A 143534-nucleotide genomic window follows, 5' to 3' on the forward strand; every position below is an offset into this window, starting at 1 on the left:
CCTGATTGCAACAATGTGTTTGTAGATATGTATGTTTCTGTGTGTGTGTGTGTGTGTGTTAAAATGTTATGTGAAATGTACAGTGTTTAAGTGTTGTTGTGAAGTCGGTTTACGTTTCTGTTTTATTCACACTCTATGCCCTTGGGTTTATTTTTTTATTTTTATTTTTTCGGCAGGTCTCATCATCCTCTTCTATGTGGCCTTCTACATCTTCCTGGCAGGAGTATTTATCCTCACCATGTATGTTATGCTGCAGTTACTGGACGACAACAAGCCAAAATATCAGGACAGGCTGGGTATACCAGGTACCCACACACACACACACACACACCAATCACTTTGAACATAAACTCAGGGACAAACAAAGACAAACAAAATAGGATTTCTATAGCGGGCTCATAGCTGAATAACTGTCTGGACTCCACATACATGTCTGTGCAATCTCTCTCTGCCTTTGGTTGACTTGTACTTTTGTCATAGGCATGATGATCAGGCCTAAACATGGTCCCAATGGGTTTCTGGAGATTGACTACATGATGGAGGACACCGAGACCTGGGACATGTATGTGCAGGCGCTGGACCAGTTTCTGTCGCGTAAGTTACCGTTAACAGTGAACTTGTGATTTGTTTGTGACACCGTACATTCCAGAGATAAGAAATGAGTGAATTTTTGAAGAGAACGGAGATTCAAGAGAGATTGGGAGGGGGAGAGAGGTGGCTAAGCCGATTGTGTAAAAAAACAGTTATAGTTAGGCTATAGTGTCCAGTTCATTTAAGCATTCACTCATGTACAGTTTACACATGCACTCACTCTCTGGATAGAGACAATCTAGCAAAAAAAGAAAAAAACTCACAGGAGGAAATAATGAGCGCCTAATGAAGATGCCTTTGTTCTCATCTGTGTCCCGTTAGCCTACAATGACACTGAGCAGGCCAAGAAGAACTACGAGTGCACGCCTGACAAGTACTTCTTCCAGTCGGACAGCGGCAGTGTGAGGAACTACCCCAAACGCTCCTGCCAGTTCAATCGCTCCATTCTGGGAGAGTGCTCCGGCTTGACTGACCGCTCCTATGGTTTCGGTGATGGACAACCCTGCGTCATCATCAAACTCAATCGGGTATGAATTTGCAGAATAAGGGATGAGAGTTGGTATGTCATGAGGACTGAAGAGAATAGGACAGGGGGAATGTGCCTGAGATGAAGAGTTGTATGTGATCTGCTTTCAATATCGTAGGATGCTCTTTGGATATGGCAGTGCACCCAAGGCATTTTTCATCAATATCATATACTATCAGTATACTTTCACTGTACTATTTCACGTGAAACAAAACGCAAAACACACTCCCAAAGAAATGTAGTGGATCTGAAGAGAATAGCTGAAGTGATAGGGTGTTTACACGAGGCCTGTTTTTTATGCTGGCTCTTGAGAGTAGGGAACCCAAAACTACCTGGGAGGGAGTGAGGCACCACACTCACCACAGTCCATTATTAATGAGTGTCAGTTTTGTGTCTGAAAGCGAGTGAACTTGACCCGTCTCTTTCTCTCTCTCTTTCTCTCTCTCTCTCACCCTTATCTCTCCATCTAAAATCTTTCTTTCTACGTCTATCTCTTATTTTTTCTGTCATTCCATTCTCATACTTTCCCTCTTTCATGTATTCTTCCTTTCCCTCCCTCCTCCTCCCTTTCTCCCTCCTTCTGTCGTCCAGGTGGTTGGGATGTTGCCAGGTGGAAAGGACGGCGAGGCTCCATTTGTCACCTGTGCGCCCAGGGTGAGCGATTGTCTGTCTCCCAGCTCCTCTCCTCTCACATCCCCAGTGGCTGAATGGATTAAAGTGGAAACAGGGATCCATTTCAGATTAAACTTACATGGCCCAACCGTGGTGGCCAGCAGTTTGTGTCAACTGGCTATGTGTGGAGGTGGAGGCATTGTAACACAATAATGTCAGAATTCACTGAAATGACATTCACAGTAATGTTGTATGGTGTACAGGATATGGGTGAATAATACGTAAAAAATGTGTGTGTGTGTGTGGGTGTGTGTGAGAACTGTTCCCTTATTTCCACAAAAAGATCAATAGTCAATTCTTAGAAAACAGTATTATGTTTTTCCTGTCTTCCTGTCTGTTTACCTCTCTACTTTTTCCAATCTTAACGTAACCATGTTGCGGTACCGTTAAAGTCTGACTATGGGCCATTGACCAAATATCATGTCACATCATATCTTGGCATCACTCTTCTCTTGTCTCTAAACTGTCACTGTCTGTTTCCCTCCTTGCTCTTTAGAGATACAAAGTTGTTACAGAAGAAGAAGTAAGGACAACTCTCAAGTGTTTATGAAGCTGGAAATTAGTAATAAAGTTGTAGCAATGACATTAATGCTTGACTAGTGCTTGTGTATGTAGCATCCATACCTTTGAAGCATCCATACCTACTGTATGTAGCATCCATACCTATGTAGCATCCATACCTATGTAGCATCTATACCTTTAAAGCATCCATACCTATGTAGCATCCATACCTATGTAGTATCTATACCTTTGAAGCATCCATACCTATGTAGCATCCATACCTTTAAAACATCCAAACCTATGTAGCATCCATAGTGTAGCATCCATACCTATGTAGCATCTACTGTACAGTTATGTCCACACCTCAGTGAAAAGTGTGATGTAATACACCACTTGACATATTCACTAGTGTAAGAAAAAATAGGACATTTTTGATTGATACAGCAAAGTGGTTTATTCCAGTGCAAAATGGTAGAAAGGTTAACAAAGTTCACAAAGGTTCAACCTATGCCTGCCCTCGGCATATTCTCTGGAGTTCTCTCTCCTTCGTCCTATCTGGATGAACTACTTTGGTCCGGTCTGCGTGAACTACCAAAAGTTACCAACTCAAGTCATTATATGCTGGTCTCAGTGCAAATTAATCTGGCTTCTACCAGAGAGCCTTTTGTCCTATCTATATGATAATTGAGTTAACCTCATACCTTTGGCTGGGATGGTTTTCATTGGTTTACACCCAAAACCCCTTCTACGATCGTTGGTGTTTCACACCACACCTGGGACCAAACTTTAGAACTTTATCTTGGTTGGAGAAATGATATCACTCATACAATTCGGCAGGATTAATTTCTTACACTAGATTGAGTCACAGTTAAGACCAGTGGAGTTCAGTTCACCCTACCCTCTGATGAGTGTCTGTTTGGTGTCAGTTTCCAGCATGAGATCTGCTGGTGTCTAATCCTCCAACCTATTGTGTTTACCTCAGGCCGAGGAAGGTGAAGAAGATAAGATGGGCCAGGTGATGTTCTTCCCTCCCAATGGCACATACAACCTCATGTACTACCCCTACTATGGCAAGAAAGCACAGGTACAGAGATCACTGCTCCTCTTTTGTCATGTCAGAGTACTCAATCTCTCAGTCGATTGTGCTATGTCTAAATAGACCACACAATCCTTAAAATGCACATTGAACTGCACTAAAGGTCATTGTTACCTTTTGAGCCTCTGAATGTTGGAATTGCCAGACCTGATCTAAATTCTCCACACTCTCACAGGTGAACTACTCCCAGCCTCTGGTGGCCATTAAGTTCCTCAACGTCACCACCAACACAGACATCAACGTCGAGTGCAAGATCACCGCTGGAGGCTTCCAAATTAAGGGGGACGAGAAGGATAAGTTTGCTGGCAAAGTGATATTCAGGCTAAGGGTGAACACCAGAAACTAAAGGCAAAGCCGGGTCATTTACTAGCCCACACAGTCCCCTAACATCTCACAGTAAGCAGCGCAGCACAGCACCGCACATCACAACCCACACAGACTACATCCATCCATCCCCATGCAGAGTCCCAAACCAGTATTGGCACCTAATCATGTCTTTTGAAACAAGGTTCAGGTGGAGCCTACAGGGGTGATAGACAGCTCTCACTCGTTCTAAATCCACTTACCTGTCCTGTGCGTGATACTTCCTGGTGTTGCAAGCATCCAACACTTCCTCCCAATCTTCTTGATGACGTCAGATAGAAGCATCTTGAGGACCGTGGCCAGCTACCGAGCCAAACACGCAAAATGCCATTCTATTCAAGCATTCCAATTGGCAAACTGTACTGAATTGGAGATTACACCATTACATCCAACACCTTTCCCATTTTCTGAGCTTGGACGTTTCCACCAGTCTCATCCAGCTCCTGACCATAGCTGTGTAATGTGGAGAGGAGATATAGGTGCCAGTACTGAGTTTTGTTTCTGTGTGATGGCTTTGGGGAAACATTTTTGCTATTTTCAGTATACCAATATGGAGTCTATTTATATTGCATGACCAAGTTGAGGAAAATATAGGACAAAACAGCTGTATGATTTTGTGAAGTGATACAGCTTTGCGAAGAGTGTCCCATTCCAACTCAAGCCATTTATGAGATGCTTCTGTACCTCTACAAAATACAGAAAAAGTGCATTACTGAGCAAAATAAATAATAAATTATTGCACAGATATTTCAAAACATTCAAAATGTAGTGACTGTTTTTGCTGCAGGGGTAAAACACACTGACAACGTAATTTTTTTTTGGACAGCAAATAGTGGGCTCTCTCTGTACGCGTGCGTCGTCTTAATATAATGAGGGGTGCATCGCAGGGTGACTCATTTCAATTCTTCTAAACGTGTGCATTATCCATGAGGCTCATTGATTTCACTAAGAGTAACTGGACAACACAGCAACAGGGCATCATATTCACACCCCCATCAGCCCTCCGCTGCTCTTATTCCCCCTCTCTCTCACACACACGCACACACACACTCTCTAAATGCGCACACATTCACATACAAGCACACACATACACATACACACACAGACACACTCACATACATGCACACACTCATCCCCTCATTAACTCATTAATGCAACCCAAGATATAGGATGCCATCCATACTATAATAGAGTGGAGTGCTGAGTTCATGACCCTTGGAGTTGAGTGTGCTGATGATGGTGCTTATCCCACCCTAACTGTAGCTGTGTTGTCCATCATGAAGAAAACAAAATGTATTTTATATATCGGGAAGTCATCCTGTACACTCAACCATTCCAAACATAAGAGATACAGCTTCACCATATGGGACATGTGGACGTTTGTTTATATGACATGTATAAATAGTTTTTTTTGTTTGTTTGATTTTGTTTAGTCTTTTTTCCCCTCTTTTTGCTTGTACTAATTGCATCTATTCTACAAGTGAGAAGTAGATGCTGTTTTAATTTTGTATTGATTTGCACTGTGGTTGTGTGTTGTGAACAGACATCATTGGAAAGCTTGAGACAGTCACTGGAAAGACAAAATGTCGAGATTGCATGTGTAAGTGTGTGTGTGTGTTAGAGAGAGAGAGAGAGAAAGAGAGAGAGAGAGAGTGTGTGAGTATGCATGTGCGGGTGCAAGAGTGCGTGCAAGTGTGTGTGTGTGTGTTATTTTTCTTTTCTTTGGTTGTTACATTTATGTTGAAATCTCTGTTTCTGTCATGCATTCATGTACATACCTAACTCTAAACTCAAATTTTACGAAGGCCGTTTAGGTGACACTGATAGATGGAGAACTAGCTGTACTCACTCGTTCAAGCACTGGGCAACAGGCCTCAGTGGAAAAGGCCTTTTCAAACCTGTAGCCCCTTCTCCAGCACATCAGTCAATAAAATCAACTAAACATCATGGCTTATATTCCTTGTTTGTGTTATTACAAAAACTTCAAGTAACTGAGTTTTGAGCAATTACGCAATTACTCAAAGAAGCATTTTGAGTACATTTTGTTTACAAATGCACATACAAAAATATTAAAGTTCCACAAACTCCCATAATGGATAATGTTTAAAAACCCTAGGTGCTCTCCTGCATGTGTAATTGTCCTCACTTGCAATTACGCTGGTCTGACTTAGCCAGAATTGACTTTGGAATCATTCTGTTTCAGTCCAGCACATGGGCCTTAGCAACACTATGCTAAAAATACACTTCCATTTCACCAAGTAGTAAGTCAGCACAAAGGCAGCCCGCTTTGCTTGGCTTTGATCTCGGGAACGCGCCAAATGTGATGTGTCTGCAGTTCACTGTCGAGCCAGGCTCATGCATATTCACCAAACATCAATGTATCTAAGCAAGGTCCACACACACTGCTCACCTTACACCACCCAGAACAGGTTTCGTAACATGACGTCGCAGTCCCTGACTTCTACCTGCTGCTTTCTTGTAAAGCTTTTCAAAGTGTATCTCTCTTTTTAGGCCTTTATTTAAATTGGCCAGAGCAGTGGTCAGTGTGGCCAATAGACGCACACGCTAAAGTTAAGACATTCTACAGGCTGTAGAACATCCAAGGTGAGCACACTTCCTTCATTCCACCACTCACTATTCAACGGCATAATCTCTTAATCTGATTGGATAATCCCAAACAGGTATTCTATTTTATTCCTCCGCCCTCCGTCGTCCCTGCTTCTCTTTTCACCTTCAATTATTTCTGTCTGTTCTTTACCTCTCTCTTGTCTTTATTTTCTTACACAAAACACAAAATGTCAACATCTTTCGGCAAACTTTTACCCAGGCAATAAATGTTTTCTGACACTCCAATTCTATGCCGCCTCTCTCATCTCTCTCAAGCGGTATTCCCAATCATGATGGCATGTCCTTTTGCAGGAATGTAAGGGCTTTCTTTTCAAACAAAGCTGGTCTAAAATACAGCACAATTTATCATTAGTTCTTGGTGCTGCGCAGACATACAGATGCAAACTTCGCCTTTGCTTTATATGCATGTGAAGGACAAACTTGCCTCCCCCTTTAACCAAAAATACTTTGCATGAAATAACCAGCATTTATCGCTCTCATTGTGACAAATATAAGCCTTCAAAACATGAACAGTAATGACTGAGTAAGAGGGTAAATGAGCAGCAAGTCCATTGCTTCTACATGTTAAAATGTCGTACCCGTGTGAAGGACAGATGGCTTTGAACCGATAAGGTTTCACCCACAGAGTTAGTGCCTCCTGGTGGAGAAACAGTGTTCCTCCCCTTTACAACTCAGAAGAGTCACTGGGTTTAGACGCACAGTGCACAGAGCACATCTGTGATCTCCAAACAATTATATTAGTTTTTTACGACAATGTGAGGTTCAAATGCAATTATTTTTGTGTATATAAACATTGTGTTATGATGTTGGGAATGGCTGTATAAAGTGGAACTCTGGCCATTTTTAACATAGGTCTCTGTACTGACAGTACTCGGTGATCTCAAACAACGGGTCCCTACATGTATGTTGAAAACGGCCATTCTCCTTTAAACATTTTGAACTACAGAATAGACAGAAATGTGTTTGACACTGTGTACACATAGCCAATACATACAGTATAAGAATGTATATTTGATGACATAAGACTAGTATAAGATGAATGTATGACATTTCTATGTAGACTTTACACTCACATGGATTGTAAAAAGACAGACATTTCTATTTTTAGAGATCACCGATTTTTGTCTGTAATCTGTTTTGAGAGTTGAAAGGCATAGTATACGTAAAGCTCAGAAATATCTTTAGTTTAATTTATTTTTCTTTTGCTTATGCTTGGTTAGTGGTTTATGGTTAATGGTTGTGCTCAATGGGTTGTAGTAACACTTGGTGTGTGGGCATTAACTAACTGGTGTGTCACGGTCCAGTCCAGCCTTTTTAAAGAACCGCTGTATAACAAAACTGAGCTAAGACAGCAATGGACATATTTCCACCTTCTGCAAATGGATAATAATAGGTTATAATGAATGTATCGACTGGAGATTCTGTCAACTTAATTTGAGTTCTTAAGTATCTTGTTACAAAATCTAATGTGTATGAGCTGCAGAGAATACAATAAAAATGAAAAGGCTAAACCTACACAACATTTCTCTAGTGAATTATTCCAGAGCAGATCATCTTCTCAAATAGGTGGAATGTTATATTCCGTTCTATTGAATTATTGCATTACTATACAACTGTTACTACACTGTAGTTATATAGTGTTATAGTTACTTGCATTGTTATACTTTTAGAATATGGTGGTACTCATTGTCTTCTTTCATTTTCTACACTTCTCCTTGTTTTAAAGTGAATGACAGGATCCCATAGGGAAGGCTATTGAGACAGATGAGGAGGCTCACTGGGCATTACAGGCTGTGACATAACCGCTGCTGGACTGTCTGCTGCGCAGAAGAGGAAACACCTCTTTGCCAGGCCGAGCAGAAATAAATTGATTAAGTGTGACGCTTGCTGCTCCGTCACATCGCCGGGGTCACAGGCTCCATGCCTGCCCTGGAGGACTGGCCTATACTGTTCTAACAAATGAAACCTTGACCCAAATATAGCACTCCTCAGAAGCATCTTTTCTAGGAAGGAGGATTGCAGTAAGAGAGGGGGATTGGTGAGAGGAAAGAGAGAGAGAGAGAGAGAGAGAGAGACTGTCAGGTGGGTCAGTATAATCTGGGGCTCAGTAATCCATTCCTCACATTTTTCGCTCTCTTTTCTTCTTCACCTTGCTGGCAGAGTACCTCCCCCACCACCAGGAAATCAGTTACATATTTTAGAAAGAGATGAATCCCATTACCGTCACATGCTGAAGCTAAACCCGTATATTATTGTTCTGCCTAAGACAGAGCATGTGGAGGCCAAGATCCAGCTCTGCTGAAGCCCCTGCCATTCCTACATTCTTACCTCACAGCTCAGTGGCAAAGTGCTTGTGGGATTCATTCACCCAGTTCAACAGAACTTTTACCGGTGCTAGGGCTTTCCTTTTGACCTTCAGTTACACACTGATTTCTAATGACTTTCTCCTCTTCTCCCACCCCGCTGAAGTTTCTGTCCAGCTTCATTCAGTGGAGATGGATGGTGTGTGTATGTGTCTGTGTGTGTGTGTGTGTGTGTGTAGTATGTGTGTAGTGTGTGCACGCGGGGGTAGAGGGATTAGAAAGTATTAGGGTATTTGTGAGTTTAAAATAGTCCTATCAAGTGTAACTCACTCGATGTAGTGGACGCAGCCGGACTCTCTCTCTCTCCCTATCCCTCTATCTTGGTCACTCTCTCACACACATGCTCAGCTCAATATCTACATGATCATACTTAATGCAGAAAATCAAAATAAACATGCACAAATGAAATGGGAAAGGTGTTATGTTGTTTTTCATTGTAATACTATATAGCATCATTTACACATGTAGAAGAGCAAAAAGGTAATTGGAAGACTATGGGGTTGGCCTTGGTGAGCGTTTGAGTGTTTCCTTTGCACAGCATTTTTAGTGTGCCAGTCCCATCCAACAGTGCTCACTTGAGCACACCCTCTCTCTGATCCTCTATTTGCAGCACCTGGGTCCATTTCTGGAGCCGTGACCAAGTTGTTTCCCGACCAGCATTCTTATGTCACTTTTCTCGGACCAGTGTTCTTATGTCACTTTTCTCGGACCAGTGTTCTTATGTCACAAGCGTCACCACCTTGCCTTAAAATAGGCTCTAGTGATTTACTGGGCTGCTATCGTGTGCGGTGCGCCCTCTAGTGGAACGTTACCCAGCTTGCCAGACAAGAGTACTTACAGTTGGTTGTACTTGTAGGACAGAGAATGATCCCTCATAAGTAGCCTTGGCCTGCTCTACTATGTCCTGTCCCCTTATAATGTCACCCTGCAGGGAAGGCACTTGTGTTCAAGGGCTCCAAGAGACAAAGTGCCAGTGCTATTTGCAATATGTTGGCAGCAGCTTCTTGGCTGCCTTTGTTTATTTGGTCTGGGCATAGTTAAAACACTTAAATAAATAGTTGATGCTTAAACCATCCTCTGAAAATGAACATTTGAAAAAATGACAACATTACTAGGCTTAGAAACAAACTATGTTGTACCGTTGCATAAATTGCAAAAATATAAAACATCCCAGCACCAGCCAGACTACACCCTCTTGACATTTACAGTATAATGTCAAATGTCTCATTCAGGGCAACATTTATAAGGTACTTTTGATACATTGCATAAATTGCAAACATATAAAACATCAAAGCATCAGCCAGACTACACCCTCTTGACATTTATATGTCAATTGTCTCATTCAGGTCAACATTTATAAGATACTTTTGAAACAGTAACAGTGCACGTTGAACTTTACACTAACCAGGAACTTTATCTTTCTGGTATGGTGTTGTATTTGAAGGTATCTGAAGGCGTGTCTTGGGTTATCTTGACTAACATAATGTGTAACCTATAGCCATTCACTGACCTTTGACCATAAAGCATCATCATCAGTAATTTACCTGCTGTAATGAGGTCCAGTTTATGGCTGTAGGATCTCCTCACCTGGTAAATGATTAACAGGTGTCAATTATTTTTCTCCTTGGGCGGGCAATATACTGTATAGTCTTTTAGTGGTGGGCAGTGAAACGCTTTAATTGGATTCATGTTTTTACAAAATGGTAGCCAGAAGGAAGCAGCTCTACCTAAGAAATCAGTGCTAAAATTACAAGATTATGATAATGTTCGCAACATCTAAAATAAGCCTTGTCGACTAGATCAAAACATGAAACATTTACACTAGACAACAATTACTTAACAGTGCATTAGGAATGATCTGTCTCAATAGTTTCTATTGTGTTTTTTTTTTTTTTTTTAATTTTTAAGTACAAAGATGGAGCCCAGATCTATGGCCTAGGGTTACCCAACCATAACCCCAACCCTATCCCCAGTCAGTAAGGCTTTTTTCTTTAAACTTTGAGTACCAATGAGTGAGTCCACAATGCTCTCAGAGATTCTCAAAAATTGGTTCTTAATTGAATTATTCATAAAATAGTAATTTGCCATGTCATGGCATGGGAGGGAAAAGGTGAGGGAGACTGAATGACCCTGGTTACCCCCACGCTATGACAGAATAAAACTCCTGATTTGGCAAACACAGTCCTTTTGACCTTTGACCTTCCTCGCCACTCATGGCAAGTCCAGCATGCTGTGTTCCTCCAGCGCCCTCTGGGTGCGGTTGTACATCACGTCGATGGCGTAAACCACTTTTTTGAGGATCACAGTAGCCTCCTCCTGGTTCTGGACGCATATAAGCCGGTAAAAAAATGTCCTTTCCGGCAGGGCGATGAACGCTATGTCGGCCATCTGGCGCACCCACCAGCTGTGGTGCCGGGCCAGGGTCTGCTGGTAGGCCTCGCGGCAGAGGTCGGACGGGCTGCGCAGGCGGCCCGAAGCCGGCTCGGGGTCCTGGCCCAGCTTCCGCAGGAACAGCTGCAGCCACAGGAGGGCGCGGTGGAGCCGCAGCAGCGTGCGGCAGCCCGAGTCCGTCTGCTCCTGGAAGTCCACCAAGCCGCGGCTCAGCTCCGCCGAGATCATGGACTGGACAGAGTCGTATGCCCCGAGGGTGTCAGGGCCCATGGAGGACACCACCATGTGGGCCTGTGCGTCTGGGTTTACCCCCTCTGCCCTCAGACCACTTTGCCCATTAGTTCTCATTCTCTCTGCTTCCTGCTTTGCCAACTCACGGATGATGGAGGTTTTTGTCTCAATTTCATTGGAAATTGCTCCAACCAAAGGGCCCATAGCTACCAAGAACCTTGAAGGGAAGAAAGATGGCAGGGATATTACTCTCTCAGACATTTTAGGATTGGATTGGTTGATTTTGCTATTCTGCATGCAAACCCATACTGCATCCAGCTAAACTATATCAAAGTGGTTTACATGTAGCTCAGTTTACACATCCTTAATAAAAATAATAATAATAGTAGTATAGCAAGTCTCAGAAATTTGATTTGGTAACTTACCTAACCAAAGTTCAAAGTCTGTCTAAAATATGCATCTTAACTGGTAAAAAATACTGGTAAATGCTGCTGGATATATATCAATATTATTGTTACTTTTGTCAAAACATAAAAAGGTTTAATGTTTCATTTAATGTTCTGGGAACAAAAAAATGATCGGGGTTAGAGGGTGACATCGTGGAAAGTTACTGTAGACCATCTCGATTGCGTCATCCCTCCCCTGCTTTATCCACTGTACTCACTTGATGAGTTCCTCCCAGCTGGAGAGATAGGGCTCCAGGAGCACGTCATCCGTGCCCACGGGTGCTGCCCGCAGGTGAGCATACAGCAGGGAGATTTGGAACGTCTGGCCGGGGCACAGCTCCAGTGTATCAGACTCTATGCTCCCATTCCTGTGGAACACCACCTGTGTATGATGGGAAAGAGGAATTACATAGAGAATGATACAGTCATTTCCTGTGTATTTCCCATGTATAAACAGCAGGACAGTGTTTTATGCAATTTAAAAAACAAAACCATTGCAAAACTGCAGTGCCCAACAGCCAAATCAATCAGAAAGAAGAATGAAGAAATGAAATGCATTCTCATGTATAGCCCGCACCTGTGTATTCACCTCATAGCTGAAGAAAGTTTGCTAAATCAATGTATAAACCTTGGTTAATAGTCGGAAAATGATGGTATTCAACAAAGAGCCCTATCCGAGGATGAGCCGAGAGGGGCGTTCTCGGCTAAACGACGGTTCATGCACATTGTTTAAGGTCGAGATTAAAACAGCTGGTGGAGACAGAGCAGGTGTATCATATCATGTGCTTGTTCAGGCCTCACCTTATCGTTTTGATTGTAGGACTTCATGCAGGACTCCCAGGGGCTCTCCAAGTTTCCATCTGTGGGAGATAACAAGCGATAGGTGATCAGAACATGATAGGATAGAACGTGAAAGGCTAATAGAGACATGAAGTGCGTGAGGAAGGAACACAATATATTAATTTTGTTATCTATGTATTCATTATTTATTTATGATATATATAATATTTACATCAATTTATTTGAACTGTATTGACCAGTACAAAATAGCCATGACATATTTTGGTTTCAATTCAAAATGAATGTTCTGTATACAAGTTGAAGATATCTTGTGGCGTCTGTAACATCTCATGAACAGATGTTTTTGACAGTTTTTGTGTGATTGTATAAACATGAATGAGTTTGGAGGGAAACTAGTGATGCATATTCTAGGAAGGATATGAAGGCTGTGGTTTTGGTTGTCTGGCTTTCTGTTCTGTTTTTATCTAGTCTTATTGTTCTGCATTTACTCCATCAGTACAGACAACAATTACAACATTGTTATATACAATAACAGCCATTTCTATTGAACTCAAGGTTACATTAAAACTCAACATTACTGTTGTCATGAAAACTTACAGATAACCAACATTGGAATATATAATAGCCTTAACATTTTCTTTCAGGAAAACTGAATATAACATTCACTATTATTTCTACTGTCAACTGTCCTTTTCAGACTTCAGTCGTTTACCTGACATTCCATTCACATATAGTATGTGTGAATACTTTCCATGTCTGAATTAATCAGATTATACTATGTAAGTAACCCTAGGAATTTAGCACTGTGTAGCATATTTTGTAGCACTAGGAATTTGACATCTCTCCTGTGTATATGTGAAATGTATATGTGGGTATACACAATCACTATAGCAGATCAGTGTAAATCAGATTGAATCAGAATGAGATTCCCTGGATTTGTAAATGGAGCTGTTCCCGAGGAGTCTCGTGCGAACATGTGGTGAGTGTGCTGTACTCACGCAGCCAGAGGGAGCCGAGGAGGAGGAGGATGAACACGACGGCCACCGCTGCCCTGCCCTTCACTCCCATGCTGGTCAACTTCATCTGCCTCTTCCTCATCCAGGGGGGCTCCTCTCTTCCACCAAAACAAGCCTTCAGTCTCTCCTTCCCGGCTCTATCGTCTCATGGTCTCTCGTTGTTTGTATGCCATTCTCTCTCTTTCACTCTCCTACCCTAAAAGCTTCCCCTCTCTCTCCCTCTCTTTCTTTCTAGCTGCTCATGGTCTTCCTGCTTCTGCTTTCTTTATGAGCATCACTTCTAGATAGCAGCCGCGGTTGTGCCACTTCTCTTAGTATTACTAAAAAGCCATTTCAGGGAAACTCCAGGTCTCTATACCAACTTCCTGTTCCCCTCTTGCAGTAGCCTACAGCTGTCCCCTGCCCTGTTCGCCCGTCTTTCTCTTGTGTGCGACTCCCTGCTCCTTGTCTCTGGGCTGCTTTCGCTCTGCTGATATGCCCGTTCTCTGTATGTCTATGGCTTTGTTGTTCAATCAGTGAGTCCAGAGGTTAACTCTAGCATAGCCACTGGTGGAGTGATTAGGCATTCACAGTCATTCTGCACTGTGGTAACCTCACTCTAAGTGCATTACACACACTAGGACCATTATGTTCATCTGCAGATATGGGGTCTCAATGCGTTAGCCCGAGGAGCTTTTATGGGAAATAATTTATTAAGTGTCATAAACAAGTATTGATTTGGAAAGCCAGGGGATGTTTTGCCAGTGATGGAAGGAGAGCTAATCTGACACGGAGTGAGTTAACTCTGACAAAAGGTCAAACAGTCCTCTTGCCATGTAAACATGTTGAGGGTCTTGTTGTCAATGGCAGTAAATAATTAATTTGTTTCTGATATGTGAGCCTATCAAAGATAACTGTACCTATCTCATGATGTTGTGTATTCCAAAAACACTTTGGAATTCTGACCAAAGTATTTTTGGACTCTAAGGTAGGGTTTTGGACCTGGGCTCTTGCCATCTGAGTTATTCCCCTATCGAGTAACCCCCACTACACACACACACACACACACACACACACACACACACACACACACACACACACACACACACACACGCATTCACAAAGTTGATCACCGTCATGGTCTCTTCTTGAAAGCCTTATCTTTGGGTTAGACTCTGGACATAATACCATAATAATCTTATCTAGCAGTATCTCTTGCTCATTTACATGTTTAATCATCTGTCCACATCTCTGAACAATACACACATACTCCCATGCATGTCGACGCACACACGCACGCACGCACGCACGCACGCACGCATCTGCGCCTCAAGAAGAGGGAGAAGAAGAATAGGACTAAAAAAATAATTATCGCAGATGAAAGAAAAACATGAAAATGAAACGAACAATCCAGAAAAAATAAATAAAACTGTCCAAAAAGACAAATAAAATAATCTAGAAGAATAAAGCCTTTCCCTGAAGATTTGATTAAGTTTCTCAGATCAGAATTGAAATTCTCAAAGCTACCTGTTCAATCTTCACATCATTGTGTCACTTGTGCACATCAGAAAAGCAGTTTCTCATTTCTTTGAACAAGTTGCAAATGTTTTGGTACATCCATGCAAATGATTATGTACAATTCTCTGGTCTTATCAATTGCTTATGTCATGTTGATAAAAATGTATTATAATGGGTCTCTGTTGAATGGTCTCACCCCCCCACAACATTTAGGCATTAGTTCATTAGAATTTGTGGCCCAACAGACAGGAACAACAGGAGGTGTAGGAAGACTGCACTGTAATTCCTACAGTTGCATGTACAGTTTTCTCTAAGGAGATTGTCCTATGTTCACATTTCTACTTTTGTTTTCTGTTTTTTTTCTTTGTGTTATGCAGTGCTGTCTTTTCATTTCTGTATCGTAATGACATGGTCTGTCAACAAATACAGTACAAACAGTAAAAGTGTAAATGTGAATCTTGTCCAGTCTCTTGTAATCAAACTCACACATACACTAAGTTGTAACCTACAATTTACAATAACTGTCATCAAAACTTTAGCCATAGTTTACATCAGAACATCCCTCCAGAGTACACTGTTATATTGACAACATGACTAAGTAATTTAACTGTCTTATCTATACACAATGACCTGACATGGGGGACTCGAGTCACATGACTTGAGTCCCATTTTTTAGGACTTGAGACTTGCTTGATCAACATGTATAAAAGACTTGACTTGACTTTGACTTGCTATTCATGACTTGAGACTTGACTTAGTAGTCCATGGGCCAGAGCAGAAGTTGGTATCACCAAAGGTGGCAAAATCTAGCAATGATTTTCGTAATCCTCTATGTCTGAGAGATATGTTTTGGTATGATAACCTAAGTGGTAGCTTAGTTGTATTTTTACTAGCTTTTATACCCATACCCAGTACAATTCACAATACATGCCTATGTATAGGTATAGGTGTATGCAAGTGTGTGGGATGATGCAAAATGTCTTAATCTATGTTATATCATATGTAGATGGCATAGGCTTTTAGAAAATATACAGTTTAGATGGATAATTTAGCTTTCCATGAATTACATAGGCTAAAATGTATCCGTCATACACTTTTTCACCTATATAATATAGGATTAGATAGAGGCAAAAGACTAAAAGTGGGTGGGCCAAATCCAAACTCTTGCTATATCACATCTAGAGAGTATAGGCTTTTAGAAAATATATGGGTTAGATAGCTGAATACACTTTACACAGCTATTTTAGACCCATAACTAATAGCTGTCCATTGAAAATCAATGTCACATCTAGAATATATAGACTTCTCAGAAAAATATATTTTAGGGTAATTAATCTGTTTCCCTTAATGATACCAAAACTATAATGATCGGACATGCCATGATATTTCAATTCTAAAGAGAATGCATGTAGATCCTGCATAACTATTAGGCCTAAATTCTGCTTTTTCAATTTGTCTGGAACTAGAGATTTCTTTTCTGAACATTCTACAGTACAAATATAAACTGCCAACTTTAGATTGTGTTGGTCAGTGTTGCCAGATTGGGCGGGTGCCCACCCAATTGGGCTTCTTTTGACTTCGTCGGGCGGGGGAAAAGCTTTAGGCAGGCAAATAAAATTTTGAGTTGAATGGTTCTCTATGACAAAATCGTTGTTGGGGCGGTTTTTTGCTGAAGAGGGCGGGTTTTTGAGCGTGAATGGGCGGAAATCACTCAACCCAATCTGGCAACCCTGGTGTTGGCGTTTGCTGGGCCACAGTACAGGGCCAGTATGTAGATGGAAGCAGTTTAGTTAGGCTACAGTACAACAATGGCTGTTGTAGTGTCAAAAACAGATTACAAGGTGAGTCCTGTTTATTTTTATTTGTGTTATGATTCAGATGTGTGAGAATGAGTAAGGATATGACCAATGACTAGGCTACTTGTGAAAGACTAGATATAATAACCCAACCGGCCCAAGTAAGGTACTAACATCATTATCAAGCAATGATGTCTGCTGTAAACCGTACTGTAGACTTCCCCAATTTGTGTGTGAACAAAAGAAAGGACAAAAATTAGGGGCAGCCGTGGCCTACTGGTTAGCGCTTCGTACTTGTAACCGGAGGGTTCGAACCCCGACCAGTAGGCACGGCTGAAGTGCCCTTGAGCAAGGCACCTAACCCCTCACTGCTCCCTGAGCGCCGCTGTTGTAGCAGGCAGCTCACTGCGCCGGGATTAGTGTGTGCTTCACTTCACTGTGTGCTGAGTGTGTTTCACTAATTCACGGATTGGGATAAATGCAGAGACCAAATTTCCTTCACAGGATCAAAAGTGTACATATACTTACTTATACTTACTTAAATAATATACAGAGATGTAGCCTATGTGTGAGCGAGCAGTTTCAGTTGGTAGGCTAGAATACTGATGAGAGTGGCAGAATACTGATGATGCACAGTCAAGCCACAGCTCAAGCCACTGCACTCTCACTCTCTTTCTCTTCCTCACATACACACGCACATACTTCACATACACAAACATGTTCTCTCCCTCACATACACACACACTCTCTCTCTTACACTCTCTCTCTCACTCACACACACACACTTCATATATTCCCTCTGTCTCTCCCTCTCTCACACACACACACACACACACACACAGTCACACACACTGTTGCTGAGTAGGAAAAGGCCTCATTTTAGCACATCATTCCTGATATATGACTCAAGCAATGAAATGACTATTAGTTTTATTGGGAACGACTTTTCAGCTTCCATAAGTATAGTTAATTTTGACTGACATGACATAAGCAAATGATAATGTATGAAAGCAACTGATACAAGCTGTCCAAAAGCATTTGCAATTTGTTCAGAGGAAGGAGAAGTTGCTACTATGATGTGCACAAATGACTAAATGTTGTGGAGGTTGAACTAATAGTTATGAGAATTTTCATTCTGATCTGAGAAAAGCACCAAAGCGACTGAGAAAAACTGTAATTTTGAGAGATGAACTAAGGATTTTGAGCAAGAAAGTGTCTTTTGCAGGTAATCCATGGTGTTTTGCTATTTGTACGAATTGTTTTGAGAAATGCACTTACTGTTTTGAAAATGTCAAGGATGATTTGAACATCAGAACAGATCACGAACACACAGAGCACACAGTGAACGCACAGTGAGTGAAGCACACACTAAAGCGGAGCAGTGAGCTGCCTTGCTACAGCGGCGCTCAGGGAGCAGTGAGGGGTTGCTCAAGGGCACTTCAGCCATTCCTACTGGTCGGGGATCGAACCAGCAACCCTTCGGCTTACAAACCCGAAGCCCTAACCAGTAGGCCATGGCTGCCGCATGGCTTGTTACCTTGTCATACTTAAACAGTCCTTTTGTCTACCACAGTGGCCATGCTATAAAACTAAAAATAAAAAAAATTATAAAAAAGTAAGATTATTTAAAAAAATAAAAATCCTAAATAGATAGGAAATTGGAGGACACCTTTTTTCCTTGGTTCTCAGGAGGATATAGCTGTTTGCCTCTTCACACATGAATCTAGTACAGTACATTGATTATAAAGTCTAGACAAATAGGCGTGTACCATTAATAACCCAATACATTGTGAGTACTTATAAAATAGAAAATATGTTCTTGCATTGAGGACTGACTGGACGTGAATGGATGATGAGATTGAACGGAGGGACGTAGAGATTGATATTGCGCAGGTGCTGGTGCGTGCAAACATCACACAGACCAGCATGTGCAGTTCACCACTGGAGGGGAGGGGCAGTGGGATTCAGCAGGACTGTGAGAAAGTGTCTGGCAAGATCACTTGATGGTGATTGATCCAGTGGCACATGACACACACACACACACACACACACGTGGATGCAGAGTTTCCGGTTACCCCTAAGGAAAACATCTCTGTTACATGGCATATTAATAGTTCACCGAGGACCCAAGAATTCACAAGGCACTCAGATAAGCCTGGCTCATTTGTAATGAAATCCAATGACCCTGCAGCTGAGGAGCGCTGAGGAGCAAGCTCAAGAAGCAATGACCCATCCCTTCCTCACAGGCCCACCTTCCTCAGTGATGTGAAAGAGTCAATCAGACAGACAGATAGACACACACACACACACACAATATCAATGACTATGGAATAAGTGTTCATTTTACAGAAGTACAGAGAAATTTGTAATTAGAGTGTCTGGATATATATATTATGTATTTACATTGATATAATGACCACTAACAGAGCATAACTGCAGAACATGTTTATGTGTGTATCTTCATAATTATATTTAATAATGCAGTTCTTTCAGCAGTGAACACCTCAAGACTTACTTGGAATGACCCTCAGCTGTGCATCCAAGTTTGTCTGTGTCTCAAAATCCAGTACATAATTCATCCCACACAAAGGCATGCCCAGGCACAGGCCCAGGCACTGACACCTGACATTTTTAGCCAATCCCACCCGTCTCCTCAAAGTGTGCAGATCCTGACAAAGCCCTGATCGGCTCACCGCTCTCTGTTGCTCCCTCTCTCCCTTTCTAACCCCCTGCACACACACACACACTCCTACTCACAAACACACCCACACAAACATACACACACCACACTCTCACTCACACACACACACACAAACCTCCCCACCCCCCCCCCTCTCTCTCTCTCACACACACACACGTCTACACAAATCACACACACACAAGCACCCACACCCAATCCCCCGACATTGACCCACTGAGGAGCTTGGGCCAGCAGACACCGCAGGGGTTTATTTATACCCGCTCTGCTGCGGACAGAGCGAGACATAGCGCTGGCCTCCGACACAGGACAGGCCTCCACTCCACCTGTTCACCTTGCTTAGAGACCCGCACTGGCAGGTCCACACCCGACTCCCCAGTGGGTGATCAAGTCACGTTTTATGATCATTTATCAAAAACGTGTCACTGATACATTGTCACTAAACAAGGCAAACACACACACAAAGATGTTGGTTTAGTTTGCGTCCACTCTCCCAGTGGCGGACATATTCTGCCCGTGTCAGCAAGGGCTTTTCCATGTTGCCTGTGCGATTGTCATCACTGCAAGTGCATAAACGATGATGATGATTATTATGTGCCACCCGAGTGTGACTTTAAGACCAAGTTTAGCGCAGCCCGGCCCGTCGTGTAACCCGAGCCACGGACAGTGACAGCTGGGCGAGCGAGGCGAGAGCCAGCGGGATAAGGGGAGAGGAGCGACTCGGAAATAACTTCTCGCTTTCTCTTTCTCTCCGACTACCAAAGCCAGACGCCCGTGTGCAAGGAGCAAACGCGGCAGAGATGGCGTCGACCCGGTCCGTTTGGATGTGCGCGCTGGCGCTGGCCATTGTGCTGGTGTTCTCTGGACAAGGTAGGGGGGCTTTGAGCATGAGGGCTGTGGAAGTGCTGTGGAAACCACGCACTTGTCATTTGCTTCTTTGTTCCACCTCCGGTGAATATGACAGTGCTCGGTGACTTAACGGAGACTTAAGTAAACTAAAATGTCATAGTGAGTTGATGTATTTGGCAGGAATTGTTTGGTTAGCTGAGGATGATGAGTTGAAGTAAGTTATTATTGGGCAACAATCTTCTGTTCTTTGATATATTGGTATTTGTTGGGCATGATGACAAAAGACAACTTCAGAAACTTAAAAAAACTCTAAAACTAACATTTATATAAATGTAATGCACCATAATGGAAAATAAGCCCAATTATCTAAAAGCCTTCTTCTAACAGAAATGAGAAGTTTTCCCCATGTTTGTACTACAAACCATGCCTAGGGTACAGTTTCTGAGATTTGTTTTGGCTGGTTGGTGATTGATTGATTTTGATTTATTCTGTAGTTAGAATATAGAAGATTAGTCTGTTCAAAATTCAGATATACACAGCAAATGAGTCTGTGTGTTATAATGTGTTGAGGTGATTCTCTATTTGATGAAGAATATGGATTGGGTAAAGTTATTTTAGTATTAAGCACAGTTAAATCAAGTCTACGTAACACAAAACAGAAACAACATTTATGTCACCTCGCTATCAACTCAACTAACCTTGTCAGAATAGGCAGAGATGCAATCCTCAGTGTATAGGTTAGATCAGAACAGTAGTAAACACAACGAGGCGTCATTTCATTGGCCTTTCAGGCTGACGTGGGAGTCTTATATTCTTGTCCCAGGGCACAGTCTATCCTCTCCAGTTAACGCTCTGAGGTCATACTCTCTACTGATTGTACCAGACAGGTTTGAAGTGTTCCCTCAAGTTAACAGTGGTTTGTGGTTGAATGCTGATTGAACCATTTAGTATTATGCCAAACCAGGCCCACTGTTATAAGAGCATGTTGATGCACAGCAGATGAGCATTGGGGTTTTGTGGTAGTTCTATTCCAAATCTAGTACAATTATCATTATTACAAATCATTTTTGGCCAGGTTCAGTGTTCACGGACTTCACATTGATCATAGTTCCTTTTGGATGGTTTAACAAGCAAAACAACCAATCACAGAGGGCTATTTTTGAGTACACTTTACATTAGACAGACAGACAGACAGACAGATAGATAGATAGATAGATAGATAGATAAATACGTAGATAGACAGACAGATATATAGATAGATAGATAAATACCGGTAGATAGATAGATAGATAGATAGATAGATAGATTTCAATCAGTTGTTTTTGATGGCTCTAAACTGCTTCTTTCATCCAGACTATTCACATGCATTTACTTGGCGGTGCATCTACACTTTTATCATCAACAACATGGGCTGACAATGACTTTGCAACCAGAACAGCTCACCAATGTTTTCAGCATTGTAAAACAATACACATGAGGTGGTCCTGGTGACTGTGGATTGGTCTTCAATGTGCGTCTCTGCATGCATTGTATGCTGTGTATGAATGCATGCCATCCATGATCCAAACTATCTAAAGGAACACGTCACAATCAGCCTCGCCCTCCCTCCTAACCACCCTCATGTCCACCCTTCTTCCCTCTCTCCCTCTCTCTCTTTCTCAGTTGTGAGAGGGAATGAAGAAGCACAGCTAATCAAACAAATCTTTTCAAAGTACAACAAGAACATCCGCCCTGCAGAGAACCCCGTAGATAAGGTGGAGGTGATGCTCAAACTGACTCTCACCAACCTCATTTCCTTGGTATGGATCACATGCATACTTTAAACTGGATAATGACATGAAACTATTGCGTATATCTGTAGTCTTGTTGAATACCATACATACCAAACATCAAGTTGTGTAGACACTAGGGGTGCACCAAATAAGGTTCTGCCATATACAGAATCCATTATTTAAGATTTGGCCGAATCACAAACCGAATTCCCAGTAATTTCTGTGAACACCACCAAAAACTGTAAAACTGTGAAATCCAATGGCATTAACAAAGCATGATTATTGCAGCAAACACACACACAGGGACATAACACAGCACTTGAACTGGTTGCATAGACACCTATTTGACTAGATCTTTGTCTCTCATGTTACATGAAACTGCTTACATATTGCTACTTTACAGTAATCACAGAAATCTCTCACTGTCTTTCAGAATGAAAAAGAAGAGACTCTCACAACCAGTGTTTGGATTGAACTAGTAAGTTTGACATTTTTGACATTTTCTGGTATTTGTCTAGCAGTTTGCCTTTAATTACCTTTTTTGCATTTTCCTCTTATTATTCACACTTTTTTAACTCTCTTTTTTTCTTTCTTTCTTTTTGCTTGCACTATATATTTTTTTTCATTTCACAGCAATGGACAGATTATCGTCTGTCGTGGAACACCACTGACCACCATGGCATTGAGGTGATCCGCGTCCCCTACAGCATGGTGTGGCTTCCTGACATTGGCCTGGAGAACAAGTGAGGCTTGCTATCCTTCCTAAACTACGTCTAATATCACTGTTCACTTTTTTTTCTTGGGTTGGTCATTTTGAATGCTAATAATAAGTATTATAGTGTTGCTTTCATATGTCCATGAAATGCTATTTTGTCACTGTTTTGTATGTTAAACATCTTTTTTTTTTCTTCCTTTTTTGTAGCATTGATGGGAAGTTTGATGTAGCATACTATGCTAACGTACTCATCTACTCAAGTGGATATATGTACTGGCTTCCCCCTGCCATCTACCGAAGCACCTGCGCCATCGAGATCACCTACTTTCCCTTCGACTACCAGAACTGCACACTTATCTTCAGGTCAGGATTGGATATGTGTGCATGACGTGTGCGTAATGTGTCCACGAGATTGACATTTTCTACACATGAGAATACACATGCTCCATTGTGAGCTGGTGCACTCACTACATATTTGCCTGGCTGGCGCTCAGGCAGAGAGAGGTAGGCCTTTTGTTTGTTTGTGCTGCATGGGACTAATTCAGGCAGAGAGATAGGCCTTTTGTTTGTTTGTGCTGCATGGGACTAATTTACGAGGTAGTGAGCGTGGAAATGTTTGGCCAGGATGCAGGGCTGGCAACTCCTGTCCTTCTACACAACGCAGGAAGTTGGATGGAAGCACACGCTAGACTTGGGAAACAGTTTCATAATATTACGTCTATATTCATATAACATAGAATCAAATGAATGATTGTCATCAAACCTACTATTTTCTTTTTATTAAGTATTTTTGGGCTTTTTACCTTTATTTTAGATAGGACAGCGGAAAGCCTGACAGGAAGTGAGTGACCTGACCTGGATCCCCGTGGGTACTTGGGCCCAATTGTGGTCTGGTGCTGTAGCCAGTTGCACCACAGTGCCCCCCTCATACCAACTAGTTTCAAATAGGCAATGAATCTAGTTTCAGCTTGAATGATTCTCCGGCTGGGAGAAGGTTGTGAGGTGGAACTCCTGAAGTGGTTTGCTGGAATTTTTGACGATCAATACATTTGGAACGGGAGAGCTGAAAAATATAAATTCAGGCCTTTGACTTTATTATTGCTTTGTCCTAAGGTCTCAAACCTACAGCGCTAGTGAAGTGGACCTCAAGCTGGCTATCGATGACGAGACGTCGGATCCCATTGAGTGGGTGGTTATTGACCCTGAGGCTTTTACTGGTAACATTTGTGCTACAGATTGTCTCTCATATTGCTAGACCACAATATCCTCTCATGTACACCGCAATTTCCCGTCTATTAACAGAGATTTATACACTGATTTTACAGATGTCCTAATACACAGGGGGGACTATACACGGGAATGCATTTCTTTTTCCGTCATTCCCCTTTCTGATCTGATTCTGATTCAGTGGGCTATTGGGCACAGTGGTTAGTACACAGGTGCGATCAATAGAAGGTTTTGTCTTTTATATTTGCATAAAACACCATCATGCAGTTTATGTGGTTAATACACGGGAAATTACTGCACTTTAGGTGACTTCCTAAAACACCTGTGCCCAATATCAGTCAACGGCACGCTAACTTTGACTTTAACTTTAACAATATGCAGTGCCTTCAGTTTCAGCTCTAACATCAGCCGAGGATGTGCACACTTTCTTGACACTCTTTTTCCCAACTTGACAGAGAATGGAGAGTGGGCGATCAAGCATAAACCAGCTCGAAAGATCATCAACAAGAGCTACACGCCAGATGACCTGGAATACCAGGAGATCTTCTTCAATCTGATCATCCAAAGGAAACCACTTTTCTACATCATCAATATGATTCTTCCCTGCTCGCTCATTTCCTCTCTGGTCCTGCTGGCCTTCTTCCTCCCTGCCCAGGGTACGCGTGTGTGTGTGTGTGTGTGTGTGTGTGTGTGTGTGTGTGTGGTGAGGGGGTTATGTGTTGCTGAAGATAAGTCTGTTGTTACTGTATGTCAATACGATGCATTATTCTAATATAATTTAGTGATGATCAGTGTATCCCTTTGTCTCTCATATTCTACTTGCCCTGAACATCTATGAACGCACACACACACGTACACACACACACACGCACACACACACGCAGCTGGTGGACAGAAGTTGACCGTATCCATCTCTGTGCTGCTGGCCCAGACTGTGTTCCTCATTCTTATTGCTCAGAAGATTCCGGAGACGTCACTGTCCGTTCCTCTTATTGGAAAGTGAGTGGGAGCATGTTATTGTTTATCCGTCACTACTATCATTATGCTTCAGTTTGCACTGCTTTATGCTTCCCACTGTACACATGGCATGGCTTTTGTTTACCCCTGCCTCATCAGTCTTGTACTAAACAAGCAGCCAAATGATTCATCCCCGTTTAAACATTGTTGACCTTTCTCTGTCCTCTTAGGTACCTGATCTTCGTAATGTCAGTGACCACCATCATCGTCACAAATATGATTATTGTGCTCAACTTCTCCCTCCGCACACCCAGCACCCACACCATGTCCCGCTCCATTAGACATGTATGTTCACACTCCCAAATGCATCTATACCAAGTAAATGTACAAGGATACAAGGATACAAGGAAGTTTATTGTCACATGCATATAGTTACTGGATGTAAGAAATGCAGTGAAATTATGTCTGGTGTCAGCTTATTTGTGCATTTATGGGGGGGGTAAAAAGTGCAGTAGAAGAGGGGTTTAGTAGATTAAGTGGCAAGGGCTGCATAAGAAAGGTGGGGGAGGATTGGGATTGGGGGGGGGGGGGGCACCAACAAGGAGCACCCAAGATCAACAGGGGCAAGGAAAAACTCCCTTACTAAGGAAGAAACCTTGGGCAGATCCACGGCTCAAGGGGCTAACCCAACTTCCAGGGGTCTTGGTGTGTGTGTTGGGGGGATGACAAGGGAGATGGGATAGTGTGCTGTGTATGTGGGGAGAGGGCAGTGTGCAATATGTGTGTTGGAGAAGCTTCCTCATGAAATAATGTGCTGTGTATGTAGGGGAGGGGGGGGGGCAGTGTACTGCAAGTATGGTGAAGGGACTTACTATTGCAAGCAGAGTACTGTATGTATGATGTATGTGAGTGATGACAGTGCAGATGTGTGTGTGGGCGGGAGGGGAGTGGAGCAGTGACTCTGTGTGTGTGTGTGTGTGTGTGTAGTGTTGGGCAGAAAGGCTAGGCAATCAAGGACATGGGTAGATAGATGGAGGAGAAATCAAAAATAATAAATAAAAAGTTCTATAGAGATGTGCAAAAGTTGGAGAAAGTCAGATATGTGTGTGTGTGCGTGTGTGTGTGTTTTGACGTGTGATGAAATAAGAAAATAAATAAAAGGTCTGTAGCATAGGGAGAGGGATGTAAAAGTGCTAAAAGTCATGTAGGTGTGTGTGTGTGTGTGTGGGGGGGGTCATGAGTGCTGAGGAGTGAATGAGTGCAAAGTCAGTATAGTGTGAGTTCAGAGTTGGGAAATGTTTGAGAGTGCTGAGGAGTGAATGTGTGCAAAGTCAGTATAGTGTGAGTTCAGAGTTCGGATGGCCTGGGGATAAAAACTCAGTGTTGACCTTTCTATGAGCAGTATCAATTACAATCAATCAATCCAAGCTCATCTCCCTCTCTCTATCAGCTCTTCCTGCAGGTTGTCCCTCGTTACCTGGGCATGGACCCCCTGGTGGACGATGGGGAGGGCGACCGAGAGGCGGAGGGCGCCAGGGAGCGCCGGCGGAGCTCCTTCGGCCTGATGCAGCGGGCGGAGGAGTACGTGCTGAAGCAGCCGCGCAGTGAGATGATGTTCGACCGACTGCGAGAGCGCCATGGCCTAGTTCACTCCATCGGTGAGAGTCTCCCCATCACAATGTCCGTCTTTGGGTCATGGAATATTACAGTCACCTATCACTAATTACTAATGATATTACTAATATTCTGATCACCGGAAATGATCATAATAATGTTATCTCAAATATCAAGGGCATTAACTCATTGAGTGCCATGCGTTGAGTGCCAAAAACGTAATATTACGTTTTTAGCTTTTTTTTAAATTACGAAACTAGACACTCTAACACACCTTATATGTGATTTTGGGAACTCTGTGATGAATGGAAATTAAATATATAACGATCGTAAACTCATGAAAACGCAAGATTTGGACATTTTATCTGGACGTTTGATCTTAAAGGCACACTATGCAGGTTTTTTAGCTTAATATGCTAGTTTTTTTGCTTAATTTACCTTAATTTAACAGCTTCAGAGTCATTGGAATGGTTATATGACTTTTTTCGGGGTGAATGGTGGCCGTCTCGCTTCCCCCTAGCGCCTGTGAGCGGAAAAACCACCCTTGCAACTGTGGGCCGGCGGGCCGACGGCCTCAGTGTCAGGAAGTATAACGAGTGTAACGAATTGCTTTACTGCATTAAAATACACATACACGCCAGGCACCGGCTAGAAAAAGGTATCGATGGAGTTTCTCAGACATTCGTCATGACAGAGCCAGCGAAAAAGAAGCAAAAACCGAGAAAACAGTAAGGAAATTGCCAATACTGCATAGTTTACCTTTAACTCGGCTTTTGATGGTTGCCGCTTTGTTTCGAATCAGTCACTGATTAGCCTATCAGTGACATGCACACCAGGTCAAAATCAGGTCATTTATTTTCGTGGGTTTATCACTAGGTGGCAGGTCTCGTTAGATCTCTTCCCAGAAACTTTGCAGGCAACACTTCTCAGGTGCTGAAGGGAGAAATGAAAAATTCGAAGAAAAAGATATTGCAGCAGGTGCGTTTTCGCCAGACAACACTGGATGAGTCCACCTTTCTACTAAGACAAGATGACTCTGACCACGACAGGTCAAAAACATTACAAGGAGTGACTGAACACCGTGCTAAGGAGGGAGTTCCATCACCACCACGAGCCGGGCCTAGCGGAGTGGGTGGGCCGAGTCGTGCTTGCAAGAGGGCACGCCCTTGCCAGAGTGCCGAATATGTCGGTGATAGTGACTCATAAGAGAAGCAATATCTCTATTTCTAGAAAAAAAACAGGGATTTTGATGAAAACTAGCCACTGTTTAGCTTGGGATTTCTCAGGAACAGAGGCGTGTAGAAATACACGGTTTGCACCCACTGAGAGCTTAAAGTCTCACCTTTCAGCCGAGCCATTGTATGTGTTCATAGCTATTACACAGAATATGCTGTGGCTGTACAAAAATCATCAACAATGGTCTAGATTGCTGGCACTCTAGGACAAAGCTTCCGAAAACAGCTTGGCATTCAATGAGTTAATATGTATTAAATATGAATATGTATTGTAATATTCAGGAAGGCATTTTTGATGCCTATTATTAAAACCAGGACATGAAATGACAAAGCACTCTCGTTAAATGTGAAATATAATTCTTATCCAGTACACTTTCTGTCTAATTCAGAATTGCACCCCAATGTCAGCTGTCCATTCAGTGCATAGCCCTCAGATATTTGAACACAGTTCTGGCAATCTAAAAGGAAGCATAGACTCCAGTGGACTTTTGAAGCCAGCTAACACACACATATGTTTACAGAAGGGAAGGGTATGATTTGATTGGTTGCTCTTCTCAAACATCAACAATCTTTCACAAGCATTGTGGGCGGTATCTGTTTTAGGATCACTGGTTAATTCATCCGTGATTGTAGATGAAAACTAGTTCTTTGCCATTTATGCTACTGTCTCTCACCACAATCATGAATGTACTAAGAGATGATGGGTTATTTTTGTGTCACTTGCTCCCCCTAGTGGATGATATTGATGTAGGCACCACAGCCACCCTTTACAAGAGCCTGGCCGAAGCAGCACCAGAGATAAAGGAATGTGTGGATGCCTGTAACTTCATTGCAGAAAGCACCAAGCAGCAGAATGACGTTGGATCCGTAAGTGAATCTTTTGTATTGTCGAGAATATGACGTAGCTTCTGAGCCACATTAAAATAGTTTGCTAACTAGCACCGTGACCTTTTCCTTCAAAATGCTGTCAAATGCAATATAATTGACAGTCAAGAATGCTTGCCTTTTTCCTGATTGGGAAATACATGGGACCACTTTGAAAGTTTAGTTGCAGGAGTGCTGCACTACTACAGCGAAGCCAGCTAGTATAGAGAATACCACTTTTAGCACAGCAGTTTTAACATGATTCCAAAGACTATATCCACAACTGTAAATACATCAAAAATATGTGTTGCCCTGTCCCTACTTACTGTCCTCTATCTTTGGTCATCCTTCCTTCAGGAGGTGGAAAGCTGGGTGCTGATTGGGAAGATGATTGATAAGGTGTGCTTCTGGGCAGCTCTCTTGCTCTTCACTATTGGGACAGTGGCAATCTTCCTCATGGGACATTTCAACCAAGCTCCTGAATTTCCTTTCCCTGGAGAAAGCAAGCGATACAGTCCCTCTTAGTAATCAAAGGCCCTCTCGCCATCTCTCAACATTGGCCTTCCCATGTGGTTAAGAACAAGGTAGTGTAATAACATCATTATTTCACTCTTGGCACATCATTTATTTATTCTATTTATAGGAATAACATCTAGTGCCTTTTGGTCAATGCAAGTGTTGCATTGATGTAATGTTTCTGTTTTTGATTTTTTTTTTGTAAGACATTTCTTTCATTATTGTATTTTCATTTTACGTATGTACATCATGTCACTGGTTCATTTAATGTATGTGTAATTGTACTTGTGTTGTGTATTGCTTTTTTTTGCATTTCAAACCTGTAATCTCTGCATCTACAATGGCTTTGGTAAAGGTGTTTTACTGGTTTTAATCTCGTTCCCCCCTGATGATTTATTGGTACTGTGTGTTCACTTACAACTTAGCTTTGTGTTCTCTGTTAAATCCCTAAAGTTTACAGCCATTTGAAACCTATGATATGTGATCATGTGCCATTGTATGGAGGATACATTTGTCACTTCAGCAATACAGTATTCAGATGATTTAGGAATAGTCTCCATTCTGACCATCAGCAGTGCTGTTTACTGTTGATGTTACTTTTACATGCAGAAAGTACTGTCTTACTTGAAACCTGTGTAACTTTACCATGTTCATGACAGAATGCTCAGTGACATGGAGAGTTGACTGCCGAGAAAACTGTATCTGTGTGAATACTTAAGATGACTGTTGGTGAATATGTTATATAATATGATGCTATGATACTATACAACAGACATTTTCTATCCAATTGTCTCACGAGTCTGAATGCACATGACAGTGTGATGAATGTAGCAGACATTGCGATCCCATGTCTGTGTGATGACTCCTCAGGGGTATATAAGGTACTGTATGTAACAGATTGTCTAAAAAGAATATGCAAATCCTCAGATTTGACTGGAGAAAAGGTCTGAGGTTTTCCTTTGTTCATATACTTTAAAAATCCACTGAATACTAAACAAAGTTTTTTTAAATGTGCTTTCACAAACTGCAGGAAATAAAGGTAGGCCTACTGACTAGATTGTCACACCATTAGAAATGAATAGTAGCATTACATTAAATAGGAATGGTAATAATAGTAATAGTATTACATTACATTTACAATAGCCTAACTTATTTGGGGAGGCTATAGACAAATAAATGAAGAATGAAGAACTCTACCACAGCTATGGGAAATGTTATACACTTTACGGTGACATGAAAACCTATCATCAAAAATATAATTAAGTGAAGACTGATTCGTATCACTTAACTACTCAACACATTTAAGTATAGTCAGACTACATATCTGCTGTAGCCTATAAGACCTCTGCAGGCCACTGAAAGGTAGATGTAGCATGTTATTGTATCTGCAGGGGGCATTAGTGAGCAGATGTTTTTTACATTCCTCTTTTGCCGCCTCAAGAGTGTTGAGTCTTGCCCTCAATATCAACATTGTTGAGACATGCCCTGCACTCACATCGCAATAGTTTTGTTGTGACCACTTTACATTATGTTGTGTTGCTTTCTTTTTAGTCCAAGTTATTCTGAGTGTTAACTGTGGATTTGTGTGATAAACTGTAAGTGTGTTTATTTAGATAGCCTAGCCTACGATTTTAAGCTACACTCAGCTAACTATGCCAAATTAATCTGAAACATTTTAGAATCTTTCACAGAATATGAATGTCTCCCTGCCTGCCTTCCTCAAACCCCACATGACGACTGATGCAGACTTGCACGCAGGAGGTAGCCTAGTCTAGGCTACTGATGCAAAAAAACGCATCGCTGGAAACGTGGTTTAGCTCAAGGATTTTTCTCCACGAGACAAAGTCAGAGTTTGAAAATAGTGGAACTGTAGCCTACGCATTTAGATCTCATTCGATGACATTGAACGGAAAAACCGAACAACTTGGCGGAGAACGCCCTTACTCACATTCGCCATAGCCTGTTACTAACAGAAGTACTGGATTCACCTCGGAAACGATGGCAGTCCTTCACATCACGTCACATTACATCTTATGATTTATCTGTAAATGACTGAGTGAAGAAACCCATTTTCATCGGATGCTATTCAGGAACTTACGGTAAGGGAACCTTTCAGCCCCTTTTGGACGCATTGAAAAGTATCCTACCCTAGCCCCGACTGTCGTAAATCCTGTTGGGCGGAGGAGGACCGCTGGGGAAAATCCAAAAGTTGCCCCAAAATAATCTTCATCAAGGATAACTAACTTGTTGCAACGCAAAGGGTTGCCAGCGTTTTAAAGTAAGTGGTTAAGTTACAGTTTCATAGCCTCTTCTGTGTTGGTCACGACTATTTTGCCGTCGATTGAATTGGCTTTGTTAACAATTCTTTGAATAATTTTATTGGACATTAGCCTACATGTAATTTTCAAAATTCCTATTATGTCCTAAAATACTAGTGTTTTGGTCTTGGAAAACTTTGGAACATAGCCTACACGACCGTGATTCTGGAGTAGCCTAGGTTAGGCTATAACGTTCAGCTACAAGTGATATCAGCGTAGCCTAGTGCTTAAACACACACATCAGTAGCCTATCATCAAAACGTCAGTCATCTTCTCTTCAAATCAACAAACCAGTCGATTTTGTAACCTAAGCACAACTTGATGTCATGTTTCATTCACTTGTTCTTTTTCGACGTCTCTTAACGCAACAATCAGTGCTGGGAATTTGGCAACTTTACAACGCAATTTCCCCATGTTACAGTGTAATGTTAAAACAGAGCTAGACCTTCTGAATAATGTCTGGACTGCTTTTTCGATGATTTTTGTTCGTTTGTTTGCCTGCTGCCATTTCTAGCATAACGAACCAAGAGTAAGAATTATGAATCATAATGAGGGGCGTTCTTCCTGTGTGTGTGTGTTTCCATCCTTCTCTGTTGGCACTGGCACTCTTCTCGCATGTAGCCTAGGCTATTTCCCTGATATACACGAGTCATGACTAGCTGTCAAACCTCAAACTTATTTTTTCCTTAACCACAGCAAATATTTTGACTGAAAAAGAATAAAAAAGAGACATTGCGTGCATCAGTCTTTCATGCTAAGGCTCTAGCCTTCCCCTCTCTCGTCCACACCACACCCGACCATAGCCTACTCTCCTCCATTCCGTCTTTCTCTCTGGGTAGGCTGTTACCTGGAACCTGGTTCCCATGGCAGCAGTATAGGAAGTTGCTGTGCCTACACACACACACACACACGCACACACACATCCTTCACATGTAGCATCACCTTACTTTCTGCTGATCTATTCTCTTTAGCTCTGAAGGCCATTAACCAGGACTTCAATGCAGCTTGACATCGCTCTAAAGGCGAACTGAAACAAACAAACCCTATTTTTCATTTTTATGGCATAACACATCTGTTATACCACCTTTACTTCCTATTTTGTTTCAGTTCACCTTTAAATAGTGGTTTCCATTTAAGTTTGACTATAGGCTACTGCTTATCTTGTCATTTCTTGTGTGGATTTGTGTGCTTTTTGCAGCATGGCGGTCTGATTATGTGATGTGATGTGATTTGATTTTCCTTGTACTCCCAATGCTCAGAAATGATAAAATGATGAAGGAAGGAAGGAATTAAAAGATCTTATTTCTCATGATACTTTAGTGATCCTGTGGGTAAATGGAAACAAGGAAAGGATAAGCTCGGCCTCAGGTCATTCATTTCCCTTGTCTAACTGGTTTGCTAAATTACACCCAAAAAAGCACCTGTTTTTCTATAGACAGAAAACAGACTACTCTCTCTAGTTTTCTCAACTCCTTTCCCTGACTGTTCTTTTATTTAATCAAAGTGTCCATAGTCAACTCCCATACTGTGTGTGTGTGTGTGTGTGTGTGTGTGTGTGTGTGTGTTTGTGTTTGAAAAAGCCATAGTTCCCTAGTGTGTGTCATGCCTCACCTGTGGTTGACCTCTTGAATAAAAACATATGCACTGGGCCCTTGGTTAGGAGGGGGAGTAGTCCTGTAGGCTGCATGGGATCATATGACCCTGAGTACACAACACTGTTGGGAGTATTGCCTGTGGAGGTCATTCACTCCTCTCACTTCCTCTGTGCACACAGTGGGACAAACAGGCTTTTACTCTCAAGAAAATGCTTGTGCTTTGGTGATCAGTAGTGTGATGCTTGTGTACAGTAGATTTCAATGGGATCCCACAATCTACGTCAAGGTCAGAATTCTTTCTTTTTCTTTCTTTCTTTCTTTCTTTCTTTCTTTCTTTCTTTCTTTCAGGTTCATTGAGGGTAGTTTTCATTTTCAGTGAAGCCAAGATTACAATAACAACAAAAGAAATGGTAGACAAAAATTGTAGTGAAAAGTATAGGCCTACAAATAAGACAAAATAAAATAAACAATAAGATGCATCAAATTGTAGAGGGGGAAGGAAAAACATTTATAAAGATTGTACTGTGCACTGTAATTTGAGTTCAACCTGTTCAGCCAAAATACCTGCACTGTGCCACTCCCCATCTTATGCATGGTTGGTGAAACTTTTCTGAGAAACATAAACAAATGCAGAAGTGATAAAGTACTGAAAGTATCTTGTAATATATTGTGACTTTACACAGCTGTGTTGGTGGTATGCTCTTCCTCTGTTGCAGCATGTCTCCAAAACAGACTTCTATGTCTCTTAATTTTCCCAGAGTTGAGGACATCTGTATTGAGAGTGGTCATTCTCTGCGCTGGACAAGGGGCTCTTTGAGCTGCACAGAGCCCCTTGTTGAGTTTAAGCAGTCCTAAAAGACCCGGCGGGGAGCTTGTCTTCCGTTTGTGTAACTTCAGCACAGTGTGGTGAGGCTCCGTGATCTGTGATCTCCCAAAGGCTCGTCCCACTCTATTTGGTTTCAGGATAATTTATTAACCGCACAAGATTACCTCAGCCATCTTCTTGAAAGGCTCAAATTGATTTTCTTTCAGTCTAACCACAGCTACACGCTCGGCTTTGGTCTGGTTTCCAGAGATGACCTGTTTAGCGCAGAAGTCTGCATTTGAAAAGGGCTTTTACAAATGCCTTCTGGACAGATGAGAAGACATTTTAGTAAGCTTTTTTTAAGTAGTAAAGTTAGTAGAACTGTGTGTTCTTCTTTCTCCGTCTGTTTTATTTCTTTGTCCTTCTTTATCCATCTGTTTTGTATGCAAGGTGTGTGCACTTGTGAAGAGCTGAGGGTGGAGTCCCAGCACATACCATGGCAAGCCCGGGGGAGCCGTCCTCCATGAGGTGGCTGCGTTCCCAAGATTGCTCCAAGCAGCTTTCAGAGGAACAACTTGAGTCTATAAAGAACAACAGTGGTGAGAACACCCCCCCCCCCCCCCCCCCCCTCTGTCCTCCCTTCCCTCTCTTGTGTAGTCTTTCTCTCTCTCTCTCTCTCTCTCTCTCTCTCACTCACTCACTCTCACACACACACACACACACACACACACACACACACACACACACACACACACACACACACACACACACACACACACACACACACAGTATATGCATACAGTATACTGGGGGGCAGTAGAGATGCCAGACCTGTCCATTCCTGGGTGATTGCCAGTGCAGGGTTGATGGTACCTTAGCTTGTTTCGCTAACGTCTCTCCCCCCCAGAGTTGCGCCCTTTTCTGGCTATTCATTACCTGCCCGCCCTAAAGGAGGGGGATGTGCCCCCTCTACTGCATTGCAACCCCATCACATGCAAGGTCGACAACACAGAGAGATACACCACACGCTCCAAGGTATGTACATGTACACAAACACATTAATGCTGATTGTGGCTGTGTGGCTAAAGGTGTGTTAATATTTCCATGAAAGAATGCAGTCAATTACTCATGTAATGCAGTACATAAACAGTTCTATTATAGTACAGTTACCTCTTGCTTTATTGTGGAAGTAAATCATGTGTGTTGTGTCACCTTGCTTTGTGATTTAAACCCTGTATACATGTACCCGGGCATTTTTTAAAATGGAAATTGTTCTGTATGTTTGGGGCTTTCCACACGTAAACAGCGTTTTGGCACACTCAAACGGATGGTTTTGAAAACGGCCTCTAAAGTGATTTTTTAATAAAAGAGAAATGACTTGTGTGTTTATGATTTAAATGAAATGAATGTGAATGTGTGTCGTGGACCAGGTACGTGTGTGCACCCTGTACACGGTCAAGCTGAGCCACGGGGACTTCACATGGACGGTGAAGAGAAAATATAAACACTTCCAGGAACTCCACCGTGACCTCTACAAGCATAAGATGATGCTGCAGTTCTTACCCCTGGGAAGGTGAGTAATGTGTACACGCCCTCATTTACATGCTGGGCGTACACACACACACACACACATATACACACACACACACACACATGCAAATTCATAGTAAAATCCAGACAACCTGCAGCAGGATTTGTGTCCAGGATTTTGAAATCTACTTCTGGATGCCGTTGTCTTCCTTAACTTCAATTCCAGTTGCATATCTGGTACATATCACAATTTTATCTGACCACATGTTGACATGTTGTTTTCATTTATTTTTCATTTATTTTTTTATTTAAGGTTTGCAATTCAGAGACAACAGTTGGAAAACATGACTGAGGAGATGCCCACATTGCATGGAACAGAGAGGAGGAGAGCCTCCAGCAAACCTGTAAATTATCAGCTGAAATCTACAGTACCCATCCATAGCAGGATGTAGTATTTCACCAGTGCACAGTCTTTTGCAATATATGAGCTGCACAGATTTGGATGTTAGACTTGCACATAGAAATGCTGCACATAGTGTGATCATGTAGTCCATTACCACCAGCAACACACATCTACAAAGAATGACCAGTATTCTTGTGAACTCGTGTTGCCTTGGGTTGTTTATGTGGTAGCGGAGTGCAGAAATAGTTCAGTTCATTACCCTCCATCACATCTGTAGCTCACTAGAGACTGCAGCTCTACTAAGTCTGTTTTTGTTTTTCAGAAATACTTGGAGGACTATCTGAATGGCCTTCTAGAAAATGCTTTCTGTAAAAACTATCACGGTATGGTAGGTATATGTGGACACTTCACACGCCCACACATAGACTCTTCACACGCCCACACCCCCCCACACACACACACACACACACACGCATATGCGTATGCAGTCAGTCTGTACGCTTTCACTCAGACATGTTAAATGTCTGTTTTCTTTATCCGCAGTTGGAGTTTCTCGCTGTCAGCCAACTGTCCTTTGTCAAAGATCTTGGGCTTAAAGGACTGTAAGTAATTGTGTGTGTGTGTGTTTGTATGTTAACTTATTAATCTTGTTGAAATATCCCAGTTGTTATCTATCCAGGTGTTACAATTACTGATGTTAAATTTGTGTGTTAAAAATCCTCTTTGTCTGCACTAAGCACCAGGACTGTCATATAGCTAGGTTCTATTAGCTCCCTGCTTCACCCCCAGATGACATTAGGTTGGGTTTGTTTCCATTTCCATTTCCTGTAGCTATCCAAATGTTCTTGGGGTAGAACAAAGACCCCTCAAGATAGCTAATCACAGTGTAGTCAGAGGAATTAAATGTTTGTAGATATGAACTCCCCTCCATCATAATTGGCGTGTCTTTCTTAGTTAGCAGTTTCACGGATAAACACACACACACGCGCGCACACACACACATGCGCGCGCAAGCAAGCACGTACGTGTGCAGTCACCCGTGAGCTATCTCTGTGGTCCATCGCCCAGGAGAGAGTCAACTAGGTTTTGTTACCACAGTTCCCTTTTGTTTGGTTGGCTCAGGAGCTCTGCCACAAACTTGTCATGAGTCCAGAATGCTGTAGCCAGAATGAAGGAACGCATTGCAACTGCACTTAAAATTCCTCATAGCTCGAGCTCCTTATCTGTTTGAATGGGCTATCTTTCATTAGGTCCCCTTATGGCCCATCTGCATGTTTAGATATGTCAAATTCAGAGTCAGGCCATCCAGAAGCAATGCACTAGTCATCCATGAAAGCAGCCTAAAGAAAAGAATCAGCTCTTTGTTACCAAGCTATGGAATTTCCCCTCCGATAACATGAGCGACTTTAATACACTTAGGTTAAGGACTTGCACCTATTAATAGGTGTGTGTGTGTGATAGTGTGTGTGTTAGTGTGTGTGTGTGTGTGTGTGTTTCTGCTCTAAGCCTGTGTATGCCTAGAGCCCCTCAGCATTGTGTTTGCTCAGTCCGCATGCTGGTGTTGTTTTTGCTCTGCCAACACAGGGAGGGCTTCATTCAGAAAAGGTCAGGAGGTCACCGGATCCAGGGCCTGAACTGCATCGGTCATCACCAAGTTTGCGTCCGTTGGTCACGCCGCTGGCTGGTGGTCAAGGACTCCTTCCTCCTCTACATGAAACGTGACTCGGGGGTCATCTCTTTCGTACTCCTGTTCGACCCGGAGCTGAGGGTCAACGTGGGCCGCTCCTATACGGAGACCCAGCATGGCGTGTGCATCGAGACCTTCACCCGGCAAGTACTGCCCCGGGCAATGAATGTATTGAAACGGATTGAAAAGAAACGTTTGGTGTTGACAAAGATGGTTTAGATGGCTGAGTGCAAGTGCACTTTGCAAGATGCAAAATGCAAACACTGTAGTGTGTCTCACTAATGGGCTCATAGTTTGGTTTGGTCTGCTATGTACCAGATGATGGATCATCTGACCTTATCTTTTATTGATCGCCCTTTCAAATCCTAATGCATGATTTGCTGTCTTCCTGTGTTATAGGGAAGTACTTCCCATGGGCGTAGATTAAAGGGAGGACACTAGGTACTAGTCCCCATCAATATTTTGAGATGACAAAATTGTCCCCATCAATATTTTAGTGAACTCCTTTGTGCTATTTGTACTGAGTCAGACGACCAGGGCGGCAGTAAAAGAAACACTGTCATTTGATTGGCTGAAACTGAAGGGGGGGTTATCTGACACGCACAAGAGTGTCAAAGCATACTTCACTTTGTGGTGGCACTGGCAGACAAGCAAGGGGGTGTGTCGGGTACGGTTATAGCCGATATAGGGCCGCGAAGCGAATGCAGAAGTGCCGTTCACCCTGTTACCAGTTGATGAACCACTGACATGATTTTGGATTGGAAAGATTATGGTACAAAAAACTCTTTGGTGTTGCTTTAAAGTGACAGGCACTCAATTAGACATACACACCACAGATGTGATGACATAAAGACAAGTATAGCCTAATAATTTAAATATCAATATGATGTATTCAAATTACTAAATATGTTTAGCTATTAGTAATTATGCACATCATAAAATACTATAAATTATTACCAAAATATATATTGTTTATATGAATTCCTATATGAATACCTATGACATAAGCCATCACTTTCTATGTGTGTGTGTGTGGAGAGGGTCAATCAAAGTCTAGGATTGCCACGAATGATCACACAATATTCAATATTAATGATGGCGTCAAGGTGGTGGGAAACTCCAAATCAAATCAAATTTGAATAATCGCAAAAGTATCAAAATCGAGATTCTTCACTTATCGGTATCGGTATCGAAACAATAACTTTGGTATCATGACCAGTGATGGGCAAGCTACTTGATATGTGTAGTGAGCTAAGCTACCAGCTACTCTACAATGAATTCAGCTTCACTACACAAAAGCTACCACCCATACAAATGTAGCAAGCTAAGTTACAAACTGTCAAAAGTAGCTTGATAAGCTACATTAGTAGCTACTTTCAGTTAATCAAACTGCATGCCAAGTCAATGCAATTTTAGTGATCAACACAACTGTCAGATAAAGGCTAAAATATGATTGGCATGAGTTATCTAACTGTTTGAACTTCATCAATTATTCCATTCTCCCACCTCTTTCCAACTTAATTTGTTTTGTTAGCTGATTTAAATTTAATTTCATTCATTGATGCAAAATGGAAAAACGGTAGTTCAATGAAATTCAATCACCTGAACGTGTGTTCGTATGTTTGTGTTGGATGTCGTTGACGTCGACAGGAACTTTTTTCTTTGGATTACGCAGAAGGCATCTGAAAATATATTTCTCTTCGTTGGTCTCGACTAAAGTGACGTAGCCTACGTTTGAAGGTATGGCCATGGTGTAACATGTTCATGCTCTTCAACGGATCTTGGGCTCTCTGCCATTCTGTCTTTTCCCTCCAGTGTCTGTATGTGTGTGTGTATGTGTGTGTGTCGCTGTCTATGGTGTGTCGTCACCGTGAACATTAGTCTGTATGCTTACGCATGCGCTTGTACCCGGCGTGTTGTCGTCGACACAGAAACAACCTGTTTTCCTAGTTAATGTGTTTGATGGCTGCAGGGAAACGCTGTTATGTGTGAAATGTCAGAAATGTCCAGGAGAAATTAGCTTTCGAGGACGCTACTGCGCTACTTGATCAATAAAAGAGCTTAGCTACTGAAAAATTACTTGGTTTTGTAAATAGCGACGTTACTGCCAAGCTACTGACAAATGTAGTTAAGCTAGTAGCGTCGCTACAAGCAGCGATGCTACTGCCCATCACTGATCATGACAACAGGATTTGGGGATGTGTCCCCACCAAAGCTGAGACCAAACCTACGCCCTTGGTACTTCCTATTACAGTTTCTGACAGGAATGTAAAATAACACAACACAGCAATTGTTCGGCAGAAATGTAAAACACTCTGGAATGCCATTAATGTTGTCTAAGAATAATATCTCCATTGGTTGTAACTGAGCGTTATGTTTCTGTGGTATCCAGGAAGCTGGTCATTAAGTGCAACACATACAGACAGGCCCAGTGGTGGAGCCACGAGATCAAACGCCTATCAGAGGCCAGTGACTTCCTGCAGCTGCACCGGTTCCAGAGCTTTGCCCCGCCCCGCCCCAACACCCTCACCAAGTGGTACAGACCTGCTCATGTGCTACAGCATGCATTTGATATCTCCGCACATATCAAGGGATATTCATCATACACATGTTCACTTGTAACTCAGAAGAGTTAAAATCAGTCACTTGCTGTGACTGTGTGTCTCATTGCGTCACAGGTATGTCAATGGGAGCCACTACTTTTCCGATGTAGCAGATGCTCTCGAACAGGCAAAGGAGGAGATCTTCATCACTGACTGGTGGTAAGGAGATCTGGCATGGTTGTTGTTTCCATGGTTACATTATAAGGAACTCGCCTCAATAACAAGCATTTTATTGGTACTTTAGGTTCGTAAGTGAACACCCTGCTCAACTTACGCACTCTTTTCCTGGTATTTAACTCTCCATTTGCTCATTTTCTGTTGTATCTCTCCAGGCTCAGTCCAGAGGTCTTCCTGAAGCGGCCTGCCACTGGTGACTACTGGCGCCTGGACACTATCCTCAAACGCAAAGCAGTAAGACCGACCGGCCTATCATACCTCACGCTCTTACATTGTCACATTCACTTACAACTTCTCCTAGTTCAGAAGAAGCCGCAGGTTGACCACAGAATAGAGGATTAGGTTCGCTAGCCTTAAGGTCTTTACATCTCCCTCTACTCTCTCAGTCTCACTTTTTCAGTCTCCTGTTCTGCTGGTAGCCACATTTGGTCTTTACATTGCTTTAAAGGCAGTAGATAAAGAGGAGTGCATCAGCCAGTTTGTCCAGTATTGATTGACAACTCCATAGCCCCTTCAGTAGACGTTGACCATATCGATTTGTTCTAGCTTTTGATGCCTTGTTTGTTAAGGTTTCTGAATTATTTTGGGACACATGTATGCCAACTTTTCCTCATAATATGATATGAAATACTTTTATACACACACACACACACACACACACACATGGCCACTGATGTACAAGTTTAAGTCTGAGTATAAAATGTATTAATCATTTTGAACAGCTTTAAATATAAAAAGGCTTTAGGAGTTTTTGATAGATAGATAGATGATAGATAGATAAATACTTTATTGATCCCCAAGGGGAAATTCAAAGGTCTCAGTAGCATACAGACATCACACACAACATGCACTTACAGCAGAAATGGTAAATATAAGTATAAGTACATACATATAACCAAACTCCACTGTACAATAGAGACAGTAGAAGATAAGAAAAACTAACAAAACTAAATACTAAATATACTATATGAATTAAATAAAAAATCCAGTGTGCTTGAGGGTGATCAAGCATGAGATGCTTGCAGTGACAGGGCCGGGACTGGCCTGTAGTTTTGTGTGCATGGTGAGGTGCTCAAGAGAGTGAGTGTCATGGTGAAGGTGCAAAAAGTAGTCCAACAGTAGTCCTGTAGTTCTGTGTGCATGGTAAGGTGCTCAAGAGAGTGAGGGCCAGATGTACGTACATTTGCGAACGTAACGTTATCAGCGCCATGGACAAACCGCAGACTGCGAACGCTGACAGACCCAAGTTTCCGTCGTATTTATCAATCGTTCAATCCTTGGTGTAAACTGCGCCTTTCTCTGCCTCTCTCCGCCCATAAACGCAATTTACGAACGTCCACAACTGAATGGCAGAGCCTACAAGCGCAGTTGAATGAAGTTAACTGATGACAACATTAAAAAGAATCAAACGTTTAGCGATCATGAAATAATACCATAGATGATAAGATGTCAACGAGCAGGGAGATAATGAAGATCAGTAGTTCTAGTCAAACTACTTGTGAATGTAGGCTATGGAAAATTGGTCAAATCTAGCAAGTAGGAAAGTTTAAGTGAATGACGTGAAAGTGAAAGTAAGACATTCCGAAAGGCCAATGAAAGTTAATGTTGCTTTTGATAGTAGCCTACAAAGACTTGCAAAACTGGTGCTCTAAATAGCGATTCTGTTGTCTTTGAAAGGTTCTCTTATTGAAGCATTGAACTTCAATTTGGATTAACACCTGCTTTTACAAGGCGCAAGTATTTAGGCGCAGAATAGACGTGCGCTTTCAGGAGCAGTCTTTGTACATACCGCGGAATACATAATTAGGCGCTCTTTACTCTTCCCCTCCCATCTTTTTACGCTAAACTCCCACTTTCCCCTGGATCCTCCCATGAATGCATATGCATGACACGAAAAGCGCAATTAGACATTTTCAGCTCCCGCTACAGGCAGATTGCGCTTTTACCTCATTGCGGCCTGTTTGTACATACCTCGCAATGATTTTAAACGCAAGTTGCGAAACAAATATGCCTGAAGTGGGCGCAAAAGCGTTAGTACATCTGGCCCTGAGTGTCATGGTGAAGGTGCAAAAAGTAGCATAAATAATATGGACAAATAGGAGAGTAAAGTATAATGTAGACAAGGTAATATAAAAAAACTATGTCAGTGCAAGAACAGGTTGAGGTAATAGGGTTACAGCCATTCAGTATTGTAGCAGAAGCCATTGGTCATGTGTGCTAATATAGCATGAAAAACAGTGTAGCAGTAAATCAGTAGTAAAAACATTAGGCTGTGGACATTAGTAAAACAGTAGTAAAACAGTAGTAAAGCAGTAGTGGGCAGTCAGTACTCAAACATGGAGAGGGTGGAGAGTCAGACAGACTAAGCAGAGAAGTCTATCTCTTCTCTTCCCTTTAGTGAAGCATTGAACAGTTCAATGGGCCTGGGGACAAATTACTTCCTCAGCCTTTCAGTTGTGCATGGCAGTGAGCGAAGTCTCCAGCTGATCAAGCTCTTTTGGTTTTTAATAGTGCTGTAGAGTGGATGACATTCATTGTACAAGATGTTGATCAGTTTGTTCAGGGTCCTTTTGTCAGATATTGAAGTGGCATTACATGGCATCTTCGGTGGCATCAAATTACTTTCTTTGGGGAACTCCTGCTTCCTAGAGACCACGTGTAAACATGTGAAAGGAGATCCAGCACCAACCTGAATTCCAGCCATTAATAATTAAGCAGTAGGCCTTTGGAAAACTCTGTATTTAATTAGTAATGTTAATGATGTGACTGGGTCTGTGATGTTTACTGATGATATCTAATAGCTCTCCTATTCATACTGGTATACAATAACTGTGGCAATACGTTTTAATATAACTTTCATTATTTCAGCACCCTCATAACTTAAACTGAAATGATGCAAACCTCTTTCCGTCTTCGTCTCTCTGTCTCGTGCTCATTATCTGCCCATCTGTGTGCTTGTAGGAGCAAGGGGTGAAAGTGTGTGTGCTGCTGTACAAAGAGGTGGAACTGGCCTTGGCTATCAACAGTGGCTACAGCAAGAGAACTCTGATGAGCTTGCATCCAAACATCAAGGTGTGTGCGTGTGTGCGTATACGTGTGTGTGTGCGTTTGTGTTACATGTTCTGATTTGTTTGTCCTGTATGTAATAATTGTCCATCATTCCGGTCGATGGCACCTATGCACTACAGTGAACATCAGATGGCAGTGCAGCACAGCCTTGGAGGGTGTTGGTATGAGCTGCCAGTGTACATTTAGAGACACTTCAGAGCCTCCTAAAGATCATTATGAGTGCGCTACTCAAGGAAAGAAATGGAGGACCACACCATGCGAAAAATTGTAGTGGAAAAGATATGTTTGCAGGATGTGGTGATGGCATTAGATAAAAAAAAAACGTTTATAAAGACGGAAAAATAAGATCAGGAAAAAATAGACATGCAATTGTTTTACGGTTAAATGTCTGGAACTTTAATTTAGAATTTAATCAATCAAAACACTGCAATCAATCCTTATTGATTATCTTAGTCAAATTAGGGCAGGAAATCTAATATGATAGTATTGCTCTCATTGATATGAGTATGACAGCTTTTGTTTGATGTTACTGTCGCCTAGGTGATGAGGCATCCAGACCACGTGGCATCCGTGGTGTTCCTGTGGGCTCATCACGAGAAGATGGTGGCCATCGACCAATCAGTCGCCTTCATGGGTGGGCTTGACCTCTGCTTCGGGAGATGGGACGACAGGTGCTATAGGCTGACAGATCTGCACTCTCCACCGGTAGCCTATGACACAACAGATGGTGGACCAGAGGTGGGGAGAGGCATGAAACACGTTCATGCTACTAACAACAGAAATGCATACTTTAGGTTAAATCAACAGAAATTTTTGCTTTAGGTTAAATCTTAATGCACCAAAATGGTCAAATCTCAAGGTAGCCGTTAACCTAAAGCAAATGAATTCAGAGAAAAAAATGTTTGTTTGCATTTTGGGTAAAATCCGTGCTGATGCGATTATCAAAGTGAATATAAATTAACAGCATTTCAAGATCAGAATGAAATGAATTATTCGATGCCATGGTCACCTGACAATCCTGAACTTGAGGATTGTAGTATTACAATAACAGTATATTTTCTCAAATGGGAGATGACATGATATGTTTCAATTATGTACATTGATCAAATCTCTGACCATACGCTGTTGTTTTTTTGCCTCTTTGTTGTGTTGCTCTCCTCCATCCTCTAGGAGGCAATTAAAAAGTAAACGATACTGTTGAGTGCTTGCTTTATTTATATTTCTAAGTTTTTGATTTATTATCAAGAAAGTTTAAGCACCCAGTTGAAGTACTATAGGGTGTTGAGCGCGCTTCCTTATTTCTCCTCCATCCTCTAATTCCTTTCAGACGGATGCGGATGGGACTGACGAGTCTGCCGCCCCTCTCGCAGAAGAGTCCGAGCCGGTACCCGAAGGGGAGCTTAACCTGAAAAACAACACACGCTATTGGCTTGGCAAAGACTACAGCAATTTCTACAAGAAGGATTGGACCCAGCTGGACTGCCCTTTTGATGGTACTTTTGGGACACAGAGGCACACACACACTCACACACATAGAAACACATTCACACAGACACATGCACACACGCACCGCACACACACACACGCACACACACACACACACACACACACACACACACACACACACACACAGTCTCTCTCTCTCTCTCTCTCTCTCACACACACACACACATGCACTGCGCACACACACACACACACACACACACACATGTATACATACAGCGCACACACACAAATTTGCTAAAGGTTTACACATACAGTACAAGTCAGTGACAGATTGAGCTCATTACTGTCAGTCATTTGGAGATGCGCTCACTCTTTGCCTGAACAGACCATATCGATCGGAGCCAGGTTCCCCGGGTCCCTTGGCGTGACCTGGCCGCAGCACATCACGGAAAGGCTGCCCGAGACCTGGCACGCCACTTCATTCAGCGCTGGAACTTCACAAAGGTTTAAAGACGCACATCTCAACACAACTGTATATAAAATGCTATTCATATTCATGCTTCCAGACATCGATAATATACCATTAATGTAGCACCCAATCCAGCAGCTATAGTTTGAGTTTTAAAAGTGATATGAAACATGTTTTCATTTGGCTGTAATGGTTTTGTGCCTTGGTCTGCCTACACTCTTTTCAGATATTTAATAAGCATAACGATGACTTCTACCCTTACCTGCTGCCAAAGTCCCACATCACTGCAGAGAGTCTGCCTTTTACAGTGCCCGGATCAGGCAACGCCTCAGTGCAGGTGTGTCTACACACAAACACACACCATCCCTTTATGATCACATGGACACACACACACTTTCATATGCTTTCAAGAGGCTTTCTTTAAAAACTATGGGGTTTTAAATGTGGGGGTGAAGATGGGGGCTAAGCTTACAACTTTCTTTGCTTGCAGGTGCTACGCTCGACAGACCGCTGGTCAGTTGGTACCTGTGAGTGCTCGATCATGAATGCATATGTGGACACCATCAAGAACAGCCAGCACTACATCTACATCGAGGTATTGCTCACAACATGTACGCACACACAGCCACAGTGGCCGCCGTCGGAAAGTTACTCACCTGGTTAATCCAATGAGGGACATGCACGGCTGCATGTTTAGCATTTCTGTCTTATGCTTCGTAAAAATGTTGATCCAGTTGTATTAAAAATAGATTTTCGATTTGTTTTGCTTTTATGATATTGCTATGGAATTTAAATCCGTATTCTGTATAGTGGGGCCTTTAATCTTCTAGGTCTACATAATTGTCATTCGGCACATTGTAGGGCATGTGTGCTATTTCTTAATGCATTTATGGTACTCTGCTGAGCAGGATCAAGCCCACTCCTATTGCACTTACTTGAAAAGGCACTTTGGCAGCACACCAGTAAATCTGCATACTTGTTCCTTACCTAATATATGCGACCTATGTGGTTCTAATATGTCTTTTCAATCCACAGAATCAGTTCTTCATCAGCTGTGCGGACAGGAAGAGTGTACATAATGGCATAGGTGATGCCATTGTTGAGAGGATTCTTCGTGCACACAAGTGCGTTTTTTTTTCCATGGCTTCACTCCCTTACCTTTCTGTGCTACTAGTGGCTGCGTTCTCTGTAAGACCTGTTAGTTGGAAGCTGTGTTTATATGTGCAAGTATATTGATGTGCTTGGGTGTGTATGTGTGTGTTTATAGGTGGCATTAATTGGTTCTTTTATCTTTTTTCTTATTTGAATGGTTGTGTTTGTGTCTATCAGGTGGCATGAGTGTATCTTATATTCTGATCCAGGCCAGATTTGATCAGACCCACATTAGTAGCCAAGCCTTTCATAAGAGTCCATGAGTCATCCTACTGAGTGTTTGCCATGTTCTCACAATGCCTGTTGTGGTAACTCATATTATGTCTCTCACTCTCTGTGTGTGTGTGTGCGTGTGTGTGTGCGCGCTCCATTAGAGAGCAGAAGAAGTATCGGGTGTTTGTGGTGGTGCCCATCCTACCGGGTTTTGAAGGAGACATTACCCAGGGCGGAGGCAACTCTATCCAGACCATACTGCATTTTACATACAGGTGCACAAAAAGCTTATAATACACACACACACACACACACACACACACACACAAGTCTCAGGTTTCATTTAGTAATTAAAATCTCCAACGTTTGTTTTTCAGGACTATGAATCGTGGAGAATGTTCCATTCTGCACAGGCTGAAAGAACAAAGTAATTGGTTTGATGTTTTATCATATTTTTATGGTGCTTCTCGTTGTCTTTCTTTTCCCTTGTCCCTTGCTCATCATCCACTCCCAGTCTTTAAACTTTTGGGGAATGAATTTCTATGCTTACCTACTGTATCAATATGACGGTGTGGTTAATGGTGGCAACTCTGACTGTGGTCATGAGTAACATGTTCAGTATGTTAGTTTAAAGTCCTAATGGTATGCATTCCTCTCCCCCACCCACAGTGCAGAAGGGGGAGTGGACAGAGTACATCTCCCTGTGTGGCCTGCGCAAGCATGACATGCTGTGCCAGTCTCCGGTCACTGAGCTCGTCTATGTCCACAGCAAGGCCCTGATCGCTGATGACCGCCGCTACATTATCGGTGAGTGACTTGAACGGTCAGTCGGAGTCCCAAACAAACCGTCCATGAAAATGAGTCACTGTCGTTAGCACTTGACTGAGCTGACTCTGAAAGGGGCTAGAAAATACATACAACAACTTCAGCACCCACTGATGTTTGAACAGAAGTTGTATAATCTGCGTAACATATTTTGATATATCAGCAGTGTTGGGAGTAATGCGTTACAAAAGTAATGTAATTACTGTAATATATTGCTGATTGCGGTAACGCGGTAATGTAAGGCATTACAAAAAAAAAATTGGGTAATATTTACTCGGTACAAACTTCAGTAACGCGCGTTACAATGCAGTTTAACCCAAAATTAAGCGCTTGTTTTGTTTTGATACATATTCGCAAACACCACGCGAGAACAACAGAGGAGAAAAAATCCGCGCAAAATAGTAGATCTCCTGATACTGGTTGAATATGACTGTGGCTGCAGCAGACTCGCAGGCGGACTCTATTTGCGGGATGGACATAAGCCTACGCTCATTATTTTCAGCTTGTCAGAGACAAGGCTATGAAGAACATAATAGTTAGTGCACTTTGTGTGCGAAACCGAAAGATCTCTCAGCTCGCGAAATAGCACAAGTAAATTAATGAAACATCTATAGTGCCACGCTAATCTTTTTGATTATTGATAAAACACAAACTATGCTGTTGTGCATGTCAGCTTTGTGCTGTGAACTTAAATTGAAGAGAATATGGGATAGAAATGCAGAAAAAGATTGTGTAGCCTGGCAGTGCCACCGCTCCCACCACGCGCATCACGCACTTTGCATTGGGCACCAAAGGACAGAGGGAGCACCCAAATGTAACCAATGAATAGTAGCTTTACTGCAAACTGCGTTTCACTCTTCATCAATAACGTTTACAATGTCAAAATGCACTAACACGATGTTACATGCAAGTTTGATACCTTTTGGGTTCTCTCAATCACCACGTAGTACTAGAATTGGTGGGTCTTCAATCATTCGTTTTCCAAGCATTTAGGTTACATGAAGGACATGATATGCTGAGTCGACTGAAACGCATTCCATTCAGATAGCTAGGTGGATACCAGGCTCATAATTCACTTTATTCACAAAACGAAATGTGAAGCAACATGTCATTGCATACTTCCATTTCCAAAGCAATGAAGGTTGCTTAAAACAACTTAACATTGTGCATATTATTGTTAATATTGTGCTATCAATGTAACTCAAACAAATAAGGCTTGTAAACAAGAGCTGGCAAAAGGGCATTATGCCAACGTAAAGATCAATGCTCTTAAAGTGACAGTGCACCATTTATAAGTAAAACAGAATTTCTTCAGAAATTAATGTTTAAAAATACACAGTAATGGTCTGTAAATAATAGGCCTTTTATTTTACTTTAGGTGTTTGAGTTATCATTTAAATGTCACTCACTCAAAGCCACTCACTCAGGGCACGGAAATGGCCAGCAGGCCACCATCTTGACATGTCTTTATTAAAGGAACCGTATGTAAAAATTGTATTTCAATTAATCATAAAATTGCCCTGATATGTCACTAGACATTAAGAAATCATGTTCATTTCAAATACTTATATCACTGACAACAGTAGTCTGGCCAGGATATTGTCATTTAAAAAGTGAAGTTGCAGCCCTCAACTGATGTTGATGTTGTCATGTTGTGTTTTGGCCTAATGCGCCACCCTCCACCTATCTACTAATCACAAAGTCAGTAGTGTTTCGTCATCCGGTTGCCAACTCTGCCAGTCAGAGGGGAGGGGAAGGGGATACACCGCTCTACAGTAATTTGAAAGTGATTGTAGTACCCGTTTTGGCCACAATCTTACATACGGTTCCTTTAAGCTTTGATTTACAATATAGTAGGCTCTCTATTGATTTTAATGAGTAGGCCTAGGCCTTAAAGTTACAGTATTTCTATCACAATTTACCAGACTTTGACCTTTTGTCGGTTTTTAACAAAATTCTGACTATGATTGTTCCTTGTATTGCATTATGAGCACTGCGCCTATTGCGTAATATATAGCGTAATAAACTGCATTTAGAATGGCAAATCCATATTTCTAGATATTTTGGTGAAAGTAACTTAAAAGTAATGCAATAGTAGTGTAATGCCTTACAATTCAGAGACAGTAATATTATAATGTAACAAATTACTTTGAAATGACAGTAATAAGTAATGCATAGTACATTACGATTTTGAAGTAACTTGCCCAACACTGTATATCAGTGAGAGAAATTATTTGATCTGTACTTTTTGTATTCTATCTAACTGTAGAAGATGCTTTTCTCAGAAATATTATCATAATAAATTAATATCATGTACCTTTAGGTCACTTGTTAATCATAAATATGTTGGATTAAAGCAACACCAAAGAGTTTTTTGTACCTTAAAATAATGTTTCCAAAATCGTTTCAGTGGTTCATCAACTTGTAACAGGGTGAACGGCACTTCTGCATTCGCTTTGCGGCCCTCTATCAGCTATAACCGCACTATGTAAGTTTGCCAGATCGGGGAACGGATCTGTAGTTTGATGGAATGAGACATAAGAAACTACAAATTTGACTTGCATCTGATGTCATCGTACTTTCATAAATCGTGCAACATATTCTACCTTGTCTGTGGACATCGTTATTTGCAAAGCCGGTGCGTGCTTGCGACAGAGGGTAAGTTCTTTGGTGTTGCTTTAAGCCACCCTGGATTAAGCCATCTGGTATGACGTATTGAGAATATATTTTATCTTAGTGTTTTGGTTCTTCTATCTTCTCATACTCCTTGGTGTAATAACCATACTAATGTTTGGTTATTACACTAAATCTGGAGTTAATCCCATTTTCAGTCAGTCATAATTTCCGCAGTCAGCTAGAATACTTTATATCATCAAAACAGTGTGCCAGATACCAAGAAGGTTTACCCATGAAATGATCGGTGCCATTTTTGGGACATTTTTAGACCATTACCACAGGTGTACATTAACTGAGGTATTTAATCAGCAGTTAATTGAAACCTTGATTTAGATGCATACTGAGCGATGTAATAATCTTGCCCCCTGCTGTCGTGCACTGGGATTGCATTTACAGGCATTGTTGCACCATTCACACATAACAGCTAGTGGTCATGTCATGACCTGATCAAGGAGTAACTTTTTATTTTTTTGATACACCCTTTCATCTGATGCTCTGATAAGGCTTTTTTCTAGAATCTTCCATCTCTCCCAACATTTCTCCTCTCCCTCCCTCTCTCTGCAGGGTCGGCCAACATCAACGACAGGAGCATGCTGGGTAGTCGTGACAGTGAGCTGGCCATCCTGGTGGAGGATGAGGAGCGCGTGCCTTCTGTCATGAACGGAGAGGAGTACGAGGCTGGCCCTCTGACCCTGGCCCTGCGCAAAGAGTGCTTCAGGTGGGTCAACAGGCTGTAGGCCAAGTACAAATGGATCTCATCTACAGTTAGTATAAGGACTCTGTTTATGCGGGCAAGGAAGGATGTGCACACACTATGTAGTGGTACTGTATTGCACTCTGTCAGATTAACTGTTGAACACAGTTCACAACGATGTATGTATTAATCTTTGGTGAAACGTTACAAAGGCTAAGAATAAATTATGTAGTCGTGCTTCAGTGGCAGTATAATTTAAAATAAATTGTGAGTCACACGTTCCTTCTGTATGTCACACTGTATACATCTGACATCCTGTGGCCCTATTTTAGCGCCTTGCTGTGGGGTCCTATTGCAGTGTATATGTGTCATTTTCTGTATAGAGACTTGCTGTGGGGTCCTATTGCAGTGTATATGTGTCATTCTCTGTATAGAGACTTGATGTTGTTGAGGCTACAGACTTGACTCGTCACTACTACCCTGTTTGGTGGACTGCTGAGGGTTAGGATTTTGAAAAGCTTGACTTGTCCATGATCTGCTGTGCAAATAGTGTTTGTTACGATTAAGTTATTTCAGTGTGGGATTTATTAGTGTTCCAGTAGACAGTGTGTGTGTATAGTCCTGAGGTGATTTGGAATATATTTACTATCAATTGCTTTAGAGTGATTTACAACAGAAATAATAGACAGAGATACATTTGGCAAATGCACTTGTACTTGCCACTTGCATGCACATACGTATGTACACACACACAGACAAACTGGGGCATTCATTCACTAACACAAAATGTAGATAGGATTTCTGTGGATGACTGATCGGTCCACCTGAATTAATGGACGGGGAAATAACAAGCTTGTAGTGATTTACAGTGTGTTTAGGATGTAAAGGGGCTTAACGCTCCCACAGAGATTCTTCACATTGAGGAGATAAATCACTCCCACTTTAAACCATTTACAGCCCGCACAGTCGGGGATTTTTATTTGGATTATTAAAGCTCCGAGGAATACATTGAAATTCTGCAGGAGATTCTGCTCAGGAACACAAAATGGCTGTGGTTGTTTGTTTATTCGTTTATGGCGTAAACATATAAACAGCATCCATCTTTAAACATTGAGGAGAGTGCAGGCGCTCTTCTCATTTCCCTTGTGTGAGATTATCCTGATATGCCCCCCCTCCTCCCACCCCACCCCACCCACACACACAAACACACACACACACACACACACACGCTCAGATATCTGTGTCCAAGATTTTTTTCAGTGAAGCCCTGCAGTGAGATTTGGAGTGTTTGTGCTGTGGGCATCTTGCGAGTAGCGATGCAGCCATTCACTTTGCTTTTGCGAGGGCGGGTGGCTGTCTCTGGCACGCACAGAGAGAGAGACACGTGAGCATACTGCTCTTTGGCCAGATTTCCTGTCCTAAGTGTGAGAGAGGAGTAATTTGTGTCGGCGCACTCTGTGCCACACTGCCAGCTCCCCCAGAATATTCTTTTTTTTATTGCAGTTTCCAAGGTAACCAGCTGGGACTGTAAGCTCATTACAGGACTAGTCCAATGTCTCTGTGTGAAAGAAAAGTTTTTTTTCTTTCTTTCTTTTGTTTGATTGTTTTTTTTTTTTGGGGGGGGGGGGGGGGTTTCCCTGGAAGGTGACCTTAGATTCCTGAGCTACCTCAGTGGTCTCTGCAGTGTCCACTTTCCGCTTGATTGGGCTAAATGCGTTTTTTTGGCAAAGGCATCTCTCATTGCTGGCATGTGGCAGAAATCTGGCCAAAGCGGCGCAGTCACCACACCCATACCAGCACTTCCCTCTCACTTCCCTTTGGTCTACAGGGTTCTCCTTGGGGCGGAGTCTGATCCCTCCGTCGTCATCGATGACCCAGTCAGCGATGAGTTCTTCTATGCAATGTGGAACAGTATTGCCAGAGAAAATGCTGCCATCTTTGAGAAGGTAAGGAGGTTATTTAGAGTCAGAAATCACACACACACACACACACACACACACACACACACACACAGACAGACAGACAGACAGACAGACAGAATAAACCAGAACCATTTCATGTACATACACATGCACATCAGATTCCATTCTAGTCTCTTTCTCACACACTCCTGACTGAATGACCTGTGTGAATGACCCCTTTGCCCTTTCTTATTTTCCTTCCTGTTGCCCCATCCTGGCATTCTGCCTCCTCGTCTGGTCACTCCCTCCTCCAGGTTTTCCGCTGCCTGCCCTCGGACTCCATCCGCAGCATGGCGGCCCTCTCGGCGCACGTCACCACGGGGGGCATGATCGAGACGGACCCCGAGGCGGCCGCTGAGGAGCTGAAGGCCATCCGCGGCATACTCGTCCACTTCCCCTTGCACTTCCTGTGCGACGAGTACCTGCTCCCCCCGCTCAACAGCAAAGAGGGCATCGTGCCTGTGGAAGTGTGGACATAGCGGGGGAGAGCGTAGCGGCGCAACGAGGGGCCAGCTGACGTCAGGGCCGGCGGAGAGGGGTGTGAGTGCCACTAGTGCAAGCAAGAGCTGTTAGTCCCCTGCTTATCACTGGGATCAGCATAAGATAATAAGATTAATATGTTTGTACATGGTATCAGATAAATTCGGTTAGGGAAGCATTAACTTTGTTGATCCATGGAAGAACAACTCACGTGCATGACTAAAAATAGAATAACACATACATAGGATTAGAAATTGTCAAATATGTTTTAGAATTTTAAAATGCAAAAGTGTTATTGCTTCACCATTTGTGCTTTAACCTTGTGGGGAGTCTTTATAGTCTTCCTAACATTTTTTTATAGATACATATTCAGAAGATATTTTTCATCAGAAACTAATATTTTTGGTCAACAAATCAGTTTTGACAGTTTTCGTATCGTCAACATACAAAAAAGAACAACATTTTTGGGTCCAAAACATTCTAACAAAAGATCCTGTTCCGCAACAATGTAAGATTCTAAATTCCATGTTGAATTCAATGAACCCAGATATTCTTTAGAACGTTAATTTTCAAACATTCCCGCCACACCGGTGTGACTGTACACGCTGAAGTGTCCACCTATGAAGTCAGGATTTCTGAGCACTTCCTGGAAAGCTTCCTCTATGCAGACAACTCAAGGAATCCTTTTTTTTTCTATCTTCTGTTTCTGTTTACTGTGCATCTCTCCACTACAATCATGTTTGCAGATGTCGTGCGATTATCTGTAATCCATTTATTCCCCAGATATGGCATTTGGGTGATGGATTGTACCACAGGCGATGGAGCACATGGACACTTCTTAGGCATCTTTGATGTTGGCCTTGTTGATGATTGTGACAGTCCTCACCACTAGAAAGCCTTGTGTTGAAACATTTGGATTTCACCGAGTTTGCACATGTATATGTATATTACATATTTTTACTGAGTTACATTTTAACTAACGAGTTATAGAGATGTATTTAGAGTTAAAGATAGTTATAGAGATGTATTTTAATGTTCAAACCACTCTGTATCTGATGCAGAATTTGGCTACAGGTCAGAAATTAGGATGCACTTTTACTTTATAAAGATGTCACCTTTCTCTCTCTCTCCTCTATGAACAGTTTAAAATGGCTGCCAGTGAGTTGCATATCTGTGACTGTTTACAGCACATCCATAGCACATCAGATGCATGGAAATCCAGTTTGGAGATCAGAAGTTGAGTGTCTCTGATGATTGTGGAACGGAACGTACATTTATTGTTGCCTGAGTGTGGGCGGCTAGCCTCTCTCAATCTCTCTTTAATGCTTCTCTCTCTCTCTCTCTCTCTCTCTCTCTCTCTCTCTGCCTCTCGAGCAGTACACCTCTCCATGCAGTGCCAGCGAATCTGTCTGAACATTTGTGGTTGTTATGGTGACGGGTATAAAGAGCAGACTGGATGGTGGCTGTTGAGTCAGAGAGACAGGGAGAGTGAACGAGATAGAGAGAGGCGATAGAGCAGGAATGCAGGAGGGGTAAAACAGATGAACACAGGGCCTTTGCAGATGAGGGGGCAACCAAATTACAGTGGGTGTAAAAGAAGGGCAGGAAGGGGAAATGAGAGGCATGAAAATGAGACCATGTGGATACTATTCATTCTTTCTTTTTTTGAGAGAGAGTGCACAGGAGAGTTTGAGATTGGGGTGGATTGGGGGCCGTTATAGGAATGGGGTCAATGCAAATTACAGAGATGAGAGGTGTGCATCCTGTTAACTGGAGGTAATCAGTCGGCTTAGCATACATTAATCATAGTGTCTCTTGCTATCACCATGGCAACCAAGTGATTTATTGTTATGTAATCATGTTGTCAGTGGTTTAGATTCCATGATGGGAGAGGGGCGCCTCTATTATATAGGTAGGCTATGTTTAAAATCATATGGTGGGCAGAAGTGCACAAACTTGGTTACTAATACACCCCTGCTGCCATGACAACATGCAACCATGATGTATGCAGCAACTTATTCTTGTGATGAATTGTGTAATCAGTCACATTCAGTCCATTCTGAAAATGCCATCAGGGTTGCTTCATTGTTATCTTCATATCCTTGTGAAACACATCATACCTGATACTGGGCAGCTACACTACAATGCAGTCCTGTCACATTCCAATCAGAAGACTACGTAGCCTACAATTGCAGATGCAGTCACATGCAATAGTTTTATAGGCCTACTTCTGACATGTTAAAAGTACTTGTCTAAATAGCAATTAGTCATTTTAAAACTTTAAAAGTGTCTGTATTAACATTAACATGTCACACGAGTTGTGGATCATTACAGCAGCCTGTCATTAATGAAAATAGCAGGCAGATTTTTATCTATTATGCTCATTTTGTCTGTTTTTGTGCCATCGCTACTTTTTGTCCACTCCTTTTTTTAAGTTTATTTCTCTGTTACACTAAACAATGGTATTGCATATCATGTCTTACTAACTCCAATTAAAACATTTGAATTGGCCTTACATTACTTTGTCTCAGGTAGTTTGTCCCTGTTGCAGTACCGTAGAACACACTCTACAGTCCAGGAAGAGTAGAACTGGAAGTGAGGGGGTAGAAAAAAATGAGAAGAGTGTTATATACTTACAGAGGAGGGACGTCATAACCCGACCTTACAGAGAAAAACAGGATCGTACCAAAACAGAAATAAGTTGGCCAGTTGTCGCGTCGTCTCGGATGTACTAGCTATGGATTGAAAGCGCATATGTTTTTGTATTTGTCGTTCACATTTTAATTTTGGAGAATTTGTTTCCTCGAATGCTTCGTAGCAAGCATTAAACAGGGCCCAGGCAGCGACGATAGCTTGTATTCTTTTTTTTGTTTTCTTTCCTTCTCCCCATTCGCTTCGACGAATCAATGAAGGCAGTGAGCACAACCTAAGGCGACACTGATTGCAAACGGAATGAAAGTTTGTGAAGAGGGAATATTCGACGCAGGTATTCTACATGGCTGGGCGTGGAATATAACTTGCGTCTACAAAAAAGACTTGTAATTGCCTCCAAAGAAAAGCAAATTCGTAGATGACAGTAAGCGAACTACCAAAACATAACGCTGGAGATCTGTTAGACGTATGTATGCGTGGGTACTAGCTTGGAAACGCTAATGTTATGGCAGCCTGTCGAGGTTGATGCGGATATTCGCCATAGGCACTCTTGTTTATTAGCTTGGCTAGTCAGTCAGTTAGCGGGTTGGTTACTTAGCCACAACTTTTTGCAACGCGACAAATATTAGCTACTATCTTAAAGGCTGCGCTTGAGTAAAAGGTGGCCGTTTCCGTTCCGTTTGGCTCTGGTAGCTCAGCGAGGCATTTTGCCTACGCACTGTTGTTAAAATGAACGCAGATAAGGGGTGCACCATACCAGATAATATCGGATCTCCGTTTCCACTCTATTGGAGTGGTACTTCAAGCTAATATAATGTTGCAGTGCAATCTTGAAGATTAACGTATAGCTACCAGCTGTAGAGCTAACATATCGGATCAAAATATCTGCTCAATCCGATGACTGTGGATGATGACACGCTGTTAATTAGATATCAATCCAGACTTGCATATTGGCAGAACGTTTGCAGCCTAGTTTTTTTTCAGGCAGAACATTTCTTCTCAGTTTACAGTAACGTTATTCAATGTTCCATTCCATTCGTGGCTAGGCAGCTAGTTTCACAGTTGAGTCCAGACTAGTTGTGTTTATCTGATGTCATAAGTTTCAACGCAGAAGTACCAATTCGTTTCATTGTAAAAAAAAAAAAAAACCATAACGGGCATCCTGTTGATATTTTGTGACACTCCTTGGATTTCTTAGCTAGCGAACGGTGACTTGTGTCAGAATTCTGGGCCACAATGACAGAAAACGCACCCACACGAAGTCTTGATGACATCGACCTCGCTGCCCTGCGGGTAAGTGTTATATTATCCTTTTTACCAGTATCAAACTTCACTAGTGCTTTTTACTACCATGTACGCCTGGAGACTGCATACGGTCATTTCCCATAGTTGTTAAGACGAAATATTTTTCGTAGAGACTGGCTTCTCTCGTTTTCTCGTTGGTTGCCTTTATACATCTCTTAAATGCAGTATCACCAGCTGCAATTTCATTAATTTTACGGCTATAGCCTCCAATTTAGTTATGCACCACTAAACTCGCCATAGAGCGAGCATTTCCTGGGCCTGTTCACCTGTCAATTCCGTATGAAACTGGTTGCATTGAGCTGGTTAGGCAGCAGTCCACTGCCACATTTGCATCTGTCGGGTGTATCATTACTACTAGTTGAACACTGCATGGTAGAATTCTGTCATTTAGGCTGCAGATTTTTTTTTAGTCGTCTCACATAGGTTGTTGCATAATGTTATTATTAAAGACAGGGTGCACAATCAAAACAAAACAAAACTCCCATTACTAGTTTGGCCCAGTTTGCTGGACGTTGCTCCACTGAAGTCCTTCTAGTGTTACTTGCTTTGTGTCAAGCTTGAAAACCTGTTGGATTTTAGCGGCGAAGGGCAGGAGGTGAATGAAACCGATTACGCTTCTAGGTCACCCTCCACCTCTTCCAACAAGGATTTAATATCATGCGTTTGCAAGTCGTGGGTTAGTGGTCATGTTGGTCCACTCTGTTCGAAGAGAGGCCGCGTTCCACACCCCTATTCATCCCTGATGGTGCTCTGGTACAGCGAGTTACAGACCTCGCGCTGTTTCTCGGCTGCGCAGTTCCATTCGCCCGTCAGAGATGGAAGGAGAGCGAGAGAGAATGTGCTTAGAGAGGATGATTCACTTGAGTTCATTGTTTGATAGCTGTCCTATATAGCAACCCACTCTTCTACCACACAGTAATGCCTAGATACACACAGACCCACAGCATGGACTAGTGCAGGTTGGTCATTGTAAAATCAGCTGGAAGAGCTCTTAGATATTTTCCTTTGATGGTCTAGTCATAGGTCGACAAACAAGCCCACAATTGCAGCCTTCCTTGTAACATGGCCTACATTTTAAAATGCATTGTTTTGCAGTTGTTTCATCCTCTGTAACTGAAGAAAAATGATGCAAATTCCCAGCTTGAATAAAATTTGCCCCCAAGAACTTTGGAGGAATCCAAACACTAGAACACTTCATGCCAACCAAGTTAAGCAGTTTGCCGGTGCTAACAAATATAGTTTTATGTTTAAACCTGTCGTGTGGCTCATGTAGGCCAAAGGAATTCTTAAGCATTAATGATAAGTAATTAGGCCTGTAGCCTACTTCTTAACATAACAGTTTAAAAGTGTGCATGGTGCAGTGAAATTATAGTAACAGACTAATTTGGGGTGGTGTGTAGACTTGGCCTCACAAGTGGAAAATGTTCAGATAGTGAGTCATGATCAAGTTTAAACAGACTGATTACATATATTTTACACTACTCTAAAGGCGACGATCCATGGGGCAAGTTGTTGAGCAATTTTTCTGGGCAGTAACAGGACAGATTTGTAATGTTCTGATTGGGTGATTACGACAAGTTGCCTGCTGAAGAGTTAAGTTTTCTAGGGATTTTTTTCTCCTTTCATTAGGAAAATTCCCTAACAACAATGGTCAGTAACATTGCCTGGTAATTTTGGTGAAAAAGTTGCATTGTGTGTCATCACATTAAGGGTGATTTTCCCGGTTGCAAAGATTTCCGTGTGAAGGGTATACACACAGTTTGTCACTAGTTGCCTCATTACACAGTGCTATCCCAAACTCTCTCATACTTTGATGTTACTTAGTCTACTTTATATAATTTGTTCAACTGTTGCAACAAGTTAAGCCACGCGGTCACACTTTACTTTTGTCATACATAATGTCCAATAAAAACTATCCATTTTCACACTGTTTACCATCCTAGATATATATCCTAGATATACCGTATTCACTCCTTGTTCTTTATTTATAATGGAATGGCTTTCAGTGGCATATGACCAGGGCATCCTGGGTTATTACAGGGTGTAGTTGCTGTGTTGGTACGCTGGTTGATTGTGGCCTATTGGTTGTTTACGTTTTCTACATCATGTACTGAACATGAACAACTTTGCTTTGGACAAAGGCGTCTGCTAAATCCATAACCATAACCATAACCATAACATGTCTGCTGTACTTCATCTGTACTTGGCCTGCTAGCACAAACAGAAGCAGCCAGACATCTCCTTGTGCCCAAAACAGACCAGAAAAATAGAACAAAATAGAACATGTCAAAAGCATTGTCAGTAAACCTGCAAAGTACATAAAAACCCTAGAGCAAATACAGTTTCAGAGTGCAACTTCTAACTGAAATCATAGAATAGCCTAATGCAAGTCAGATAGACCCTTAATAAAACACTTGTTTTAATTTCAGGCTTAAGCAAAGCATTTAAATACAGCCCTTACAAAGTAAATATAGCCCTCACAGTACTGATGGTGGTTATATCCAGTCATAGGGTTTGTAGTTACTACAGTATAACAGGTATTACACAGTACTACACTACACAATCACAGTTTTACCACCAGAGAAGAACATGTACTCCCATCTGCAAGACTGCAATAACACATTCTGAAGGTGAACTACCCTGAAATTGGGTTTCTTGTATCTGGTTTTGAAAGTCTGTAGGTTGTGTCTCATCAACTGCCCTTGAAATTGAGTTCTAGTCAACAGGTTTGCTGTTTGGTTTGTTGAAGAAAGGTGAGACATCACTGGGCATTAGCTACTGTTACAGCAAATGGGTTCTACATACCCGGTATGCTCCTTGAATCAAGTTTAAATAACAAAGCAGGATTGGTGGAAAGGTCACAGCCAAGACCAAACCAAGAACTAATCCTGCTTGACCGATTCAGGAGGCTAGTAGTTTTGGGGAAGCCGTGTTCAGGGACTAGTTAAAAAGGCTGGAACAATTATAATGTGCCAATTATAATGTTTTTGTTGTATTGTTGAAGATGCTTTGAATCTTTAATGGTTCATTCTTATGCGCTTACTCTTCTAACAGAGAATGTATAGGCTTCCGCCGCTCTTGCTATACAACATGCCCCATCTTAGCACCACTGATTATATGATGCAACATATTTCATTGGCTGGATGGAAATGAGTCATTTACTGTTCTTTTCTCAAGTCGATGCACTGTTCCCGTGTACTCTAGTGAGTGCTGTGTGTATTTGATGTTTTTCCCCCCTCGAGTTATTTTTTTCCTTTTCTTTTCTAACAACATAAGAGTTTGTTGACGTCACCACTCCCCAGACTCTCTGCCATTCTTCCATCCCTCCCTTCATGTCTCTTCCTCCTCTTCCCACTCTCTGTACACAATGTGGGCGACTCTGCCATGTCTCCCTGTTCTTCACCCAGGAGATCATTTTGTTAGCATCCTCTTTGCCAGCTCTCTCTATCTATCTATCTTTCTATCGCTCTATCTATCTATCTCTCTATCGCTCTATCTATCGCTCTATCTATCTATCTATCTCTCTCTCTATCGCTCTCTCTCTCTCTATCGCTCAATCTATCGCTTTATCTATCTATCTCTCTATCTCTGCTCTCTATCACTCCCTCTCTCTATCACTCTATCTATCTCTCTCTATCTTTCTATCGCTCTCAGTGCATCCCAAGCCTGATGCTTCCTACTGGGTCTGCTCAACCCATCACCTCTCTGACACCCGCTATCACATCCACTTCTCTCCCTGTTTGGCTATTTTTATTCTGGGGTGCCACTGGAGCCTCCATCCCAACCTCTTTACCTCAGTATTTGTGTAACATGCCGTATGTCCCCACTTTGAGCGGGTGCTTGACTCCACTCTCAATAGGGGTCATTTGTCTTCGCCACTGCCTGATATTTCTGACTGAACTGAACTGAACTGACTGACGGTAGACATGGAAAGGTTTTATTTTAAGGAGGCTTGATACAGGGGAGGAGACCCTGACGCTAGTGGTCATGTCTCCTCAAGAATCTGTTCCTTGTCGTTCTGCATTCTGTTGTTGTCACATCAAGCAGAACATGCCCCCTTGTTCTCCTTGGTTCCGTCTGGCTACACTCTTAGGTAATTCTGTATGTAAGGAATGAGCTAAGTATATTTTACCATCACAGAGATGGAGGAAAAGAGATGAGGGTAACATAGAAAGAGAGGGAGAGAGAGGGAGAGACATATTTCTGGAGGCAGATGAGAGAGAAATAGTCACGCTCTACGATTGAGCTCCAGTCCACAGCGTTAGCCCTTTACGCCCACACCTTCACACACAGGCCATATTGAATCACAGTGTGAGAGTGGAGCTTTCTCTCTCCTTCTCTCCTTCTCTCTCTCTCTCTCACTCCTTCTCTTTCTCTCTCTTTATCTTTCTCTCTCTCTCTCTCTCTCTCTTTCTGTTTCTCTCTCACTTGCTCTCTCACTCCTTCCTTTTCTCTCTTCCATAACATGTCTGTATGTTTGCCATGTGTTTCATCGACTCATTGAAATGTGTTCTTACTTAATCTCTGTTATGTTTGGTCTCAGCCTGTTGGGAGGGCTTAATTGGCTTTTTTAATAAAGGCCTTACAAGGGCTGCTGATCGTTACAAAGACAGGCAACTGCCTCACATCCCACCTATGTCTCCATCGCAATCACTTTGCACCCACAGTAGATGGCTGCCCATGGATTTCCCATGCAGGGAAGCAGATGAAATTTAGCCTCAGTCGTCAACAGACATTTTCTCCTGTCTGACAGCACATTAAATAAAATATGTATATGGAACTTGGGGGTATGAAAAATGGAGAAGGGTTTAGAGAATTGAATTAAATGTGAGCTGAGTGTGTGTATTTTTTAAGATTTCTGTCACAGGTCTAGTGCCTGTGCACCATGGTGCATTTTTGGACAGACCAGACTGCGGTACTCGTTGTGCTCAACTTTACTCTGCACCTCCGTTTCATCATCTCACTGTCATGCTTGTCATTCATCCAGGACCCAGCAGGGATCTTCGAGCTGGTGGAGGTCGTTGGCAACGGCACCTACGGACAGGTGTACAAGGTGAGTGAAAAGCGAAAGATGGATGGATATACTGTAGGCCTAGATAGTGCAAGGGGAGGCTAAGGCTGGAAGTGCAGTGAAGGGAGAAGGCTTGAGTGGGAGATGGCAGCTCCTGCCCAGGAGACCTGAGTAGCTAATGTTGTGAGGCTTTCAGTGTGTGTGATAAGTCTGGGCTTACTCAGGGATTAGTGTGAAGCAGTGGCAGGCATGGGGGCAATGGAAGCTGGAGAGTCTCACACTGATGGATAAATGTGTATAGATGACAGGTGGAGAGAGAGAGAGAGAGAGAGACGGATAGAGAGAGGTGTTGGTGTTGAAGTAGGGTCAATTTTCAGGGGCCCATTGTAAAGTATCAGGGAGACTATGGAATAGGGTTGGGAGTTATTTGACTTTTCCTAGCTATTTTTAGTGGCAACATCTGCTGTGCTTAAAAAACTGAGTGTGTGTGTGTTATGGACGAGCATAAGATGAATTGGTGATCCTTCAGTCCTCTCTCTCTCTCTCTCTCTCTCTCTCTCTCCTTCCCGTCTGTCTGTCTGTCTCCCTCCCTCTCTCAGGGGCGGCATGTGAAGACAGGACAGCTGGCTGCCATCAAGGTGATGGATGTGACGGAGGAGGAGGAAGAGGAGATCAAGGCGGAGATCAACATGCTGAAGAAGTACAGCCACCACCGCAACATCGCCACCTACTACGGGGCCTTCGTCAAAAAGAGTCCGCCGGGACATGATGACCAGCTCTGGGTATGTGTTCACCCTAGTTAGTAATTATAACAGAAAGGTGCGTGTGTGTGTGTGTGTCAAATTCCTTTTTTCCTCTGTAGCTGGTGATGGAGTTCTGTGGGGCAGGGTCGGTGACAGACTTGGTGAAGAACACTAAAGGCAACTCACTGAAGGAAGACTGGATAGCCTACATCTGCAGAGAGATCCTGCGGGTGAGTTCTTCTCTCTCTCTCTCTCTCTCTCTCTCTCTCTCTCACTCACTCACTCACACACTCACACACACACACTCTCTCTCTCTCTATCTCTTTCTCTCCTCCTCTCTTTCTCTCTCACACACACACTACACTACACACACACACACATACACACATGGTGCCTGAGAGTCAAACCAAGATGTTTTATTCAAGGAAGATTTAAATCCACTCTAATATTCCACCGAGGTCTGACTCATTCTGGCATGACTGATAGAAAGTGTTTTTTTTAAAGTTTTGCCATTGCCTGTCTGTATGCACACAGGGCCTGTCTCACCTCCACGCCCATAAGGTCATCCACAGAGATATCAAGGGTCAGAATGTTCTGCTCACGGAGAACGCCGAGGTGAAACTTGGTAGGTTGCATTTGCGTTGTGGTCATTGCGAAAGTGAAACCGCTCTCACTGTGCGACATTGTTAATCTTTGCTCGCATCAGTGCGGTTTGTGTGTGTGTGTGTTCTCTAGACGTGTTCAGCTAATGTGTACACAATAAGAAAGCCATTGTCCCTGTGTGACTGGGCCAGATAAAAAACAAAGGGCTGTAAAAGGCCCCATAGCGTGACCATTGCAAATGTGGCCTGGAGTTTTGGGGTTTCTTTCAGCCTAGTTCCTGTTTTGCTCAAGATTCTCATTTTAACATACACCATTTAACAATTATAACACAGTAATGAATATCCTCCAGGCAATCTCATATGCTAATCAAGTCTTGACATGGTTGTCAGCATATTTCACCACAGGGCTGTCCACACAGTGTGTGTGTGTGTTGTGTGTGTTGTGTGTGTGTGTGTGTGTGTGTGTGTGTGTGTGTGTGTGTGTGTGTGAGTGTGTGAGTGTGTGAGTGTGTGAGTGTGTGAGAGGGAGGGAGGGAGGGAGTGTTTTTAAAAAAAAGAAAAATTTGGGATGGTTTTAGCATATTCACAATTAGGACAAGGTTTGTCGAAAGGGTGATTGTACAAAGATATTCCTTCCCCCCTCATTTAGAGGATTTTGTAACTCTATGGCTCTCCACTGGATCATCAAAAGTTGGATGACCTTACATTTAATTTAGGCCATGATTTTGTTTGTTTGTGTGTGAGTGAGATCAAAAGCACACATCCCCTCTGCCCAGCTCCTCACCCCTGGTGTGTGCTTATGATTCCCAGTGGACTTTGGGGTGAGCGCTCAGCTGGACCGAACCGTGGGCAGGAGAAACACCTTCATCGGCACTCCCTATTGGATGGCTCCCGAGGTCATCGCCTGTGACGAGAACCCCGACTCCACATATGACTACAGGGTAAGTGTGCACGTTGGCATGAGATCTGAATGTAGACGGACCATTTCAGTCCTGCACCTGTTTGTTTGTGTGCAGCGGTGTGTGCATATGTGTTGACGAGCTTTGTCTTCTTCCGGCAGAGTGATATCTGGTCTCTCGGGATCACAGCCATAGAAATGGCAGAAGGGGCACCTCGTAAGTTCAGCACATACAAACGTGAAAAAACACACACACACACACACACACACACACACACACACACACACTTATATTGATTTCTTAAGATGGTCTTACCTTAGAGTGTTCGATTCCTTTAGCTTAGCATTTGGCTGCTCGTTGATATAAACAGTGTTATGTGTTGTTGTTGGTGCTTTATATGGCAATAGGTCACTAGAAGGGCTTGGCCTAAGATAAATTGTGATGGCTATTGATCTGTGGTTCAGAGGTTTTCCTTTGGCATCAGACAACATTGCTGTGGTAGATCATTGTCTCAATGGCCTTTAGAAGCTTAACTTCATAAATTGGATTCCAAACAATACAGCACTTCATTCATTCAGCTCTGTGTTCAATATTTATGTATGTGGTGGTCTTTACTTAATTAGTGGTTTACTTGATTAAAGTGTTACTTTAATTAGCATTCTTAAAAATTCATAGCAATAATTTAAATGATATAATAGGCAAAAATGGCAAATATAATGTATAAGTAGCAGTAGGACATCTGATATTAGATTACCAGCCAAATACTATGTGTGATGGTAATATTAGATTCAAATATAACTTCATAAGTATCATATGACTGACTGACTGTTTCTGTCTCTGTTGCTGTGTGGTAACACTTCCTGTGTGACAGCGTTGTGTGACATGCATCCTATGCGGGCCCTCTTCCTCATCCCCAGGAACCCTCCACCCAAACTCAAGTCAAAGAAATGGTGAGCACTTCTCTCACTCTCACTCTCTCTCTCTCTCTCTCTCTCTTTCTGTCTCTCTTCCCCCTCAGTTCCGCTCCTCCTTGAATACATGCACTTTTATTTTGGGCACAGAGCTATTTTTTTCGCCCAGTGTCTCTCCTCCTCCTTCCTCTCTCTCTCACTTTCTCTTCCTCTCTCTCTTTTCCCCACCCTGCTACCCTTTCCTTCCCATCTCTTTTGATTCCCCATTTCCTCCCTTTGCCCTCCTTACCCCTCTTTCCCTCCTCCTCTCCTCCCCCTCTCTCCTCCCCTCCTCCCCCCATTCTGAGTCTCCCTGCTCTGTATTTGGGGATGGGCTGATTACAGGGTTTTTGCAGTCCTGGCACAGAGTACTCCTGCCTCGGTGGCAGTTGCGGGGCGATCCAGAGGAGAGCTGTCGCCGCAGTCCTTTCCCCACAGGCGTGTGTGTGCGCGCGCAGGGCCCAGGGCCCCACTCTGGCTCTCCGCATCCCTGGAGAACATCAGAGGGGGACTGAGGGCTGATGCAGGAGGGAGCAGCTGGGTCTTTCTTCCTCTTCCTCTCTCTCTCTCTCTCTCTCTCTCTCTTTCTCTCCCTCTATCTCTCTCTCTCTCTCTCTCTCGCCCCAACCAGCCAGCTTATTTTAGTTTTGCATTACATAATGGCAGGGTCCTGGCTTTGTGGTCAGGCACGGTATATTTTTGCACGTCTTCGACTCACTTTTTTTTGGCCTCTCTCTTTCTTTGTGCCCCTTTCTGTCCTTTATCCACACACCTTATTTCTTTATTTTTTTTGCATGGTCTCTCGGTGTTTACTTTGTCAAATGGCTCTGTGAGCTGCAGCAGTAGCAGCCTGGCTAGTGTTTGTATTCAGAAAGGGAGAGTGGGACAGGGAGAGATATAGAGGGAGCTATTTTAGTGGAGTCAGCAGCCAGGCGTCCCCTCTCTGCTCTGGTCGCCACCCAACGCCCGCAACAACTGTGCATTCCACAGGAGAGAGAGAGAGAGAGAGAGAGAGAGAGAGAGAGAGAGAGAGAGAGAGAGAGAGAGAGAGAGAGCAAGAGAGAGGTCTGAACACTGAACGGACGCAGTGTTCTTTTTCACGTGTGGCCCGCCTGGCACGGATTGCTCACTCACACACACACTCTCTCTCTCTCTCTCTCTCTCTCTCTCTCTCTCTCTCTCTCTTTCTCTCTCTCTCTCTGTGTCGATGTGTGTGTGTGTGTGCTGCTCTGCGCTGCTCTGCTAGGGCAGGGCAGAGGCGAGGAGAGGAGTGCCCACTGCAGCTGGCACTGAAGCCATTAGTTGTGTGTGGCCATTAGCCATGCTTTGCTTTGCAGCTATTAGTCAGACTCTGGGTGAAGAGAGCATTAACACAACCCCAGAACATCAACACATAAACACACCAACACGACACAGTGGCCAGAATACATTACATTACACAGAAAAACAACAGGGTTGTCCCTAGGGTTGCAACATTTTCAAAGTTGGAAACTTTCCATGGGAATTAATGGGAATAAATGGGAATAAACTGGGAATTTTTAATAAGGCAAGTTAGTCTATAACAGGGAACTTAAATGTAGTGGACAAAACCCCATCTTGCAGCATAATACTAGTTAAAACAACCTGATTTAATGCAATTTCAGTCAAATTTCTACCCTGCACATACGTCAATCCCATGCACACAGCAATCACACAATTACTTAAAAAAAAAAAAAAAAAAAGAAAAGAAGGGGTGGGGCAGCCGTGGCCTACTGGTTAGCACTTCGGACCTGTAACCGAAGGGTTGCTGGTTCGAACCCCGACCAGTAGGCATGGCTGAAGTGCCCTTGAGCAAGGCACCTAACCCCTCACTGCTCCCCGAGTGCCGCTGTTGATGCAGGCAGCTCACTGTGCCGGGATTAGTGTGCGCTTCACCTCACTGTGTGTACACTGTGTGCTGTGTGTGTTTCACTAATTCACGGATTGGGATAAATGCAGAGACCAAATTTCCCTCACGGGATTAAAGAGTATATATACTATACAGCATAGGCTACTAGACGTAAAGGAAACCTATGGTGCGTTCATGTGCATGGGGATGTAAATTCCCAGTGAAAACGTCATCTCATGTGGGAATAACTGGTGTGAAACTGGGAGAAGTTTGCGAACAGAGTTGCCCAGTTATGGGCTTGTCGTCACTTTTGTCCTCATTGAAATTGGTGTACGTCATTTTGCACTGTAATTAAACTGTAATTAAACTGTAATGGGATGATTAATCTGTCTGATTAAGCTTGACAATTTATATATTATATACTTGAATTTCCCCTGGGGATCAATAAAGTATCTATCTATCTATCTATCTATATAACTTACATAATCTATAAGGTTTGGTTGGGGTGGTATGTTGTGTAAAAACTTGTTTTACCATTTTCTGGGATTCTAACTGAACAAACTGAGTCAGTTAATGTTCCAACCAATCGGATTTTGTTGTTGAGTGGCGTGGTGTATCTTGGCCAGTTCAGTGGTTTCAGTGTTACTAGCTTAGCACGCTAATAAACCATAGGCAGAGAATTGGATTCCCGCTAGAATGGTAGTTAGCTTTGTATGCTAAGCTAAGCGAAAATATGAACAAACAAATCATATTGGTTATTATGAAACAATGTTAATGTTTGTATATGAAAAAGTAGGAATTACCAAAAATCCCCAGTTAATTCCCATAAATTCCCATTAATTCCCATAATTTCCTTTAATTCCATGAAAGTTTCGAACTTGGAATATTTCCCATGGAAAGTTTCCAGTAAGTTTCCGGAAATTTACCAGAAATTTTCCGCCCCTTTGCAACCCTAGTTGTCCCAATTAGGAGTTACATCAGGTTTGCCCAAAACCATGCCTGATGACTACTGTTCTCGCCCCTTGGTGTTCCCTTGTTAGAGTCAGGACTCTCACGTGAAGCCAGTCTAATATCCCCGAGCTCTCTGCATATTTCAGGCTTTGTTTACAGCAGTTAAGAGACACGGCAGCATTCACTCAGACATGCAGTCAATGCATTCATGCCTAAAGCTTAACCAAGCTTTAAATGTTTCAAGCTTTGTTTACTGAAGTTTATAAGAGACCCTGCATTCAGAAAGGCTTCACCGAAATGCATTCAAGACTAAAGCTGAGCTGAGATGCGTATGTTTGTTGACTTGACAGCTCCTTCGGCGTAAATCCATTATCCAGGCTGTGGATGAGTCTCAGTCATGATCTGGGGAGGGAGGGAGGGCGTGACATGTCAGGGTCATGAGTGCAACTCAGACCAGCTTGTCACGGGTGTAAACAACATAAACACATACCAGCGGTCACCAGACATGGGCCAGCGGCAGAGAGGGACTGCTACTGACCTCCTGACCATAGCTGATTGGGGTCCATGCGAGTCCTGTGGAGATTCATCATCATCATCATCATCATCATCAACCGTTTTTTATTCAGGGAGAAATTGACTGAGCATCAAGCTCTTTTACAGCAATGCCCTGAGTTACAAAACAACAACAATAATTAAAACAACAAAACAAGAACAATAAAAGATACAAAAGGCAAATAATAATAATAATAATAATAAAAAAAAAATCAAATAAAAATAATAATAATAAATAGAAAGGGGAATGTATAAATAATAATAATGATATAAAAGGTCTAAAATATTGACCAGACACGAGCATTTGCTGCTTTCTGTGGTCAAATTAGAGATCACAAAACACCTTAAAATCCCAAAGGGCCTGAAAATATATAATAATAATATATTAAAATAATAATTGAGAAAGAATGAATAACACAACTGAAAGCAATCGTTAAGATTGCATGAGCACTCAAATATGTGCACACAAATGCAGTTCAGATGCATGGTTCATTACATGGCTTGACCTTTTATGGTTATGTCCAGAGACTCAACATTGGACACATTGGACTACTGTGCGGTTCCTCATCTTATTGTCTCTCTCTTTCCTGCTCTGCTCTCCTCTCCACCCTGTCCTGTGTGTCCAGGTCCAAGAAGTTCATTGACTTCATCGAGGGTTGCCTGGTCAAGACGTACCCCAGCCGGCCCTCCACCGAGCAGCTGCTCAAGCACTCCTTCATCCGGGACCAGCCCACTGAGAGGCAGGTGCGCATCCAGCTCAAGGACCACATCGACCGCACCCGCAAGAAGCGCGGCGAGAAAGGTGAGTCCCAGTGGCCATGCCGCTATGAGCAGCTCCGAGCCGCTGCAGTTTAGATATAGATGCGACGCCCAAGCGGTGTCTTTTTTCCCTTTGGCTAGGGAGTGGCTATGTAGGTGGTTGTGTTTGTGTGTGCGTGGGTGGGGTCGTTGAACTTGATATGCTTGTTATGCAACTGGTGATCATCAACTGTAACCGTATCTATGTACAGTCAATCAATGATGACCGTCTATATGAATTTTTGGTATTAATATGTTAATAGTTAAATGCATTATTTTAGTTCATAACAGGTATTTATGGACTCCTTTACTCTATTTTTTTTTCTGTTTCTCTATCTTTACCTCTCTCTCTCTCTCTCTCTCACCCCATCCCACAGAGGAGACTGAGTATGAGTACAGTGGCAGTGATGACGACGATGAGAACCGTGGGGACGACCGAGAGTCCAGGTAATCAGAACTGACACAGGCTCCAGCTCACCTCCCGCAGAGCCTCGCCGAAGGGTCACTTGCTCTTAATCACACTCTTTTCCGAGGTCTCTCCCTTCTCACCATGCGTAATGTCCGCAGCTGGGTCTAAGACGCAGCTCTGTAGCAGTGAGCTAATGAGAAGAGAGTGGTGTCGTGTGACGTGTGACTGGCACTGCTGCTGCCCCTACAGGTCGGGCCGCCCCCCCGTGGGCATGGGACCTGCTGGGACACACCTGCCCCAACATCTCTGGGCTTGTTGCGTTTCACCTACAGCTGTTTCTCACGATGCCTATCTGCGCTTTCTCTCTCTCTGTCTCTGTTTTTGTTTTGGCCCTTTTGATCTCTTCTCTTCTCTCTTTTGCATCATTATCTTGAACTTTAACTCCCATCTCCATTCGCTCTCTTCATTTTTTCCTCTTTGATTCTTGCGCCGACTCATTATTTATTTATTATTTATTTATTATGCTTATATTGTTTTCTTTCTTCTTTATGAATTTCTCTATGTATCGTGTATCATTCATTAACATCTCCCTCCCCCTCCTCTCATCCACCCCCACCCCCTTGTCTGCGGTGCGTGTGTTTCTCTCAGCTCCATCCTGAACGTCCCGGGCGAGTCGACGTTGCGGCGGGACTTCCTGCGTCTGCAGCAGGAGAACAAGGAGCGCTCGGAGGCCCTGAAGCGGCAGCAGGCCCAGCTGGCCGCACAGCGCCGCGACCCCGAGGAGCACAAGCGCCAGCTGCTGCACGACCGCCAGAAACGCATCGAGGAGCAGAAGGAGCAGAGACGCCGCCTGGAGGAGGTAGGGTGCCCCTCTAACACTGCCATCTCCGCTGTTGCTGCCATGGAAACCATCACAACAACATCAGCAACAGCAGCAGTGGTAGCCAAGCAGTGTTAGTCCCATGGACACTGTTGCCCTCAATAGGGTGACCTTATTCATCATGTCCACCTCTGTGCCAGTCACTGACTAAGTCACGTAGCTCTTCATATCAATTAAAAATAATTTCTCATTTCTCATAGTTATTTTAATGTTTATGTTTGTGGTTCTTAGCAGATGTTTCTGTCCAAAAAGACTTACAATGACCTCAATGTACTGGTCATTACATATTAGATCAAACAGCCTGACAACATTGTATCAGATTTTTACTCATTTTCAAGCAGTCCCCAATGTCTTATGTCAAAACTTCAGCCAGATATCTTATTTAATTGCTGAGATATGCCTTTTTAATTATGGATAGACACAATGGCAGTATTATGTGTACCACTTTTTAAAATATTCCTCTCCTCTTTTGCTGGACATTTGCACACTGGGATGATATCATGCATAGTTCTCTAATATCACATTGGAATTACTGTCCTATCCACCATTGACCTTCTTTTGATTGAAACAATCGACAATTAGAAAAATGCATAAATTTGCCAAAATGCATATTTTTCTTATCAATTTTTGTGTTGAATTGATCTGGAACAACTCTCAAGCAAGATACAAATGAGATGCATATTTTTATTTTCCAAACTTGCTACAAACAGCACCTACAAATATACACTGTAAAAAGCCACAAGCATGGTTATCCTAAATAAGTGGCGAACCGACACAACCACTTAACATGACTACTTGTGATTGATATAAATGACTGACACTACCCTTGTGCAGTCGCTTTCCGCCCACCGTGTTTAAAAATACCTGCCGCTGTCGCATATCTATATACTCCCATGCTGGAGAGTGCTGTTGTGTAGGTACTTTGCTTGCTTGCGTGGCCCTATGCATTGATTTCTGCACGCTTTTGATTGCGTAGTATTCCACTTAATAAGAGCTCCGATGTAAGTAAACAAGGCGAGGACGAGTCTTGAGGTTGATGACGCAGCTAAAAGAAAAGTCAGACTACAGTCAGATGCGGACTTCAGAGCACTTTGGTCCCCGCCGCTGCTGCAGCCAGTAAACAGAGGCTTTGCAGCAGAGCTCCTCACCATGAGCTGTGCTTTCTGTTCAAATGAAGTTTGCCAGTGTTGTGTTGCTGCGTTATAAGATGAAAGGCTTTCTTGACAAATCAGCCATTCTTTCAGTCTGTTGCTGTCAATATATGGTGCGCCCAGATAATAATTGATTGTGTATGTCATTAAAGAAGAAGAGGAGGGTAGGGTTGAGTGGAGGAGAGGGAGATGGAGAGAGCATTTGTCTGTTCCCTGGGAGATGGTCGGCCATTAATTGGCGACAACAAAAGCGGATTCACACGTCCGTAATGTAATAAGCATCATTAGCTAGTTATATTTATCTCTGGCTATTGTGCGACACAGAGGAGCGAGAAAAGAAAAGCCTTTCAAAGAATAGTTGTCCTAATGTGTGTGTGTGTGGTGTGTGTGTGTGTGGGGGGGGGGGGGCTCTGTTTGGTGGCGTGTTTTCAAAGGCGGTGCTCATACTTGTTCACCCGGCACTAAAGAAATGGATCATGTTGGGAAAGGGGTTGGAACCACACAAGAATATGGTCAAACGCACCATTGACACCCTCACAGGCAGCAAGCAGGGCTTGGCATGCTGGAGTCCTCTCTGAGCAATATGGATTGAATCTACTGGATGGGCCCTGGATCCACAGGGGAAACAGTGGAACATTTGTGCAACTGTTCAGGCTCAAGGCGAGAGCGGGGATGTAGGACTGTTTGAATGGTGGAGCGGCATGCAGAGCTGAATAATTCAAATACAAATCTTATTAATGTTTGTGTGAATTGCTAAAAGAGGGGGGCAGGAAAAAATATCAGTGTTGCAGTCCAGTGACTCACAATTTCCATCAAATGCCTGTCCTCTTTCCTCTCTCTTTCTCTCTCCTCTTTCCTCTCCTCTTTCCTCTCTCTCTCGCTCTCTCCTCTTTCCTCTCTCTCTCGCTCTCTCCTCTTTCCTCTCTCTCTCGCTCTCCCTCTCTCTCCCTCTCTCTGCTTCTTCTCCACTCTTGAGAATGTAAGATGGTTTTAGCAGCAGCAGGGCATGTACTGTATTTGTTCGGCCAAGAAGGTACAAGTGACTCACATCCCGGTGTTTTCTCTCTCTCTCTCTCTGCCCCTTCTTTCCTCTCCTCTGCTCTCCTCTCCACCTCTCCACCTAACACACTCCCTGTCTGTCTCATTCTCTCTCTCTCTCTCTTTGCCTCTCTCGTGTGCATGCACACGCTCTCTCTTAGCAACAGAGAAAAGAGCGAGAGATGGTGCGACAGCAGGAGAAGGGCCCCCACCGCCGGCTGGATGACATGCGGAGGGAGGAGGACCGGAGGATGGCCGAGCGAGAGCAGGTAACCAATCGGCTTTGCCGCTGCGTAGCAGCCATCCAATCGGGGCGCGCCAGAGGCGTGGCCTTCCGCACAGCCTCTTCGAGCTCCACTGTGAAACCTCTCTGGCCCTGGAATGTCTGACGGGGGTTGCTATGGAAGCAGGTTTTCACGATGCAGCAGTGAATGCGCGCGTGAGTGTAAGTGTGTGTTTGTGAGAGAGGTAGCTAGTGTGGCAGTGTTGTTTGCAGAGCTCTGTGGGTGAGCCCGAGTTTCGCACTCTGCCACTGCTCTCCCGTCCCTGGGATTCGGAGTGACAGAAACATTCCACACTAATCAGTATGAATTACAGGAAAGCTCCTTAGACTGAGCCCCCTCTCCCACAGCACCTGCTTCCCAGGCAGGGCAGGGACATTCAACACCACCCACCCCCCCACCCCTGCCCGCCATTAACTTTCTCCATCCAGCCCAAGCGCCGTGTCAGCAGTTCAGTGGTGGAGAAACTATACAAACATCGCAGGAATTTAAGAAATGTGTTGGCCCGTTATCAAGTGCAGCAGCACAAGAGAATAATGGCAGTGTCAGTGTTGCTAAGAGACTTTGCATTAAGTCATTCCACACTATCTGGCTCGCTCAACCAACCAGGAGACGGGGGAATTGAAGTACCAGCATACCCCCCTCTCAGTGTAGCCTGTTTAACCTGGCAATGTTCCTATCTCTCCTGCACTCTCCTCTCTCTTTCTCTCTGTCTTCCTGTCTTTTTTTCTTCTTTCCTCATGCTACTTTCCACTGTCTCTCTCTCTCTCTCTCTCTCTCTCTCTCTCTCTGTCTTCCCTCATGCTACTTTCCACTGTATTTCTGTCTCTCTCTTTCTCTCTCTCTGCCTCTCTCTCTCTTCAGGAGTTCATAAGGCATAAGTTAGAGGAGGAACAGCGACAGTTAGAAATACTCCAGCAGCAGTTGCTTCAGGAGCAGGCCTTGCTCATGGTAAACTCCTCTGTGTTTCCTACTTCCTGCTCTCTGCATCTCGTTTTTCCCCCTCTTCCCTGTTTTTCCCCCTCTTCCCTGTCCTTCCTCTGGCTTCAGGAAGTTTAAGTGTGGTGGCAGATATGATAAACTCATATGCTGTCTTTACCTCTCAACGTGATAAACAGAACAGGGCTTCTGTTTTTTCTTTATTGAGGTGTTCTGTTACGGAACACTTGAGAACATTGTCACGTTGTCACGCTAGAGGCAAGCGCCTGCATGTCCCTTTCTGTGTGTCTGTGTTTTTATTATATGAAACGTTAGATGCATGTGTGTGCCTACTATGCATACAATCCCAAAAAAGATCAAACAAAAATACCTCAGAAACATACTCCCATAAACACCAGTCTTCACATGCCCCCATGACCCGACCCGTTTGCCCTCAGCATGCAAACCCTCCCCTGAACCCCCACACACAATCTCGTCATGTGCAGACAGAGATCCCCATATTTCCCTGATCACGTTGACCTGCGCAGACGCACATTCTCCTCTGACCTCTAACCCCCCCCCACCCCCCCCCCCCCGGTCTGCGCTGCGTCCGCAGGAGTACAAGCGTAAGCAGCTGGAGGAGCAGCGGCAGTCGGAGCGTCTGCAGAGGCAGCTGCAGCAGGAGCACGCCTACCTGGTGTCCCTGCAGCAGCAGCAGCAGCAGCAGCAGCAGCAGGACAAGAAGCCCCAGCTCTACCACTACAGCAAGAACCTGGAGGCCAACAACAAGCCAGCGTGGGCCCGCGAAGTGAGTGGGAGAGCGGGGGGGCCGCCTACGTGCCAACACGCACACCAGCGGGGGAGGGGAGAGGGAGCCAAAGGGAGAGAGTACAGTGTGTGCTGGATCTGTTTTGGCACTGTTCCTTTTTTCAGTCAACTACTTATGTGCTTTTCTTTTATTTCTTATAATAAATTCTTGTGGTGTTTCTGTATATGTCCCCCACTGTCTTATGTTTTTAATCCCCACCACCACCCCCCTTTATGTTTTTAATCCCCACCACCACCCCCCTTTATGTTTTTAACCCCCACCCGTCCTGTCTCCTGGTTCACAGGTGGAGGAGCGGAGCAAGCTGAACAGAACGGGCTCGCCTAAACTCTGCACCACCGTGTCCGACACCAACATCCAGTCACGCTCCGACTCCATCAACCAATCAGGGGCTGCACAGGCTGCCCAGACCCCGCCCATGCAGCGTCCGGTCGAACCGCAGGGTGGACAGGGCAAGGTTTGTGTATTTTTTTTTTCCTCCCCACTCTCTCTTTTTTCCCCGCTGAGGCTGACCATATGGAGGACAATATGTGTTTGGAAAGATGGGTTGGGACTGTCAGAGACCAGGTTGTCTTTAAATATGGTGAGATGAGCGACAAATAAATGAACCGTAAAACTACGAATCATTGCACAGTATTTACAGTTCACTTGCCATTTCCATGCACATAAAGCTGATTATGTAATAGTTAACATGCTACCCAGTGGAAGTGCCTCGTTAGACTTGGCTTCTTGCTATTTCTTTTACTAACATTCCTGCCTTAGATGCCTAGATCTAAATCTGTCTCTAAAGTGCTTCTCCTCTCCTCTCCTCTCCTCCCCTCTCTCCTCTTCTCTTCTCTTCCTTGGTGTTTTCTGTCTCTGCCCTTTTCCTCCTGCATGTTTCGACTTCCTCTGCTGTGTGGGGAAATGCTATCCTCTTCTGCTTGCGACACGCGGATCCTCTGCTGGTGGCCTTGACTCTGACCCCCATCCTGTGCTCGAACCTCCACAAATCAAATCAATTAAAAACTGGAACGCAAACTATACGATCAACGATCAATCGATACAAACCCTCAACATCAACACATCTTTGGTACTCTTGGTGATTTTTCCCCACCAAAACCTTTCCCTATTTCCTCCAATCAAAATCGGTAACATCCTCTCCTCCGAAATTTGCTTAACTCTCCCTTCCCCGTAAATCACTTGGTGACCCCACCTCAACCCCCACCCTTCTCACCTTGGTGATTGCTCCACCCCACTCCAACCAACCCCACCCTCTCCGCCGCCACCCCCCACCTTTCCCACCAGCAGTTCCAGATGGCCCACCTGGTGCCACTGAAGCCGTACGCGGCGCCCGTGCCCCGCTCGCAGTCCCTGTGCGACCAGCCCACTAAGACCATGTCCGCCTTCCCCACGCAGGAGCCCTCCCCCACCCCCACCCCCCGCCCGCTCCACCCCCGCGAGCTCGTGCGCCAGAACTCCGACCCCACCTCCGAGAGCCAAGCCCCGCAGCCGCGGCCAATGAGGGACGACCGCGGGCCCTGGATCCGCCTCCCCGAGATCGAGCAGCCACCGAAAGTGAGAGCCAAAACTGGAAGCTGATGATGATGATGATGATGATGATGGTGGTGGTGGGGCTAAAATAAGAAGCAGTTTCTCCACTTGTGAGAATGAAACACCTTCCCATCCCAAAATACAAAACATGCACTTAACATGCTCAAAACATAGCTATACATTTGGCCATGTTAAAGTAAATTTACAGATTAGTAGTTAACAGACCCCTCTGAGGGCAGTTATGTAGGGCTGATGTTCTGTTTTTGGCCATGGTCATCTGAATATTCATAAGCATCAGCCAGACAGTCCTCCTAATTACTAACTAATGACTAACACACATTTACTTACTGTCATTGCTGCTGCATTCTTGCAAATGAATTAGAGAGCAAGCAAGTACATTGACACAGAATTTGATTTCGAAGCAAACAGGTGGTACTATAAAGCGCTTAAATTAATCTAATGAAACAAATAGGGGGGATTTTGAAGACGTTCATATATACTGTATACACATGTTGGGTTGGTGTGCTGTAAAACAAGCTATCAACAACAGACTCTGCAAGAACCCGTTGCAAAACAAGAAGTAAGTACTGTGACTCAAAAACACAGACAGACTTCACAGACACACAGTCTTCACCATTTGCCTCTGGTCATTGAAGAGAATCTAAGATTTAAGACAGTGTATGTTCCACACACTAAGACCATCTGTTTGGTCCTCCTCGCTCTCTCTCTCTCTCTCTCTCTGTGTCCTTCTTGTATTCCTTCCTCCATCCGTCTCAGATTCCCCAGCGGACTACCTCCATCGCCACGGCGCTGAACACCAACCTCTCCTCTGGGATCAGACATCCAGTCCGCGCCAGGTGAGCCACAATTAAAGACAGACACACACACACACACACACACACACACACACACACACACACACACACACACACACACACACACACACACACACAGACATAGACATAATTATAACTTATGTCAGATAGGTCATCTGAGCTTATAGTTTATGAGATTGATATTTATTGTGTATGTCGTGTGTAATGGCTGAGGTAATTGCTTGTCCAGATTATTGATTGTTGCTGTGATGCCGTGCTGAGCTAATTGGGCTTTCTGTTTGGGCAGTAATCCCGATCTGAGCCGCAATGACCGCTGGGAGAGGGGGGACAGCATGAGCGTGGTGTCCAACCTGCCGCAGACAGGCTCCCTGGAGCGACACCACATCCTGGGTCAGTGTGTGGGAGCATATTTGTGTGTGTGTGTGTGTGTGTGCGTGCGTGCGTGCGTACATACATATGTGTCCAGACTAGGCAGTTGGGCAGCTGTGGTGTGTGTGTGTGTGTGTGTGTGTGTGTGTGTGTGTGTGTGTGTGTGTGTGTGTGTGTGTGTGTGTGTGTGTGTGTGTGTGTGTGTGTGTGTGTGTGTGTGTGTGTGTGTGTGTGTGTGTGTGTGTGTGTGTGTGTGTGTGTGTGTGTGTGTGTGTGTGTGTGGCGTGCGTGCGTACATATGTGTCCAGACTAGGCAGCTGTGGTATGTGTGTGTGCGTGCGTGCGTGCGTACATATGTGTCCAGACTAGGCAGTTGGGCAGCTGTGGTGTGTGCGTGTGTGCGTGCGTGCGTGCGTACATATGTGTCCAGACTAGGCAGTTGGGCAGCTGTGGTATGTGTGTGTGTGTGTATACTGTATGTGTGCGTGTGTGCTTATGAGATTTGTTTCCCTCCCCCCTCCATTATCTCCTCCAGGCTCCTCTAAAATGGATTCGTCTCCCATCCTGCACCACGACGGGCGGCACAAGCCAGGGGAGTCGCGCACCTCCTCGCGACCCAGTCGCCCAGCGGTAGGTCTGCACGCCTCTCTCCGCCCGCACAGTCCCCTGCCACGCCACGCCACCCGCCCGCTCTCCTCTCAGGCTTTAAATAGCACACATTTGGTTGTTCAATATACTGATTCAGTTCGACCATTCTTCTATATTTTTAAAAATATATTGGCTATATATTCTTGCTTTTATTTTTAGGCAAAGATGAATATAGGCCTCAAAAGTGTTTTACAGTATATTACAAGGTGTTTGCTGATACTGTCATTTTTAACAGTAAAGTTCGCTGTACTGTAGCCTATGGATGCCACTCTTGCTTTTGTGATGTCCTCAGACACTCGTATGTTTCCAGTGAATACTGTTCACTGTAGTCTCCACATACTAGTTGCCTGTAAAACTTTTGATCCTTTTTTAGACACTCTATCCCACCATCTTTCCTGAGCACTTTATAGACACTATGCACTAACCTCCTGTCTCTTTCCCTCCTTCTCCCTCTTTCTTTTTCCTTTTTGGGAATCCTGTCGCTTGCACACCTCCCTCTGTGTCCTGACCTTCACCTTCACTGACACCACATCCCCCACCCCCAACTCCTTTTGATAACCCCTTTTTACCCCCTCTCTACCAAACTGTCCATCTATGATGCCCAGAGTTATAAGAGAGCTATAGGAGAGGTCAGTAACCGATGGCCGGTGTATGTGTGTGTCTAAGCGCCAGAGTGCGCACGTGTGAGCGTGCACGTGTGTGCGTGTGCGTGTGCGTGTGCGTGTGCGTGTGCGTGTGTGTGTGTGTGAGTATGACTGCATCTGCATGTCAGGTGCAGGCGTGTAGTAAGAGCTTGATGTGTGTGTGTGTGTATGACTGCGTCTGCATGCCAGGTGCTTTGGTGTTGAAGCTGGCTTGTGGATCCTCACGTCCGTACAGTGACCCCCAAATGACGAATGCAATGCTAATCAGATTATACTGTTTAAATCCCCTGCTAATGTAGACTGCATGTCCCCCAGAACGTGTCCAATGTCTGCTTGTCTATCATGTCATTTTGGGAGCTTTAAAAAAATGTTTTGTAATATCTTACAAATCCATACACTGCTCTTACTGGGTTTGTATTTTGTCTGTGCGTGTGCATGTGTTCCTTGGTGTGTATCAGGACCACGGGCTCTACTCTAAGGAGCGGGCTGAAGAGCAGCCCAGACCCCCGGCGAAGGCCAACGACTACTCCTCTTCCTCGGAGAGTAGCGAGAGCAGTGAGGAGAGCGAGAGCGGAGAAGGACCGGAGGAGGAGGAGAGCCCAACTGACCGGTGAGAGAGAGAGAGAGAGAGAGAGAGAGGGGTAGAGAGAGAGAAATAAAGAGAGGAAGAGGCTGAAACCTAGGGAGTGTTTCAGGTAGCTAGAGACAAAGAATTCTACCCTGTGAGGAGCCATTCCCAGGTACCAGCACTCTGAGATTAAGTGCACTTGAGAGAAGGAAAGTATACAAGATGAAGCTGCAGGATGTTGTATGAGGGTAGAGATGAGTTCATGGTTGACAAATTGTCTCAGATAGAAGAAAGAACTAGAGCACAGTAGTGGATATCCATCCATCCACCCACACACACACACACGCACACATATGTACATATATGTTGTACATACTATATACATGGATAACCCCCCATCCCATTCATCCTGGTGTGCTGTGTGTTTGTGCAGTCCGCGGGATGCAGACACCGACTCTGTGAACACCATGGTGGTCCATGAGGAAGAGGAAGGAGAGGTGAGAGAGGAGGAGCGAGCTGGAGGGTACGGGGACCAGACAATGCTGGTGCAACGAGTAAGTGTGTGTGTGTGTGTGTGTGTGTGTGTGTGTGCGCGCGTGCGTGTGTGTGTGTGTGTGTGTGTGTGGGGCACAGTGTCTTTATTAGCCTGGGTCAGAGTAAGACAACTTGGAATGATATTTGGTCTTGGTCAGCACTTTGGTTCTGGTTCTGCTGGACCCAGCAAGTGGCATGAGCACATGATGACCACATGTTTGTCCTGCTGTCCGTCAGACTCCAGAGAAGCGTAGCCATAATGGTTACACCAACCTGCCTGACGTGGTCCAGCCCTCCCACTCCCCCACTGACTCCACCTCCTCGCCAGGGAAAGACTCTGCCTATGATGTGAGTCCTCCTGCTTCTCCAACAGCCTAGCTGAGCTAGCTTTGTCAGCTGGTCTGTTAGTCCAATCTGCTTCTATACCAGCCAAGCTGAGCTAGCTTTATCAGCTGGTCTGTTAGTCCAATCTGCTTCTATACCAGCCAAGCTGAGCTAGTTTTATCAGCTGGTCTGTTAGTCCATTCTGCTTCTATACCAGCCAAGCTGAGCTAGCTTTTTCAGCTGGTCTGTTAGTCCATCCTGATTTTCCACCAGCCTAGCTAAACTAGCTTTATCAGCTGGTCTGTTAGAGTATCCTGCTTCTCCACTAGCCTAGCTGCGGTAGCTTTCTCATCTGGTCTGTTAGTCCATCCTGCTTCTCCACCAGCCTAGCTGAGGTAGCTTTATCAGCTGGTCTGTTAGTCCATGCAGCTTCTCTACTAGCCTAGCTGAGCTAGCTTTATTAGCTGGTCTAGTCCATGCTACTTCTCCACCAGCCTATCTGAGCTAAATTTACCAGTTGGCCTGTTATAGTCCATCCTGCTTCTCCATTAGCCTAGCCGAGCTAACTTTATCAGCTGGTCTGTTGGAGTATCCTGCTTCTCTACTAGCCTAGCTGAGCTAGCTTTATTAGCTGGTCTAGTCCATGTTGCTTTTACACTAGCCTAGCCAAGCTAGCTTTATCAGCTGGTCTGTTATAGTTCATGCTACTGTCAGTAGTCTGAGGAGGATCGTACATTTTGTTAAATGATTGCATTCATTTATTACTCTTCTAATACATTATGTTGTAATTATGTGACAAATGGCAGTCAATTGAAGTTTAATAACTAAATGAAGGTATACCAAGAACAAGCATTTTTACTGTGTTGTCTCAGTGCTATAGTCATATAGTACTGTGTAAGTAATCTACTACTCACAAACCAGTGCATTCCTCCATGACAGGCAGATTAATACCTATAATAACAAATTAGTTTTACAACTCTGTCTGCATTCTTTTGTTTTAGTATCAGTCACGTGGTCTGGTCAAGGCATCTGGCAAGTCCTCCTTCACTACTTTTGTGGATCTGGGAATGTACCATCCACAAGGTGGGACAGGGGAGTCCATTCCAGGAAGTGAGTACAGCACGCTTGTGCAGATGCTGCATAAAATAAAGGGCTCTTATTGCATATTTGTGGTTTTGAGGTTTGTATCTCACCGTTTGAAATCCCTTTGCCTTTCCTGATGATTAGAGACAGGCAAACAGACAAAACATTGTTTGTTATTTTGTGTTTGTAAATTATGACCATTCTTTCCCTGTGCTCTCAGCTTTGGGGCCGCGGTTTGAGCAGCTGAAGGCTGAAGTGCGCAAGGGCTCCATGGTGAACGTGAACCCCACCAATACCCGCCCCCACAGCGACACGCCCGAGATCCGCAAATACAAGAAGCGTTTCAACTCTGAGATCCTGTGCGCTGCTCTGTGGGGTGAGTCTGCACCATTCGATGTGTCTGCGTGCGTGCATGCTCACTGTATGGTTGGTCATTTAATGTTACTTAATATCATACTGTATATTGTATATAACTGGCTCCGTGTGTGTGTGTGTGTGTGTGTGTGTGTGTGTGTGTGTGTGTGTGTGTGTGTGTGTGTGTGTGTGTGTGTGTGTGTGTGTGTGTGTGTGTGTGTGTGTGTGTGTGTGTGTGTGTGTGTGTGTGTGTGTGTGTGTGTGTGTGTGTGTGTGTGTGTGTGTGTGTGTGTGTGTTTTGGGTGTGCTGTAGGTGTGAACCTACTGGTCGGTACAGAGAATGGACTGAAACTGTTGGACCGTAGCGGTCAGGGGAAAGTCTACCCCCTCATCAACTCGCGCAGATTCCAGCAGATGGACGTCCTGGAGGGACTCAACCTGCTCATCACTATATCAGGTCGACTTCCACACACACACACACACACACACACACACACACACACACACACAGTCAGTCTTGCATGTGCTCTTAACTGTGCCATGTGCTAACCAACAGGATGGACAATTTGCAAGTGTATGTTATTTTTCAGTTACACAGTTCTACTAACTCAGCATAATTGCTCACACAAGTTTCTGCTGGCAAACTCTGCGCCTACTCACTCACTTACTATACATAGTCTCCCATACTGAGATTTATGGAATGCGGTTCCTGATGTTAAGAAAATCACATCATCATACTTGCATGTGGACTTTTAACTGTTAATATCTTTGTCCCCTTATTTTGGAATGTGCCAAATTATTTATTTTGCTTGATTTTATAGACAATTTAAGAATGATTATGGTGCTACTGTGAAAAAGCTACGGTCTTGGTTGTTAAAGCCTAGGTATCAAGATAGATCTGCCCAGTCACAATCAGGAACCAACACTAGCATGTAGGCACAGGTAGTGATATTTCCTCTCCAAGCTCAGTACAAGAGATTAACATGCCGACCTCTCTCTCCCCTGACAGGGAAGAAGAATAAAGTGCGTGTGTACTACCTGGCCTGGCTCCGCAATAAGATTCTGCACAACGACCCCGAGGTGGAGAAGAAACAGGGCTGGACCACTGTTGGGGAGATGGAGGGCTGTGTGCACTACAAAGTGGGTGAGTGAGGCCAGCGGCGCCATAGACCAACAGAGAGGAAATGAGGAAGAGGTGTGGTGTGGTGTGGTGTGGTGTCACATTGGTGGCGCATCTGCCACATAAAGGCTGGCGTGCATCACCCAGGTGGGTGGGTGCTACACATTGGTGGCGGTTAGTGAAGTCCCCCTTCACTGTAAAGTACTTTGGGTGCCTTGATAAAGCGCTAAGCGTTGTTGTTGATGCTGCCATCCCCTTAAGAGTTATTATACACCATTATATGCACCTTCATACAAACACTCTGATCAATAGTTGTATTCTGCTGAATTACTTTCTGCTTGCCTTTTAGTTTTAGAAACAAATTGATAATGTCTGTAAATGAAATCAGAGAAAAGTACAAATATTACATTGCAGTATATGGTGTAGAATGATTAACATTTCTACAAAGGTTAAATAATACGTGCAAAGAATTTTATTCTTGTCCCTCAACTACTCAAATGACTGCCGTTGAATATTATCTTACCAACTTGTTTGATGTTGTTTACTTCGATATGGCCTTTGCTGCCATTAAAGCTGGAGGCAGTGTAGGAATGTGAGAGATAAGAGCTGACACGTGCACATGTGCTTCTGTCCACAGTGAAATACGAGAGAATCAAATTTCTGGTCATCGCTTTGAAGAATGCAGTGGAGGTGTACGCCTGGGCTCCCAAGCCTTATCACAAATTCATGGCTTTCAAGGTAGGGATGGGTTTCACCTGAGCTCCCTCTGCCCATATTCCCTTTGCTAGTCTCAGTCTGCAGTAGGCTCTGTCTGCTGTACATTTCATCAGACTTTGTTTTTCCAACTTGTTTCCTCATTTGATTTTTTTAGTGGCAAGTTTCAAAAAAGAGGGTTGACTGAACACAAGTCTTATTTCTTATTTCCTCCTTTTTTACTTTGCTTTGATCTGTCTCTTGCTTTGTCTCCCTCTATTCCTAAATATATCTTCTGTCTCTCTTTCTCTCTCTTTCTCTCTCTCTCTCCCTTCCCTTCCGCCCAACCTACTTACCACTCTCTCTCCCCCTTTCACTTTTCTGACACCCCCCTGCAGTCTTTCAGTGACCTGCCCCATAGGCCCTGTTTGGTGGATCTGACGGTGGAGGAGGGCCAGAGGCTTAAGGTCATCTACGGGTCCAGCGCTGGCTTCCATGCCATCGATGTGGACTCTGGAAACAACTACGACATCTACATCCCTGTGCATGTAAGCCCTTATTCACAGTAGCTCAAAACACTGAACGATGATATAAACATGTTGGAAAATGGTGGTTGCCTTCTCAGAGGTTTGCTCTGTGTGACTGATGTACTGTGCTGAAATATCAGGAATCATAACTTAAGCAGACTTAATGAGCTACATCCAATCAACACATAGAAAGTAGTTGCATTAGAGACAAATAAAAACAAACAAAGCAAATTTCAGATTTGAGATGGCAATCCAACATAGAAGAACATGTGTGTTGGTAAAAAAAAAATTTAAGATGGAGAATTTGCCAGAAAATAATCTTCTTCAATAGAAGACCATGGCAAAAACTTAAAGGAGCGAAAAGTAAACTAGCTTTGTGTCACCACTACCAGTACTTCATTTAAAGGCCAGTCAGTTCTTATTCAGTTCAGTGTACTCTGACATTTGGAAATGTTATCATGTCCAGACAGGATTTGTCCTTATCAAATTCCTTCACTCAGCCAGTGATCTCCCTCTCGACATACTGAAAGTGGGCAGGAATAAGCAACATGTCAGGTGCACACAGCCAGTTTCTGGATTAAATGTCTTCCTTACCTCCCTCTGGGAGGCTATATTTTTGGTGTGGTTTGTCTGACTGCACGTAAGCAAGATTATGCAAAAACGGTTTGGAATGGGCCAGGAAAGAACATTTTAAATTGTTACATTTTTGGAGCGGATATGAGTCACTGGGCGGATCCACTAATTTACTTTCACTTCCGCTAACCTTGTGCTGTACACCATATGTTATGTGAGTCATTCTATGTCAAATCTGATAGAATAATCCAGGAAATGTGTTGCCGCAACATCTCACATTTTGCTCAAAATGTGTCAACATAATGTTTAGATCCCCAAAATGTTTTTCACCTTTTTTCACCTCTCTCAAAAATACTTAATCTTAGAGGCCATGTTTTGGCATTAATATCTTAAAAAAGTGGTATTCGTAGCCTGCCCAGACTTTGTAGGACGGAAGACAAACATGTTCACAGTTTGTACTGCATTGGTTTAATGGGATGATTGCATGTTTTCTTGTCAACTAAATGTGTAAACCCAATTGTATGATTCCACACCATCTGTCTCCTGTTGTGGCTCCCTCAGATTCAGAGTCAGGTGACTCCCCACGCCATCGTGTTCCTGCCAAGCTCTGACGGCATGGAGATGCTGCTCTGCTACGAGGATGAGGGCGTCTACGTCAACACCTACGGCCGCATCATCAAGGATGTGGTGCTGCAGTGGGGAGAGATGCCCACCTCTGTGGGTAAGTCACTCACTCACTCACACACTACCTCACTCACTCAGTCTCACACATACGTACTCCCTCACTCACTCACTGTCACACACAATCACGGGATCAAAAGAGTATATATACTTATCACTCACACACATTCTCTCACTCAGAATCACTCACACACATTCTCTCACTCAGAATCACTCACACACACTCTCTCATTCACATGCTCACTCTTTCACTCACTCACTTATTCAAACTCACTCACTCTCACTCATATTCACACACTCTCTCTTTTTCTCATTCACTCACTTGCATCCACACACTCACACACACATACTGTACACACACACACACACAAACTGCACGCACACACTAGAAACACTCACATACTGTACACACACACACAAATGATATATACACACATACATTGTCAGCAAAGGGAGTCCAGATTCATTTGCAAGACTTGCTCCATCTTGTTCTCGTAGCACACATCTGCTCCAACCAGATCATGGGTTGGGGCGAAAAGGCCATTGAGATCCGTGCCGTGGAGACGGGCCATCTTGACGGCGTCTTCATGCACAAGAGAGCCCAGAGGCTCAAGTTCCTGTGCGAGAGAAACGATAAGGTGAGTCAAAGTCAACTTTATTATCCCAAAGAGGGAAATTCAGATGGTCAAGGTGCAGAGATACACACATTAAAGAGTGAAGTACAGCTGCCACACACAGAGCTGTTCCATCCCTAGGACCCATATACACTCACACGCCCATACAGCCAAATGAATCCTTCCACTTGCACACTTCCTTTTTTTAGTTCTTTAATTATATGATGTACTTTTTTCAACTACTTTTTTAACTATTACCATCTTATGCTTTACTATTACTCGTTGCCTTTGTTTATGTAAAGCACATTAAATGACCCCTGAGTATGAAATGTGCGATATAAATAGACTTCCATACCACATTGAAATTCATATGCTGATGTTCATATGCGTATGTTCATTCACATGCATTCAATATATCCACCATTACAATTACTGATGTCTGCTGGATATTTGAGTGACCCATATGTGCTCTTGAACGCTCTTCCCAGGTGTTTTTCGCCTCGGTGCGCTCTGGGGGCAGCAGCCAGGTGTACTTCATGACTCTGAACAGGAACTGCATCATGAACTGGTGAACAGCAAGGAGCTCCCACTGCCATTCCACTCTGCTGTTTGTGGTTGTTGTCGTCGAGGTTATCTTCTACTCCCTACAACAAGCCCTCTTTTCATACGCCTGTACACACTCAACACAATGTTTAAACGATGTTGCTTGCATACAGCTCCGAACCGATGGGTGCAGCTGTGTTCTGCTCTATTACCGAGACACATGTGTACCCACTTAAATGCTGTTGTCAGTATCCCCACAGATCTTATACAAATGTATTCTCACACACACACTCACACACAGACACACTTAAAGCCACATGCATGCACCTTGGGCGCTGGTACGTGGGGTTGGAGCTCTATTCTGAAATCCTCACCATTGTGAGATTCCCTGGTGTTGCCTCTGGGTGGAATATAGTGGGTTGTTTTTTTTCCTTTTCCTCTTCTGAGAGGCGCCCGGTCTCGCGCATGGTGCACTCCAGAAGCTCACAGTAGACACGAATCCAGAACAGGCTCCAGACGTCCTCTGTACATAGCCCTGTATTAACACACCACATCAGTCCTCCAACAACATTCCTTCCTATCCTGATCAACAGAAATTATGATAAGCTGTACAGAAAAAATTGATTTTGAAATGTTAGAGAGATTTTGTTTTTGCGGGGGAGCCAAAAATCAACAAGCAGTCTGTCATTATCATTTAATCAGAGCTAGCATATTAGAGACTGGCAGGCCTGTCTACTGTATTAAGCTTCCTGTTGGGGTGACGCCTTTGCAGAGCTCTTTGCCTGAAATGTACTGCAACAGCACACTCTAGTGTTTAGGAGTGGCATTGCAACGCCTGTAATTTACCATTCATCACTTTGTAGTCTTGTAGAGCAGGTTTTCATGCAGGCAAAAAAAAATCATTCATAGTGGTTGACTTTTCATTTACAAAATAGGGGTTGGTGGGGGGGGGGGGGCTTTTAACGCTGACAATTCTCTTCACCTGTTGGCCTCTAATTGAAAAACACTCTTGCAGTGGCGGTACCCGGGTAATCACAGTGGTACCTGGACCGGAATGACTTTTGAGTCAGACACTTTGGGCCGGTAGTAAACACACACATTACGGGCAGTTGAACACGCTAAACGCGGAGCGTCACTGTGCCCCCAGACTGCTGCTCGGCCTCTGCTTCTTGCTTCTCACCCTGCTGTGCGTTAAGAAACCTACGAAACTAAAAATCTATTTGTCCAAGTAACGGAAAACATGTACTCCTACATAGGAGGCAGTCGATCCAATTTCTTTTTCTTTTTTTTTCCTCTCCATGTCCTAAGTTCCTCTATATCTAAGGCGATTTGATATTCTCCGTACTGTATCCGTACTTGATATTATTCCTGCTTTTATTCTCTACTGTTTTATTGCTGTTCTATTGCAATATGTGCCGTTCTAGTGCCGTTCTCGTTTGAAGTTCTTAGAGGGGACCTCTTCAGTTTTTACGGTGGGAGAAAGGCTTTTTGGGGAGGGTGGGTGGGTGGGTATTTCTCTGAAGATTTGAAATAGGATAGTGCGCCTTTTCAGAGATGTGTTCTCTGTATTGAGCTTGAAGGATGTGTGAAATACCTGTCAGATCGGTCATTCTAAGGCCTATATTAATAACAGATATAACTCCAGAACCACTCTGTGGTTGACCCTTTCTATCTTGATGATATAATTATTTGCGGCTTGTAACAGAGATGTCAGGTTGTGTTTAGTGTTTGTGTGTGTGAGAGTGTGTTTTACCTACTGTATGTGTATGTTTGTGTGGTAGAGCAACTGGAAGGAGTTTAGCCACTGATGCAGCAGCTGTATTGTGTGCTTGTCATCCACAGGGTCACTGCCCCCCCCCCCCCCCCCCCCTCATGTTCCCCTCCATGTGTTCAGTGCCCTGTCTTTGTAAGCACACAGTGTGAGGGGTTAAGTGTGATTTTTGCTCATTCCAAAGCTATTCAACAAAATTATTTGGAAAAAAAGAATATGAATTAGAATTTACATCACTACATATAAAGATATGTATATACAGTGAAGCACTTGAATATCTTAACAGAAAGAAGATTATATTCAAATGCTATCAAGCACTTTGATCTCTCCCTTGATATGTAGGCATGTATGTACCATTTTGTTTCTGAGTCTAAAATTTTATAAAATTGCCCTGTATACCAGATGATCAATGCTAGTGTCTTTGTACAACTGAAGGACACATTACAATTTGCCAAATTGTTTTGGTCCAGCATTAACCTTAAATCTCAGTATCCCAATGTTTGGAATAATTGCATATCATTAAATGCTTATGACCATCACTATACTCAATGCTAGATAGCATTGAATAATGTGTATCCAAAACGTTACCCTGATTGATAGCCATTACTTTATTGTGTATAAATGGCTTTATATAGTCAAATATTGGACCAAGGGCAGAAAAAAACTCATTAGAAATACAATCAGTCCTTTGCTTATGAAGCCAAACTGCCATGTTTACCACAATTGCCGTGCCTTGGAATGGGATAGGTGGTCTGTTCTTGTGTTTGTGTGTAAATGGAAGGAAAGGTGAGACTATCAGACAGAGGGAGAGATGGAGGGAGGGAGAGGTGTCTTTGAGTCAGTGCAGAAGCTGATCCTCTCCTTTGTGACGTAAGCCAAGGCACATCAGGGCTTACAGATAAACACCAAATCAAAATGGCAGCCCGCCCTCCTGGCTCATAAAGAAAGGTGTCTTGTGCCAACAAAGTGCACTTAATCTACCCGAAGCCAGAACAGACCTTTGATTTCCACCTTTAAACCGATTCAAAACATAAAGCCATGACTTTGGATTATTTTAGTCAAGCAAAACGCATCTATTCCCTAGCGTGTGTCACCTCAACTGAGCATGTTGCTGTGCTTTCACACACCATTTAGCCAGGAAGGAATGCTGGGAGCCAGACATGGACGATAGGCTAGAGATAGGCTAGAGATGGAGAGGCCTGTGTGGCTGACTGTGGGTTGTTTCCTAGCGGGCACCAGTATCCCAGAACTCTGCTATTTGTAATTACATCGTGCCTGTGAACAGATTGCTTCAACTTTCATGCTTGCTGCTCACCTGTGCAAGTTAGTTGCCATGGAGAGGGACTAGTTCCCTGTATTGCGATGCTGATCTGGCTGAATATTTTTTATTTTTTTTATTTTTTTTTTAAGTTTTGTTTTTGTCTTGTCTTGTCGTTCGCATATCCTGGCCAGCTGATGATTAGACTTCTGTGTGAAAATGAGCGAGAGACCTAGTAAGAAAAGCCATCACTTTTTTCAACATTGCTGCAGATTGTGTGGACCAGAGGGTGATGAGTATTAGTGTGGAGATGCTGGTGACGAAAGGCTGTATTGGGGTTCATCAGTGTTCCGTGAATTATAAGAAACACTTGGAAAGCTTTTAGAGATGCCTAAGAGATGATTTTGCTATAATGGGGAGGGGACAGGGAGAAAAATTAATATATAAGCTCTATAAGGATGAGGATATTTTTATTACATAGATATGTAAATTATATTGAAAGAATTTAACGAATGTACCTCCACTGAAGAGATTTCTGTGTAACATATTTTTACTGATATATTAGCAATCTAAGCACAATACATTTCTGATTCAATAGGATACTGTAGCTGTATGTGTGGCTATATACACAGTATAACTTTTTGAGCATTAGAATGAGTTCCCTTCTCTTTTTTCTCTTTCTTTTTGTTTTTTGTGTAAAAAAATACTTTTTAGAAGAATGTGTGTGGGTGTGACCGTAGTTTGGGGCAGGTGTAAGAGCTTTTTCCGATCAAGGCGCATCATGCTCAGCCCTCTCTCTCTTAGGAGTGGTGAGCAGGGTGAAGGGACCAGTCTCATGTTGGGCATGAAAGTGTTCTTGACAAGTAAATAGTCACCTATTCTTCACTGAAAGGTGTCTTGAATCAGTGAAAATGCATTTCTTGGTTACACTTTTTTGTCACTGAACATTTTTTGCCCTGAAGAATTAAATTAATATCTCAAACATGACATTAATTCATTTCAAAGCCATTTTGGTTTTCACATTCACTGCAACAATTTCACAGGTCGGTTTATATTATGTGAAGTAATCATTACCACATTGCAATAAAAATGTTGACTTGGTCAAGCTCGAAACACTTTCATTTCAGAGCAATATTGTCTAAATTGTATGCCTTGATGAACTCTTATGGGCTCCAATGTTTGTGTGTACTTGTGTTTGTGTGACTGGATCCAATGTAAAGGGTAATTGTGGCCTTCTGTGGCATCTTGAATCCCCCCCCCCCCCAAACAATACATTTACAGTATATTTGCAGAAAAACAAAAACCTCTGTGGTGGAATTGGATGTTTAGTAGCAGGCTCAGAATGCCATTAATCATTACTGTCAAGGTGGTAATTTTAGTGATGCAGTGTATTTCTGCAGCTCTGTTAATCAGAAAAGGCCTTTCGACTGCTGTTTTTAGATATTGATCTATTTAACCTGCTGTAATCAGTTCTTAGCAAATGGCATTTCCTGACTCTATATTAAAGAAGATAAAGAAATCATTATCCTAGATGGACTTTTGTAAGTATTCACAAGGTTTGGAAGAAGTTTAACTCTGTGGAATGTTGTCATGGTAACCAGGAGAGGTTAAATCTGAAGCGTTCTATGTTGATATCCTCTGTGATGGGTTCATAACGTTATCTTTTTATTTCATGTTTTATTTTCATTTTAATAATAAAAAAAAGTTTGTTCTTTTTTTGGATAAGTAGATGTTTGAGCTGTATTTTAGTGTTCATGTTTTAAGGGTGGGAACTTGAGATTGTACTTCATGAACAGATGAGATTTAAAGTCTTAATATTGTGTTGAATGAACTCATGAGTCTGTCATGTCTTAACACAGGACTGGTTGGTAAAATTAAAAAATACTTTGATCTCAGTTCAGCCTCAGTATGATGTGTCTTTTGTTCCAGCCTATACTTGCCCGACATGCAAATACTAATGGATAATGAGTTAAGACCCAATCTATGTTGAAGGGTATACGGGATGTAAATCTATTTATATATCCCCACTATAAAGGTTTTCAGCAGTGAATAGTAAAGATCAAAGAATGAACATTGATATACATTTTTAATAAAGACAGTGCAGTGAATTGTTACTGAAGTGTTACTTGCAAATGAAAACAATTTGAAAATGCAGTACATTCTGAAATATAACATGGTCAGCGATTTTAACAGTTCCCTTAGACCTGTGACATTCAATATATTATGAACCATTGACGGTTGTACTGGGTTGCCAAAAATGTGTCAGTACATGGAGTTCTTATTTAAATGCCATGTCATTCCGTCAGTGTACCAAGGGACTGGTACTTCAGATATTTGGTGTTTTTAGTTTGTTTCTATTTACCGCTTTTATCTTACAGTGTATATGAGGCACACAGGAAAATGAATAAAATAAGCATAAAAAATAAAACAAAAATTAAAACCATCGGAACAAAAACTATCATATATTACTTATATATATATGCAGGTCAGGTGTACATATCTATAAAAACGTTCACAACAGAAATGGCCATGTAAGTCAGCTGAGATATTTGGCAGTGTTTTGGGGGTTTGGGCTTCTCTCTGCCCTCTGCTTCAGTAGAGACAGTGGATGCATTCTCCTCGGTTCAGATCACTGTGTTTACAGAATGCTAGGGATATGCAACAAAATCAAAGATGTGACAAGGAACTGTTTCAAGTAGTCCCTCGAGGTCTCTTGTGAGCTTCTGAGAGGGTATTTTTTAAAACAAGCAGGTGTGTCTGTGTGTGTGTCTGTCTGTCTGTCTTTGAAAATGTGTGTGTGTGTGTGCAAGAGTGGAAGAGAGAGAAAGGGAAAGCCAATTAGAAAGAGAAAGAAATACTGGTCATACCAGGAGTTCATAAAGCATCTACCAGCTTACCAAACACTTCCTTTTATGTAGAAGTTGTTTTGGTCACTTTGTGATTCAGTGTAAGATGTAGTATGCATTGTAAAGTGTTTGTCAGTACAGACATTTACAGAATAGTAATATGTGATCATTTGTGTATACTTCAAGTGGGTAAATCTGCATACATTCTGATTGGCATCGAGAAGAATTGCTTGTGACATGTATATTAACGGGTATGTAAACTCATACCTAAATGTAATTAATATTTACAATGACCTTCCATGTGTTTGGATGTGCATGTGTGTGTACACCTTATATACAATACAGTGTGCATCCAGAGTGCAATGTGTGCACTGAAGTGTGTAAAGTAGGAATACTGTATGACCATTTTTTTGTGTGCGTGCGTGCGTGCGTGCGTGCGTGTGTGTGTATGTGTGTGTGTGCGTGTGTGTGTTATAGAAAGGAAACAAAGAAAAAGATGGAGAGACAGTCTGAGTGAAAGTAGTTACGTGTGTGTGTATGTGTGTGTGTGTGTGTGTGTGTGTGTGTGTGTCTGAGGTCAGTTCCAAATCTTGAGGAAGCTATCCCAAGATCCAGTGCTCACTGCCATACCATCTTCCGTAACACCCAGACAACTGACGCGATTGTCGTGACCCGCCAACACACCTGGCAGAGAAAAGAATCGACACAGAAATATTAGCATAATTAGGTTAAAGTCACTCAAAAAAAAAGGGTGAACAAAATCTAAAACCGTTTTTAATCTTCCTCCTTTGTGAATGATGCCACCAAACCTGGTCGGTCGCCCTTCATGGCGTCCCAGATGTTACAGTTGAAGTCATCGTAGCCAGCGAGCAACAGGCGCCCAGAGCGGGAGAAGGCCACGGAGGTGATGCCGCAGATGATGTTGTCGTGGGAGTAAAGGCCGAGCTCCTGGTCGGCGCGCAGGTCAAACAGACGGCAGGTGGCGTCGTCGGAGCCTGTGGCAAACGCGCTGCCGCTCGGGAAGAACTGGACCACCGACCCAAGGTAAGAGGGAGGGATAGAGGGATGAATGGCATTTAAAAGGAAGGTAAAAGAAAAAAGGGGATAGATGAAAAGGACAAAGAAAGAAAATTTAGTAAACATTTTTATTACATTTCTTCTGGTGATTCTCTAAATAAAGTAAAAAGGGAGCTAGTGTGCAGATATTCCTTAAGATACAGAAGTGTAATGCATTATGTGACATGCTTAGCTGCATTGTAGCATTAAGGCCATAAATTGATATAAATATATATTTTTTGTTCAGCAATGACAATAATGTTTGGCACATGGCCTTAAGACACATAAGACCCGTCTTTACAAATAGGGACCTGAAGGGAAAGGTAATTGCACTCACGCAGACAGCGTTGATGTCCGATTCGTGACCAGTGAAAGTCTGTCTGCACATGCTGTCGCGGATGTCCCAGAGCTTGATGGAGGCATCACACGCACCCGAGATAAACATTCGGGAGTCCGGGGCCAGGGACAGGCTCATGACGTCTCCGCTGTGACCGGAGAACACGGTGGTCTGCTGCCCAGTCTCGATATCCCACAATGCACTGCAAAACACATGAAGAAGCCTTTAGCTACACATACTGTATGTATAGTTACACCTATACAACTATTACAGTTATCTCAAACAGACCGGAATTAACATTTTTTTACTCATGACAAATGAAACAACATTGCCTTTCACATTCACTTCTGTTTTAATTGCTTTCTAATTTCTATCAGAATTCATATTTCATTACTCTAAACCAAGTATGGCATCACCATTCTTTTTATACATAGAAAATCCTGGACTGACCAGGTTGTGTCTCCTGAACTTGTGATGATTTGATTGTCATCAATGAAACGACAGCAGGACAGGTAACCTGGAAATAAAGACAGGCAGGTTGATTTAATGATTCATTTTTTGCACAATCCAGATCTATTGACCCAAACTGTAACTTAAACCAAAGTCCTTTTAGGCAAGTCCCTCCACTCGGCGGCCATTTGACAATGCTTTTTGGGCACTCGTTGGGCATCCATTTCGGCAGAAATGCGCGTGCGCAAGGCTTCACGACACCAATCTTGCTCCAGCGGCGAGATCACAACACATGATTGGCACGATGTCTTCACAACACACCATATGATTGGCTCAATGTATTCACATCACACCACATGATTGGCTCAATGTAGTCACATGTCGACGTTTTGCCGAGGAAGGGGTGGGATATGTGTAGACAACGGCCATATTGGCGTGACAAACTAGCCCCATGCATTTCTTTGGAGGATTTTTTGAGTGCTGTGTCTCCACATTAGAAAGTCTCTGCTTAAACTGTATCTTAAAGCTCCTTGAGAGTTCCATGGTTTCAGGCGGTTGGGCTCAATTGTATCTGATATCGTTGGGGATCACTTTCAGATCGATTTTGAGAACGATAAAAAGCTGACAGCCAATCAGAATCCATCAAATTATAGCCATCACATTCATCAACACGAGGAGAGACTTTCTAGCCTGGGAAAAATCCAGACGTCCGCCAAATTCGAGATTCGCTCTGAAAGTCCGTCTGGCCAAGAACCCATTCTAGCCCATTTCCAATTTTCCTAGATCGACGCACCAATCAGAACCCTTGAGGCGGGCTTTACACGATGACGATAGCGCACCCTGTTGAAGAAGCCGTTTTTTTTTTTTTTTAAAACATCAACTATGGCTGCTGCCGCTTGTTTGAAGCTGATATCACGTTGGTTTAAGACAGGGAGTTAGAAGTTTCTTAACTGCTTCCTTATGTTGGAATATGCAACATTGTACAAACATGTATGTAAGGGATTAGCCTGACGAGCCAGACCCACATTAAAATGTAGGGTCTGGGCACTCACCGTTCGCAGTGCTCAGTCCGAGGGGCGGGATAATCAGTTGTCTTTCAAATTCCCTCTGCACGCAATAGGACAGTGGCAACGCTATGAGTCCCATGCGTTTCCCACCAGCGGAGCTAGTTGGCTAGTTCAAACGTTTGCCAACTTAATAAAAGCTTAACTCGTGTCACACTGTTCGCCAACAGCAACATCCATCTTATTTGTTTTCAAGTAGCAGGGAATTCAAGCCAAACCGTTGCAACTCTGCCATCAATCATTATGTTAAGCCCACCTAACGACTCTATACACGATTTCATTGGCCTGATTGAGTTTCGATTTCTGGAGCTCACAAGCCAACGGAGAGTTGCTAGACTAGCCCTGGCAGCAAATGTAATTTCAAATGTAATTTGCTGCCGCTAGGGGCGCGTCTAGATTTCTAGGCTAGTAAGGGATACCTATGTGATATCTGCAACAGTGGTAGGCTACTGAAAACGGTTTGATATTCTGTTCATTGATATTCTGTTCATTCTGTTCATGGACTATAGTAGCTGGACACGTAGCCGACAGAAAACACATAGGCTACTTTTGAATTGGTGTGCTATGCGAGCATAACTCAAATGCTACACTTTTGCCTTGAAACAATTCCGGCATAATTGCTTTGAACGTTTCTCGTTCCCCATTCCTGCTTTATATGCCCTGGTCAGCCAGAAAGGACAAATGAAACAAAATGCTCGTTTGAACGTGAACGGTTTTGTTCAGAGCTGAAAATGCAATTGTGTTTGACAGAGGGCAGATGTAAATTGCTAGTGACAAAATATTAGCTTTCCGTGTGGCACGATGTCTTTGTAAATTAGCCTACGTTTAATTAAAAAGTGGTTAATTCTTCCTGCTTCTCCCTACAACCAGACAGTAAGCTTGTTCGTCTTCATGCAGATCTGTGCAGATCTGACTTGATCTGACTTCACATCAAGTAAGATCTGCATGAAGACAAACACGCCTAATGTTGCAAATTGCGTGTTTCCGTCACTCTGTGTCTTTCGTTGCTCTGATTGGTTTTTGGCCTCTCCTATTCTCCGAGGCATTTTGATCGGCGTTAGACTTTCCTTATCGTTGGTCAGTGTGGACGCTTTTATCGTTACAATTATAGTTACCTTTATAGTTATCATTCCTGGTGTGAACGACCCTTAACAATAATGCAGGAGCAGGTTACCTGTATGGCCAGGTAGTTCTCGGCTCACGCGGACGTTGCCCTCTCGGGTCTTCAGGCTGTAGATGGAGCAGATGTTGTCGAGCCCCCCACAGGCTACAAAGTTCCCAGAAGGGGCGTAGGCACACGTCATCACCCAGGAGGAGCGCAGGGGGATGGCATGCATCTGAGGGTGAAGGGGGCAGAGAAGTGCAGGCATAACCGTTGGGATCCATTCATATATCACATATGCCATTCACATATCATTCATAAGGGTTTATATACAATTCACATACTATTCACTAGAGTTGTAAAGGAACACATATTCGTACCGAACCGTTTAAGTACAGGACGTTTGGTACATTTGATACACTTCTGTTTTGAACCTAATGCAGTCTTTAACAGTAATCAGCAGTAGGCTTTTTTTCTTGCGAACCATGTTTCAAATTCGAGTTCCCACACAAATGTTAATTGGTGGACCATGTCAGTTTAGTCAATTAACGTCAAAAAACATTTGGCACCTTGTCAAAATACTATTCCTGTTACACCGTTACACAAAAACTTGTAAAATGCAAATAAAAAAAGGAACGTGATAAACTGCAAATCTCGTAAACCTATATAGCTGCAAAAAGGACATAGCCAACATATCAAAAGTTATTTTTGAATTTGATGCCAGCAACACATTTAAAAGAAGTTTCCATTTTACACAACGTACCAATTTTTTCTGATTTGTGGTTGTACAATTCACATACTATTCACATAACATTCACACGTTTTTGCATACTAATCGCATACGATTCAAATACTGTTCACAAGCATTTACATACTATTCACTTATACTGGAATAGATATTAACAATGTACCGTTCTCCTGGGTTGCTACTCTCTAACTAGACAACAAAACATGCAGCCTGTAAAGGTTACTTCCTAGGATGTAAGAAAAGGAAGCTATACAAAATAAGTTCTCATATTATATAATACACCACCGTTGTAAGACATGGATGTACACTTCATGTTTTATTTAGATTTTTGGTTCAGGTTGTGGAATCTCACAGTCACACCACTCACTCTCCAAATGCTAACATGTTCCTCTCCAAATGCTAACATGTTCCTCTCAAGTCAAATTACCTTATTAGTGGTGTAACTGTCCCAGATGATCAGTTTCCCGTCTTGAGATGCACTGACCAGAAGCCTTGGGGACAGAGGAAACGTTTACATTAGTCATGTGAGGACAAGCTCTCCCCCTAGTGGCCACATATTGCACATGCAATGGTTTCAATGACCCCCCCCATCATATCAGTTACACCTAAAATGGGGATGTGCTTCTTCTGATGAGGGAGCAGCTGAAGGTTGCCGTCCTTTCCAGACCTTAAATCGAACTTCTGTTTTTGAGAAGTCTTGCAGAAAGTGTCAGTGGCTGTCTTGAGCGTAAAGGATGACCCTCCTAGTCCTCCTTTAGTACTTCTGCTTTTTACTACTGACTGACTAGAGCACATTTTCATGGGCCTGCACATCACAGGTATCAAGAGAAATGTTGCGAGAACATGGTCTAAAGAGGTCTAGCACATTACACACTCATAACAATAAGAATTAGGAACTAATACTTCTTATCCGCATCACCAGTAATCCACAAAAATACCCATGTATGTATGTGTACGTATATGGGTGATTTGTACAAAACAAATCATGCTAGGGAGCACACATATTGTCAGAGAAATGGATGCACAGCCAGAGTGTAGCCAAAAGGCTCAAAAAAGTGAAGAACGATGTCTGTATTTGCTCACCTTGAGTCAGTGCCCCAGTGCATGGCATAAATCTTAGCCAGGTGGCCACGAAGAGTACGCCTCGTCCGCATCTGAATACGGCCAACCGGGTCCAGACCTGCAGTTATCTGTTCGTAAAATGCGCACACACACAAACATGCACATGTAAGCCATGTTGTTTTTTTTGTTTTATTTTTTTCTGTTTGTGGACCTCACTAAGTGTGATCTGGAGATTGTCAAGTCAAGTAATTTTATTTGTATGGTAAGGCTATTTGCACCCCTGGTACAATTAGCAGTGTATGCTATTCGTACCCTGGTGCAATTAGAAGTGAATTCTATTCGTACCCCGGTGCACACAGCAATGTGTTCTATTAATACCCCGTCTAGTACAAATATAAGTGTATGTTATTTGCACCCCTGTGCATTTATTCTGGCATATTGATCACACAATGTAATAATAATTTTAAAAAAAAACAAGTAATACGTTTTTGTTGTTACGTAACAGGGTGTGAATAGCTCAGTTGTGTAATAGACACTCTGAATAAGGTATGCTGTTTGCATCAATGTATAGTTAGAAGTGGATGCTATTCGTACCCTGGTGTATATAGTAATGTATGCTATTTACACCATGGTGCGTGAACTAGCTAATTGTTGCAATCAAAACTTCCATTTGAGAACCGATTTCTTGTTCAAATTGTGCGCCTTCTCTCCAGAGATGTTAGTACACATGCGCACTCACTCTGCCAAAATGTATCATGCAGGAATCGAACCCCGGTCTCCTACGTGCTAAACTGTGTCTGTGACCACTGCACTATCTACTAGGTAAACTTAGAGTTTATAGGCCTGAGTGTCATATTCACGAAATTTCTGTTAACTAACAAACTGACGGTTGTATGTGTTCACTAAACCAACATTATGAAAATAAAACACAACTTTTCTAGTGCCGAAACCTTTCAGAATTCTTCACTTTCTGCTGACGAAAAAATGAATGTCCGCCATGTTTTTTGTTCACATGAGCAACGTCTTTTTGTTGTTATGTCACAGGGTGTGAATAGCTCAGCTGTGTGGGCAAGGCTATTCATACCAGGGGTGTAAATAAACACTCCGTTATTTGTATAGCACATTTAAACGAACGACAGTTGACCCAAAGTGCTTTACAAGTTAGAGCAGGGAAGGCAGAAACAATATGCCTTGAAGATACATAGACAGGTGTGCAAGACTCCATGAATATAGTTAAATAATGTAAAATAGAATAAAACTAATTTAAAAAGATAAAAGTTTAAAGAGGTAAAACAAAGCATAAACATAAATTAAAAGACTATAACATATAAAAAACAAATGATAAATACCCAAGGATAAGAAAATAAAATAAATAAGTATATATATAAACATTTCAAAACAAAGGATAAAACAAAAAGGCATAAAAAGAAATTAAAAGCAAGAGAATAAAAGTGTGTTTTCAGATTTGTCTTAAAGCTGGCAATTGTGTTACAGGATTTGATATGGGGAGGGAGGGAGTTCCAGAGTTTGGGGGCTACTACTCGGTCCCCTCTGGTTTTAGGGTGTGTCTGGGGGATGGCAAGGAGCTGTTGGGTTGTGGACCTGAGTGATCTGGCTGCAGAGTAAGTGGACAGAAGCTCAGAAATATACAAAGGGGCTTGACCATTGAGTGCTTCAAAAACAAAGAGTAAAACTTTAAAATCAATTCTAAATTTCACTGGTAACCAGTGAAGCTCATCTAAAACTGGGGTTATGTGCTCAAACTTTTTGGTGCCAGTGAGGAGTCTTGCAGCAGCATTCTGAACTAACTGGAGTCTATTTAAGTTATATTGGGTTAGGCCTATGTACAGTGAATTGCAGTAGTCTAAACGTGAGGTAATATAAGCATGACTGACTGTTTCAAGATCTTTCTTAGATAAAAAGTGCTTCAGTTTAGCTACTGTTCTAAGCTGATAAAAAACTACCTTTAACAACAGAGCTGACTTGTTTATTAAAATGAAAAGAGCTGTCGAAAATGACACCTAGATTTCTGACCTGACTCTGCAAGTTTGATGACCAAGGGCCAAGGGCATTGCTCAGGTGTTTTGTAGGGGTAGGGGATCCACATAAAATCATCTCAGTTTTCTTGGCATTCAACTGGAGGAAGTTTGCTGCCATCCAGGATTTAATGTCTTCCAAACAGCTAAAAATAGTTTCAATAGATGAAGTGCAACCAGGGAAGATGGGTAAACACAGTTGTGTATCATCAGCATAGCAGTGATATTTTAAGTTGTGCTTTTCAAGGATAGAGCCAAGGGGCAGCATGTATAGGGAGAATAACAGGGGGCCAAGAACTGATCCTTGAGGGACGGCATATTTAATATCCACTGGAGCGGATGACTTAGCGCCCAGATTGGATGATGAGAGGGTTTGAACGGACTAACCACAGGCTAGTGGTCAAAACTAGTGGTCACAGACTAGAGCTAATGGTCAAAAAGCCCATAAATGCTCCAGGGCCTTTCAGTTTTAGCATAGGTCTTGTTAGTGAGAATGTTACTAGTGAGGGTTCTGAGGGGGAGTGCGCATGTGAGGTAGTGTTAGGGCCCGTCCCATTTCTCCCCCCTTAAAACTTCCACTTGGTTTTGATTGCCCTCAACATTAAAGCCCCCTCGACAAGAGAAGTGGAGGTGAAGATCTTTCCCTATGAATTGGGACACCACTATATGCAAATTAGCGTAGCGAACGTGCTCACCTACGTCATGCGCAGCGCCGACGTGTCTACCGGTAGTAGCCTGCTACTATTTTCATTCAGGAACATGCCCGTTCAGCGGTCATTGTTGTGTGGGCTGTGCTGGTTTATCTACGTCTGGTTAATCATCAAATATATTCGTGTTCATGTGAACGCCAGAACACACACCTTAAATATTGACGAAACTACCCAGATCAGATATATAACGTTATTTGATGGGCAGACTCTCTCAAAGCACTCAGCAGATATCATGAACATCGTCAGATAGCTTTGTGAGATATTTTCTAACATTAGTGTTCAAAACTCAACAGTCCATCAGATGTGCATCAAACTAACATATTCCAACATATTTCGAAATTTTAATATGCTTATTTGCGAAAATATATGAAAAATTTGGCCGGCTCGCTGAGCTCGCACGGTATCCTGGGTAATTTCATCTCCCACTTCGTTTTAAGCCTGCATCGGTCCTGGCTATATTTTGAGGGTTGATTTTAAGGGGGAAATAGCACTTCCCCTTGCTCCCTAAAGTAATGGGACACCCTAGCCCTACACGTGCACGCGCAAAAACGAGGGTTAGGGCCAAAATCTAGGGGTAGGGGAGGTATTGGGACGGGCCCTTACTGTATATGTTACGAGTGTTCTGTCTGCAGGTTACCTGGGTAAGGGTGGAGTCCCCACATGCTTTCCTCGCATCCTGGCATGAAAGAAAGATCAAAAGAGAACATGAGACGTTGACAGTTTGCACCTAGTGTCTATCCAACACCTCAAATGAACACTTACATTTACATTCATTTAGCAGACGCTTTTATCCAAAGCGACTTACAAAAATGAGGAAAAGTGTTTATACTTTAAGAGATACTGCTTAAAAAACAAAAACACTCAGCATCTCACTCTTATCTGGTTCCTCAGTTGCTCTGCCTCCTGCCGAAGCTGCTCCAGCTCACTCATGGTGGATTCCCCCAAGCCCACTCGCTCACCCTTGGCCACTCAGCCACCTGCAGGGGGGCACAGAGCAAACCCGAGACTGGTCAGTCACTCTCTCAGTTAAACACACACACACACGCACAAACATACAAACACACAATCTCTCTCTCACACACACACACACACACACACACACACACACAGGGTGACAAGATGGCCTGGCAGACCACACCCCATAGTGCTGTGATTTTTCTCAGGATTGCTTTAGAATGTGAACGTGTGTGCCTCTTCGTTTCTATTTGAATTCTAAGGCTTTATATCCATTTCAGTTGCGTTTATCGAGTGTGGTTCCTCAGTGAGCTCTAGGACAGACCCATCTGGGGGAGGGCAGGAGAGACAGGCCTGGTGCACAGCGGAAGCTACTGGGGAGTACTCCAGAGAACCCATCTAATGCCTTATTTACGCGCTCATTCATACCAAGCCACGGCGTCTTCATTGTTAAATGCCCCACGAAAGTGCATCACGCAGGAAAGCTCAGCACATTCAATCTCATACAGGTTCACGTCATTAAGTATTTTTTCAATGGAGTAGGAGGAGGGGTGTAGTGCGTTCTGGTTCTGTCTATGTATGGTTATAAGTCAAATGTTCAATCACATTCTTTTAGCCCTGTTTTATACTTTGTGCATCTTAAAATACCCTGAAGGTAAACAATTTCCATTTCTCACTGTTAAGTGCACAATACAATATTTGGACATTTATACTTTCAGATGAACAGTTTAAATGTCTATGACAAATTTAAAATGGCATACTGTGGTCATAAGTCACAGTCCATACTGTATTCAATCACACATTGAGTTGAATTACCCCTATCTGTATTATGCACATCATAAAATTGTATTAGTCTTGGAATCTGTGGGACATAATCTGTAATCCCATGTAATCTGGGTGGAGACCATCATGTAATGGGTTTTGTGGTCCATGTCCTACTGCACTTTACAGAGAAACAAGATTAGGATTATAACAAGTAGCAATAAAACGGGTGTTTGTGCTTGTGGTTTCCTTCTGTTTGTGTGTGTGTGTGCACCCGGACAGTACTCTATGTGTGTGTGTGTGTGTGTGTGTGTGTGTGTGTGTGTGTGTGTGTGTTTGTGTGTGTGTTGAATGCATTATTTAAACCTCATTAATTGAACATGATCATCTCTTGTAGGCTCCACTGAGACGAAATAGGATTTTCAGATCATTGCAATGAACAAAAAGGCCGATAATCACGATGCAATATAGTAAATTAAGAAAAATGGCATTCTCAGTATTGTACTGCTTTCAGAAGAACTCCACAGTGCTATTTACAGGGAAGGAACACATTCAAATTTCGTTACATAAATAGATTTTTTTCACATTTGTGGGCGTATTCAAATAGGCCATAACCTCATTTACCCATGACAGGCTGGCCTGATGCAGACACCAGGCATTTGCATCCCGTGTACAGTTATATTTATAAAAGTACCGAGTTTGCATAGGGACCAACCACGGAGGCCTCTTGCGAAGGAACAATGCGAAATGAAAAACCACCAGGAGGCTGCCTCCTAGGTGCAAGTGTAGGCTACTTGCTACGTAGCCTAAGGGATAATGTATTGTCCGCCGGTAATTATCAGAAAATAAGTCCCGACAGGGAGAACAGAAACCCGACGCGCAGCGGAGGGGTTTTGCTTCGACCTGAAGGGACTTATTTTCTGATAATTACCAGCGGACAATACATTATCCCGCTTATTACACGGCTACTTGCCGAAACGAGAAAAGAAACCTAACACAATGAATCTTTAAAGATGATTTTGCTACCGTTTCGTGTCTTCCGCTGACAAAATAAATAGTTCGCCACACAGATAGAACTTGACAGTTTCAGGTGTTGCGTGGCAACGTCTTACTAGCTTACTTTTGCTTTCAATGAAATTCCATTGCAATAAGCGAACGGAATTCTTGCGGAGGGATATGAAAGACGTTAATCAACCCGTTGCCATTGACAGCGATATAGATTTAACATAGGCCCGAACGTTGGGAAGGCCCATTCATGTGAATGGAACTTTCTGCAGCACTCTGAAGAGCCGTATAATAAAGGACCTTACATCACGAGAGAGATGGCATGGCTGTGCTATGATCCCCTGACATGAAAACAAACTTCTCACTTGTAGGCTACACCTACACACACACACATGAATTCTCTCTCTCTCTCTCTCTCTTGCGCGCACACACACACACACACACACATAGCAGTAAGGAATTAGCTGGGTCATTGTTCCCCGGGGGGGAACTCAACGCAGATGGATCGCGCAGCACTAATGGGAGGCGACAAGGGGAAATTAGTGGGTCCCGCTCTCATATCCCAGCTGCTCACTTTACCAATAAAGAGGAGGCAGGAGGGGATGCATCCCATGGTGCACTACTGCCACAAGGGCTCATGCGAGACCTCATCACCTGCTGAGGGTTAGCTCTACGCATCCCTGGCACCATACCTCAAGATACACCTTCACTGTATCTCCAAGAAGCTCCCTTTCCCAGTTCCTATGCCACTTTGGACTGAAAAGAGGATTCCTTATAGTGTTTTATCGCTACATCCATGGATATGGATACAGTATGTAACTGCTAAACACTACATCAACTCAGTTCAGAGTCCCTGGCCCTCGACAACGTAGGGGTGTGCACTTTTTGTGATGATGCAGTAGGTATTCCATTGTAACACATCAAGAGGCATCAGTTTGGAACTAACAATAATTTACTGCATCCCAAAAACCAAAGAGAAATCTTGGGAGAGATGAATGGCATGCAGCCATTTTATCTTAATTGTGTTTGCTTATGGGGGCTGTAAATATGGGTTGCCTTAGGGAAAACATGGCTGGCACAAGAACAAGCGTATGGCATTTCTCAAACTGAATTTGAGAAAGTCTGATGGTGATATGTTGTATAGTAGTGAATTAACTCTCAAAATGCCAACATAAAGCTGTGATGACACTAATCATGCTCACTTACATGGTTACAACATTTCAGCTCTATCTAGTCATTAAAGGCAGTTTACAATTCACCACCATCAACCACAAGGCATTTCCTCTATGAGCCTATAGCTTAAAAGGTAGGTTAATGGCAGCCATGGCCCACTTCCACCACATTTGCTCAGACAATAAATCTTGTGAGATGATTAGTAAAACTAAGAAAATGGAACAGATGTAATGTATAATGTCAATCTGAGCCTGGCCATCCATAGAAGGATGGGAAGATTGCATTGTAGTTATTTATGCCAGTTTAAGTCCTCCTGACCTGGCAGTTTCTGTCTGCCTGCTAGTTCACTGTCTTCTCTTTTTGCTTAGCTACATTGTTCATTCTCTCTTCGAATATCATCTGATATTCTATCAGTAGGCCACGTATTGGGTAAAAGACCGAAAATTGGGTAAAAGACAGAACCAGATTAAGCAACAGTATGCAGCATAGGCAGGCCTAACCTACAACAACAATTACCAAACTGGGAGGCACTGGGATAGCGCAGACAGGCCTTATATCTTGCAATATTAACGAAAGTGGGGGGAATAATCGTGGATGCGCCCCGTGATTCGGATGCGTTCCAATGGGTTCTTCCTTGGCCCATGCAACACCCCACCACCAAGTTTCATGAGAATCGGACCGATAGTTTTTGCGTAATCTTGCTGACAGACAAATAAACAGACAAGCAAACTGAATCGAAAACATCACCTTCTTTATAATTATTGCTTTCAATAAGGTAGCCTATCAAAACGGACTATGGCCGTGTGCAAGGCTGCGTTAAGATGACCAACCCGAGGCCATAGCTCCGGTAACAATGTAGCCTAACAATGAACGGCAAATGCAAACAAGCTCTTGTCTGATTAAATACCAATGGAAAAGTCTGTTCATTTACACTGGTGCGTTTCCCCAGCATACAGGCCTACAGTTTATGCCATCACTGAATCTGAAAGACCGTGTGATCATATTGCACACCGTGCTAGCCCACTCTCAATCCAAATGAAAATGCTGTAGGCAGGCGATCCATAAACCGCAAAACTGGTGATTGGCCTACGTGGTATTTTGCCAATATCTTCAACTAAAAATCCAACAAGTAGCCGAACATAGCGCCATTTCACCAATTTTGTCAGATATATTGAGGGGACTTTAACCCCCTCTGAAGGTTTAACTGAAAGACATGCGCATCCTGATGGAACATGGAATGGATGGATACCTGTATTTTTTATCTTGCTTGTGAGGCAGCTGTTCCCCACGTCGAACGACTATGGGCTGGATTGTTTAGACGGGACGAGCTAAGTCCCCCTTGATCTTCTTGACAAAAACCAACACTGATTAAATTAGTATGTATTCAGAGCTTCCCGTTGGTCGATTCTGTCTTGATTTCCTCTTGGTAGCTTCTTTCCAGATGTCAAAAAAACGTCAAATTTAAGTGCAGAGCCACCATTGCTCCTATAGACTGGATGTCTTCTCGAGATGAATTTGCTTCTGCTGTAGCCTTTCCCGTTTCCTTCGCCTCAGGTTTGGTTCGTCATACACACACAACCCTCAAGAGCCTGAATAGCCTATACGAAAAAGGCGATTTCTATCATCACAAATTGACGCTTCATTTCAGTCTGTTTTCACCCAAGAGCTGGACAAAGATTAAATAAATGTCGAGGCATTTGTTTCTCGCTGTGCTTTCGTGATCCTCGCTTCCTTCCTCCCTAGCTTGACGGTCTCTTCCTCCTCCCTCCTACCCGTTCTATCGTTGCGATATGACCGTCGCCTCCTTCTTCAAAAATGAATTATTAAGTAAATCGAAGCACTAGGCTTGGAGCTTGAAAGACAAATCAAAAGATGATGACATAAATCGACTTGGTTCTTGCAGGCGACCAACACCCACCCATCGGTGCAACAATGTCAAGAGTCAAATCACTCTCTAATGGATGAAGCTGCTACAATAATATTTTTTTCGATGACACATTTAGATGTCAGTTTTGCCCCAAATGAAATCATACGGACAGCGTATGGTAACGTAACATCTCATATGCAAGACCAACCACACCCATTTTGCTAGAGAATGTACCATTTCTAAACTCCCCTTTTAAACGTAATTTGACAGAAATTTGAACTAAAGTTCAGTGCCCATCTCAGGAGAGCAATGGTGATTTGGTTATCTAGGAGGGACAACAAAATATCAACCTTAATGTCTTTGAAAGAAATAACAATGCTGCAGTATGGTTGTCGTGGTTGTGTAGGCTATAAGTTAAAACAAAATAACACTGGCAGTGGACCTACTTCCACGCCCTCCAACGAGTTGAAAAGAGATTGCGTCTAGTTTGAGCTCACTTCTATGTCACATGACTTTTGTCATCGCCGCAGGCCATTCGAGCAAAGGATTCATTCAGTAACAGTGCGACACTAACAAACGGCAGAAAAGTAGCCTACTATTGTTTTTATGAAGACCTTTTCTGACCAAATCATTTGCTCACATGTTCCATAGCCACAGACTGCTCTTTCTATTTCTTAATACACTTAAAAACGACTGGGATGTAAGGAGTAGGCTTGTCATTTTCACTATGGAAATGCATCTGAAGAGGAAGAAGCGCTCTCTTGGTCTTTCAGTGTTCTGACAAAACCAACAACAATCAACATTAGTTCTATTTCACTTAGTTCACTATTGGAAGAAGCAGACAGGAGTAATTAAAAGTTCACACTTGGTTGATTGCACTGAGCTTTTGCTCTTCTGAGACTGAGGCTAATACTCAGAGGATGTCGTTTGATAATGAGCTGTGTAATTACAGTTATACAGGTTTCTATTAGCCATGAGGTTTACAACACAGAAACAGAATAGAGAAGTTGAAATGTGCATTGGTCATCTGAACATATTAATAGCTACTAAGACGTAGCCTACAGTGTCTCTTGGGAAGAAACATGGAGATTGAAACCTCCATAAATGAGCACATCAGTGAATATGAAGAATTGAAGGATATGAAAGATTATATCCAACATTGCATATCTGCCTATTTTAACGATCAAGTCGTTTTGTTCAGGTGATTTGTATATGTGGCTTATCAATTCCTGTTGTAGTGTATAGGGATCCATTTCCTGAAGTTGTGAGCTACTGTATGAACAGTATGTGTGAGCGTTTACTCCCCTGCAGAAGTCTGACAATGGTTTGCTCCACCTGCCCTGTCTTTAAGCCCATCAGGGACTGTAGTAGCTGAGGATAGGTTGCTTAGCAACAGAATATGCAGGGGCTAAAGCAGGCACTGTATGGCAAAGGGATGGGTATGAGGGGTAGTAGACTGTACTGATGTGTTTAGAAGCAAGATCTGTACTGAGCACATTACAGTAACAGTAGGCTACAGCCTTTGGCTGATTCTCTCTCTCTCTCTCTCTCTCTCTCTCTCTCAATGTGTGTTTGTGTGAGTTAGTGAGGGGGTTGTATCACATTCATACTAGCCAGGTTTGAAATTCAACCATTCCAATCCGACCATTTTTCTTTGTACACCTAGTGTCTTATCAGTGTTGATTGTGAGTTTAGGCAAGAATAACAGGCATGAAAATCACCACACTTCTCTCACTTGTCCTAAGGGCAAGAGTGCACCACGGGGACATCAAGAAAAAAATCTATTTATTTTGACCAGTGCATCCACTGTCTCCATAATCAATGCAATGTTGAACACTGAGTGATAATGCATATTTGAAATCATTGAAGATGTCAACACTAGAGGGCATGGCTGTTCCATGCACTGTGTTGCTTCCCACAGATCTTAGAAAGCTCTACCGAGTGGTTGCTTCCATCACTAGAGATTCAGAGGTGAAGCATAGTACTTGAATGAAACATGATGGACTAAGGCTACAATCATTGGTTGTCAGTGTTGGGCAAGTTACTTCAAAATCGAAATGCATTATGCATTACTTATTACTGTCATTTCAAAGTAATTTGTTACATTATAATATTACTGTCTCTGAATTGTAAGGCACTACTATTGCATTACTTTTAAGTTACTTTCACCAAAATATCTGGAAATGTGGATTTGCAATTCTAAATGCAGTTTATTACGCTCAATCATAGTCAGAGTTTTGTTAAAAACCGACAAAAGGTCAAAGTCTGGTAAATTGTGATATAAATACTGTAACTCTAAGGCCTAGGCCTGCTCATTAAAATCAATAGAGAGCCTACTATATTGTAAATCAAAGCTTAAAGAAACTGTATGCAAGATTGTGGCCAAAACTGGTACTGCAATCACTTTTAAACTACTGTAGAGCGATGTATCCCCTTCCCCTCCCCTCTGACATTTTAAATCAGAACTAAGGAGGAATGTAAGGAGGCTGCTAAGGAGTGCATCTACAATCAAAACTATCAATAGCATAATCCGGTCTATGGATGTTTGCTTCGTTGTTGACAGTCTTTGAGATTTTAAATGACACATTTTAGTTTTTATTCGGCCAAGCTGAAGAGCTGGTATCTGGTATTGTTTGTGCAACTATACTACATGCAAAAATGCACAGATTGAGTTATGACAAAAACATGACACCACTAGACTGTGGTAGTAAACAAACTAGATCCTAAAAGAATAGCTTCCCTGGCTGAATGGTAGGCTATAAGCTATTAGCCTACACAACATAAATTGTGACTATGCTGGCGACCCAAATAAAATCTCCTGCGACCCACCTTGCATTGATCTTTACGTTCTCATAATGCCTTTTTGCCAGCTTTTGTTTACAAGCCTTGTTTGTTGAGTTACATTGATAGCACAATATTAACAATAATATGCACAATGTTAAGTTGTTTTAAGCAGCCTTCATTGCTTTGGAAAGTATAACATGTTGCATTTCGTTTTGCAAATAAAAGTGAATTATGAGCCTGGTATCCACCTAGCTATCTGAATGGATTATTTTTTTGTCAACTCAGCATATCATGTATTCTGACATTGTAAACGTTATTGATGATGAGTGAAATACAGTTTGCAGTAAAGCTACTATTCATTGGTTAGGCTACATGTCCCCTCTGTCCTTTGGTGCCTTACGCAAAGTGCGTGATGCGCGTGGTGTGAGCGGTGGCACTGCCAGGCTACACAATCTTTTTTCTGCATTTCTATCCCTTTATTCTCTTCAAGTTCAATTGTGAATTCAAGTTCACAGCTCAAAGCTGCCATGCACTAGAAGTTTGTCTTTAATCAAGAATCAAAAAGATTAGCGTGGCACCACAGGACAGAGGGGGCCCCCACATGTAGCCTAACCAATGAATAGTAGCTTTACTGCAAACTGTATTTCACTCATCATCAATAACGTTTACAATGTCAGAATACACTAACACCATGGTACATGCAAGTTTGATACTTTTTGGGTTCTCTCAATCTCCACCACGTAGTGCTAGAATGGAATTGGTGGGTCTTCAATAATTAGTTTTCCAAGCATTTACATGGCACCACTTTAGATGTTTCATTAAATGACTTGTGCTATTTCGCGAAGCATAGTGAGATCTTTCGGTTTCGCACAAAGTGCACTAACTATTATGTTCTTCATATCCTTGTCTCTGGAGATAACGTTCTACTATTTTGCGGGGATTTTTTCTCCTCTGTTGTTCTCGCCGTGGTGTTTGCGAATATGTATCAAAACAAAACACTGCTTAATTTTTGGTTACAGTGCATTGTAACGTGCGTTACTTAAGTTTGTACCGAGTAAAATATTACCCAATTTTTTTTTGTAATGCCTTATATTATTACCGTGTTACCGCAAACAGCAATATATTACAGTAATTACATTATTCAATTCAATTCAATTTATTGTGCTTATAGAGCGCCAAAACATAACACATGTATCATGGCGCTTTACAGAATGTAGGCAATCAGAGAAAGAAGGAAAGAAAGGAAGAAAAGGAAAGCAAGAGAGAGGCCCATGGGTAACAGGGGCGAGGAAAAACTCCCTAGAATTGGAGATATATATAGGAAGAAACCTCGAGCAGATCCACGACTCAAGGGCCTGACCCATCTGCCTAGGGTCAGTACATGACAGTAAGGTCTGTATACATGACAAATGCATATGATAGTCGGGTGTAGAGAATAAGACATGGTGTTAAGCACTTGAGCTGAAAGTTACAAGAGGTGGGATGATTACGTATCCGTTATGGTAATTCGTTATTCCTGATTTAGTGACAGAAAGTTCAATAGTCCAGCGTTGGGATTGTCCAGGGGAAGGGAACATTACTTTTGTAACGCATTACTCCCAACACTGTTGGTTGTCTGAAATCTGATGAAATACAGACCCAAATAAAAAAAAAATAGATTCAAATGCAATCTAAAAATGTCTCTGATAAAGTGGTTGTTGATTGTAGTGTTTTTTAGTAAGGTATCTACTAATAGTTAACTTGATAAACCATTACATATCTAGAGGGGGCTGAGACAGCTTTCATTCACCCTGTAATTAGCCATTCAACCATCAAAGTGATTACAAAGCTGGTGACATAAACATAAAACAGCATTAAAAAACCCAAGTTTCATGGGAATGAACATGTTTCAAGGGAATGTGTTTAAATGTCCACTGAAATGTATGCAAATGCCCTATGCATAAGCAAAGCATTTGTAATTAGAGCTGAAAATTGCAATCTCAAAAGTTTTTTGTATCCTGCAATGTAGTATGTTTTTGTTGGTTTGCCACACACTGATCTGATTCCATGATTTTGTAGAGGGTAACAGCAAAGATGGGTTACAAATAGAGGAGGAGGAGCCAGCAGCAGGAGCAGATAGGCCTATGTCAGGATCAGGCATGGACATTGGTAACCATTATTCAGAGAAGGAGAAGAGAGAAGTGTAAGTGATGAAGGACAACAGCAAGTTATGAGAAGGACAGCAGTAAGTGATGAAAGAAGAGCAAGTGATAAGAACAGACAGATACTGTAAACAGACTGAGACAGAACTGACACAGCAGTAAGTGATGAGGCAACCAACTCACATGATGACAGAGACAACAGGAAGTGATGAAAGATAGAAAAACAGCAAGTCATGACAGCAAAACAGCAAGTTACTAGGACAAGAACAGTTGAACTGCTGATGAGAAAAAAAAACAGCAAGTGATGCCAAAGACTAGTGCAGGGAGATAGTCTGAGAAAGACAGAGTAATTGATGAACCATAAGCAACTGATGAGACCACAGAGAGTGATGAAGAAGAGAACAGCTAGTGATAAGGACAAAAAAACAATAGCAAGAGGTGATTATGATGTGTTTTCTCTCTCTCTCTCTCTGTGTGTGTGTGTGTGTGTGTGTGTGTGTGCAATCCCATTTTAACATCAAACATTTTACTGTATTTTTGGTAGATCTCTGGCATACATGTAGATCAAACAACAAAAGAGCAGTCAGGTGATGGAGAGAGAAGGGTGGTGCAGAACATTTGCTTAATGATACATTACATGCAACCTCACACTTAAAGAAGCCCTATGCAGGTCTGGTTATTCCTTCGCTGTTTCTGGGTTTTCGCCTGATTTGGGCTCGCATTTTTCACGACATAGCTCCCCCTGCAGCTTCGGTAGCAAGTGACTGCTACGCTAAACCCCCACTAGCTAGCGAGCTAGCCATCAATAAACCAAGCTAAACACATGTAGGGCTCACAATAAAACAGTCGAGCAAACACATTGTTCAAGAGACTATCAAATCACATTACAAAAACGAAGTTCACCCAAGGTTAGGCTACTTACAATTTCAACAGCAAAAAAGCCAAGTCGGAGTCCGTTTTGCAGTCTTCTTAGAAACTACAATCTGACTACATTTTTGAGTATTTCCGCCGAGTTACATCCTCGGACCGCGACCAGAAAGTTGCATATTCCTTTTTTTCCGCGGAGAAGCACTAGGGGGAGATGAAGCACCCACCAAACGACCCAAAAAGTGTTGTAGAACCATCACAACAACTCTCAACCTGCATAATTAAAGGAATTATCCGGAGTAAAATGCACTTTAGATCAATTTACGGATGATTGGGAGTACATACGTTGAGTTGACATCAAAATCATGTCATTCGGATGTGTTTTGAGAAAGTTCGATTTTACCGTTTTTAGTCAAAACTCGTTAGCGTGGAAGTTAGAAGGGCATATTATTTTGCCGCTACAAAACGCTATTTTTATACCTCTTCTACAGTTCCAAACAACATTACACTTATGGGTAGTTTTAAACGGCGACGAAATTGTGAATTTCCATAGCACACTAGGCAATCGACTCCTACGGACTTTCCCCTAAAGATGGCAGCAAAGATGGCAACATTTCCGGAAAGGTACTGGCTTGATGAAATTCATTCTGGACTCTCTATCCGACCACATAGAGACCTCGAGATACTTCGGTTTGGCTTTAGGGACACTCTACTCACTACCACGTAAGTGTAATGTTGTTTGGAACTGTAGAAAAAGGTATAAAAAAAAAAAAAGCGTTTTGTAGCGGCGAAATAATATGCCCTTCTCACTTCCACGCTAACGAGTTTTGACTAAAAACGTAAAATCGAACTCTCTGGGTTGAGTATTATATTTTTTAAAGTCACTTAATTGTTCTAAAAAGCCTTTCAAATGTGTCAATGACGTCATTCATTAGCACAATGCTAGCGTGTTATGTGCAACAACGACCCAACCTGTAAGAAATCAAAAGGACATAAGTACTCGTTCATTCAACTTTTGACCTATAACCCATGTTGAAGTTATACAAACTACAATCAAATCTGAGATTTGTCAACGACAATCAGGTGAAAGAGACAAATTTAGCCGTCTAGCTCCATTGACTCCCATTCATTCTGCACTCATGGCGATCGCCCCCAGTGGAACTCTGGTGGAACTGCATCCAAAATTCGGTACAATGGGACTTAATACGGAGGGGCAAGGCTCTCCGAAGACGGGCTCTGATAATAGCCTAGCTAGGCTAGCACTACCATCAAGGCCTAGTACTGTGTAAAAATCGCCTATAGAGTGGTGAAGTCCCGCCCCTTCCGTTTGCCTCCATGGGACCTATCTTTCAAAAAAATTTGAACGGCAGTCTATGGCGAAAAAGAAATTATTTTCTGGTCCCGGTTGACTTGTGCCTTGAATTACCCATATGCAGGGGCGTAGATTTGCGTGGGGACCGAAGGACGTGTCCACACCAATGTCAAATTACGACTGAAATGTCCCCACCAATATTCAGGTTGAAATGGGGGGAAAAGCGCTCACATGTGCTACACAAAGAGTAAAGATAATTTCTCTTGTAATAGTACGGTGTCTTGTGTAATTCCGCTGGATTTTCTTGTAAAAATTGTTTTTTTTGCATATTTTGCTAGTATTGAGTCTAAGGAAGAAGATTTTTTTTGTCTTCAAATTTTCACGATCCATTTTCACACTTAGATGACATCATCATTTATATAATGCATAATTAAGACTGGGACTACTATCACTTGGGGGTCAAATGTGAGAAAACACTGGTAAAGAGGGTATTCTGCCTAATTTTTGGGTGCTGATTCTGAATATCATATTTACTTAGCTGATTTTTTAGTTTTAAACCTGCTAATTAGCATTTGCGGCCTAAAACTGGCCTCCATAGGCAACATAGAACGGGTGAATAGGGTAAAAAATGTAACTCCTTGATATTCTTATGAAACTTTACTAGTTGATTATTTATGTAAAGGCAATATTTTTTTGCATTACAAGTTTTCTGAAAATATATGTTTATTATTATAATTTAACAATAACTCATTAATTATGCACTAATTTGCATACATTTAAATTACAGACATCTGAATATTGGATAGTTAACATTGAATGTAGTCACGTTCAGGTTTGCCTTCAGAACTTTTTCTGGATTCAGAGCCTTAAAATAATGGCTTGTTCAAGCGCCAGTCCTAGGTTATGCCGATTTCAGTCGTCCCTTTATCTTAGGAACATGTCAAATTATAGTGCCATGAAACTCAAACTCCTTGCAGTCAAGTGGGCAATCACGGAAAAAAACGTCAGGTATCTCCTGGGCAACACGTTCACCGTGTACAATGACAACAATCCCTTCCAATACCTGCAGTCAGCGAAACTGGGCGCTCTGAAACATTGCTGGGTTTCTCAGCTTGCCCTCTTTATTACAACATCAAATATCGTCCCCGGACAGCTAATCGCAATGCCGATACCCTTTCTAGGCTTCCCACAAGCCCCACTAACACTTTGCCATCTGTGTAACACGGTCTGGACGTCCCCATGTCGCTTGCCATAGCCAACATGCAAGCCTTGAGTGCACCTATGGTTGGTGGTATGGATGACAGAATCTTGTATGGTGGACACCATCCCTGGTCGAACTAAAAGAGGCCTGAAAGTCCTGCAAGGGACTGATCCCTGTATTTCCAGATACCTGTGGTTTTGGTGACAGGGACGACCACATACCCGTTAAGACAAGTGGAGTGAACCAAGGGAAGTCCGCAGTTGATAAAGCAGTGATCCCAGATGCAGGAAGTGGATGGGACCTTGTACCGAGCGATCCAGGCTCCTCCTTCCAGGGATCCAGTGCTGCAGCTTTTACTGCTAAAGGTGTTTGGAGTCGAAGTGCTCACTAGCCTACACAACAACCACGGCCATCTGGGGGTGGACAGGACCACAGATTTGATATGACAGAGGTGCTACTGGCCCCAGATGTGGCATGAGGTGCAAAAGTGGCGTTCTGAGTGAGCACTGTGTGGTTGCTAAAGCAAGACAACCCAAGCCAGAACCTTCTTGGGAAATATGTTAGCCACTAAGCCTTTGTAGATAATCTCCATTGACTTTACTCTTTTGGATTGGGCTAGCACAGGACAAGAGAATGTTCTGGTAGTCACAAATGTTTTCTCAAAGTTTACCCAGGCCTTTCCCACCCCTGATCAGAGAGCTTCCATCGTAGCTAAGATTCTAACAGAAATGGTTCTATGTGTATGGCGTGCCAAGGAGAGTCCACTCTGATCAGGGGCGCAACTTTGAGGGGGAGCTGTTAAAGCACCTGTGTGACACCTACTGTACATCAAAACAAAGACTAGAACCACCACTTATCATCCAGAGGGGAATGGTCAATGTGAACATTTCAACATGACACCGACTGATTGGGTGGTGCAACATCAAGAGTACCAGACTTCTGTCTATGCTAGTGCTAGGAGACACTTAGAAGAGGCTGCGGCATATCGTAGGCAAGGTGGTCCTAACACTGTAGTTCTTTTCAAAGTGGTTGTATGCACATCCCACCTCACTGAGGCCAGGTGCAGGACAAAAAAGCTTATCAAGGAAAGAAGAGTAGTTGTCCGCACACTGCAATCATAACACATAACGCAACGTTTCGACCCACCTGGGTTCGACCCACTATGTTTTTAACTCAATAAATTTAGTTCTTCTGGGAGATTGCAGTGTGCGGTCCTGACACTGTACCCATATTACCACCTGGCACTAGTCTTTTTCTAGTGGGCAGTGGGCAGTGGTTGTGTAGTGGTTAAGGAGCTGGGCTAGGGTGCAGTAGCCTGAAAGTTGTCAGTTCAATTCCCGGCTTTCACTGTTATGCCCTTGAGCAAGGCACTTAACCCCAAGTTGCTCCGGGGACAATGTGATCCCTTGTAATATAGCTGACATACATAATACTGCCGGACAGCATTCAAACCCCTTCCACCTCCCACAGTCTTAATTCTAAGACTTCATTGCTTCTCTCGCACGCCCGGCCTGTTGGCTGTGGATAACCCGTTGATTTTAAAGAGAGCAAATGCACATGGTTTAGTGTCTGAGCAATGTTTTCCCTTGAGTTATTTGTTTTTGTATTAGTTCAGGCTGTGAAAGGGCCATCCGTGGTTTGTCTGTTTGTCTGTACCTTATATTCTTTTGTTTGTTAATTTTGCCTACTGTTACTCAACTACCCATGCCTATGACACCTATGGTGTACTGTGTTGCCTGTACTATTATAGATTATTTACAAGACAAATTTATCTTAAGGTAGACAATAGAATGACATGGCCGGTCAAGGAAAGCATCAAGAAAAGCAAAGATTAAAAAATTGTTTTTGACATAGGCAACAAGAGTAGAGGTGTTTTTACACTTTTCAGACACTCAAAGTTTGAAAACTATGGATATTGTTTTAGAACCAACAACCTTTCTACATTATCTGGGGGTTTTGGTTGCAAAAAGTGGAATTAATTGTTAAAAAATTAGAAGAAAATGTGAAAATCACTTTTCGGACTAGATATAATCGCATATTTTAAAACATACAGATAAAAACACTAAAGATGGATCGTGAAAATTTGAAGACAAAAAAAATCTTGTTCCTTAGACTCTATATTAGCAAAATATGCAAAAAAATCAATTTTTACATGAAAATCCAGCGGGACCCTATTTTCCAAACACAGCGTACTGTACTATAATGTGCAGTAGCCTATAAGGGTAAATCGCGCTGATCTGAGGTTACCTATAATAACTACCAGTGAGCCGCAATCTCCTGCGCAGCATGAAGCGCTTCAGCTTTACTTCACTACAAGCATGAAGTGCGTCCAAATTCACCCATTCTTCTCTGATGAACTCCTCGAGAAGTAGGCTACTCATCACACATGTGTCACATGAAAGAGCCTTTTCTCAGCTTTTAAACGGTGCTAGCTAGCCACTGTTCGCTGTAAGCTGTTCGCTGTTCAAGAGATTTAATAATTATTCTCTGCGCCCATCTCCACATCCATTCGTCTCGGTGGAATAGGCCTACACACTCTTCACGCAACACACGACAAACCATATATTAGAATAAACAGCAGACCTTACCGAACACAAATGTGTAATGCATTCCCGTGTATAGTTAGCTGTTCCAGAGTAATCCGGTTTTGAAATAAATTATAGCAAAATTCAACATGGTCGTTCGGCTGCATTTCTTAAAACTGAGCTGTGCTTACATCGCCTAGATATCTGTAAATATTAGAATCAGAGAATATACAGGCAGCTCATGGTTAAGAGTTTGTCAATGTAGCCTTAATGATTTCTTTTCACAAAATGCTAAGCATGCATGTATTTAAGTTTCTTAAAACTGAGCTGTGCTTAAATGGGCATGATTTCATAACAGACCAAATAGAAAATAAATGTTAAATATAGCCTACATATCTGTAGCCTACATATTAAAATCAGATTATGTAGGCTACACAGTGTAGTTAGATCAAGTTGGACAGTATAGCACATTTTAATCATGGATAGTAGTTGGACAGTAGCACATTTTAATAATTTTATATATTGGGGGGGGTAGTGGGTAGTGTCCCCACCAAAGCTCAGACCAAACCTACGCCCTTGCCCATATGATGTTTGTCAATTTTAAAGACAATTTTTCATGTAAAGACATTTGCAGTTTGTTTCGTAACTATTGAATTACAACATTGTGAAAGATTGTAATTCCAACGACTACAAACCAGGGGCGGAGCCAGACATTGTAAACATTCGGGGCTTAGCCCATTTTTTTTTTTTTTTTTTTAAATAACCCCTTAAATAATGACTTCTAGTGAATTTTGTGTAAACTAATGGACACATTGAGACTTGAATGTTAGTTTCACATTTTTGAACAGATTCAAGGTATCTGACTGGCACTACACTGTGTAAAATGATAGTTTTGGGTCTTTCAAGAGGCAATATCTGTTCATATCTGTTTAGCATGTACTTAGTTAATTAAGCGTTTCTTATGGTTTGTATATTATAGTATTTGTTTATTTTCATTAGGCTATTGTTTGATATGACATTATTGTTTATTATTGCTATTCTCCTTCTTCCTCTTCCCTGATCTCATCTGTGTGACAAATATATAGAATATCTTATACTATAATATACATAATATTATGATATATTTTACAGTATGGCCAGTCATCATGATACAAGGGTATTTTAGAAGGAATGCATTATCATCTTGACATAGGCGTTTCTAAATTATATTAATTTTGTAATTTAGCAAGATTATTCATAGGTTTCATCAGGTCCCTTTACACAGGTGCATAAAATCAAGCACCTAGATTATGAATGCAGACTGCATGGTGCTTGATTAACACACTTATGGAAAGGGCCCTTTCCTCTCAATATATCATTAGTTAGGCAGCCAAAACAACATAACATGACTTTTATATTTATGTGGACTCTTGGATTATAAGATCTGTGGTGGTGGATAGGATATCAACAAGGTTTTAAGGTAGGCTAACAGTTAACATTCTTTTGTGCAACATATGACACTGAAAAGTTGACATGGGCAGATAACTGTTAATGAGTTTTTCTGACATTTCAAAACAGTGTAGCCTAATTTATTACAAGACGAGGATCACTTTGTTTTGAGAGCTGGAATTTCTTATTCTGCAGTAGGCTTAGCTAGCCTATTAGAGTACTGAATTTGCCTTTACCGCCGACGAAAGAGGACATTTAACGTTAAGCATTTAGTGCTAGGGAGCTAGCCAAGTAGCCTAACGTTAGCCTGTCTAACTGACTGAAAGCTCTTAACGTGAAATCACCAACCTGAAACAACACTATCCATCAGTTCACTGGGCGATGCTGTTGCTTGAACGGAGCTGGGTGGTCTTTTGAAAAACTTTCTAATATCCAAAACGTTTCAACAACATGTACACAAAGTGTTTTATCACAGACTGTAAAAGTGACAGACTTCTGACAGAGGCTTTTTGGAACACCGAAGCCATGACGTAGCGTTGTCAAGGCAGCATTTTCACTGGATCGATCTAAACAAATCAATCTAACCATTGAAATCACCATTACATAGCGGATAGCCCAGAGACCTGGCATAGATCGTGTAGCAAGTCAAATTATTTTTCAATATTGGGCTTTGAAAATACCGGTAAGGGATATATTTCCTCAGTAATAGAGCATTTTGTGACATTTATAGAGAAACCGAGGGGAAGTTATATTGGAAATAAGAATTGCCGGGAATTTAAAACACTAAAAAAAGATTCGGGGCTTTTGAAAAAAGATTCGGGGCTTAAGCCCCCTAAGCCACCCCCTAGCTCCGCCACTGCTACAAACCCATCAGTCGCGCTAGTGACGTTAGCTCATTCACAGCCACACTAGATTGTACAAGCATACCAGCAACAGGTCTTAATTGGGCTTTCCTTGCCGAAGAAAATACCACGAGTCAGAGGATTAAACACATCAGGTAAGTTGTATTCGTCCATAGACTGTACATTACATACTGTTAAGTGACATAGCAGGCAGCAAGATGCAACCGCATAACAGCTCTTATCATTTCATTACGTTGGTGACGTACATCGTTCGAGACGAGAGATGTAGTCCACTGAGTGGATTCGCACAAAACCAACATAACTTTTGAAGTCTATCGAACAACAGAACTTTCTTGACGTGAAAAATGATCTTTTAAATTCACACACATCATATGTGAAATTTGTGGCACAATTCAAACTGGACCAAAAAATAATTGTTATATCTCCGTTCATAATTTTTTGAAAGAGAATGTCTAATAAGGGGAGAACCGCCACTCTCGGGAAACTTCCGGTTTCTGAACTGGTTGCAGTTACCGTTCTGGTTCCACATGAGGGCGCTCACGAATAAGTGCAGAATGAATGGAGGTCTATGGAGCTTTACCCCTCAAATCCACCTTTCTCGTGATATAATTTTTTGCCCAGAAATTTGAATGTTGCATGCAAAAGAGGGGGCAGAGAAAATACACACCGCTGAGTATTATATTTTTGAGTCACTTATTTGTTCTAAAAAGCCTTTCAAATGCGTCAATGACGTCATTCATTAGCAGAAAGCTAGTGTGTTGTGGGCAACAACGACCCAACCTGTAAGAAATCAAAAGGACGTGAGTACTCGATCATTCAACTTTTGACCTATAATCCATATTGATCTTGCAGAAACCACAATCCAATCTTCGATTTTTCAACGACAACCAGGTGAAAGAGACCCATTTAGCCGTCTAGCTCCATAGACCCCCATTGTTTTTGCACTTATTCGTGATTGCCCCTAGCGGAACTGCAGCAGATTGCAGGTACAATGGAGTTAATAGGGAGTGATCCGGCTCTCCGTAAACGGGCTCTGATAGGTCCCACGGACCGGAAGTAGAAGGGACTTCACCACTCTATATCCTTAAGCGACCCACTGAATCTGACACAAAGTTTTGTTTGACTGGCTGCGACACATAACAACATTGACGCCAAATTGCATCTATACTCGAACACAACATAGTCATACTTTCCATTAATAACACATGACAACATCCAAAAACGTGTTACAACGCCGTGGTCTTCTACTTTCTTTGACAACATTTTCAGTTCCATTTCATTCACGCTTCAGCAATGGGCGTCTAGGCACTCGCGCACGACATCCTCCGTTCATAAATATTCACGCTAAACTCCGCCCTGGAAACTCAGAATCTAAGAAACCGTATATCCGGTAACACCGGTCCGCGACACCTTCACGGAACACGCTGCTATTTAGACATGAGGCAGACTCAAGAAGTAGCCTCACAGACATCACATGAAATAACTTTTTCCTCATCTTTTATAAGGTGCTATAGCCGCTATTTGCTGCGATAAACGGTTCGCGAGAAAATTAACTTTCAAGAAATAGGCTAATCATATTAGGCTACTATAGCTCTGCGCTCATATTTCATATAGGAGGAATATCTTAAACTTTTCGTTCCACACATGACAAACCGTAAACCAGAATAAACAGCAGACCTTACCGAACACAAAGGTGTAATGCAATCCCCTGTAGGTCCTACACGCCGTGCAGAGTAGCCTAATCCGGTTTTGAAATGGTAGCAAATTTCTATATGGTCTCCAATATGGTCTCCAATTTTGGGCTTTAAGTGTCTTAAAACTGAGCTGTGCTTAAATACTTACATATGTGTAAATAAATATTAAAATCAGAGGATATACAGCTCATGGCTAAGAGTTTGTTGATATAGCCATAATGATTTGTTTTCACAAAATGCTAAGCATGCATATGTATTTAAGTGTCTTAAAAAAGTGTGCTTATATTGGTCAATGCATAATTTCATAACAGGCCAAATAGAAAATAAATGTTAAATGTTAAATATAGCCTAGACATAATATTAAAATCAGATGATGTAGGATAGTATAGAGTTAGATAAAGTTGGATGCAGAACTCACACCAGTGGATTGGGTCTTAAAGGAACACGCCACCCAAAATCAAAATGTTCTTACCTTAACTTTCACGAGTTGAGTCATACCTCTCCCGCGCCGGTAGGTGCACTCAAACGCTCTGTCGCGCGGCGCGAATGTGTTAGCATGTTGCTATGCTAGCGGGCTCTGCCGTGGCCGTAGAGAGAGGAACATAGCAGTAATCAAACACCTCCATTTTTTCCCTACTTAAATACAGTTGCACGAGTAGTTGATAAAAATGTGTACGTCACACAACATGAAACGTGGCGATTTTCCAAGCGAATAAACAGGAGAACTACAATGTGTGGCGCAATAGCACTTGGGAGTACTTCGACCTAGCGTGGTAATATTATTAACACCTAATTGTAGATCCTATCCACCACAGAGTTTAGAATCCATGCTGGATCGACCCTCAGCCTCTCCCTCCCCTCTGAGCGAGAGAGAGGCACACACACTAGAGATGCGCTGATGGGCTATTATTTCAACCATAACTGCATAGCAAAACGTATCATCCATCAGCCATCCATCAGCACCAAAGTTTGTTGACCAATTTTCAAAACTGCACCCGCCCACCATCCGTTGGTTGTTTTATTGTAGGCTATATGGGTGATGCAGCGCTGCTGACGTGAGGCTAGAAAGCCCTTGCCTGTTCTAGAAAGACTGATCTAATGCAGCAAATATATTAAAAGGCTGAAGTCATACATTGGCTAGGCCTATCCCCAGAATATCAGCAGCAAACTCAGTCTCTGTCGCGCAAAACAGTCTCCAAATAAAACGCACATCGGCCTGTTGCCTATTCTGCCAGCTTGTGACAATATATCGTCCAAAATGCTTGATTGCATTGCATTCTCCACATTTTTAGCTAAATTTTCATGTAGGCTACCACATCAGCATTTTTGTTCAGTGAATCTTTTGTAAATTGCTTTACAATTACCGTCGGGCCCTTGTCAGCAGACTTCGGCTTGCCTCTTGCCACTATTCACTCCTTGTCTTCCGATGTCATTTCTGAGTCATCTACAGATGTTTACACACATTCACCTCCCTAAATAGAACCAACTTGACGTTGACTTCAACCTGTGTTATATCCTAAATGAGAGTGCCTTGGTTATTTTGTTTAGATATTAGCCTATATATAAAACACATAATTGTAGCCTACCATTCAGGGAATAGGCATTTAAAAGAGAGACAGAGAGTGATATGACTAAGAAATGACATCGGGCGATGGCAGTGCGAGATGTTCAGAACGTAAGAGCTAAAACTTCTACAAACTCAATAACATCCACAGCGGAAAAAGAAGGTAAGAAAAATAGTCGGAAAACTTAGATGTGTAAGGCAGCAAGCAAGTTTGGCGGTTGTTACTAAAAATGTGAACATGCACGTTGCACTGTTGTGCGGTGGAATTCAGAATGAATGGAGTCGGAGTTTCTTTAATATCGAGGCGTCATATTTGTCCGATGGCCTGCTATAAAATGAATTGCGATGTCTGTCTGAAAAAGACGCGCTCGTGCAGTCAAAATGAATGGGAGTCTTCAGAACAGGCTTGTCAGTCAACCTGACATATGTGTAAAGTAGCCTATAATGTGAATGACTTGTTATTTTATCAAGGATTTCTTTCTTTTTGCAAAAAATAAAGTACAATAGGCATTAATTAGTAGGCCAGGAGTATGCTGAAATTATGTGGCAAATTGCGTTTTTTATTACAATGATAAAATTGTAAAAGGACGTGACCGAAGCTGAGGCAAGCCAGGCAATAGGCCTATAGGCCCGACGGTAATTGTAAAGCAATTTACAAAAGATTCACTGAACAAAAATGCTGATGTGGTAGCCTACATGAAAATTTAGCTAAAAATGTGGAGAATGCAATGCAATCAAGCATTTTGGACGATATATTGTCACAAGCTGGCAGAATAGGCAACAGGCCGATGTGCGTTTTATTTGGAGACTGTTTTGCGCGACAGAGACTGAGTTTGCTGCTGATATTCTGGGGATAGGCCTAGCCAATGTATGACTTCAGCCTTTTAATATATTTGCTGCATTAGATCAGTCTTTCTAGAACAGGCAAGGGCTTTCTAGCCTCACGTCAGCAGCGCTGCATCACCCATATAGCCTACAATAAAACAACCAACGGATGGTGGGCGGGTGCAGTTTTGAAAATTGATCAACAAACTTTGGTGCTGATGGATGGCTGATGGATGATACGTTTTGCTATGCAGTTATGGTTGAAATAATAGCCCATCAGCGCATCTCTAGTGTGTGTGCCTCTCTCTCGCTCAGAGGGGAGGGAGAGGCTGAGGGTCGATCCAGCATGGATTCTAAACTCTGTGGTGGATAGGATCTACAATTAGGTGTTAATAATATTACCACGCTAGGTCGAAGTACTCCCAAGTGCTATTGCGCCACACATTGTAGTTCTCCTGTTTATTCGCTTGGAAAATCGCCACGTTTCATGTTGTGTGACGTACACATTTTTATCAACTACTCGTGCAACTGTATTTAAGTAGGGAAAAAATGGAGGTGTTTGATTACTGCTATGTTCCTCTCTCTACGGCCACGGCAGAGCCCGCTAGCATAGCAACATGCTAACACATTCGCGCCGCGCGACAGAGCTTTTGAGTGCACCTACCGGCGCGGGAGAGGTATGACTCAACTCGTGAAAGTTAAGGTAAGAACATATATTACTACTGATTTTGGGTGGCGTGTTCCTTTAAAGGAGCCACACCACTTTTATGACACTATAGCTGTTCTGTTGACCTTTAGATTTGTTGCTACTGGGCATGAAGGGCAGGCCAATTATGAGTTTTGTCCAACATTCATGGTAGGTTTAGAAAAAAAGTCAGCACATTTTAATCATATTGCAATAATACCAATAACCGTGATCATTTTGGTCATTTTTCATCAAATGTTCATAGGCCTACTGTATCTCTAGCGGCTGGTAGACTTTGGAATCCACCAGCCACAATGGTAGGTGGAAAAAAATATTTTAGGCTATTTCCATCCCTAATACATACGTACACTCATACACACATTCATAAGTCTCAATCTGTCCATTTCTTTCCACAAAACTCGCCAGAAGTCATCATTTAAGGGCTTATTTTTCAATTTTTTCTACTGAGCTACTACCTTTTTCAGGTGGGCAGGGGGACCCTTTTCATGTCTGTGCCCAGGGGCCCAGTGGCTCATAATCCTTCCATGGCACGGGATTAAAACACTGGTCTTGTTTTCAAGTGCAATCAATAATTTAATTGTACATTTTGAAGAAACTTTTCCATTCTATTAAGTTTAAAAAAAAAAAAAAAACATAAATCAGGGATTATACTGTACATAGCAAAAAATAGACATTTTTAAAATTAGGTTTAGGGAAAAATGTAACGCACACGCACTATGACTTCACAAAATCTCACTCCAGCCAAACACCCAAAGTTGGCAACCCTGAATGCTGTGTTCCTGACTTATCGGTTTCAGAGACGCACGCAATACTCCCCTCCCATTTAGAAGTCACATGGACAATCTGTAATGTCCCGTGACTTTCCACCTGGGTAGCGAAACAGCGTTTAAAGTGATCGACATAGCACAAGATGCAAGAGTAAGCTATGCAAATACATGCATCGCAGCAGATGTTAAAGAGAAAAGGAGTGGGCCAGTAGGCCTTTTTGACAACTTATAACCTATTTATTCAGAAAGAGGAAGGAATGTCACACCCGGTTGTAGCTACCAACATTCACCACACGCATTTATTACTCGAATTTCGTCTATGTTAATAGTCATCTGACCGCTTTATTAGTGTATTTACATTTTTATTTAGCCTAAACTAACTCTCACATAGGCTAAAGCAACTCACGGTTACTTAGCTAGCTCTCAGTCTGCTGATTTCACTCTTCTTCGCTGGATTGTGTGAAACTGACTAGGACGGAAGTCAATTTCAAAGCAGTCCTCCCTGCTCGACACACTCACGATACAGGTAATGTAACTCTGTGGACGCGCTACTTTGCCAACTCAGAGGCGCTTTGGCAGTCTGAAGTTACTGCATGGCATTGTATAAAATAGAGACGCTATGCAACGTTTCTGTTCCTGTAGGTTGCGGATCTTTATTGACTCAACGAACAGTGCGCCTTGTTCAAGTCCAGATGCTGCTATATTGCGTGTCCGCGGCAGAGGCAGGCAGATTTGATATTGGGATGTTTTGGAGAGACAGGTCAGGTCGCAGTTTTTAATAGGCGTTCTAGTGGTCTGAAATGAATGCCACATTACATTATAGTTACAGGTTAGACAAACTTTCGTCTTTTAGTAAACTTTTTAGCAAAGTCGTTTAGTGACAGTTGCCCAATTTATCTGCCTTTTACACCTACCTGGCCTAGTCAAAGGTAGATGGACGCAATATGATTAATTTACGTACAGTCAACGTACTTTTAAATAGTTTAATTGTGAATTGTTTCTGTGACTGCGCTTCCGCCATTTCCTGCTCGAAATGTTTAGTGTAAGAACATAGATTTACCATGTAGCCTATACTTTCTAAAAACAATATGCTATAATAATATAATTATAGGCCTACTTGGCTTAAACTGTAATATGATATTCGCCTAGTCTGAAATGAAGAATGGAAATCCCTAGGAAAGGTGAACTGTTGTGAACTTCCTTTTTTTTAGGTCAACATGGCCAACGAGAACACTCCGCTCCTTAGCCATGGGGTGTTCAGTGTGGTTGGCGATGGAGAGACGACTTCGCGCCGCGCATCACGAGACGCTCTCGCAGATCACAGCACGACTCCCCACAAAGCCTCTAACCGCAAACTTAACACTTTCTTTGGTGTGATGGTGCCCACCATCCTCTCTATGTTCAGCATTGTACTATTTCTAAGGACTGGTAAGTGAAGAAAGCTGGGAGCACAATGGATAGACAAGAACCTGGTGATTATATGTGTACGGGAACTGAAAATAACACTATGAAAAACAAAAGATTGCAAAAAGGCAAAAATTTGTTTAGAAAAGGTGAAAATGATGGTCATATGGATTACATTTACAATGACTGCATTGGTTGACATGAGAATTAGACATGCTTTATTATAAACACAGATGTAATGATTTATTCTGCATGGCTGTCAGTTGGTGCTCTGTTGTGTTTTGAAGGTTTTGTTGTTGGCCATGCTGGTCTCCTACAAGGCTTCTTGATGTTGGCTGTGGCGTACTTCATCATCTCCTTGACAATCCTGTCAATCTGTGCCATCTCCACCAACGGAGCCGTCCAGGGAGGGGGAGCATACTGTATCTTTTGCTCCAGCTGTTGAATGTGACATTATGTAGGCATGACAATTTACCACCATCTCTCCCCTCTGTGTCACCTCACTAGCCGTAGCCCACTTCATGCTCTGGAAGAACTGTTAAAGGTTCAGTCCTTGATTATGATCCATTTAACTATTCATCAGATTCACTTTAATTCTCCATACATTCCTCTAGCTGTCTGTCCTGTGTTCTGTCAGGCGTTTGTGCACAGTCCTGACTCTGTAAATGGGGAACAAACCAAGTGGTTCGGACTGAGCCATAGGCCATTCCAGCCTTGTGATTCATGTTAAGCCCTGAACAAGACCAGGTGACTGGTCGAGACATGTTGGCTTTTTTAATTGATGTAGCCATAACAAAGGCTTTTTAAAGTCATCCTTCCTTGTTTTTTACCCTCCTTGGAGTGCCTGGATTGCTCTCTTTTTTAGAATGGTTCTTGTTTTCCCCGTCTGTCCAAGAGCACCCAACATATTTCTGGATGTACATCTTATGCACAGAGCTACTAGTCATCCCGTTATAGCAGGGAGTGGTTTATAGGATTGTATGTGTTTTGGATTGAGCTTGAATGTCACCAACAACCTTTTGCCAAGGTTGAGAACCTCACCTCTAAGCCTTTCCATTTCCTGAGTTAGGATGTTGTTGTCCGCCCCCCCACCCCATGATCAGATAACATGCATTGTTGTTCCAGTAGCCACTTATAAGAGTGATTTGAGAATGGTTGATTCACCTTAACTAAGACATGTCAGTCATGATCAGCAGGTCACTGGGTCCAGAGTTTGGCGGTAGCATCGGCCTCATGTTCTACCTGGCTAAAGTCTGTGCCTGTGGGGTCTATATCCTCGGACTGGTGGAAGCCTTGCTTGCCGTTTTTGGTCAAGATCCAGGTTAGTCATAACTCAAAACAAATATACCCCTCCACCAAAACGAAGGTGCATTCAAATTCGCAAACATAGGAAAACATTTGCAAACAGTTTTCCGTTAGCCTTGGGTTTTCGACAAACAGTCTGAGGAGGTAGTTCTTCTCCATGAACATACAGTGGAACTGGTCGTGAGTTTGACGACGGCAACAATGCAATTACCGTTACAATGAAATGTTAACACCAAATCGTTCAAATTTAACTGTTCAAAGAAAACGTGTTCACCATGAACGTTTGCCACTGTTTGCCAAATTTGAACGCACCAAAACTGTTTTCACTGAATTATGGGGTTCCATGCAGCTACTGTATGTCATGGAGCAGCCAGGAACAGCCACAGGTTTAATTCCTGGCTGTCACTGTTTTGGCCTTGGGCAAGACACTTAACCCTGATTTGATCTCAGGGAGACGGGCCCTGTAACTAATTGATATCTGTAAGTTGCTTTGGATAAAAGCGTCAGCCAAATGGCCAACCACACCACTGAATCCAGTATTCTTTTTGGGTGCAAACAGCTAATATTTGGATGCCATGCATGTTCATCAGTCAAGCTTGTGTGCTCCAGCTATTTCATTTTGTTTAGTCGTGTGAAGTGGCCTATTGTACTGAGTCCCGACCTCTGCTTTTGGAGGGGTTGGAGCACACGAGTCCTTCACGTCCGTCTGTTTGTCTGTGCACCTCTCTTCCAGCGTCTGGCCAGGTGGGCGGATTGCGGGTGCTGCCACAGGGCTACTGGTACACGGTGCTGTACGGTTCCGTGGCGCTGCTGCTGTGCCTGCTGGTGTGCCTGGTCGGGGCGCACATCTACTCGCGCGCGGCCTTCCTCATTCTCATCGTGGTCACCGGTGCCCTGATCTCCATCCTCATCAGCCCGCTGGTGGTGGAGCCGCGCACCATCACCATCACCCACCCCAGCGGCGGGAACAACCACAGCCAGTCGCTGAGCTACAACGTCAGCTACACGGGATTCAACGGCACCACGCTGCGGGACAACCTGGGCCGTAAGTGAGGAGGAGGAAGGAGGAGAAGTCACCTGGAGCTCTTTGATAAACCATTTCAAAGGGCTAGAACATAGTGTGAAATGCTTGTTTTGAATATTGTGGGCTGGGGAAAATGATTGACTTTTGCAGAGCACAGGTCATAGGCTTCAAGCAAAGACTAAGAGAAGAGAGGGTAGGGTGAATTAAAGAGGATAGAGGTTTCTCATGAATTTTCATCTACATTTTAAAGTGAATCCTTCCTTTCTCTCTCCTTCCAGCGGGCTACTCTACTGACTATAGCACAAACAAGGAGATGTCCTTCTCCACTGTCTTTGCTGTCATGTTCACCAGCTGCACAGGAATCATGGCAGGTGCTAACATGTCAGGTACATTTACTTACCCTTCTCCTTTCTCTTCCTTGTTTTGATAACCAAAAATGATACGATGACCAGATGTCAACCGACAAACTTCCCTTCTGCTATTTATTGCTCGTTGTTTCACACACACACAGACGCCGCATCACGTCTTTTTTTTGAATTCGCATCTAAGCGAAATTGATTTCATAGCACCTCTAATGTTTGAACATTCCTGTTACTTCTCCATGTAGGCGAGTTGAAGAACCCAAGTGTGTCGATTCCGAAAGGCACAATCTTGGCTGTTCTCTACACCTTCGTTGTGTATGTTGTCCTCTTCCTGCTGGTCAGCTCAACATGTGAAAGGTACCCCTCACATGAATTAATTATAACGCAACATGAAAGTTACGGTATAAAGTTAAGGTTTACATGATTTACAAGATTTACATCAGTGACTAATAACTCCTTCACTCTTGTTCCAGGGCTTTGTTAATTGGGGACTATGGCTTCTTCCAGCGCATTAATGTATGGCCTCCGTTTGTGCTGATTGGTGTGTACTGCGCCTCAATCTCTGCTGCTATGTGTGCTCTGATTGGAGCGTCGCGCATCCTTCACGCTCTGGCATTGGACAAGCTCTTCGGTCAGTACAAGTAGATAAATGAGGAGCGAGGGAGGTGTGTGTGTGGGGGCGGGGGTGTTAACTTTAGAACCTTTTTTGAAGTTTTGAAACTTTTTTTTTTATATTATAAAAACTTGTGAGTTTTGTTGAAATAGAAGAGAAGGGCGGAGAAGCAACTTCACACAGTCTTAGGCTTCAGGGCCCCCTGAGCTCTTGGGCCCAGTAGGTCCATTCAATAATCCATCCCTGGATACACGTAGACCTGTGGTATGACTCCATTTGTCTCCAAAATGTATATTTTAAAAGAAAATACAAACTAGAGTATCTTTGATAACCTCTATATTACACTGAATGCTTACTCATAGGTTTGGACCTATAGCCCAATCATATTTTGTATTTTGATTTTATTATTCTGGCGGCTAATCACACAATTTTAAGGTAGTTTGAACGGGATGGGATTCAAGATAGGCTAGCCTACTAAGTCAGGTCCCTCTTCTGTCTGACTCAGTTACCCTATGCATTATAGGCTGGTTTCTGACAGAAATTACATTTTGTGTTAACATGTAGAAACACAGCCTTTATTTGGTGAATGGAGGTGGAAATTCCTTGCTTTGGTTATTGTCCGCGATTCACATTAACTGTAGGCTATCACTTCCACTTTTGTGCCGTCGCCACATTTGAGTACGTTTTGCCTGCATGGATGCGTGATTGAGTGCGATTCTAAATGTAACATGCAAGATGCAACAACCATTTCTAAGAGGCTTATAAACCGGTTCATTTCTGACATTACTACTAGCATATGAATGAATTATTTATGTTGTAAGACATGTGAAAGAAATGAATGACACAGGCACGCACAAATTCAAATAAAAGAACACTACGTTTCACTATCGCTATCATTGCGAGAAAATAGGCTACAATATGGAATTGCTTCAAAGTTCCCTTTGAGTCTGATCAGCTTCAAAAATGAATGGGGTTTCCTTAGACAGTGCTACACCTTTCCAACAAGTTTTGTGAGAATTGTACCGGTATCTTTTGCGATATTGTTGACAGCCTGCACCGCAGCAGGGTGCAGGAAGCTTTTGATAGCGCACGCATCAAACGCAAAACCTCCAGGACAAACCACTCACAGTGTAGGCTACTCTCTCTGAAACCATCAACAGGTCACTAATTTGTGCATTATTTACGTTTGATTGCATTTCAGATGGCGGGACTTGTTGGTTTCCTGTAATAGCCTATAGCGTTTTTTTCTTTCTTTATTTTTCTATGTCCGAATATTGGGGGGGACATTTTGGCCACGTCTGAAAAGTCAATGGTGACTACGGCCCTGTTTGTGTGTCGTGACAGGTTTGCCACTGGCCCCAGCTACCATCACCTCCAGCTCAGGAAACCCCTGGATGGCTGTGCTGTACACATGGGGACTGGTACAGGTATGTACAGCACATCTGTATGGGATTGTGTTCATGTGTGCAGGTGAGTTGAGAGGAAGGATATATTTATGTATATAATTTGTCTGATAAGGTTGGTATCAGTAAGGTGTTTACTCACCCTACAGTATACTGTTTTGTCAGTTGTAAAATCTGATGTTGGATCACTACTGTGTTCTGAGTGTTTGCTGCACACTGAGGCTGTGTGAACTCTTGCGGTTGATTTATATGGGCACTAAACATTTGTATTTATTGCAGTGCACTGTGTTTGCTGCTGAGCTCAACATCATTGCAGGCCTGGTGACTGTGTTTTATCTGCTGGCCTATGCGGCGGTGGACCTGGCGTGTCTCGCTCTGGAGTGGGCCTCCGCCCCCAACTTCAGGTGCTCACGTTACACATGTCCATAACAACCTCAGGCTCAATGGACAGTGAGCTGTGACTTTATAGGGGCGCTCATCTAAATGACGGGCAACGTCTAACTTAAGCTAGTATAACCAAGAGGCAAAATCTTAAGCTAGTATAACAACGAGGCAAAAACTATCTAGCGAATTTAATACCATCAGCAAGATATGAGGCACAAACATCAGTGGTTCAACTCATTAATCCCACATAGCTTTAGCGTTAGTTCATGCATACCATACTCATACTCATTGACAGACTTTGCACATTACTTGTCAATTGAATTCGGGCCCATACTATCAGTTACCCTATGTGTACTTGTGTGTTGGTACTATAATTCTCATTTGAGAAGAGTTTTGTGCTGTGGGTATACGCTGTTTAGACTAGACTACCCCCTTTTATCTTTCAGGTTCAGGCGGATTTGCTTTATAGGCTCTGAAACTCTAATGAATGGGTTCTGTTTGCCTGCCTAGCCATCTGTTTCTCATCTCTCTCTCTCTCTCTCTCTCTCTCTCTCTACTACAGGCCCACGTTCCAGTTCTTCTCGTGGCACACGTGTCTGCTGGGCATTGTGAGCTGTCTGGTGATGATGTTTGTGATAAACCCGGTGTACTCCTCTGCCAGCATCGTGCTGCTGCTGCTGCTGCTGCTCTTCCTGCACTACCGCTCCCCCACCAGCAGCTGGGGCTATATCAGCCAAGCACTCATCTTTCATCAGGTGAACACACACACACACACACACACACACACATACACACATACATACACACACACATACACACACACACATACACACATACACACACACACACACACACACACACACACACACACACACACACACACACATATACATATATATATATATATATATATATATATATATATATATATATATATATATATATACACACACACACACATACATATATACACACACACACATATACACACACACACATACACACACACACATATATATATATATACACACACACACACACATACACACACACATATACTGTACACACACACACACACAAATACATGATGAATAGACCGAATGCAATGAGTAGCGAGCATGTGATGAACAGACAATGAATGAATATTTAAATCAAACTATTTCATCACATTCTGTCATCACATCCTGTTGAATTTCACAATTGCTGTTCCTCTTATCTATGTATACTTGAAATGCTGCTTGGCCTGTGGTTCATGAATTAAAACATATTATGGTTATGCTTACGCTTTTGTCCAAAGCGACATACAAATACAAAACAATATAATACTTAAATTTAACAGGGAACAAATTAAGACAATAACAATACAATAACAAAAGAAGCATAAGAAGCGCTTAATGAACTAAGTACATGTTGAACAGATATGCCTTTAGACCCCTCTTAAAAGACCCAAAACTATCACAGGAACAGAGAGCATTACTCTCATATAGTCTTATACTGTACAGTGCAGTGTAGCACACATGCGTAATGTTAGGTGATTATAGACAACTCTGTTAAAGGTACACAATGTAGTTTCGGGTATTTTTGGTGACTCTAGAGCAGGGGTCTCAAACTCCCGGCCCGCGACGTGTGTCAAAATAATAATGTAATCCGGCCCTTGAGGGTATTTTTAATTGCGACAAACAACGATACTGATTAAAATAGACGATAGATCCAAGTGACAAATCCCATTTGTACTCTACTCCACTATTTGCTAGACATCCAGAGCTTGATTCAAACCCAAAATCGCTGCACAAAGTTTTCAGGAAATAGGCTACTTACACGCGAGAAACATGAAGACGTGCATGACGCGGAAGCGATGCAGGCCATAGTTTTGCACAAATTGAAGCAGAAATAGGCCTACATCAAATGTTGAAAAACGTTCACGTGTGATGAAGTCTTAGGTAGGCTATGTTATTCACCTATTCTGATTCTGAAGGAGAATATCCTTTTGGAGATTATGATCAATCGTCTATTGACAGTGATAGTCACGGTGCGTCTGTGAATGGAGGTGCATCTTTGCGTACAGTATACGACGGTGTCCAAAAAGCATTACCCTCTGCTTATTACCCTCTGCCCAACATAGCTTGGAGGTTGCAGTGATAATCGTGATGATAGTGTCCGTAATGAACGTGGTACAGACAGCAGGGCTAGTAGGGCTCTGAAGAACTACAAAGTCACCCGCGATAGGAACTGATTTGACCAGGATACTTTATTGTAGGCCTTGTGGTTATAAGCTAGTAATAGTTTACTATTGGTATACATCTGATGTGTTTTCCTGTGTTATGTGGGTAATATGACAAAAAAGAAATTAAACCTGCTCAAATATGTTCATCCAGTGTTTACTGAAAGGTACATAATTTGAGGTGCTTGTCATCCAGTGGCAAATTAGATGGGTAAATTTACCCCCTTCATAAACTTTTGTTTATAGTCAAAGATTTTTACATTTCCAGTAGGACTTTATCTCTGACCACTTTCAAGCCATGGCCTTTTGAAATTTTGATATACAAATCCAATGGTGTTGCTTTCTTAAACCTGATGCCTAGTTTGTCAGGTTTAAAAAAAGTTATGAGAAAAATATTTTTATTTGGTGTGAAACACACACATATATCTACCTGTTTTTATGTTTTATGTTTTTTTGTTTGTTTTTATAATTTGTATTAATTATTTTATCATTATTTTATTTATAAGCTAAAGTTGCTAGCACAGGTGTCTAAAAATAGATAAAAAGACTTGCACTTTCTGTTTGTAGTTTTGTGTTTGAAAATACAGTATTTGAAAAAAACATTGCATTTTAGGAAATATCCGTTGTTTTTTGTATTATTCTTTAACACTGACGTGGCCCTCCAATCAGATGACATTGGCAGAAGTGGCCCCCAGCTCATTTGAGTTTGAGACCCCTGCTCTAGAGCTTCCCCTAGTCGGGAAATATTTATAATTTACAATACCGTTGTAAATACTTCTCACGGCTTGAGTCCTTCCCCCTGTACACAATAAATATGCCTTTCTTTTGGAGATGAAGGACTAACAACAGGCAAAAACTATCTCCAAAGAGCTATATCTACTGACAAGGTAGATATGATTTCGCGAGGTTTCATTATTTTTCGCGAGATGTGTCCGGGTCGAAGATACTTGAAGTTGCAAGGCTGGTTCTCATTAGCAACTTGTTATGGCTATGCTTTATGGCAATGCTAGGTGAACGATTCCCCTATTACAAGTTTGTTAACCATCAAATTGGCTTCGTAGAGGTTATATTAAGGTACAAATCTTACGTAGTGTAGTATAATTGGTAAACAGGTTTGGGGACTCTGTATGCACGTTCATCTGAACCCATTCCTCTTGTCCCCCTTTAATCAGGTCCGCAAGTATCTGTTGATGCTGGACGTGCGCAAGGACCACGTGAAGTTCTGGCGTCCGCAGGTGCTGCTGATGGTGGCCAACCCTCGTTCGTCCAGCCAACTCATCACCTTTGTCAACCAGCTGAAGAAGGGCGGTCTGTATGTGCTGGGCCACGTGCAGCTGGGGGATCTGGGTAATGCTGCAGGGCTGAGAGAGGGGGATTTCTACCTGGAAACACACCTGTGGACGGGACAGATTTGATGTTGTACACTAGAGGGTTGCCTGTAAATGTGCTTGTATTGACATGATGTATATAATATAATATTAATTAATGTATATAATAAATATTAATATAATTAAGATAATGAGAACACGATCCTGACAGTGGAAGTCAGTGAAGTTACTTCAAAGGAATGTAGGATCATAGGAACAGCTTCCTCTTACCTCTTTCCCTTTGAATGCAAGTACTGTAAAATCTATGATCACAAACAAAAACCTCAAGCATAGCAACAGCCACTATGGTTTTACAGTAGCTTACTAATCTCAATCACTGCATTGGTTTGATGCAGTTATTCACGTCACTATTTAAAGGGTAAGAACTATTTGCCTCCCGTACAGATACCAAAAGTGACTAGTCACTTTGCTATGGTCGTAGGCTGGGAGAGATTTTTCATCACCTTGTTTCACCACCTCTCTCCCATCCCCCCTCAGACCTTCTGCCCTCGGACCCTGTCCAGCAGCAGTACAACTTCTGGCTGAGTCTGGTGGATAAGCTGGGGGTGAAGGCCTTCGTTGACCTCACCCTGTCCCTCTCCGTACGACAAGGGACCCAGCACCTACTGCGCATCACTGGACTGGGTGAGCAGCACAGGCCTGTTGGGCCAAGCATCTGATACATAGCTGGAACAATGCAAAAGCATCTCATTTTGGTTACAGTAAAATACTTTGGGGGTGTGTTTTTAATTCCTTTCCTAGACAGGCTTACCCTAAGAAATGATCTGTGCTACGGTGTCAAGCCTTCTATGTTATGTTAATTTAATGCGTAATGCATTGTTTACGTTATGTTATTTTTCATGCGTAATGCATTGTTTAGGGTTTCGGCTGGTGCTTACTGTATGTCCAAAGCAGCATGCAAAACCTGACAAAGTGAAATATAAACAACAACCAGATGTAAAGTATTATGCATAATTCAGATAGGTTTATGCATAATACATTGGTCTGGCCTTTTTTGCATATCCATAGAATAAACAGTTATGAAAAAAACCCCATCTTGTTTGGACACAATTTTGGATAGTTTCAATCACAGGTGTAATTGCTCATCATTGATGAGTTAAACCCTAGAAATACCCTGTCAAGTTATTCATTTAGTTTAATTTCACACTCTGTTATTTTGTTATCTTTCCTTCTACAGGTGGTATGAAGCCCAATACTCTTGTTATGGGTTTCTATGACAACTCCTATCCGGACGACTACTTCCTACAGGACCCCGTGTTTTGTGGCAGCGGCAACGACTGTTCCACCAACGAGGGCGACGACTTTGGAGTGGATCTGCCATCCCTACAGGCGCATTTCGGGCCAGTTCGCGACGAAGTGACCCCGCGTTCGCTCTCCCCAGACGAGTATGTGGGCATCATCTCGGACGCCATCAAGATGAACAAGAACGTGTGCCTCGGCCGCTACTTCCACCGGCTGCTGCCCTCCGAGGGCAAGGGCCTGCGGGGGGACGGCGCCGGACACACTATCGACGTGTGGCCCCTCAACTTGCTGCGGCCGAGCACAGGCGACGGCTATGCCGACGTCTGCAGCCTCTTCCTGCTGCAAATGGCGTGCGTGCTCAACATGGCCAGCGGGTGGCGCCGGGCGCGCTTGCGCATCTTCCTGTGCATCAGGGCCCAGCCGCCGTCGTTGTCATCGGAGGATGACCAGGGCTGGACAGAGAAGGAACAGAGCTTCCGCGAGCTGCTCGACAAGCTGCGCATCCGCGCCGAGATCAGGATTGTGGCTTGGGACGTGGTGGTCAAGCTGCTGGGCGCAGGAGGAGACGGCCACCTGGGGGACCTGGACAACCTGACCAGAGCACCCCCTCCGGTCACCCAGGAGTTCCTGTCTGCGGTTAACGAACTGCTGAGAGAGAACAGCGCAGAGGCGTCTGTGCGCTTCCTGTATCTGCCGCGTCCACCTGCCGTGTCCAGTCAGTATCAGCAGTACCTCACCCAGCTGGACACCCTGTCAAGGGACCTCGGGCCCACACTCTTGATTCATGGACTTACACGTGTTACATGCACTGAGCTGTGAGCAGTTACTGTACTCTTCCTGTCAATTAGTGCACATTTGGTATTGCCATGTGTCTGTGTAGAGTGAGTTCCGTTGTCACGATGTGTATTGTAGGCCAAAATCATCTTACCAAAGGTTTAATTTACTGTCAACTGTTTGCAAAAGTCAGACAATGGCCAGTCGCATTGGTATGAATTTGCTGGCAGTTCACGGAGTATGTTACAGAGGCCTCGGACTGCATTCACTTCTTTTGCACCGACTTATTTTCATCACAGTTCTAGAGGTGTCATTTTGTTTTTCATTCCAGTACTTGATATTTTAAAATGTCTCAGCTTATACATCTTGCTGTTTCTTTCCCTTTAGATGCACCAGGTAACATACGTACAGTATATGAATATTGAGTAATCTAAAATAAATAGTCATTTTAAGTAATAGCTACTTACCACCTCATTCTCCTGAAAAATACCTGTATAAACAGGTTTAGAACTACTCTAGTGTGTTTCTTAAAATGATAGCCCGCTGTTTGAAGCACTGGACGTAATTTTCAAATCAACAAAACCATGTGGTGCCAAAGTGTTTGAAGTTACCTGCTCGTCTCTTTTCCCTTATCTGCTTGACCGGTCCTACTTTGTTCATGGGGAAACAGAACCGGAGATAAAACATAATAGCTGGTCAGTGAAAAACAGTTTTCCAGGTTCCTACTGTATGTACCACTATATTTTGACTTGAGCACATTGTCAAGGAAGCTAAGGGAATATGGAAATGTATTGAATGGTACTGAAGTATAAGTTTCAAAAGGGAGCAAAATGTTGTGTTAATGAGACCAAAGATTTGTTTTGCATCCAAGCAAGCATTTGACATGATGCATTTGTTATATGGAAAAATATGTTGTATTGTAAAATACTTGTTTGGTTTATTTCTTTGTTGTTGACGTTTCATTGAACTGCAAAGAAACTGTTACCTGAAAGTGCAGTGTTTGTAAATGTTATACTTTATCATTTTATTTTTATTGGTTATGATGTTTGTTGGGTACCACAGTGGCTGTGTTTTAAATCATCTTGAAACTGAGACAGAGAACCGTGGAACATTTATATCAGAGGAACAACTGTATACAGCACAGACTTGTCTCTGCAATTAACCTGAGAGAAATTTTGATTTAATATGTATTTTATTTTACATATAATATTTAACAAGCTTAATAAAGCACTTCAGTCCATATACAATGTGAATTTGAGATTAGTCAAAAATATGATCATACAATCCAATGAAAATCATTTAAATACTTCATGTGTTAGATTTTTGCATGTACACACACACACACACACAGCATTTCAGATCTTGAGTCTGAAAACACCAGACCATTTTTCTGCACCATGGCACATTTTCCTACATAACAAATGTAGTAATAGAAAACAACGTAAAACTTTTAAAAAGTTAAAACAGCTTTTTGGTCTTTCGCACAGTTGTCATGGGTAACCACCAGAACTAACTTTTTCATCTAAATAACATAGCACATCTTTGGTCCTCATCATCACTCCCAGACAGGACTACTGACACAGCATCCTCTATAGTACATCATCCAAAGTCTTAAAATAAAACACATCCAGCGCTCTGCTGCAGGCCTGCTCACTCCCCTGCTTCTTTGACCACATCCCGCTCTCCTCAAACAATTCTACTGGCTGCCTGCCACAACAGATTATATAAAAGAATTCTTCCCAAGTTCTCAACATCCACAAAGCCCCATAACCAGGCCCCCTTCCTACCTCCCTACTCCCTGCTCCTAAATGGCTGTTTTAACCTATTATTACTTGCATGTGAAGCAACTCTTGAGCATTCTGCAAATAAAATGTCATTATTATTATTAACTATCTGATACATACCATGTAAAAGTGCTATTATACTATGTATAGTGTTTCATGTAAAAATAAGGTCAGAGGTCCCCTCAATGTGCTGTTCCTATGGACTGAATCTGACAATAAACCTGAGGCCGCATTTATAAAATGTTCTTAAGCACAGATTAGATTTTAGAGTCAAACCCACGCCAAAGTTCACATTTATAAAAATGGTCTTTGACGTGGAAAATGACTTCGCTCCACATCAAGTTCCAATTTGATGAATGACCATTTCCCCGTGGTAATGTCTCAGTACTGCAGGTAGTCCGACGTCCAAGAGCGCTGCATTTTCAGAAAGGCCGACGATTCTCACATCTTTCTTTATAATTTGAGCGTTTTTGTAATAGTTTTTAAAGACTGCAGGCAGCTCGTCATTCACTACTCCTCCTTGTTGGAGTACTCGGCCAAGGCCTCCTTCAGCTGCTGGTGAACACTGAGGGCGTATTTCTGCAGGTGCTTCATACAGAAGGGAGAGAGACGTACCCAGTCTGGGAGGAAGACGGACAGAGCGATATGCTGTGGGGAAGAGAATAAACCACACCATTCATTTGAGCTCTGTTGGCATATCACTGGATAAGATGGATGGATGTGAAAAGAATCGCTTTAGCAGGAAAGGCTGGGGCAGTATTGTGTTTATTTTTACATTATGAACAGTGATCTTTTAGTGCATAGTTTCCAGTCTTCGTCCTTTGTAAAAAAAAAGTGATAGGAAGTGTATATTTGTTTTACAAAGGACAAATATAAAGTAACTGTGTCATGGGCACCATGTCTTATGCATCTGTGTGTGTGGCCTCTGACCTGCAGTGCGTGAGACATACAGCCGCTGGTGTAGGTGGAGTAGCCAACCGTGTTGAGAGCCTCCCGGGCAAACTCTGGAGCGCTCTTCATCAGAGGATTCATACCCATATGCTGGGTCATGTTTGTATGCACCAGAAGGGGAGCAACACACTGAGAGAGAGAAAAAGAATAAAAGAAAGAAAGAAAGAATGAACGAACAAGCAAACAAATCAATACATAAATGAATGAACAAATCAGTGCGTGATTTAATACATGCATTACTAAATGTAGATGGAGTTAAAACCAAATCATTATAGAATTGGTCCTTTACAAAAAATATTTCATCAATAACAGCAAGCAAATATGTAGTTTTTACCTGAACTGTGATCCCATCTGACCTGTACTCTGCATTTAGACATCTTGAGAAATAGTTCATAAAAATCTGAGGAGACATGAAAGGACAAGTATCTGAACTACTCAATAAATGCATTCAGTAGTTTAGAGTTGATCACTAGGTTTCAGCATAGAACACAACGTGTGTGTGTGTATCTGTGTGTGTGTGTGTGTCTGTGTGGGCATCTTTCTTTAGGGTTTGGACCATGGTTTGGACATAAGCAGTGTTTGAAAGAACTCTTGGCAGGTATTTTATGAAGTAGTAATCAATGTTTACAGAGTTCCAAAGAGACCATTTATTTTCATGACAAAGATAATTTTATAAAAATGTATTATTATAATCATTAAACAGGTTTTGGATATTGACCTCTGACTCACTAACACATTGCATACCTTCGAAAACACAACATGTGTAATGAATGTGTCTAAGTTCGGCAAGATGATCTCACCTTAGTTGCACAGTACATAGTCACCATGGGCTGGGGCTGGGAGGCACATTCTGAGGACATGTTAATTATAAGTCCTCTCCCCCTGAGAAACATACACAGAGACTTCAGTAAGAATCAAGGCAATGATATACTTGGAGTGATGCTTTAATCCAGTTTAACACTGTTACAAAATCATTAGGACTCAAACCTTTCAACCATGTCTGGTAGAACTATCCTGGTCATCTAGAGAGTGAAAAAATGTGGATGATTATCATATGTATCAAATGAGCATGAATATTTAGAACAATAACGGTAAACGGTAAACAAGTTTGGTTTATAAAATATCATACAAAAGGAGAACTCAATCCACCACTATCTCAGTATAGTGAAGCAAGATGAGAATGGCAGTCAACAAAATGCTCCCTTTATTGGGGTACAATATGCGCTTGCTGTCTATGTATCCTCTGACACTATAAGCTTCTGCATGTACAAATAAAGACCCCACTCACAAAAATAGTACAACAGAGAGTACACAGATATGTAGCTTCACATTATTTTTAGGGTCTCTCCGCGCTTTTTCTGCAGACAGACAAACAATCAGAAAGGTATGTAAGCTGAGACCTGAGTGAGGGAGAGGATGTTGCAGTTGATCATCTGGGTTATTTTCTAAAGGGGACACAAAGCATAAGAATTACCTTTAATGTCTACAATACATAAATGACAGAACACACAGCCTTTAATGTCTACAATACATAAATGACAGAACACACAGGCTGCAATCTGTCTGCACATAATAAAACCTCATAAACAATCTAAAACCACTGGAGCCTGTAGAAGATATTTTAAGTTATTCTTAATAATAATAATGAAAACTTTTTTATGATAACTTTTATCCCAACCCCCCCTTTACCTTTGTTAACTGTAAACTCAAAGTTAATAAGCTTCATAAGTCTGCCAATTAGTTTTAGGTCACCATACCTGTTCACAGTTTGGCACATCCAAAAAATTGGCCAACACTCCACTGTAGTTCAAACCAATGTTGTTCACTACATGACCACAAATAAGATAAAAATTAAATAAGAATGTGTGTGGATTGACCAAAGCATGCTATGACATTTTTTTTAATAGGGGCAGACTTAGAGGACAGGTAGCAATATACTCTGTCTAAAATAATTTTACAATAATTAAATGATTAAAAATAAATGAAATAATGCATTGTACAGATTGCACACATCTTCTGTCAAATTACCCAAAATGCCAATGTTTAGGCCCTTTAGATTCTTTGCTATTGCAGGGTAGATTTGATGACCCTCAGTGAAGTCTGTCTGAATGACACGGGTCTGCCTGCCATAACGGTTCTCTGAAATACACACAAGTAATTTCCATGTGAACTTTAAGCAGATACTTTCTAGGAGACACAAAGAATCCTCTGTAACGCCAATATGGCAGTTGTCTACACATATCCCGCCCCTTCCGGTGCCAAAAGTCGACATGTGAATACAATCACGTGCCAATCATGTGGTGTGATCTCGCAGCTTAGTGTTGTAAAGCCTTGCACACGCGCAGTGTGCCCAAAATAGCTGCCCAATAACTGCTCAAAGCACGTTGCAAGTGGGGGGACTTGCCTAAAAGAACCTTTTCTTACGTATGAAGGCCTTCAATCATACTTCATCTGATTACGCCACAACCTCCTTCAAACAGAAAACCTTGTTTTTCATGTTAATAAGACATGTATATGTGTGATTTGGTAACAATTCTGTGTTTGGACTCAAGTCAACTATCAATAACTCACCAATTTCCGCTGCTACGTCTTGAAGCTTCTTCATTGACCGACTAATTAGGACAATGTCCAAGCCTCTTCTTGCTAACTAGAATTGAACAGACACAACAATATCAGTTTTCAATCTGACAATGAGACAAAACAGTACCCAAAAACTATAAAATGCCATAATCTCTACACCTCACAGTTCAACTACCATAATAAATGCAGACCATATAAATAACACACATGCAACTCAAATATTGCTTCCTGTTATTAAATGTCATCATGTTATTTATGAGACTTTTTTAAATGCAA

General features: G+C 42.6%; 8 protein-coding genes across 15 annotated transcripts in view; 5 read left to right on the forward strand and 3 right to left on the reverse strand.

Annotated features, from left to right (window-relative positions):
• atp1b2b (ATPase Na+/K+ transporting subunit beta 2b) overlaps positions 1-3732 on the forward strand; it is an 8697-nt gene extending 4965 nt beyond the window's left edge. Inside the window, exons 2-8 of the mRNA XM_076274275.1 lie at positions 177-305; positions 481-594; positions 913-1118; positions 1709-1771; positions 2286-2312; positions 3279-3374; positions 3562-3732. Coding sequence (XP_076130390.1) covers positions 177-305; positions 481-594; positions 913-1118; positions 1709-1771; positions 2286-2312; positions 3279-3374; positions 3562-3732 — 806 coding nt within the window. The remainder of the gene's footprint in view (positions 1-176; positions 306-480; positions 595-912; positions 1119-1708; positions 1772-2285; positions 2313-3278; positions 3375-3561) is intronic.
• A 5987-nt stretch (positions 3733-9719) lies between these two features.
• gltpd2b (glycolipid transfer protein domain containing 2b) lies at positions 9720-31460 on the reverse strand. Of its 2 annotated transcripts, none has more exons than XM_076274383.1 (6): positions 31354-31460; positions 29176-29342; positions 13608-14651; positions 12610-12668; positions 12027-12190; positions 9720-11579 (listed from the first exon to the last, which is right to left on the reverse strand). In XM_076274383.1, the coding sequence occupies exons 3-6, from the start codon at positions 13705-13707 to the stop codon at positions 10952-10954; spliced, it is 951 nt and encodes a 316-aa protein (XP_076130498.1). In that variant the 5' UTR covers positions 13708-14651; positions 29176-29342; positions 31354-31460; the 3' UTR covers positions 9720-10951. The 2 variants fall into 2 exon arrangements, with proteins under 2 accessions (XP_076130498.1, XP_076130497.1); XM_076274382.1 differs by having other exon boundaries at positions 31314-31460.
• On the forward strand, positions 20364-30124 carry chrne (cholinergic receptor, nicotinic, epsilon). Its single transcript, XM_076274381.1, has 12 exons — positions 20364-20486; positions 22128-22264; positions 22671-22715; positions 22871-22980; positions 23160-23315; positions 24066-24169; positions 24635-24835; positions 25064-25178; positions 25367-25481; positions 26587-26794; positions 28719-28852; positions 29207-30124. Exons 1-12 carry the CDS (start codon positions 20417-20419, stop codon positions 29372-29374), a joined length of 1563 nt encoding a protein of 520 aa, XP_076130496.1. The 5' UTR covers positions 20364-20416; the 3' UTR covers positions 29375-30124.
• Positions 31461-31496: 36 nt separating the features above from the next.
• On the forward strand, positions 31497-55983 carry pld2 (phospholipase D2). The gene is made up of 24 exons (XM_076274384.1): positions 31497-31643; positions 34534-34682; positions 34991-35118; positions 35514-35656; positions 35927-36017; positions 36339-36404; positions 36560-36618; positions 37601-37850; positions 40100-40239; positions 40382-40465; positions 40639-40717; positions 43445-43555; positions 44093-44290; positions 44880-45045; positions 45384-45502; positions 45694-45804; positions 45958-46062; positions 46503-46591; positions 46994-47107; positions 47210-47259; positions 47502-47639; positions 50898-51051; positions 52856-52973; positions 53243-55983. Exons 2-24 carry the CDS (start codon positions 34580-34582, stop codon positions 53465-53467), a joined length of 2841 nt encoding a protein of 946 aa, XP_076130499.1. The 5' UTR covers positions 31497-31643; positions 34534-34579; the 3' UTR covers positions 53468-55983.
• A 180-nt stretch (positions 55984-56163) lies between these two features.
• mink1 (misshapen-like kinase 1) lies at positions 56164-91874 on the forward strand. 6 transcript variants are annotated; one of them, XM_076274377.1, is made up of 32 exons: positions 56164-56544; positions 57319-57413; positions 62413-62478; positions 63036-63218; positions 63299-63409; positions 63714-63804; positions 64592-64722; positions 64842-64896; positions 65552-65630; positions 69627-69802; positions 70176-70245; positions 70856-71066; positions 73438-73545; positions 74422-74508; positions 75092-75283; positions 75588-75758; positions 76592-76858; positions 77612-77691; positions 77957-78060; positions 78575-78669; positions 79790-79941; positions 80333-80453; positions 80671-80781; positions 81759-81867; positions 82061-82216; positions 82508-82651; positions 83204-83338; positions 83952-84052; positions 84406-84555; positions 85669-85828; positions 86287-86426; positions 86891-91874. In XM_076274377.1, exons 2-32 carry the CDS (start codon positions 57357-57359, stop codon positions 86972-86974), a joined length of 3897 nt encoding a protein of 1298 aa, XP_076130492.1. In that variant the 5' UTR covers positions 56164-56544; positions 57319-57356; the 3' UTR covers positions 86975-91874. The 6 variants fall into 6 exon arrangements, with proteins under 6 accessions (XP_076130492.1, XP_076130491.1, XP_076130490.1 ...); XM_076274376.1 differs by having other exon boundaries at positions 56164-56454; XM_076274375.1 differs by having other exon boundaries at positions 56164-57413.
• Positions 91875-93239: 1365 nt separating this feature from the next.
• gnb2 (guanine nucleotide binding protein (G protein), beta polypeptide 2) lies at positions 93240-107307 on the reverse strand. The gene is made up of 10 exons (XM_076275207.1): positions 106529-107307; positions 102259-102362; positions 102023-102061; positions 98661-98767; positions 98005-98068; positions 96902-97064; positions 94664-94730; positions 94214-94415; positions 93630-93846; positions 93240-93504 (listed from the first exon to the last, which is right to left on the reverse strand). Exons 2-10 carry the CDS (start codon positions 102313-102315, stop codon positions 93398-93400), a joined length of 1023 nt encoding a protein of 340 aa, XP_076131322.1. The 5' UTR covers positions 102316-102362; positions 106529-107307; the 3' UTR covers positions 93240-93397.
• Positions 107308-125891: 18584 nt separating this feature from the next.
• On the forward strand, positions 125892-138149 carry slc12a9 (solute carrier family 12 member 9). Of its 2 annotated transcripts, none has more exons than XM_076275091.1 (14): positions 125892-126349; positions 127035-127251; positions 127515-127649; positions 128411-128548; positions 129266-129577; positions 129835-129942; positions 130164-130275; positions 130392-130549; positions 131876-131958; positions 132214-132338; positions 132881-133073; positions 135712-135886; positions 136405-136551; positions 137105-138149. In XM_076275091.1, the coding sequence occupies exons 2-14, from the start codon at positions 127041-127043 to the stop codon at positions 137986-137988; spliced, it is 2781 nt and encodes a 926-aa protein (XP_076131206.1). In that variant the 5' UTR covers positions 125892-126349; positions 127035-127040; the 3' UTR covers positions 137989-138149. The 2 variants fall into 2 exon arrangements, with proteins under 2 accessions (XP_076131206.1, XP_076131207.1); XM_076275092.1 differs by lacking the exon at positions 125892-126349 and adding an exon at positions 126356-126752.
• Positions 138150-139187: 1038 nt separating this feature from the next.
• The window catches only part of hsd20b2 (hydroxysteroid (20-beta) dehydrogenase 2), a 19945-nt gene continuing 15598 nt past the window's right edge, over positions 139188-143534 (reverse strand). Inside the window, exons 3-11 of the mRNA XM_076275094.1 lie at positions 143250-143325; positions 142707-142817; positions 142436-142503; positions 142079-142123; positions 141666-141700; positions 141479-141560; positions 141013-141078; positions 140658-140807; positions 139188-140375 (exon numbers count right to left, since the gene is read on the reverse strand). Of these exons, the coding sequence (XP_076131209.1) occupies positions 140238-140375; positions 140658-140807; positions 141013-141078; positions 141479-141560; positions 141666-141700; positions 142079-142123; positions 142436-142503; positions 142707-142817; positions 143250-143325 (771 nt within the window). The 3' untranslated portion in view covers positions 139188-140237. The remainder of the gene's footprint in view (positions 140376-140657; positions 140808-141012; positions 141079-141478; positions 141561-141665; positions 141701-142078; positions 142124-142435; positions 142504-142706; positions 142818-143249; positions 143326-143534) is intronic.

This window comes from Alosa pseudoharengus, unplaced genomic scaffold (genome assembly GCF_046254945.1).
Source record: "Alosa pseudoharengus isolate Yale_2024_CS ecotype anadromous, Long Island Sound unplaced genomic scaffold, YU_APseudo_1.1 YU_APseudo_1.1_scf_8, whole genome shotgun sequence".
Classification (NCBI taxonomy): domain Eukaryota; kingdom Metazoa; phylum Chordata; class Actinopteri; order Clupeiformes; family Clupeidae; genus Alosa; species Alosa pseudoharengus.

Coding starts and splice junctions, on each gene's coding strand:
- gltpd2b (XM_076274383.1), bottom strand. CDS start 13,707: ATGAGGAAGAGGCAGATGAAGTTGACCAGCATGGGAGTGAAGGGCAGG. Junction 12,669..13,607: donor CCTCGGCTCCCTCTGGCTGC/GTGAGTACAGCA, acceptor TATCTCCCACAG/ATGGAAACTTGGAGAGCCCC. Junction 11,580..12,026: donor AGCTGGGAGGAACTCATCAA/GTGAGTACAGTG, acceptor CTTCCCTTCAAG/GTTCTTGGTAGCTATGGGCC.
- chrne (XM_076274381.1), top strand. CDS start 20,417: ATGGCGTCGACCCGGTCCGTTTGGATGTGCGCGCTGGCGCTGGCCATT. Junction 22,716..22,870: donor CCAGTGTTTGGATTGAACTA/GTAAGTTTGACA, acceptor TTCATTTCACAG/CAATGGACAGATTATCGTCT. Junction 23,316..24,065: donor AACTGCACACTTATCTTCAG/GTCAGGATTGGA, acceptor CTTTGTCCTAAG/GTCTCAAACCTACAGCGCTA.
- pld2 (XM_076274384.1), top strand. CDS start 34,580: ATGGCAAGCCCGGGGGAGCCGTCCTCCATGAGGTGGCTGCGTTCCCAA. Junction 36,405..36,559: donor GTAAAAACTATCACGGTATG/GTAGGTATATGT, acceptor CTTTATCCGCAG/TTGGAGTTTCTCGCTGTCAG. Junction 43,556..44,092: donor GCTTGCATCCAAACATCAAG/GTGTGTGCGTGT, acceptor ACTGTCGCCTAG/GTGATGAGGCATCCAGACCA.
- mink1 (XM_076274375.1), top strand. CDS start 57,357: ATGACAGAAAACGCACCCACACGAAGTCTTGATGACATCGACCTCGCT. Junction 57,414..62,412: donor TCGACCTCGCTGCCCTGCGG/GTAAGTGTTATA, acceptor TCATTCATCCAG/GACCCAGCAGGGATCTTCGA. Junction 75,284..75,587: donor AGCCAGCGTGGGCCCGCGAA/GTGAGTGGGAGA, acceptor CCTGGTTCACAG/GTGGAGGAGCGGAGCAAGCT.
- gnb2 (XM_076275207.1), bottom strand. CDS start 102,315: ATGAGTGAGCTGGAGCAGCTTCGGCAGGAGGCAGAGCAACTGAGGAAC. Junction 102,062..102,258: donor AACTGAGGAACCAGATAAGA/GTGAGATGCTGA, acceptor CTTTCATGCCAG/GATGCGAGGAAAGCATGTGG. Junction 94,416..94,663: donor AGTTCAGGAGACACAACCTG/GTCAGTCCAGGA, acceptor TGTGTTTTGCAG/TGCATTGTGGGATATCGAGA.
- slc12a9 (XM_076275091.1), top strand. CDS start 127,041: ATGGCCAACGAGAACACTCCGCTCCTTAGCCATGGGGTGTTCAGTGTG. Junction 130,550..131,875: donor GGCATTGGACAAGCTCTTCG/GTCAGTACAAGT, acceptor GTGTCGTGACAG/GTTTGCCACTGGCCCCAGCT. Junction 136,552..137,104: donor ACTGCGCATCACTGGACTGG/GTGAGCAGCACA, acceptor TTCCTTCTACAG/GTGGTATGAAGCCCAATACT.